The sequence below is a fragment of the Salvelinus alpinus genome, chromosome 3, assembly GCF_045679555.1.
Source record: "Salvelinus alpinus chromosome 3, SLU_Salpinus.1, whole genome shotgun sequence".
In the NCBI taxonomy this organism is placed as follows: Eukaryota; Metazoa; Chordata; class Actinopteri; order Salmoniformes; family Salmonidae; genus Salvelinus; species Salvelinus alpinus.
Genome location: NC_092088.1, coordinates 25,161,628 through 25,294,572, shown reverse-complemented (window position 1 = coordinate 25,294,572; position 132,945 = coordinate 25,161,628). Strand labels below are relative to the sequence as shown.

At 44.1% G+C, this 132,945-nt stretch overlaps 3 protein-coding genes across 3 annotated transcripts; 2 read left to right on the top strand and 1 right to left on the bottom strand.

Moving 5' to 3' along the window:
- The first annotated feature begins 2,580 nt into the window (after positions 1-2,580).
- Positions 2,581-5,128, top strand: LOC139570403 (general transcription factor II-I repeat domain-containing protein 2B-like). The gene is made up of 2 exons (XM_071392244.1): positions 2,581-4,509; positions 4,636-5,128. Exons 1-2 carry the CDS (start codon positions 2,693-2,695, stop codon positions 4,640-4,642), a joined length of 1,824 nt encoding a protein of 607 aa, XP_071248345.1. The 5' UTR covers positions 2,581-2,692; the 3' UTR covers positions 4,643-5,128.
- An 11,682-nt stretch (positions 5,129-16,810) lies between these two features.
- tbc1d24 (TBC1 domain family, member 24) lies at positions 16,811-32,562 on the bottom strand. Its single transcript, XM_071392243.1, has 7 exons — positions 32,197-32,562; positions 28,651-29,764; positions 26,755-26,913; positions 22,188-22,251; positions 21,691-21,786; positions 18,556-18,823; positions 16,811-18,278 (listed from the first exon to the last, which is right to left on the bottom strand). Exons 2-7 carry the CDS (start codon positions 29,643-29,645, stop codon positions 18,115-18,117), a joined length of 1,746 nt encoding a protein of 581 aa, XP_071248344.1. The 5' UTR covers positions 29,646-29,764; positions 32,197-32,562; the 3' UTR covers positions 16,811-18,114.
- A 2,053-nt stretch (positions 32,563-34,615) lies between these two features.
- On the top strand, positions 34,616-75,517 carry LOC139570400 (alpha-1,6-mannosylglycoprotein 6-beta-N-acetylglucosaminyltransferase B-like). Its single transcript, XM_071392242.1, has 18 exons — positions 34,616-34,804; positions 35,259-35,310; positions 36,246-36,367; positions 41,643-41,772; positions 41,944-42,074; positions 49,115-49,179; positions 49,347-49,520; positions 58,246-58,413; positions 60,496-60,665; positions 61,006-61,137; positions 61,343-61,476; positions 68,468-68,613; positions 68,802-68,957; positions 69,181-69,327; positions 69,525-69,641; positions 70,682-70,756; positions 71,193-71,353; positions 73,181-75,517. The coding sequence occupies exons 2-18, from the start codon at positions 35,285-35,287 to the stop codon at positions 73,380-73,382; spliced, it is 2,256 nt and encodes a 751-aa protein (XP_071248343.1). The 5' UTR covers positions 34,616-34,804; positions 35,259-35,284; the 3' UTR covers positions 73,383-75,517.
- Positions 75,518-132,945: the final 57,428 nt, after the last annotated feature.

Sequence of the window (132,945 nt, the reverse complement as noted above, 5' to 3'; positions counted from 1 at the left end):
GTATGCTGTAGCATTAAGAATTCCCTTCACTGGAACTAAGGGGCCTAGCCCGAACCATGAAAAACAGCCTCCTCCAACATATTTTACAGTTGGCACTATGTATTGGGGCAGGTAGCGTTCTCCTGGCATCCACCAAACCCAGAATCGTCCGTCGGACTGCCAGATGGTGAAGCGTGATTCATCACTCTAGAGAATTCGTTTCCACTGTTCCAGAGTCCAATGGCGGCAAGCTTTACCCCACTCCAGCCAACGCTTGGCATTGCGCATGGGGATCTTAGGCTTGTGTGCGGCTGCTTGGCCATGGAAACAAACAGTTCTTGTGCTGATGTTGCATCCAGAGGCAGTCTGGAACTCGGTAGTGAGTGTTGCAACAGGACAGACAATTTTTAATCGCAACATGCTTCAGCACTCGGCGGTCCCGTTCTGTGATCTGGTGTGGCCTACCACTTCGCGGCTGAGCTGTTGTTGCTCCTAGACGTTTCCATGAACAATAACAGCACTTACAGTTGACCGGGGCAGCTCTAGCAGTGACTTTCAAAGTGCCACCGCATCCTATGACGGTGCCACTTTGAAAGTCACCGTACAGGCCATTCTACTGCCAATATTTGTCTATGGAAATTGCACAGTTGTGTGCTCCGATTTTATACACCTGTCAGCAACGGGTGTGGCTGAAATAGCCGAATCCACAAATTTGAAGGGGTGTCCATGTATTTTTGCTCATGTAGTGTATTTCCATTGTGGTCCCTATTTTTTTTTACATAGATACATATACCATTACATACAGTTGAAGTTGTAAGTTAACATACACTTGGGTTGGTATGCTTCCCTCCAGTCCCTCGACTTCTTGGCACTGACGGAAACATGGATTACCACTGATAACACTGCTACTCCTACTGCTCTCTCCTCGTCTGCCCACGTGTTCTCGCACACCCAGAGAGCTTCTGGTCAGCGGGGTGGTGGCACTGGGATCCTCATCTCTCCCAAGTGGACATTCTCTCTTTCTCCCCTGACCCATCTGTCTATCGCCTCCTTTGAATTCCATGCTGTCACAGTTACCAGCCCTTTCAAGCTTAACATCCTTATCATTTATCGCCCTCCAGGTTCCCTTGGAGAGTTCATCAATGAGCTTGACGCCCTGATAAGTTCCTTTCCTGAGGATGGCTCACCTCTCACAGTTCTGGGTGACTTTAACCTCCCCACGTCTACCTTTGACTCATTCCTCTCTGCCTCCTTCTTTCCACTCCTCTCCTCTTTTGACCTCACCCTCTCACCTTCCCCCCCTACTCACAAGGCAGGCAAAACGCTTGACCTCATCTTTACTAGATGCTGTTCTTCCACTAATCTCATTGCAACTCCCCTCCAAGTCTCCGACCACTACCTTGTATCCTTTTCCCTCTCGCTCTCATCTAACACTTCCCACACTGCCCCTACTCGGATGGTATCGCGCCGTCCCAACCTTCGCTCTCTCTCCCCCGCTACTCTCTCCTCTTCCATCCTATCATCTCTTCCCTCTGCTCAAACCTTCTCCAACCTATCTCCTGATTCTGCCTCCTCAACCCTCCTCTCCTCCCTTTCTGCATCCTTTGACTCTCTATGTCCCCTATCCTCCAGGCCGGCTCGGTCCTTCCCTCCTGCTCCGTGGCTCGACGACTCATTGCGAGCTCACAGAACAGGGCTCCGGGCAGCCGAGCGGAAATGGAGGAAAACTCGCCTCCCTGCGGACCTGGCATCCTTTCACTCCCTCCTCTCTACATTCTCCTCTTCTGTCTCTGCTGCTAAAGCCAATTTCTACCACTCTAAATTCCAAGCATCTGCCTCTAACCCTAGGAAGCTCTTTGCCACCTTCTCCTCCCTCCTGAATCCTCCTCCCCCTCCTCCCCCCTCCTCCCTCTCTGCTGATGACTTCGTCAACCATTTTGAAAAGAAGGTCGACGACATCCGATCCTCGTTTGCTAAGTCAAACGACACCGCTGGTTCTGCTCACACTGCCCTACCCTGTGCTTTGACCTCTTTCTCCCCTCTCTCTCCAGATGAAATCTCGCGTCTTGTGACGGCCGGCCGCCCAACAACCTGCCCGCTTGACCCTATCCCCTCCTCTCTTCTCCAGACCATTTCCGGAGACCTTCTCCCTTACCTCACCTCGCTCATCAACTCATCCTTGACCGCTGGCTACGTCCCTTCCGTCTTCAAGAGAGCGAGAGTTGCACCCCTTCTGAAAAAACCTACACTCGATCCCTCCGATGTCAACAACTACAGACCAGTATCCCTTCTTTCTTTTCTCTCCAAAACTCTTGAACGTGCCGTCCTTGGCCAGCTCTCCTGCTATCTCTCTCAGAATGACCTTCTTGATCCAAATCAGTCAGGTTTCAAGACTAGTCATTCAACTGAGACTGCTCTTCTCTGTGTCACGGAGGCGCTCCGCACTGCTAAAGCTAACTCTCTCTCCTCTGCTCTCATCCTTCTAGACCACATGTGTCAAACTCAAGGCCCGCGGGCCAGATGTGGCCCGCCAGGTCATTTTATGTGGCCCGCGAGAGCTTAAAAGTTTCGAGTGTCTAAAAATAAATACCAAAAAATAAATTAAGAGCGTGCTTTGACCAAAAACTACATTCCCACAATGCCTTTCGACTACGCTAGCCACGGCAGTGTCCATGCCAACGAGTGGAATTGAGATATAAATAATGATCCCAAAATGTCCAGAAAGAGAAAAGTTGATGCAGACGGAAGACTGTTTCAAGAAAGATGGGAAGGCGAATACTTGTTTGCGCATCAAGGAGAAAGATCGGTATGTCTTTTGTGTTACGAGGCGGTGTCGGTTGTCAAAGAGTACAATCTGCGTCGACATTTTGACACCAAACACGGAGCTAAGTACGCTAAAGCTAGCCTTCAAGAAAAGCAACAAATTGCCCAAGAATTAAAAGGCAAACTGCGGTCGCAGCAGAGTTTGTTCATGAAATCCACAGCCAAAAACGAGGCCGCGGTGAAAGCTAGCTTCATTGTGGCTGAAGAAATCGCCCACGCTTCCAAGTCTTTTTCAGAGGGAGCGTTTTTGAAGCAGTGCATGCTGAAGGTCTGTGAGCAGGTGTGTCCCGACCAGTTACAGACTTTTAAAAATGTCAGTTTATCAAGAAACACCATCGTCGACCGAGTGAAGGAACTAGCAGAAAATCTTACAACACAGCTGGCCGAGGAGACACGCAGCTACACAGCTTTTTCATTAGCTGTTGATGAAAGCACAGATAACACGGACACAGCGCAGTTATCAATTTTTATTAGAGGCGTAAAGTCGGACCTCTCTATCACTGAGGAGCTGTTGGATGTGGCTGCAATGCATGGGACCACGACGGGACAGAACATTTTTGATGCGGTAGAGAAGTCCGTAAGTAAAAATGCATTGCAGTGGGAAAACTTGGTAGGATTAACTACAGACGGTGCACCGGCAATGTGTGGAGGAAAAGTGGGCTTGGTTGGACTAATGAAGGGGAAAATGCAAAAAATGAACTGTCACACGCCTTTGATAACGTATCATTGCATTATCCATCAAGAAGCTTTGTGTGGGAAGGTGCTGGGGATGGAGGACATTGTGACCACAGTCATGAAAACAGTGAACTTCATTCGGGCGCGTGGCCTGAATCACCGTCAGTTCCAGCAGTTTTTGCTGGAGATGGGCTCAGAACACGGGGATGTGCTGTACCATACAGAAGTGCGGTGGCTGAGTAGGAGCAAAGTCCTCAAGCGATTTTTCGAGCTCAGGAAAGACATTGCTCTTTTTATGCAGAGTAAAGGAAAACTCATGTCTGAACTATCAGATCCAAAGTGGATGTGTGACTTTGCTGTGTTGTGTGACATAACCGACCATCTCGCCCAGCTGAATCAGAAGCTGCAGGGACGCAAACAAGTAATCACGCAGATGTCCGACACGATCACGGCTTTCCAGCGTAAATTGGACTTATGGATGTGGCAAGTGAAACAGGACAATCTTGTTCACTTTCCTGTTTGTCAGAGCATGTCAGCCTCATTTCCCGAGACTTTTTCATGTGCTCAGTTGGCTACCAAACTGAGCTGGTTAAAGACTGAGTTTGATCGGCGCTTCTCTGACTTCAGAGCACAACAGTCTGGCTTTGACATCTTTGCCAATCCTTTCACCACCGATGTCTGCACTGCACCCCAACACCTTCAGATGGAGCTAATTGAGCTTCAAAGCGACAGTGGCCTGAGAGCAAAGTTTCAGGATGCTACAATCCAGGACTTTTACCGTCTGCTGCCTCCTGGTTTGATGCCACAGCTTCGACTTCATGCTGCCCGTGTTCTGTCCATGTTTGGGAGCACCTATCTGTGCGAACAGTTTTTTTCCATAATGAATCTGAACAAAAACAAGCACAGATCACGCCTCACGGATGACAACCTCCATGCTGTTCTACGCATTGCCTCAGCACAGGACCTAAAACCAGACATTGACACACTGGTAACGGGAAAACGGTGTCAGACATCTGGTCAGAAAACACACAGGCAAGCATTTTTTTTTAAACTTAATTAAAATATAATAAAATGTAATTCAACCAAGAAGAAGAACAGTTAAACTGTGTGCAATTTAATGATTGTGCTTGCATTTTGTTTTGTGTTTATCATTTTCAGAACATGATCAATCGATAGTAGAGAGAGAATCCACTTGGTGTGTTCAAGGACAGGCAGCATCTCCTCATCAAAGACTAACCGAAAAACTTGACCAATATAGTTGTGAACTGAGTCAACCTTTATTTTGGTATTTTTAGTTGATTACATATTATTTATGTGTAGCTGCTGTAGTAATTATTTAATGTTTGCAGGTTTATGTGTGTATGCAGACAAATTGTTGTCATCAAACCATCAGTTGGGTGCACGGCTGTGTGCAGCCTTTTTTTGTAAAATGCTACATGTGTCATACATGTTCTTTGCAGCTAAGTTTTATGTTATTTTTCTTTATTCACTTGGACAGTTTGATCCTTCATTAATGGAGTTATGTGGGTTTTCATAAGCTGACAAAATTTAAAAGGATTTATGTTAGAGCTACAAGCAAACATATATTTTCTATGCAACTGTAATTGTCACTTGAATAAGTTATAATAAATAATGAGTTATTTAACATTAAGGAGGAGTTACATTTATTTTACATTACATTCGATTACATTTATAAGTTACATCTGGCCCTTTGAGGACAGCCATTATGCTGATGTGGCCCTCGGTGAAAATGAGTTTGACACCCCTGTTCTAGACCTATCGGCTGCCTTTGATACTGTGAACCATCAGATCCTCCTCTCCACCCTCTCCGAGCTGGGCATCTCCGGCGCGGCCCACGCTTGGATTGCGTCCTACCTGACAGGTCGCTCCTACCAGGTGGCGTGGCGAGAATCTGTCTCCGCACCACGTGCTCTCACCACTGGTGTCCCCCAGGGCTCTGTTCTAGGCCCTCTCCTATTCTCGCTATACACCAAGTCACTTGGCTCTGTCATATCCTCACATGGTCTCTCCTATCATTGCTATGCAGACGACACACAATTAATCTTCTCCTTTCCCCCCTCTGATAACCAGGTGGTGAATCGCATCTCTGCATGTCTGGCAGACATATCAGTGTGGATGACGGATCACCACCTCAAGCTGAACCTCGGCAAGACGGAGCTGCTCTTCCTCCCGGGGAAGGACTGCCCGTTCCATGATCTCGCCATCACGGTTGACAACTCCATTGTGTCCTCCTCCCAGAGTGCTAAGAACCTTGGCGTGATCCTGGACAACACCCTGTCGTTCTCAACTAACATCAAGGCGGTGACCCGTTCCTGTAGGTTCATGCTCTACAACATTCGCAGAGTACGACCCTGCCTCACGCAGGAAGCGGCGCAGGTCCTAATCCAGGCACTTGTCATCTCCCGTCTGGATTACTGCAACTCGCTGTTGGCTGGGCTCCCTGCCTGTGCCATTAAACCCCTACAACTCATCCAGAACGCCGCAGCCCGTCTGGTGTTCAACTTTCCCAAGTTCTCTCACGTCACCCCGCTCCTCCGCTCTCTCCACTGGCTTCCAGTTGAAGCTCGCATCCGCTACAAGACCATGGTGCTTGCCTACGGAGCTGTGAGGGGAACGGCACCTCCGTACCTTCAGGCTCTGATCAGGCCCTACACCCAAACAAGGGCACTGCGTTCATCCACCTCTGGCCTGCTCGCCTCCCTACCTCTGAGGAAGTACAGTTCCCGCTCAGCCCAGTCAAAACTGTTCGCTGCTCTGGCACCCCAATGGTGGAACAAACTCCCTCACGACGCCAGGTCAGCGGAGTCAATCACCACCTTCCGGAGACACCTGAAACCCCACCTCTTTAAGGAATACCTAGGATAGGATAAAGTAATCCTTCTAACCCCCCCCCCCCCTTAAAAGAGTTAGATGCACTATTGTAAAGTGGTTGTTCCACTGGATATCATAAGGTGAATGCACCAATTTGTAAGTCGCTCTGGATAAGAGCGTCTGCTAAATGACTTAAATGTAAAATGTAATGTAAATGGTTGGAGTCATTAAAACTCGTTTTTCAACCACTCCACAAATTTCATGACACAAGTAATCTTTCCAACAATTGTTAACAGACAGATTATTTCACTTATAATTCACTGTATCACATTCCAATGGGTCAGAAGTTTACATACACTAAGTTGACTGTGCCTCTAAACAGCTTGGAAAATTCCAGAAAATTATGTCATGGCTTTAGAAGCTTCTGATAGGCTAAATGACATAATTTGAGTCAATTGGAGGTGTACCTGTGGATGTATTTCAAGGCCTACCTTCAAACTCAGTGCCTCTTTGCTTGACATTCTGGGAAAATCAAAAGAAATCAGCCAAGACCTCAGAAAGAAAATTTGTAGACCTCCACAAGTCTGGTTCATCATTGGGAGCAATTTCCAAACGTTTGAAGGTACCACGTTCATCTGTACAAACAATAGTACACAAGTATAAACACCATGGGACCACGCAGCCCTCATACCGCTCAGGAAGGAGACGCGTTCTGTCTCCTAGAGATGAACGTATTTTGGTGTGAAAAGTGCAAATCAATCCCAGAACAACAGCAAAGGACCTTGTGAAGATCCTGGAGGAAACAGGTACAAAAGTATCTATATCCACAGTAAAACAAGTCCTATATCAACATAACCTGAAAGGCCGCTCAGCGAGGAAGAAGCCACTGCTCCAAAACCGCCATAAAAAAAACTGAAGAACACCATCCCAATCGTGAAGCACGGGGGTGGCAGCATCATGTTGTGGGGGTGCTTTGCTGCAGGAGGGATTGGTGCACTTCACAAAATAGATGGCATCATGAGGTAGGAAAATTATGTGGATATATTGAAGCAACATCTCAAGACATCAGTCAGGAAGTTGAAGCTTGGTCGCAAATGGGTCTTCCAAATGGACAATGACCCCAAGCATACTTCCAAAGTTGTGGCAAAATGGCTTAAGGACAACAAAGTCAAGGTATTGGAGTGGCCATCACAAAGCCCTGATCTCAATCCCATAGAAAATTTGTGGGCAGAACTGAAAAAGCGTGTGCGAGCAAGGAGGCCTACAAACCTGACCCAGTTACACCAGCTCTGTCAGGAGGAATGGGCCAAAATTCACCCAACATATTGTAGGAAGCTTGTGGAAGAATACCCCAAACGTTTGACCCAAGTTAAACAATTTAAAGGCATTGCTACCAAATGCTAATTGAGTGTATGTAAACTTCTGACCCACTGGGAATGTGATGAAAGAAATAAAAAGCTGAAATAAATCATTCTCTCAACTATTATTCTGACATTTCACATTCTTAAAATAAAGTGGTGATCTTAACTGACCCAAGACAGGGAATTTTTACTCTGATTAAATGTCAGGAATTGTGAAAACTGAGTTTAAATGTATTTGGCTAAGGTGTATGTAAACTTCAGACTTCAACTGTAGATACAGACACATTACAGAGATAGACAACAAACTGCTCAACCTCCAGATGAGTATGAGGGGGGAGTTTAAGTACAATTCTTACAAGCTAGTTTGGCTGGTAGGTTATTCTTTAGATGTTTGGGACTGCTGGTGAACCATGATGTGCAGGCATAATCAAAGTGACACTGGACTAGCGCTCTTGCCAGAGTCTTTAGGGTGTCTATAGCTAGGGTTCTATCCAATTGGTGAGAGATTTTCATGTGAATATTCTAAAATCTTCATAAAAACAATATGCCATTTTAGTTTCCATTAGGAACATTTTGCGCCGGGCAACATGAAGGAAGACATTCATTTACCGGACATTTGAGAAATTTAACGGACATCCATTAGCATTCAGATCCAACGTGGCGCAGCCAGCGCCCATCAATAAACAAGAGATATGAGCCACAAATGAGCCACATTTCTGTGTCTTTAAAAACATCCTAAAACAAATTGCATGTCTTTTTTTGGCTGCTTTTCTAAAACAGTAATTGTCCACCTCACGGTTTAGCTGTTAGAGATTTGAGCACTAAATGTATCAGGGCATTGCATGCAAAGGCCTATAGGCTTAGGTGTCCATTGTCTGATATTAATATTTTAATATATACAGTACCAGTCAAAAGTTTGGACACACCTACTCATTCAAGGGTTTTTCTGAATTAAAATAAAAATTCTACATTGTAGAATAATAATGAATACATCAAAACTATGAAATAACATATATGGAATCATGAAGTAACCAGAAAAAAGAGTTAAACAAATCTAAATATATTTTAGATTTTAGATTCTTCAAAGTAGTCACCCTTTGCCTTGATGACAGCTGACGGAAACCGATAAGTGGTCGAGTGATTGAGGAGAGTGTCAATTAGTTAGTACGGGAACTGAGAAGTGTCCTTAGCTCCTCGATAGCCTTCTCCCACCTTCTCCCGCCGAGGAAGTACAAGAGTACCCTACCAGAGAGATAGAATCCAATCTCTGTCCTTTTCTCAATTGGTTTGCTCAATACCTGCTTCCTCTCTCCTCTGTCTTTTCTCGCCTCATTTTGAAAAGGGTGAAAGGTAATCAAGGAGAGGCATTTGATCTTTAAAGCATACTCAACTTTCAAAATTTCACATACTTTAAAACATTCTATTTTTACATACCCAAAAGGCCTACTATTTGGAATGCATGTATTGGTATTCAGTTCCAGACCAACTAGGTAAGGCACCTGTACAGTTGACCCTCCCTCACATGCTACCTGCCTCACCTGGGACAACTTTAGATATCCCTGTTTTTCTACAGTCAAAAGATTACAATAGCCACAAGGCTGTTGATAAACCAAAGCAATCATACAGTACCACAGTATGAGTCATTATACCCATAAAACCTAGCGGTAAGGGAAATGGTTCTAATTGTTTTTCTGCCATTCATTTTTCCCATAGGTGATTTTAGAAATACCTAAAATAAGAGCTGTTTTTTCGTGCAGGCTTACCCTGGCATGATGTTTTGATAACCGTGTAAATCTCTCTAGGACAAGATTACTTTTATCAATACAGTGCATTCGGTAAGTATTCAGACCCCTTCCCTTTTTCCATAATTTGTTATGTTACAGCCTTATTCTAAAATGGATTAAATACATTTTTCCCTCATCAATCAATTTTTCCCTACACACAATACCCCATAATGACAAAGCGAAAACAGTTTTATATTTATTTTTTGCAAATTTATAAAAAATAAGAAACAGAAATACCTTATTTACATAAGTATTAAGACCCTTTGCTATGAGACTCGAGTTTGATCTCAGGTGCATCCTGTTTCTATTGATCATCCTTGAGATGTTTCTACAACTTGATTGGGGTCCACCTGGGGTCAATTCAATTGATTGAACATGATTGGAAAGGCACACACCTGTCTATATAAGGTCCCACAGTTGACGGAAACTTAAATCCGTTTTACCAAATTGCTATCAGCATGTTAAATTTGCAACCACAGGAAAAATAACTCTGGACCACCTATACTCCACACACAGAGACGCATACAAAGCTCTCCCTCGCCTTCCATTTGGCAAATCTGACCATAATTCTATCCTCCTGATTCCTGCTTACAAACAAAAATTAAAGCAGGAACACCAGTGACTAGATAAAAAAAAATGTGGTCAGAGGAAGCAGATGCTAAGCTACACGACTGTTTTGCTAGCACAGACTGGAATATGTTCCGGGATGCCTCCGATGGCATTGAGGAGTACACCACATCAGTCATTGGCTTCATCAAAAAGTTCATTGATGACAGTGACCGTACGTACGTACATACCCCAACCAGAAGCCATGGATTACAGGCAGCATGTGCACTGAGCTAAAGGTTAGAGCTGCCGCTTTCAAGGAGCGGGACTCTAACCCGGAAGCTTTTAAGAAATCCCGCTATGCCCTTCGACGAACCATCAAACAGGCAAAGCGTCAATACAGGACTAAGATTGAATCGTACTACACCGGCTCTGATGTGGCAGGGCTTGCAAACCATCACAAACTACAAAAGGCGAGAGTTGCCCAGTGACACGAGCCTACCAGACGAGCTAAATTACTTCTATGCTCACTTCGAGGCAAATAACACTGAAACATGCATGAGAGCACCAGCTGTTCCGGAAGACTGTGTGATCACGCTCTCCGTAGCCGATGTGAGTAAGACTTTTAAACAGGTCAACATTCACAAGGCCGCAGGGCAAGACGGATTACCAGGACATGTACTCCGAGCATGCACTGATCAACTGGAATGTGTCTTTTTCAACCTTCAACCTTTCCCTGGCCGAGTCTGTAATGTCAAAATGTTTTAAGTAGACCACCATAGTCCCTGTGCCCAAGAACACTAAGGTAACCTGCCTAAATGACTACAGGCCCGTAGCACTAATGTCTGTAGCCATGAAGTGCTTTGAAAGGCTGGTTACCTTAGTGGTGTTGATGGTTCACATCAACACCATCATCCCAGAAACCCTAGACCCACTCCAATTTGCATACTGCCCCAACAGATTCACAGATGATGCCATCTCTATTGCACTCCACACTGCCCTTTCCCAGCTGGACAAAAGGAACACCTATGTGAGAATGCTATTCATTGTCTACAGCTCAGCGTTCAACACCATAGTGCCCTCAAAGATCATCAATAAGCTAAGGACCCTGGGACTAAACACCTCCCTCTGCAACTGTATCCTGGACTTCCTGACGGGCCGCCCCCCAGGTGGTAAGAGTAGGTAACAACACATCTGCCACGCTAATCCTCAACACAGGGGCCCCTCAGGGGTGCGTGCTCAGTCCCCTCCTGTACTCCCTGTTCACTCATGACTGCACGGCCAGGCACAACTCCAACACCATCATTACATTTGCCGGTGACACAACAGTGGTAGGCCTGATCACCAACAACGACAAGACAGCCTATAGGGAGGAGGTCAGAGACCTGACCATGTGGTGCCAGGACAACAACCTCTCTCTCAATGTGATCAAGACAAAGGAGATAATTGTGGACTATAGGAAATAGAGGACCTAGCACACCCCCATTCTCATCGACGGGGCTGCAGTGGAGCAGGTTGAGAGCTTCAAGTTCCTTGGTGTCCACATCACCAACAAACTAACATGGTCCAAGCACACCAAGACAGTCGTGCACAACAAAACCTATTCCCTCTCAGGAGACTGAAAAGATTTGGCATGGGTCCTCAGATCCTCAAAAGGTTCTACAGCTGCACCATCGAGAGCATCCTGGCTGGTTGCATCACTGCCTGGTATGGCAACTGCTCGGCCTCCGACCGCAAGGCACTACAGGGGCCAAGCTTCCTGCCATACATGACCTCTATACCAGGTGGTGTCAGAGGAAGGCCATAAAAATTGTCAAAGACTCCAGCCATCCAAGTCATAGACTGTTCTCTCTGCTGGGGCACGGCAAGCGGTACCGGAGCTCCAAGTCTAGGTCCAAGAGGCTTCTAAACAGCTTCTAACCCCCAAGCCATAAGTCTCCTGAACATCTAGCCAAATGGCTTCCCAGACTATTTGCAGTGACCCCCCCCTTCACCCCCTCTTTACACCACTGCTACTCTCTGTTGTCATCTATGCATAGTCACTTTAATAATTCTACCTACATGTATATACTACCTCAACTAACCGGTGCCCCCACACATTGACTCTGTATCGGAACCCCCCTGTATATAGTCTTACTATTGTTATTTTACAGCTGCTCTTTAATTACTTGTTACTTTTATCTCTTATTCTTATCTGTATTGTTTTTAAACTGCATTTTTGGTTAGGGGCTCGTAAGTAAACATTTCACTGTAAGGTCTACACCTGTTGTATTGGGCGCATGTGACTAATAACATTTGATTTGATTTGATTTGACAGTGCATGTCAGAGCAAAAACCAAGCTATGAAGTCGAAGGATTTGTCCGTAGAGCGCCGAGACAGGATTGTGTCGAGGCACAGATCTGGGGAAGGGTCATCATTGAAGGTCCCCAAGAACACAGTGGCATCCATCCTTCTTAAATGAAAGAAGTTTGGAACCACCAAGACTCTTCCAAGAGCTGGCCGTCTGGCAAAACTGAACAATCGGGGGAGAAGGGCCTTGGTTAGGGAGGTGACCAAAACCCTGATGGTCACTCTGACAGAGATCCGGAGTTCCACTGTGGAGATGGGAGAACCTTCCAGAAGGACAACCATCTCTGCAGCACTCCACCAATCAGGCCTTTATGGTAGAGTGGCCAGACGGAAGCCACTCCTCAGTAAAAAGCACATGATAACCCGCTTGGAGTTTGACAAAAGGCACCTAAAGGACTCTCAGACCACGAGAAACAATATTCTCTGGTCTGATGAAACCAAGATTGAACACTTTGGCCTGAATGCCAAGCGTCACGTCTGGAGGAAATCTGTTAACATATCTACGGTGAAGCATGGTGGTGGTAGCATCATGCTATGGGGATATTTTTCAGCAGCAGGGACTAGGAGACTAGTCAGGATCGAGGGAAAGATGAACGGAGCAAAGTATAGAGAGATCCTTGATGAAAACCTGCTCCAGAGTGCTCAGGACCTCAGACTGGGGCGAAGGTTCACCTTACAACGGGACAACGACTCTAAGCACACAGCCAAGACAATGAAGGAGTGGCTTTGGGAAAAGACTCTGAATGTCCTTGAATGACCCAGCCAGAGCCCAGACTTGAACTCGATTGAACATCTCTGGAGACCTGAAAATAGCTGTGCAGCGACGCTCCCATCCAACCTGACAGAGCTTGAGAGGATCTGCAGAGAATAACGGGAGGAACTCCCCAAATACAGGTGTGCCAAGCTTGTAGCCTAATACCCATGAAGACTAGGCTGTAATCGCTGCCAAAGGTGCTTCAACAAAGCGCTGAATAAAGGGTCTGAATACTTATGTAAATGTGATATTTCAGTTTTTTATTTTAATAAATTAGCAAAACTTTCTAAAAAAACGTTTTTGCTTGTCATTATGAGGTATTGTGTGTAGATTGATGATGGAAAAAAACAATTTAATAAATTTTAGAATAAGGCTGTAACGTAACAAAATGTGGAAAAAGTCAAGGGGTCCAGTTCACAACGGCGTTTTGCAAGCTCGGTTTTTTCATCTACATTTTAATCAAGTTTATTGCTCAGCCTGTTAATATCAACAATAATATCCAGCTGTTTGGAGAATCTGTTTCGAGCTAGCATTTTACAAGTGATGGCAAGACATTTTTTTTTTAATTAATCATTACCTATTTGCTAGTAGCAGAAAGTGCAAAATTGAGACCGATCTCACTGATAAGATTTTTAGACTGTAAACAGAAATACTAATTCTTTGAAAGAAAATAGTTACATTTCCAGTATGGTTTAAATCATTATCATTATCCCCCCAAAAAGAAGGTTGGAACAATGGTCTGTCAGTGGAGCTGAGGAAATACTACATTCACTGACAAGATTCAGAAGATTGGAAGATACCAAGCAATAATCAATTATAGATTTGAATTGTCTGTCACTTGTTGTAGAGTTAAACCAATACAAATGTTTAAAAGTAATATTCTGAGATTGCCAAATATTATAAAGTTTAAAGCTAGAGCAGAAAGTATTAAGTTAAAACAATAGGCTGATGCCTAGTTGGATACTTATCCACCCAGTCATCATGAGCAACATCATAATGACCACCAAAAATAATGTTTTCTGTTGAACATTTGTTTTTCAACTCAGTTACTTTGCTAAAATATGTTAGAAGAAGACTGTTTCTTGACTGTATGTTATAACCATTAATATTTAGAGGGGCAAATGGGTGCCTGGCTAACCAGACTCCTTGCTCCGGGTAACCGCTACGCAATGGGCGCATTCGAGCAGATCACTTTTGTCAAGATGTTGACCAAGATGTTGACGTTGGTCACCGCCTTTCAAATTGTGTTGCATTATGGGTATAAAAATGATCCAACTTGTGACTAAGTAACTGCATGACCTTTACAACAACCCTCTGATCAAAGGTCATAAACTTTCGACTGCAGTCGACTAAAAATTTCTGTAGTTGCTCCTCACCAACTGCAACTTGAAGTCGGAACCAAAGCATTGTGGGAGGCAACCTTCTGTTTTTTTGTGGAAGGTTTTTGGGCTCCCGAGTGGCGCAGCAGTCTAAGGCACTGCATCTCAGTGCTAGAGGTGTCACTACAGACCCTGGTTCGATTCCAGGCTGTATCACAACCGGCCGTGATTGGGAGTCCCATAGGGGGGCGCACAATTGGCCCAGCGTCGTCCGGGTTAGGGTTTGGCCAGGGTAGGCCATCATTGTAAATAAGAATTTGCTCCTAACTGAGTTGCCTAGTGAAATTAAATAAAGCTTAAATAAATACAAATAAATACATTTCAAAAAAGAAGCTACATGCTCATAAATGGTTGATGTCGCCACCCATCATTGGTTATTATCAATGTATGTTTACTGTTTGGGTGGATTACTATTTAAATCTTAACTACATCTTTATCCTTACAATCTGATTACATGTGACCCACATTTCTAACATAAATAAATGAAATATCCTACTTGCGAAAATATAGCTAATGTACACTGAACAAAAATATAAACGCAACATGTAAAGTGTTGGTCCCATGTTTTACGAGCTGAAATAAAACATCCCAGAAATTTTCCATACACACAAAAAGCTTAATTTTCTCAAATATTGTGCATTTCGTCTTTGCCAAGATAATTCATCCACCTGACAGGTGTGGCAAATTTAAGATGATTAAACAGCATGATCATTACACATGTAATGAGCGGTTTGCTGATGTCAATATTCTATATCTTCCCTATATCTGTCACTCCCCTTGGTTCTTTCCTCAGGTGTTATCGACTGTTTTCATGTCGGTGTGTTTCGTGTTCACTGTTTCTTTTATTTATTAAAACACTCACTCCCTGAACTTGCTTCCAGACTCGCAGCGCACTCGTTACAATCTAGATGTTACTGTAATGTTATAGCCTACAATTTGTCTGGTTTGTAATATTGTCACCAAACAAATTCATTGATTGTCTATTAAGTGTGAATAAAATTGAATACATATTGTAGGCTACACTATTGTAGGGGATTTCTACACGGGCAATTTTAGAGGCTTAATCTGTCTGGGAAATCATCTCTCAATGAGCAAGTACCCCAGACACCAGTCTCGGGGTCAACACCAAGTGCAGTCGACTGCTTGGCATATTGTTTACCCAGTAACTTATGTGAACTGATGTACATGTAGTCTAATACTCTTCATATTGTTTACCCAGTAATGTATGTGAACTGATGTACAGTACACATAGTCTAATACTTTTCTGTACAGTGAGTGTTTTGTCTTCATGTGATTTAATCAAATTCTGTTCTTTACATGCTTACTGACAAAAGCAACAAAGGTTGAGAATGAAAGAAATACACTACAGCCTGTAGTGATACTAACATGCAATCAATTACCATACATTAAGAAGCTTTGTGGACTCCATTTAATGACATCTGTTACAATTCCATGTTGCACAATCACAAATAATGAGGAAGGTACAAGGGCATGAAGTAATGACAAACAGAGCAAATTCCATATGCTGCAAAGAAAACTGATATGTTCTCATTCTAGGAGCCTATGCACCCACTACCAGGTAATATTTTGTGAAAAACCATCACAGAAATATAAAACAAGACTTGTGAAAGAGCTTGGGCTGGTATCTCATTTCCTTATCAGGATATTCATTCCTTGGAACATGTTGATCACGTTCAGCTTTGTGTAGAAGTGGAATTTCACTAGCATCAACTTCATCGGCATAAAAGAAGGCAAACAACATGTCTGCCATTGTCGTGTACCTCCCCCGACTCTATTCGACTTCCGCCTTACCACGCAAACTCGTCCAGTGCGTCTGGATCCGAGTACCTCCCTGACCCTTCACCGAATGCGAACACATTCGGGGCCGCCTGATTGGTCCAGAATCTGATGGGTTGAGCCAGAACACACTTGGGTAAAACAGTGGTTTGAAAATTCACCATTGGCTGTGATATTCTTATTGGCTAGTGCTGATCCAGTCGCTGATGACTTTGTTTTGTACAACACCCCTCGTGCCCCTCGTCACCACAAACGACTTCAATGATGGCAGTCTCAGACTAAAGCATGTCGCGAACCACAGAGCAGCAGAAGAATAGTCGTCAGGCTAGGCTAATGGTTCGATTCTGGGACTGTGAAAGGCAACTGACACGTTTATGTGACAGGGTTCAAGAAACTACTACCCTCCTTTCAACCCGTAGTCATGGAGAAAGAACAGTCGAATGGGTAGGGGCACATGCGTGCAAAGCTAGCAAAAAAAAAAACAATGAAAGTGAAAAATAATGAACAATAAAACCTGACAAAGACATATATCACTTGTTTCAAAGTGTATTACTTTCACATATTTGATACATCTGTATTTTTTTAAACCGATACTTCACTGGAGGACTTCAACACAACACAGATATTCAATGATATACAGTTGAGTCTCTGCCAAATAACTTACATTTTCTGCTCCTGTTTTGGATGATAATGTTTCAGAGTTAAAGGAGAGGGACGGATAGAGAAAGACAGATGAATACTGCATTACTTACACATAGTTTAACTACAGGTTGTGAACCTAAATGAGAGGGACGTGGATATGGTCTTCATCGCACTTTTACAGTATCAATAAAAAACATTCAAAGAACGATATTCGCATACTTTAAAAGGGGTCTTTTTTTTAACTTACTGCTGTGTGCAGAAGCAAGAGTACATCTGGTGAGAATATGGCCTGCACAACAGCCAGACTGAAACTAGCCTGGTCCCAGATCTGTTTGTACCGTATAGCCAACTGTCATGTTTGCTACGACAATGAATGACCATAGGAGACGGTTCAGTAAGACGGCACAAAGAGATCTGGGACCAGGCTACACTGAAACGTCACGTTTACACAAGTATCCGCCAACAGAACCACAGTTAATCTGATATAGAGTAATAACTCCCAGATATGTACAGTCAGAGGGAAAAGCATAACTGGGCTTGATGAAAGACAACAAAACCTGGCACGACTTAGGTCACGACTGCATTACTTGAACTCTGCTATTTTGATTGCAAAGACCCCACAATTCAACATTATTTACCAAATAGACACTTCACTTTGTGCAATTCATTTTCATAGACCCCAGTTCTTTGACAGCTGGGTAGGCGGCATATGTTCTTAGACTTATAGGCCTACTAACTACGATTTTGGCGGTTGGTTTGGTGCCTAACCAGATTGCACAAATGTATGGGTGGATATAAAGTGAATATAGAAATGAAACAAGTAACTTGAGTGTGTAAAACCATGGCATTTGATAATAATGCCAGACAAAAGCCTTTTTAAAACAGAGCTGCTTTTCGTCATTAAAATCCCCCGAATGAGAGTCAACAAAAAGAGTAATACAACAATTAAACATCTGTAAAAAATAATCACAAATAAAAGATACTTTCAGAATACGATACTTGTTTTACATTAATAATTACAAATATTTCACATTGATGTATAGATTTAAAAGGATAAATTAATTTTCTGGATGGAAAGGGGTTTGTTCTGATATTGCAGGTACCTTCATCAGGCCTTTGGTGGGGTTTGTGTGTGTGTGTGTGTGTGTGTGTGTATATGTATGTGTATGTATCTTTAACTGTGTGTATGTGTCTATCTATCTGAGGCCATGGCATCCTGGAAGCCCCACACCTCCAGCAGGGCCACCTGGAAGCTCTCGGTGGAGCAGAGCGGCGGGTTGTCAAAGGTGGTGCAGCGGGCTGTGCGTCCGTGGTTCAGTTCGCCGTCGATGTACAGCGCGTTGCCCTCTCCTCCCCCTGGCAGGAGACAGAACAGCAGGAGTTAAGACAGAAAAATTAGTTGAATCTAGGCGAGTGCACTGGATCTGAGAGATCCATTTTTTTTTTAAAGAGACGCTGAGGGAGAGTAAAGGCACAGGCAAGGGCCACAGGGATCCTCAGTTCCTAGATGTTAGTTTAAATGCAACATTGTCAGGTCTACATCAGTCATTGATGAGGACAATCTACTCACTCTGGACAGTCTGTTTGATTAAGAACAAGAGACGCTGGTTATGAAGGACTGATTTCCACTCACCCACTATGATGGAGTCAATGTTGCCGGCCATGAACATGGAGGTGTTTCTGGAGTTGAGGTGGAAGTGTCGGGCCGAGAGGAAGGGTGACAGGCGGTTGGAGGGGTCAGCGTCCGGCCTCTCCACGGGGAGGCTGTTGTAATCAGAGCTTTGCCCGTCGGCGGGAGCCTCGTCCTCAGCAGGGTCCTCACTGCTCTGGGCCTTGATGGAGGAGGCCAGTTCCGGGTGGCGGATCACCACCCACTCGTACCTCTCCATCTCCGGCTTCAGCTATATGGACAAACAGAGAGTAACAATCATTGATCACGTTTGAGTGTTTATTTTCATATATACACACGCTTGAGGGGTTTACCTTGAATCATCCAGACACAAACTGGATACTGAGACTGTCATATTTGGTGCTTTCTCCATTCTCTGTTTCTTTCTCCCCGTGCATGTCTAATAGATCTCGATCCCCATCTTACAGTGTGTTGTTCCGTGTTCCTGTCCCGTGTGGCTCAGTTTGTAGAACATGGCGCTTGCAACGCCAGGGTTGTTGGTTCGATTCCCACGGGGGACCAGTACGAAAAAGAAGAGAGTCTGCTAAATAACTAACCTTTTTTAATGTATGTGGTGTCAAGTGAGGATCAAGTGCTACTGTACCGTTCGGCTCCAGTTACAGGAGTTTCCGATGAGTGTGTGTTTCTGCCTGTGCAGGGCGGTATTCACAGGCAGACGGCCAGAGCACATAGCTGTGCATCATCCTCACCACTTTAATAATTAAATGGAAAAGGAGTTGAAAGAAGGCTATTTCTAGACCCAGATACACTCAGCAAAACGTCTCTAAAATGTACAAAACCTTTTGTTAAATTATCAGCTATATCACTCAAGAAGAAATACTGCGTTTTGGACGTGACATGCTTTTCTGTTCAGAGTGGGTGGAGGCCAGACTGGTGACAAGGAGGCTTATTATTGTGACAGCGGATGAAGAAACTATTTGTAAATGGCACCCCCTGGTGTCCACTCTTAGTCACAAATTGCTACCTCGAAGGCAAAATTATATATGGGACGCACACAAAAGAATCCACATAACCTTCTAATCCCCAACAAGGTTATTATAGTTGTGATTTTCTATTCGTTTTTTTTTATTTGAAATTAGTTTAGGATTTTCATTTGAAATTCAGTTTAGTTTCAGTTAGTTTTCAGACTTGATTTACTAGATTTCATTCAAACATTTCTATTTCATATGATTTAATATTCACTTTTAGTGTTTGGGACAGAAAGTAGCCTCATGCATGGGAGGCTAGGAGCCATGTGTGTTGTAGGCCTATAGCGGCAGGTAGCCTAGTGGTTAGAGCGTTGGGCCAGTAACCGAAAGGTTGCTGGATAGAATCCCCGAGCTGACAAGGTAAAAAATCTGTCATTCTGCCCCTGAACGAGGCAGTTCACCCACTGTTCCCCGGTAGGCCGGCATTGTAAATAAGAATTTGTTCTTAACTGACTTGCCTAGTTAATTAAAAGTTTAAAAAAATTAAATAGCAGGGGTACTCAAGTACTATTTGAGATGGTCCGGTCACACAAATTTCCTAGGTGGCAAACCCCAGTCCACACCCTTCTTGATGGCAGAGAGAAAAAATTAGCAGTTTTGAAATTCATTTTCTGACATTCTACACATTATGCCATTGAGCAAAGAGAAAATGAAGTTTTAAAGCTTATTTCCTGCAATTCTACAAAATGTCCACGTCTTGTGTGTTCATGTGATACCAGGAGTCTACAAAGAAGCTGATCGTGGACTACAGGAAAAGCAGGGCCGAGCACACCCCCATTCACATCGATGGTGCTGTAGTGGAGACTGCCGTGTCCACATCACTAACGACCTATCATGGTCCAACCACAGTCGCGAAGAGGACATGACAACACCTCTTCCCCCTCAGGAGGCTGAAAAGATTTGGCATGGGCCCTCAGATCCTCATTAAGTTAAACAGCTGCACCATTGAAAGCATCACCGCCTGGTATGGCAACTGCTTGGCATCCGACCGCAAGACGCTACAGAGGGTAGTGTGTACGGCCCAGTACATCACTGGGGCCAAGCTTCCTGCTATCCACGACCTCTATACCAGGCGGTGTCAGAGGAAGGCCCTAAAAATGGTCAAATACTCCAGCCACTCAAGCCACAGAATTTTCTCTCTGCTCCTGCACGTCAAGCAGTACCGGAGCTCCAAGTCTGGGACCATAAGGCTCCTGAACAGCTTCTACCCCAAAGCCATAAAACTGCTGAACAGTTAATTAAATGGCTCCCTGGACTTCCTTCTTTTATCAATCAATCAACCACCTAACAAAACCTACACATTACCTCAATCATCCCAACTACCTCGTACTGCCGTACACTCACTCCAGTACCGGTACTCCTTGTATATAGCCTGAATAGCCTTGTTATTGTTATTTTAGTGTGCTATTTTATTGCGTTACCATTTTATCTATTTGTTCATTTTCTTACTTTTAACTGCATTGTTGGGAAAGGGCTTATAAGTAAGCATTTCACAAGTCTAAACTTGTTGTATTCGGTGCATGTGGCCCATTTTTTTTTTCTTTGAGTTGAATCCTGACCGAATTCCAAAATTCTTGTCTTTATCCTGACATTCTTTGTGGGTGCTGTTCAGATGAACTTTGAGGTTGGTTGGGTTTTTCCATAAAAAATAAATAAAATCCAATTGGTAGTTACAGCTTTGTCCCATCGCTGCAACTCCCGTACGGACTCGGGAGAGGCAAAGGTCGAGAGCCATGCGTCCTCCGAAACACGACCCGCCAAGCCGCACTGCTGCTTGACACACTGCTCGCTTAACCCTGAAGCCAGCCTGGGATCGAACCAGGGTCTGTAGTGACGCCTCTAGCACTGCAGTGCCTTCGACCGCTGCATCCTTTCCAAAAATGTACTCAAAATCATCCCATACGGGGCTTTGCCTTTTGAAACCGACCACTGCTGGTGTTGGGTTTGCTGCCGCCATTGTTCACGCCCAGTTTCCTAAATAGTTTCCAATTTTAGTTTTTACTTTGTAGTTTTTACTTTAGTGTCAGTTTTAATTTACTATAATAACCTTGCTCCCCAAAAATAATTGGATGAGAAAAATTAAGTAAATCGGGAAATAAACACAACTCACCCTAAAGACAAAACATTCTCCAGTCCCAAAGAAGCTGAGTTTGTTCCCGCCTCGCTTGCGCTCCTCCCAATCGGTTGAGAGAAAGGCTCCACATACCTGGACAGACAATACAGGGCATGGTGAGAGGGTGTATTACAGTAGAATCAAAGGGTGAAGTGGGATAGGAAATAGAAGGATGGGACAATGTCAAAAGGCGAAGAAGAATGACTACTTTTTTTATTTAGTCACTCAAATTTCGGTATTATAAAAAGTAGATACTCCATACTGTACATGTATTCATAGATGTCATTAAATGATAGGTCTTTACCATATCAATATGATTGAAAAACTGTAGATTTAAAACACCATGCATACTTTTTCAGTGTCATAATAATGTGAGCTCGAGAGTTACTTGTCTATTGCCATGGTTGTCATTATACTGTTACACGAGGGTGGTAACGCACACACAATGTGTAAGTGTGTGTGTGTGTGTGTGTGTGTGTGTGTAAGGTCGTTACATCAGCTTCGCAGGTCCTGATGAGTAGCAGAGTGGGCTCATACCCTTCAACATGAGCGTAAAACCTGGGACAAAAGGAATGGACAACCTCTTATTACACAATCTGGCCATGTATGCATGTGTGAAATGAACCAGAAGAAAAACACACACATAGGCTTCCCTTTAACAATCATAATGCATCTTAAAGATGAGAAGCAAAAAGGAAGGGGGCCCTTTTAACTGACATTACATTTAGCCTACAGTGCGATACATTCCATGCGTTTTTTTTTTTACAAGGTCAGATTACATTCATTCTTAGTTTTATGATCATACTGCAGTCTCTCTTTGGTCAATGATTTCTATGTAGCATAATTCAGAAAGTTAACCCATTCCTAATTGAATAAACAAAATGTTTGAATTTAAGTCAGAGATCAGCATTTTTCACTAGCTGAATGAAAGTATGAAAGTCTTTATGGCCCCTAGGGATATACTTTGGATAGCTCTGATACTCACCTGTGTCTCAGCTGATGAGCAGTAAACCAATACAGGAGGGTAAATATTAACTAAACCTACAGTATTGATCCTTAAAGCCTGGCCCTGGGGGAAAAGTGTCAGGCTACGGTTTGCATTCTATAAAACAAGATTCTGTTTCTGTGTGAGCTATGAATATGACCTTAAACTAAGTCTTCCGTTTGGCCTGAGGGTGATGGATTTAGTACCCGAGGCTGTACAAGGGCAAGGGAATATTGAACAAGGGCCATTGCTGATTCATCACTAAACAAACGTTATATTCTAGTTCTATTGCTGCTGAACACGAAGACATAAATGGGTGACCTTACTGTCCAAGTCATTCCCTTACCCCTCCTTTAAAGAGGCAATCTGCAGTTCAAACAATAACAAAGTGACAGTCCTGCTACTGTTTTGGTAAATAGTTGAGGGATGGGGCTGGAGAAATGTAACCGTTCTCAAATTAATAGACAGATGTAATGGCTGACCATCCATGATATCAAAATGTGTAGTTTTAAGCATGTTTTTAGGATATGAAGTGTTTGTGTACAATTAGATTTATAAACAATGGAGTAAAACAAGCTTATATTTTGGGGACTGGTAGGGTAAGAGTTGATTGAACTAAGCTCATGAGGCATTTCTAAGTTATATTCATCTATCTATCTATATATACAGTGGGGAGAACAAGTATTTGATACACTGCCGATTTTGCAGGTTTTCCTACTTACAAAGCATGTAGAGGTCTGTAATTTTTATCATAGGTACACTTCAACTGTGAGAGACGGAATTTAAAACAAAAATCCAGAAAATCACATTGTATGATTTTTAAGTAATTAATTCGCATTTTATTGCATGACATAAGTATTTGATCACCTACCAACCAGTAAGAATTCCGGCTCTCACAGACCTGTTAGTTTTTCTTTAAGAAGTCCTCCTGTTCTCCACTCATTACCTGTATTAACTGCACCTGTTTGAACTCGTTACCTGTATAAAAGACACCTGTCCACACACTCAATCAAACAGACTCCAACCTCTCCACAATAGCCAAGACCAGAGAGCTGTGTAAGGACATCAGGGATAAAATTGTAGACCTGCACAAGGCTGGGATGGGCTACAGGACAATAGGCAAGCAGCTTGGTGAGAAGGCAACAACTGTTGGCGCAGATATTAGAAAATGGAAGAAGTTCAAGATGACAGTCAATCACCCTCGGTCTGGGGCTCCATGCAAGATCTCACCTCGTGGGGCATCAATGATCACGAGGAAGGTGAGGGATCAGCCCAGAACTACACGGCAGGACCTGGTCAATGACCTGAAGAGAGCTGGGACCACAGTCTCAAAGAAAACCATTAGTAACACACTACGCCGTCATGGATTAAAATCCTGCAGCGCACGCAAGGTCCCCCTGCTCAAGCCAGCGCATGTCCAGGCCCGTCTGAAGTTTGCCAATGACCATCTGGATGATCCAGAGGAGGAATTGGAGAAGGTCATGTGGTCTGATGAGACAAAAATAGAGCTTTTTGGTCTAAACTCCACTCGCCGTGTTTGGAGGAAGAAGAAGGATTAGTACAACCCCAAGAACACCATCCTAACCGTGAAGCTTGGAGGTGGAAACATCATTCTTTGGGGATGCTTTTCTGCAAAGGGGACAGGATGACTGCACCGTATTGAGGGGAGGATGGATGGGGCCATGCATCGCGAGATCTTGGCCAACAACCTCCTTCCCTCAGTAAGAGCATTGAAGATAGGTCGTGGCTGGGTCTTCCAGCATGACAACGACCCGAAACACACAGCCAGGGCAACTAAGGAGTGGCTCCGTAAGAAGCATCTCAAGGTCCTGGAGTGGCCTAGCCAGTCTCCAGACCTGAACCCAATAGAAAATCTTTGGAGGGAGCTGAAAGTCCGTATTGCCCAGCGACAGCCCCGAAACCTGAAGGATCTGGAGAAGGTCTGTATGGAGGAGTGGGCCAAAATCCCTGCTGCAGTGTGTGCAAACCTGGTCAAGAACTACAGGAAACGTATGATCTCTGTAATTGCAAACAAAGGTTTCTGTACCAAATATTAAGTTCTGCTTTTCTGATGTATCAAATACTTATGTCATGCAATAAAATGCGAATTAATTACTTAAAAATCATACAATGTGATTTTCTGGATTTTTGTTTTAAATTCCGTCTCTCACAGTTGAAGTGTACCTATGATAAAAATTACAGACCTCTACATGCTTTGTAAGTAGGAAAACCTGCAAAATCGGCAGTGTATCAAATACTTGTTCTCCCCACTGTATATATCCACACACACACACAAAAGTTTGGGGTCACTTAGACATTTCCTTGTTAAAAAAAAAAGAGGACATTTTTGTCTATTAAAATAACATCGAATTGATCAGAAATACAGTGTAGACATTGTTAATGTTGTAAATGACTATTATAATTGGAAACGGCAGATTTTGAATGGAATATCTACAGAGGCCCATTATCAGCAACCAGCAACTGTGTTCCAATGGCACATTGTGTTAGCTAATCCAAGTTTATCATTTTAAAAAGGCTAATTGAAAACCCTTTTGCAATTATGTTAGCACAGCTGAAAACTGTTGTTTGATTAAAGAAGCAATAAAACTGGCCAACTTTAGACTAGTTGAGAATCTGGAGCATCAGCATTTGTGAGTTCGATTACAGGCTCAAAATGGCCAGAAGAAACAAAGAACTTTCTTCTAAAACTCGTCAGTCTATTCTTGTTCTGAGAAATGAAGGCTATTCCATGCGAGAAATTGCCAAGAAACTGAAGATCTCGTACAACACTGTGTACTACTCCCTTCACAGAACAGTGCAAACTGTCTCTAACCAGAATAGAAAGAGAAGTGGGAGGCCCCGGAGCACAACTGAGCAAGAGGACAAGTACATTAGAGTGTCTAGTTTGAGAAACAGACGCCTCATAAGTCCTCAACTGGCTGCTTCATTAAATAGTACCCGCAAAACACTAGTCTCAACATCAACAGTGATGAGGCGACTCCGGGATGCCGGCCTTCTAGGCAGAGTTGCAAAGAAAAAGCCATATCTCAGACTGGCCAATAAAAAGAAAAGATTAAGATGGGCAAAAGAACAGACACTGCACAGAGGAACTCTGCCTAGAAGGCCAACATCCCGGACTCGCCTCTTCACTGTTGACGTTGAAACTTGTGAGGCGTCTGTCAATTTGATATTATTTTAATAAACAACATTTTGGGCTTTTCTTTCAAAAACAAGGAGATTTAAGTGACCCCAACTTTAGAACAGTAGGTAGTGTGTATACATACACATTTAAAAGTTAAAAAAATTGACGTACCAATCGCAAATTGCCCCTTTGTGGTAAAGTAGGCATGGTAGCCAAGACTGTGGCGAAATGTAGAGTAAGCTGTATGGTAAATTGGGCCCAGTGCAGGGTAAAGTGTACCAATGAGGATGAATAAAGTGGGCAGAATATCAGTTGCTCGGATACATTACAGCATACCGACGATATTATCGCATATCTGCGACATAATCATGTCTGCAATATTAAATCGCATATCAGTGATAATGTTGCATATATGCGGTGATATAGCATCTCGAAATGTTGCTATAACCCAATCTTAGTTGTCTCTCTAAGGTTAGGTTGGTGTGGAACCCGAGACTAAGGATAAAGGGGGTACAGGAAACTGTAGAGCACAGGGGTATCAACCTTATTTTGCCCCATGGGTCACATTCGGTCTCCACTGAGGTCCGAAGGACAGCACTGAAACTTGATAAAAATTTGCCAAAAATAGCCTAGTAAATGGAATTTTCAATGCTCCCTGACTGTCTAGCTTTTGTTTCGGTGACTGTTAGCAAGCTGGACAGAGTGTAGAGACTGTATAAAAATGTAGGTCCATTATCATTTCCACCCACTTTTAATTTGGTTTTAGGTATTTCAATATAGACGGAGACCATTTCCTCGCAGAAAACACATGTAGAGATAAAGTGGGTACATTGGATCGGTATGTTTGACACCTCTGGTCTAGTGGTTTGCCTAGGCTGCAGTGAGTGGCTAAAGTGAGACTGGTAAAGTGGGTACTACAGTGGGCAGTGGGTACCGGTTGAGGCTGCAGCCGTGGGTGGACGTGGTGAAGAGAAGCTGCGGTTCGCACAGGGCGAAGCGCTCGGGGATCCACGACCAGATGTCCCTCATCTCCTTGGCGCTGACCACCTCCGAGGAGAAGGTGTCCGGGTTCAGAGCCAGCTGCACGTTGCGCCTGTAGCCATGGTAACCGGGCAGGAAGGAGATGACTACTTTGTCAGTAACACACAAACTCCTGATCGGTCAGTCAAAGTCTTTGTATAGCATGTAGGGCCATGAGGTTGTGGTAATGGAAGGTTAATACAGTATTTTCTGAGCTTTTCTGGATATGTCATGGTTGTTGTTGTAGTAACTGTACAACTACTGACCTCAAGGGTCACAGCGTGAGCTGGAACCAACAGCACCTAATTCAGACCTTAAACAAGGTGATTGGACCGTCTAGTACTGTAGTCAGTCTGGGACTTTAATTAGGCCTATTCAATTGAGTGTTAACGAGAAGCAAAAACCAGCACACTGTTTCTTGGTTTTGCCTATGGTAGTGTGTTCTATGTCCAAATCGTGTTTTCCTGGTCACTTATAAAATTATAGTTTACAGAGAATGTGGACACGGTTTCAAATACAATTTATCACTAATGAGGGAGATCAGCTCAAGTATTAACAGGTGAAGAGAGAGAGCTGAGAGAGAAACACCTACCTCAGACTAACAGAGCCAAGTGCAAATGGGAGAATGGAGGAGCAGTAGACACATGGACACAGGAGTCAAGGTGAAAACAGAAGACGACGGTGGATGGAAAATGGACAGCAAAAAAATAAAAGGGGGAAAACTATGAACAGAATGGTGAGAAAAGAGCCACACAGACAGCCACAACAGGAAAAAGTGTGAGTGAACTAAAAACAGAAAATCAATTAACTATCCAAATGCTTTTAGCGGCAGGTGTCCAAATGATTTTAGCGGCAGGTCGTACCGGCTTTATATAGCCAGGAACGACAGCCACTTTTCACTGGTGGTTTTGACTAGATGGGATGCCGAAAATGTTACTTTTCGTAGCAGGATAGGACAACATATGCAGCAGGTTAGGAGAATTAGGTTAAGGTTAGGAAAATGGTTAGAGTTAGCTAAAATGCATAATGTCACATCCCTTCTAAACATGACCCTCACTGGTGGCTAAAGTTGTCACGCACATTTTTTTTTTGAGTGCATGTCTCTCATTCGTAGCATACCATTCTGATTTGGTTCATGGCTTTTGAACTTAGAACCATGTCTTTTTTTTAAACTCCCTTTTCTCCCCAATTTCGTGGTAGTTACAGTCTTGTCTCATCGCTGCAACTCCCGTACAGACTCGGGAGAGGCGAAGGTCGAGAGCCGTGCGTCCTCCGAAACACGACCCCGCCAAGCCGCACTGCTTCTTGACACAATGCCCGCTTAACCCGGAAGCCAGCCGCACCAATGTGTCGGAGGAAACACCGTACACCTGGCGACCGTGTCAGCATGCATTGCGCCCGGGCCGCCACAGGAGTCGCTAGAGCGAGATGGGACAAGGACATCCCTGCCGGCCAAACCCTCTGCTAACCCGGACGACACTGGGCCAATTGTGCGCCGCCCCATGGGTCTCCCGGTCGCGGCCGGCTACAACTGCCTGGACTCGAACCAGGATCTCTAGTGGCACACTCCGATGCAGTGCCTTAGACCACTGCACCACTCATAGAAGGCCTACATAGAACCTTGGCAGCGTAAATAAACATTAGACATTAGCTAAAGCGCTAGCATAGCATTAGCAGCGGTACTAGTGTCCACTGCCTCATTGATATCCATTGACAGCGTTGTAGACAATCATTTCTCTAGAAGTAAATTAACTCTCCAATTTCAATTAGACCCAATATGGCTCATGCTGTCTCTCTAGCCCTCACTCACCTCTTCTGTTTGACGGTGATGCCCTTCTGCTGCAGCGACTTCTCATTGGCGAGCTGCAGGAGGGTAATCTCTTTGCGACTGAACAGGCGGATGGAGAAGGCCTTCTCCAGCAGCTTGTCCGGGGTGATGCTGGAGCCGATGGCTTTGACAAAGGCCTGGATCTCCGCCTTGACCTCTGCAGAGTCCTGTTTCTGGCCCTCTGATGGCTGAGCTCCAGCTCCAGCCCCGGCTTTCTGCTTGCGATAGAACTTGAGCAGGGCCAGGGCCACGCGATACAACACCTTGTATCCTTCCACCAGGAAGACGTCTAGTACCCGGGCCACGTGGCTGAAGGGCAGGTCGCCCAGCACCCAGCGCTGCCAGCCCGAGTACACTTCCACCACGTCCTGTGCTGTGGCCACGATCAACTTGTGGGCGGCCGGGCAGTACTTGTTGGCCAGGTCGCCGAAGGTCATGCAGCTGGACTCGTAGGCCAGGAAGGTCTGGTCCACCAAGCGCCGGCCTGGCTCGTTGCAGGCCAGCAGACGGCTGATGTTCTCGAAGCACTGCGCCTCATCGGCACTGAAGTGCAGCAGGAGGGCCGTTATGGCGGGCAGCGCCGGGCAGTGCGAGATGTCCGGGAACTGGCCAGCCACACAGGAGATGACCCGGTGGACGGTGGTCAATGCGTCTGCCTTGAGGCAGTAGTGCGGAACAGCGCTGCCGTCCACAAAGTCCGGCAGTGGGATGACGGACGAGGCTTTTTTACCTGTGCTGTCCCCCATGAGGTCACGATAGACCTCAGCGTCGGGGGTGACGGTGCGACAGGGGATGGCCTTGATGAGTTGCTGGTAAACCTGGGCACGAAGCTTGTGGTTCTTGGCCCAGTGGCCCTGCCTGGCCAGCTTCTTGAGCTCCACTGGGTCCTTGACGTCCAGTTTGGAGGGGCCACTGCTGTTGGCCAGGTCCCCCATCTGGGTCCAGTCCACAAAGCAGCCGTAGTCCTCCTCAGCCATGGCTGCAGTATCTTCTGGACTGCGGCTGAGGGGGCTGGAGTATAGCTTAGCCTAACTAGCCTTCTGTCCTCTTCACAACAAATAAGTCCAGGGTGTCTCTCAACCACCCATGATGTTTACTGCAGAGAGGGGAAAAGAAAGAGATAACATTGTTACAAACATATGGGTTTGCTTGACAGGCTATTTGGAACTTAATGCAGGGGGAGGGCGGGACAAAGTAAGGGGAATGTTGTATAAGCTAGCCTGTATGTGAGCGATTGCAGAATAAGACCTTTGATGTAGGCTAAAAATATGCAACTTACACTGGCTATATAGGTTAAGGTTGCCCTGACCGGCTGAGACTGGTTTTGACTAAGTACTATACAGCTATGACCGGAAGTTACTTTTTCATAGCAGGTTAGGAAAATTAATGTAGCAGGTTAGGATAACGTTAGAAATAGGGTTAGCTAAAATGCTCTCCTGCTACAAAAACTAACTTCTGGTCGTAGCTGTACTACATTTAGTCACAACCATCTAGTCTAAACAGCCATGTCTCAGGGCAAAGGTTGAGCGAGCAATTAAGGGCAAAGGATTGTAAATATGTCTATAGTTTTAAGCAGCAAAGAAAAATGATGTTGCATGACAGAAACTGATAAAATGATTGAACTGAACAACACTACAGTATGGGATCATCTTGGGTCACTGACTTCAAGCCAGAGGGCTGCAAACCCAGGTAGAGATGCAGCTGAGTGTCACCCCCAGCTAAAACTAAATGACTTTAGTTAGCTGGCTATAGATTTCAACTATATTGAATAACTGCATTATTATGCTAAATGAACTGTCTGTGTGTAGGATCAGCCAGCAAGGGACACTGATGATAACAACTAATGTGATCAAGACCGCTAGCGATACTGAACAAAAATATTTATTTAACCTTTAATTTCACTACGTAAATCAGTTAAGAACACATTTATTTACAATGACGGCCTACCCCGGCAAAACCCTTCCCTAACGCGGACAACGCTGGGCCAATTCTGCGCCGCCCTATGGGACTCCCGATCACGGCCAGATGTGATACAGCCCGGGATCGAACCAGGGTCTGTAGTGACGCCTCTAGCACTGAGATGCAGTGCCTTACACCGCTGCGTCACTTGGGAGCAACAATTTCAAAGATTTTACTGATTTACATTTTATTGAAGGAAATTAGTCAATTTAAAGAAATTCATTAGGCCCTAATCTATGGATTCCACATGACTGGGAATACAGATATGCATATGTTGGTCACAGATACTTTAAAAGAAATGGGCCTCAGGATCTGGGCACGGTATTTCTGTGCATTCAAATTGCCATAGATAAAATGCAATTGTGTTCGTTGTCTGTAGCTTATGCCTGCCCATACCATAACCCCACCACCATCATCATCATCAACACCGTCTGTTCACAATGTTTACATCAGCAAACTGCTTGCCCACAGGACGCAATACACGTGGTCTGCAGTTGAGGCCTGTTGGACCTACTGCCAAATTCTCTCTCAAAAAAAAACGTTGGAGGCAGTTTATGGTAGAGAAATTAACATGAAATGATCTGGCAAAAACTCTGGTGGACACACCTGCAGTCAGCAAGCCAATTGCACCATCCCTCAAAACTTGAGACATCTGTGGCATTGTGTTGTGTGACAAAACTGCACATTTTAGAGTGGCCTTTATTGTCCCTAACACAAGGTGCATCTGTTTAATGATCATGCTGTTTAATCAGCTTCTTGATATGCCACACCTATCAGGTGGCTGGATTATCTTGGCAAAGGAAAAATGCTTACTAACAGGGGATGTAAACAAATATGCAAAAACATTTAGATAAATAAGCTTTTTGTGCGTATGAAAAAGTGTATATGATATTTTATTTCAGCTCATGGAACCAACACTACGTTTATATTTTTGTTCAGCGTAGATAGTTAGCCAACACTGACTAGGATAATTCATTTGACAGGCGACAAGGTGCCGACAACACACCTCTACATAGCTATATGGGGCTGGGTAAGAAATGCATTCATATTGCTGTAATAAAACTGACTACATTTAGTTGGTCAGCTGGTTAGAACCTGCGAACGCCGTGAAAGCTGATCGCTAGTGTTAACCCTGGCAAAGGTGACAGGTAGCGCTAGCTAGAAATGCGGACAGAGCGCACGCTAACAAAGCGGTTTCCTTCCATTCACGTTAGCAATTGACATTGGTCCATTGTCTGCTCCATTTTCTGGTCAGTTATCACCAGGTCAGTGCATAGCATTAGCTACAAAAGCTAGCTAGTTATATCACGTCAAAATAGTTTGCAACGACCATAAAGCATTTTCCTCAGATACAGAGAGATAGTTAGCCAGCTAGCACCTAGCTAACTAGCGACAAGATAGCGAGACAAATTCTCTTCCTCACTGTCAACATTGGATGTTGTTGAACTTGCATTGCGAGCGTGCTAACTAATATTATCACGATGCAAGAGGACTGCGCATGTGTGTTAATAACTGCTGAAGAAACAACAAGACATGAAAAATACCTGTCAAGATATGAAATAACCCTACCTGGTTTGGTCAGATGTCTTGAGATGTTGGCGCTGCATTCATATTTGTCAGTTTCGGACATGCGCAGTATCCCTACTCCTCTAACCGCTACTAGCAGGAGCCATATGGCGGAGTGTAGAATGCAATTCATATGGGATTTGTTATGCCATTTTTTTTTTCTTTACGCTTTGTTCGATATATGAAATTGCACTGGCCTCTGCTTTAAATGGGGGGGAAACCTTATAGCTGTATACAAGTCCAGAAATCATTAAAACAAATAATGTAGCAGGGTGAAACGACCATCAGCCTACCATTAAAATCTAATGACCAAACATTAGAGTGCAAAGAACTTGAGACGATTTTAAAAACAAGATGCGCCACTGCTGTTTTAGGCAACGTCAGAGTTACTGTGAGTGAGCCAGTTGGGAGTGGTGGAATAGAGGCAATATCATCTGATTCATCAAGCCTTGTTTACAGGCCTGGATGTCTGTCAAAGTAGTTACGGGCACTGGAAAAGGACTGGAAGGCACCCAGGCAATTTTAACAAAACCCTGCTTTGTCCTCCTACTCAAAAGCGCACGCCAAAAACAACGCCCAGCACATGACAGTTATTACAGATAACTCAATTTGGCCATCATTGCCACTCCAATATGGTTCTGGCCTTGTGTTTTTGCTTTGTATTCTATCATTATGTTGTTCATTTCTTCATTTGGTGTTCTTGCAACAACAAGCTGACCCGTAGGCCTATGTGTGTGATGAAACCTGAAAAAACAAATTGCCAAATGTCCACGCCATGTCCACTCCATGTGTTTTTCTGAGAAGACCTTAGACATACAGTATTTTGTGGATGATAACCCACTCATATGACTCACAATGATGACATAGAATAAATACACTGTCCACAACAGTACTCCCTCTCTACTCTTTGCATAATTCTGTTGTGTTTACCTGTCTTTTCAGGTCTACCCTGTCCTGTCTGTCTCAAAGCCAGCTTTTCAATGACCATGGAGTTGGTTAATGGAGCCTTTGTTACATGTCAGCTGCTGGCATCAGTCCAACAGACATGACTGTAGGAGTGGACAGCATTCATATCATGTGAGGTACACTAATCCATAGGACGCTGACTATCGCGCTAGGGCTACAGTACATTTAGTGCTGTATACAAGCACAACAAACACCGACCCTCAGCCTATAGCACGCTTTAACCTCAGGGCTATTTGATTGGACAGAGAATACCACTGTTTGGTGAGAGATTGAGGTGGGGAGAGAAAGAGAGAGACAGACAGATGGATCTAAAGCCAGTAAGCCTTGAGGTCCAAGCTTATGGGGGGTTTATGCTCATCAAATCCTTCCGCTCCGACACACTGTGACATCACACCTATGGAAGGCAGGCGCGCACACACACATGCAGGCACGTACACACGCACACAAACATGGACACGTGCACACACACACCCTTGCAGTGTTCGAAGAAAAGTGTGACGTCAAGTGCTGATGTCAAGGTCGGACGTACTTAAGTGAGATGTTTGTTTGCCAAGTTGAACTTAAAGACGTTCAATGTTAATTGCATTACCAGTTTGTGTGCAATTGTCACAATGACCATATTATACCTACTATAAAGACCCTTTGACATTAAAGTGACATTGACATTTCACATTGATAAAGTTGTCCTCCGATCAGGGGAGGGTAGAAATGGGACATTAGTTTCATTTCCTTATTTCATTACACTAAAAACTTTAAACATGTGGATACAAACTGAAAGGGATATAATCTTTAGTCTTCTCATTCCAATGGTAGTTGAGTTTCCCCTACAAAAATAACCTAAAGAAGGATCATTACCAACCTACAACAGGAAATAGGCCTATCAAAACTGGGACTAGGCTGCCCTCTTCAGGCTGCATGAAGAACTGCACGTGCTATATCTGTCCAACTACTAATTGTCTCATGCAGTCTAAACTCCTCTCCTCTGGTATTTCTAAGGCCAGATGTCCTTCAAAAGTCTTATGTGTGCGACATGAAGTGGTGTGTGTGTGGTGTATGTGTGTGTGAGTAAACTGGAATAATAGAGAGAAGTATTATTGATATGCAAGCCTATCATAAGGCACAACGTTGTGTTTTTCTTATTTGCTTGCTTTTGGCAATGAAATTAGTTAATTTATGTGTTAATTTATGTGTTAAATTTCATAATATGCCCTCTAAGACATTCAAATAGGCTGGAGTAGCAAGTAGATTCCCCAGTTCAATTGTGTTTCCATTCACAAATAGGGCTTTTTATTCTGGGCGGTAGGGCTGAAAGAGGCCGTGTCACCCAATAGCGTGAGCTCTATTGTATCTGTGAAAGGCCCCAGCAGCACCATGGGTATTGTGTTCTCAAGAGGGGAATCAGGTTTCCTTGACAACCGCAGGATGCGTACCCAGAGGCCTAGGGTCAGAGAAAAGGAGGCCAGAGAAGGAGGGAAAGAGACAGAAAACAAATGAGACTTTCCAGCCCCGCGTTTTCTCCTGCTTTTTTTATCAGGTCTTTTTTGAAAGAGGGAGCGATGGAGGAGGTTGCCGCCCGGTCGTGACGGAGCCTTAGAGTGTTTGTGTGGTCTGTGTGTGTGTTTGTGTGTGTGTCTGCGCTGAATCGGTGAGTACGCCTAGCTGTTCCAATGTCTTTATAACTCTGGCTTATAGACCACACAGAGTAACAAAACAAAGGGACTGAAGTATTGGCACAGTTTGTGACATTTATCAGTGTATCATTAACTTTCAATAGGAAACACAAAGGCACACGTTGAGCCACTTTTACGCCTCGTCAAAACTATGACTGAATATGGAAGGGGATTAATATATTCCCATCAGTGTAAATGGAAACTATGATCCAACTGTCCGTGATGTGGTGTTTTGGACTGAATGGTGATCTTCTACACAAAGGAAACCATTTTGACCCTATCTGCCTTATCTTCACTTTTGAGAACAGTGAAAAAAATAAATAAAAGATTACTAGAGGCAGCATCTCTGCGTTTCTTTTTCCAAGTTATTGCACTATTGACTGATAATAATTCTTATTTCTTCTAATGTATGATTTTCTGTTTTGACAGTCAGGCCCACATCTTGACTCTGGATCATGCGTTTTACACTGCGACCCCGGAGGTAAGGGCTCATCCCAAAAGCCTAACAATTGATTAAGACTAGATCTACTGTGTAGGAATACGGTTGACTCCTTATAAATAGTTCACACATCTGAACAAGTGTTCAGATCTCTGGATATCGGCATGTGTATATTGCATGTTTGTCATGCCAGTTACATCGCACTTATCAGGAGTTGACTGAACGTACGGTAAATGGACTATAATGTAGACTTGACTGACTGTTGGACCCACAAACAATGGATTTACTAAGTGTTGAACTACATGGTATCATCCTGTAACTCTTATTTTGGAGTTTTTTCTTTGTCGCTGGTAGCCCTATAGTGGATGTTGTTTTTGCAAATACCTGGGCCAGTCGCTGAGATCTCTTTGACAGATTTCTCTATATGGAGAGCTTTACTAATACAATTGAATTCAATTGAATTGAATCGGCTTGAGTGCTGAGTTTGGCCGTGTGTTTGGCTTGGCCCGAGTGCGTTTCACTTCTGGAACACACTCTTCGTAGCCGATTTGCTCCAACGAAAAGCCCAGTCCTCTTCTGCCCCAGTAAAAACCCAAACCCCAAAGGAGTCGCTTGCTCAAGTCGCTCTCACGCCATGACAGCACGTCACTCTCCAGCTGTTTGTTATGACAAAGAGAACCGCTCTTACTTGAAGTCTGTCCATGGAACAAGTTAATTCCCTCTTCTTCTCAATGTGCTCAGTGCAGGACAAACTGAGACTACACGGAGATCACCACAACGAATTACATGACTTTAGGGCAAACTTGGTACCCCTCCTACGTGGCACTACATGATATACAATATGATACCATGAGTCGAAGCTAAATATAAGTTCATTGCAATTACATTACTAGTAGAGGTAGTTAGTTTAGTGTAGTGATGATTTCTGCTAAACCCAACGCTAACCCATGTCCGTCTGTCCTCCTGTCTGTCTCCAGTGGCTGCTTGGTGCTGTGTCTTTCTGTCTCTCTGCTCACCCTGCTGCTGCAGAGCCTCTGGGTGCCTCCAGAGATGACCAGAGAGGAGCCGGCAGGTGCAGGGAGGTCTCCCGAGGAACAGGGTAAGTGTCCCAAGCACAGAAATATAATCTACAGTCATTATACTGTATTTCTATGGTCCTACTCTTTCCAGGAATAGATTAGATAGTGAAATGCTTTACATGACTGAGAACTATGCTGACACCTGTGTTAAGATATTTTCTAGTGTGGACTCTCTCTCTCTCTCTCTCTCTCTCTCTCTCTCTCTCTCTCTCTCTCTCTCTCTCTCTCTCTCTCTCTCTCTCTCTCTCTCTCTCTCTCTCTCTCTCTCTCTCTCTCTCTCTCTCTCTCTCTCTCTCTCTCTCTCTCTCTCTCTCTCTCTCTCTCTCTCTCTCTCTCTCTCTCTCTCTCTCTCTCTCTCTCTCTCTCTCTCTCTCTCTCTCTCTCTCTCTCTCTCTCTCTCTCTTTGCCACTCCTTCCTGTAGTCCTATGGTTGGTGAGGAGTGATGCAGTAACTGTCAGCTGAGTAAACAGGCAGGGGGTGGATAGGGGGTGACATCACCATCATAGGGTTCCTTCCTGTATGTGTCATCGGGTAGATAGCCAATCCCAAAGGGGTTTCTGTTTAACCCCTATCCTCAGACCCCCGGACCCCACATCTACAACCTCCCTGTGGGTCTATAACCAGTGTATACGCACACACACCGGTAACCCCACACCACCGACACCCTAGCCCAAAATATTACAGTACTATTTTATTGTCCGATTACCGCGTTTGCTCAATACTAGCTATTCAGCGCCAGGCCAGCCCAACATTTTATAGACCACTCTACGTTTGTGCAAATGCTAATGTCTCAATCAGGAAGTCCTTGATCGGCCCTCCCAAATAGCCCCTTAAAGCCCAACTGACAGGCCTCTTAAACACACATTTACTTTTTACTACGCCCCTGGTTGACTTGTTTTTCTGGCCGTCTGCTGCAGTCTGGCTGGTTAGGTTGCTGTACGCTTATTATGTATACCATGGGGTTCGTCAAACAAGGAAAAGGACTACTGCTTTAGGTCAGCCAGAGGCATTGAGTGGAAGTGGAACAAACGACATTATGTGATGTTTGTTTTACAGTATGTTTGGCTAGCGACCGTTATAGTGGGCGGTCTATGTCTACACTCTTAGAAACAAGGTGCTATCTAGAACCTAAAAGGGTTCCTCGGCTGTCCCCATAGGAGAACCCTTTGAAGAACCAAATCAAATCAAATTTTATTGGTCACGTACACATGGTTAGCAGATGCTAATGCGAGTGTAACGAAATGCTTGTGCTTCTAGTTCCGACCGTGCAGTAATATCTAACAAGTAATCTAACAATTTCACAACAACTACCTTATACACACAAGTGTAAAGGAATGAATAAGAATATGTACATATAAATATATGGATGAGTGATTGCCGAACGGCATAGGCAAGATGCAGTAGATGGTATAGAGTACAGTATATACATATGAGATAAGTAATGTAGGGTATGTAAACATTATATAAAGTGGCATTGTTTAAAGTTTACATTTATTACATCCAATTTTTTATTATTAAAGTAGCTAGAGATTTGAGTCAGTATGTTGGCAGCAGCTACTCAATGTTAGTGATGGCTGTTTAACAGTCTGATGGCCTTGAGATAGAAGCTGTTCTTCAGTCTCTCGGTCCCAGCTTTGATGCACCTGTACTGACCTCGCCTTCTGGATGATAATGGGGTGAACAGGCAGTGGCTTGGGTGGTTGTTGTCCTTGATGATCTTTATGGCCTTCCTGTGACATCGGGTGGTGTAGGTGTCCTGGAGGGCAGATAGTGTGCCCCTGGTGATGCGTTGTGCAGACCGCACCACCCTCTGGAGAGCCTTACGGTTGTGGGCGGAGCAGTTGCCGTACCAGGCGGTGATACAGCCTGACCGGATACTCTCGATTGTGCATCTGTAAAAGTTTGTGAGTGTTTTTGGTGACAAGACAAATTTCTTCAGCCTCCTGTTGTTGCGCCTTGTTCACCACGCTGTCTGTGTGGGTGGACCATTTCAGTTTGTCCGTGATATGTACGCCGAAGAATTTAAACTTTCCACCTTCTCCACTACTGTCCCATCAATGTGGATAGGGGGGTGCTCCCTCTGCTGTTTCCTGAAGTCTACGATCATCTCCTTTGTTTTGTTGACGTTGAGTGTGAGTTTTTTTTCCTGACACCACACTCCGAGGGCCCTCACCTCATCCCTGTGGGCCGTCTTGTCGTTGTTGGTAATCAAGCCTACCACTGTAGTGTCGTCTGCAAACTTGATGATTGAGTTGGAGGCGTGCATGGCCACGCAGTCGTGGGTGAACAGGGAGTACAGGAGAGGGCTGAGAATGCACCCTTGTGGGGCCCCAGTGTTGAGGATCAGCGGGGTGGAGATGTTGTTTCCTACCCTCACCACCTGGGGGCGGCCCGTCAGAAAGTCCAGGACCCAGGCGACATGGGGCCTTGCATTATCATGCTGAAACATGAGGTGATGGCGGTGGATGAATGGCAGGACAATGGGCCTCAGGATCTCATCACGATATCTCTGTGCATTCAAATTGCCATCGATAAAATGCAATTGTGTTGGTTGTCCGTAGCTTATGCCTGCCCATACCATAACCCCACCGCCACCATGGGGCACTTTGTCCACAACGTTGACATGAGCAAACCGCTCGCCAACATAATGCCATACACGCTGTCTGCCATCTGTCCGGTACAGTTGAAACCGGGATTCATCTGTGAAGAGCACACTTCTCCAGCGTGCCAGTGGCCATTGAAGATGAGCATTTGCCGACGGAAGTCGGTTAAGATGCCGAACTGCATGCTGGTCAAGACCCTGGTGAGGACAACAAGCATGCATATGAGCTTCCCTGAGACGGTTTCTGACAGTTCGTGCAGAAATTCTTTGGTTGTGTAAACCCACAGTTTCATCAGCTGTCTGGGTGGCTGGTCTTAGACGATCCCGCAGGTGAAGAAGCCGGATGTGGAGTTCCTGGGCTGGTGTGGTTACATGTGGTCTGCGGTTGTGAGGCCGGTAGGACGCACTGCCAAATTCCCTAAAACGACGTTGGAGGCAGCTTATGGTAGAGAAATGAACATTCAAATCTCTGGCAACAGCTCTGGTGGACATTCCTGGAGTCAGCATGCCAATTGCACGCTCCCCCAGAACTTGAGACATCTGTGGCATTGTGTTGTGTGACAAAACTGCACATTTTAGAGTGGCCTTTTATTGTCCTCATCACAAGGTGCACCTGTGTAATGATCATGGTGTTTAATCAGCTTCTTGATATGCCACACCTGTCAGGTGGATGGATTATCTTAGCAAATGAGAAATGCTTACTAACAGGGATGTCAACAAACTTAAGCACAACATTTGAGAGAAATAAGCTATTTTGTGCGTATGGAACATTTCTGGGATCTTTTATTTCAGCTCATGAAACATGGGACCAACACTTTACATGTTGCGTTTATACCTGGAACAAAAAAGGGTTCTACCTGGAACCAAAAATGGTTATCCTATGGGAATAGCTTAAAGAACACTTTTGGAACATGTAGGCGTGTAGCCTGAAAACCCAAAAAATGCTTGTAAAAGGACGTAGTTATGGTAGATTCAGTATAGTATAATATATCATGGGTGTTCTTTCTAAATCGCCTCTTTTTATTGTGCCATAGTAAGTACTTTCTCTCACTGTAAACTCTTTTTACCTTCTGTTGGGAGCATAGGTCATCCACATTTTGAGGGGGATCCAGCAGAGAATTCAAATGGCCTAGTTTCATACAAGGCATCAATATTGAGACCACTCATGTTGCAATGTGTTTTGGCATACGCTAGAGCATAGTGTACAAAGAGCACTACACATGATGATGGGCAGTGTCTTACAGTAAAAGTTGCATCTCTGACTGATATGAAATGGCAGTGTTAGGGCGAGAATATTGAAATGAACCTGACCTCAATATGACTTTAGTTCTGAGGGTGATGTCATCAAGTTGAGTCAAGGGCCAGCGTTACCCGTTATGGCGTCTGTGTAAACATTCACTTATGTTTAGGAGTGTGTCTGTGTGTGGGTGTGTGTGCCCATGTGTGTGTCTATTTGTGTGTGTGTGTGTATGCTCGTGTGTCGTTCCTGCGTGTGTGTGTGTGTGTGGGGGGGGGGGTTCTGAAACCACAAAGCCACGTGAGAATAGCGTAATTATGTGAAGAGCTCCAGTTACCACTCCAACAATATTTTCATGCCAGGAATTATGACTCTTTGCCATCTGTCCTAAAATAGGCATGTTGAACATTTCAGTCTCACTGTAAAAAATAAATTAAAATCCTTGCACTAGGTGCATGTAATATGGAAAATGAACGGCCATAATCACTCAATTCAACTAAAATAGATGGCGTTACGTAATCTGTTGATGATAATGATGTAATCTGATATTTTATTTTAGGACAGGGCCTGATTGGCTATGACATTTACAATATGATGTGTGTACAGGTGGTCCATACAGGGGTTTCCATTTGGAATGTTTGATTAATGCCATTATTTGTCCATGTCTCAGAATTCAGTGTATTTCTCACTGTGCCATTATAACATGGACTGTGAAAAAGGATCTGAATATTATATTCAATGGGTATGCACTATTTTACTGTGCAATACAGTATGTTACCAGATCAGGGCCAGGATTTCCCCTGACCATGTGACCTGACCAAAGAAAGAGAGACTCAGGTCACATGGTAACGGAATAGATCCTGGTTATATACATATATTCAGTGTACAAAACATTAGGAACACCTTCCTAATATTGAATTGCACACCCTTTTCCCCTCAGAACCTACTCAATTCATTGGGGCATGGACTTTATAAGGTGTCGAAAGCGTTCCACAGTGATGCTGGCCCATGTTGATTCCAGTGCTTCCCACAAATGTGTCTAGTTGGCTGGGTGTCCTTAGGATGGTGGACCATTCTTGAGACACACGGGAAACTGTTGAGTATGAAAATCCTAGCAGTGTTGCAGTTGTTGACACATTCAAACCGGTGCGCCTGGCACCTACTACCATACCTCCTTCAAAGGCACTTAAATATGTTGTCTTGTCCATTCACCCTCTGAATGGCACACATACAAAATCCATGTCTCAATTGTCTCAAGGCTTAAAAATCATTTAACCTGTCTCCTCCCCTTCATCTACGCTGATTGAAGTGGATTTAACAACTGACATCAATAAGGGATCATAGCTTTCACCTGGATTCACCTGGTCAGTCAATGTCATGGAAAGAGCAGGTGTTCCTAATGCTTTGTACACTCAGTGTATAATACAACTTTCTGTGCTGTCAATCATCCCCCAGGTCACCATGGTAACAGCGTGCGAAGACTGGCTCTACGCTTAGAGGCTCTGAGCTCTCAGGTGCAGCAGCTAGCGAAGGAGAGAGACGCTCCCCAGCCTGCTAAAGAGGAACTTACCAACCTTCTGCAAAGGTACATCTACACTCCTAACACACATCCACACTCAGACAAAAGTAGTTAAAATAATGTTATTGGATATTCAATACATAAATTCAACATTATATCAGACACACAGCACTGAAACTACATGTTTCTGGTGAGTCTCATGTGGGTGTGTGTGTGCGTGTTTGTGTGGTCACCCAGTCTCCGGCAGGACCAGGAGGGCTTGGTGCGGTCCGTGGAGAGCGAGCTACAGAGAATGGCCCAGAAGCTGGAAAGCCTCGGTCATCAGCCCCACACACCACGACCACAAGACGACCATAGACCGCAGACAGGTAGGACCACAACCAGCCCTGGTCATAGCCTTTCTCTAACTAATAATAATACAATATGGTTGTTTGGTAGGCATACATTTATTATCAAAAGCAACTTACAGTACAGAGGGGCCATGCAGGAATCAAACCCCAAACTTGGAACCACATTGGAACTACATCATATAGCATCAGCTAGAGAAGCTTACCATAACAGAGACCTATAGTTACAGTTGGATCCTGTGTTGCTCAGTTGGTAGATCATGGCGCTTGCAACACCAAGCGTCGTGGGTTTGATTCCGCTGGGGCCACCCGCATGTAAAATGTCTGCATGCCATGACTGTAAGTTGCTTTGGATAAAACCGTCTGCTAAATGGCATATATTATTATACACTGAGTATACCAAACATTACAGTGGCATGTGAAAGTATTCACCCCCCTAGGCATTTTTCCTATTTTGTTGCCTTACAACCTGGAATTAAAATAGATTTTTTGGGGGGGTTTGTATCATTTGATTTACACAACATGCCTACTACTTTGAAGATGCAAATTATGTATATTTGTGAAACAAACAAGAAATAAGACAAAAAAACAGAGTGTGCATAACTATTCACCCCCCCAAAGTCATTACTTTGTAGAGCCACCTTTTGCAGCATTTACAGTCTCTATAAGCTTGGCACATCTAGCCACTGGGATTTTTACCCATTCTTCAAGGCAAAACTGCTCCAGCTCCTTCAAGTTGGATGGATTCCGCTGGTGTACATCAATCTTTAAGTCATACCACAGATTCTCAATTGGATTGAGGTGTGGGTTTTGACTAGGCCATTCCAAGACATTTAAATGTTTCCCCTTAAACCACTCGAGTGTTGCTTTAGCAGTATGCTTAGGGTCATTGTCCTGCTGGAAGGTGAACCTCCGTCCCAGTCTCAAATCTCTGGAAGACTGAAACAGGTTTCCTTCAAGAATTTCCCTGTATTCTATCACAGTGCCATCTGTTTTGTTACCAAAGCCCCTTATACCACCCACCACTGCGACCTGTATGCTCTAGTTGGCTGGCCCTTGCTACATATTCGTCGCCAGACCCACTGGCTCCAGGTCATCTATAAGTCTGTGCTAGGTAAAGCTCTGCCTTATCTCAGCTCACTGGTCACGATAACAACACCCACCCGTAGCACGCGCTCCAGCAGGTATATCTCACTGGTCATCCCCAAAGCAAACACCTCTTTTGGCCGCCTTTCCTTCCGGTTCTCTGCAGCCAGTGACTGGAACGAAATGCAAAAATCGCTGAAGCTGGAGACTTATATTTCCCTCACTAACTTTAAACGTCAGCTATCTGAGCAGCTAACCAATCGCTGTACATAGTCCATCTGTAAATAGCCCACCCAATCTGCCTACCTCATCCCCATATGTTTTTATTTACTTTTCTGCTCTTTTGCACACCAGTATCTCTATTTGCACATCATCATCTGCTCATTTATCACTCCAGTGTTAATCTGCTAAATTGTAATTACTTCGCTACTATGGCCTATTTATTGCCTACCTCCTCACGCCATTTGCACACACTGTATATAGACTTTTTTCTTCTTCTATTGTGTTATTGACTGTACGCTTGTTTATTCCATGTGTAACTCTGTGTTGTTGTTCGTGTCGCACTGCTTTGCTTTATCTTGGCCAGGTCGCAGTTGTAAATGAGAACTTGTTCTCAACTAGCCTACCTGGTTAAATAAAGGTGAAATAAAAAATGTATAAAACTTTAGCGCCATCCATCATTCCTTCAATTCTGACCAGTTTCCTAGTCCCTGCCCATGAAAAACATCGGATGGTGTTCTCGTGATGGTGAGAGGTGTTGGGTTTGCGCCAGACATAGCGTTTTCCTTGATGGCCAAAAATGTAATGGAAAGGTGTTCCTAATGTTTTGTACACTCAGTGTATATTATCATAGAACGTCATACCAGTAACATAGCATATAATATATCATATCATAGCACATTAGTGAAGATGCAATGACTACATGCTTTTGTTGGACTTGGCACCTGATTAAGCCAATGCAGCCAGTCTCCCCATAACACCACAATAAAACTATTGGTTGACTATAGTGCATTTGAGATTGGCTGGAGGGACTCTGATATTGTTACTCGAGGCCGCAGTTCAGGGCTGTGCAATAGTTCAAGTTCAAAGATTAACAACATAGTGAAGTTAATAGCCTGGGATTCTAGAAGGGATGGTCGTTGGCCAGTAGGGGTCAAAGGTGAGAGACTACAGGTGAATATGAGGGAGGGAGTCCTTAAGGCCGATGAATAAGGGGTTTAACAAGTCCCAGAGAGCTAGCTATGCTGGCGGAGTGTGTGTGTGATTGTGTGCGTATGGTGGTGTGTGTGTGGAGCAGCCGTCTCCCCTAAACCCCCCCCCCCCCCGGAGAAGTGTCAGGTGAGAGTCGGGTTACTGGCCGACCCAGCCACGTGAGGACGGATGGAGGGAGCTGGGGAGGGAGGCAGAAAGGGATAGAGCGAGAGGGAGGGAGAGCGAGAGCGAATGAAAGAGAGGGAGAGGGAGAGCGAAGAGAGAAAGTGAATGCTCACAAACCCTGAATAAGGTGATTCATACAACGCAGGCCACACAACCCCCCCCCCCCCCCCCCCCCCACACACACACACTTCTCACCACGAGCAGCCCACCCTCCTTCCCGACCCGCCTCTCTTCCCCTCACATTACCTCAGACCCCATAAAGAGCGATCAAATTACCCAGGAGTCCTTTCAATGGCCTGTTGACTCGTACGCGTGTTTTTTCAGATGCAGATTTTTTTTCATCTTCTCATCAGCTTTTTCGTGCTTCGCACCTTGGCTGTGACTGGGATTTTATTTTATTTTCTGCCCATTTTACAAGGTTGTTTTACACAGCTAAGGCCTGTGTGTTTTGGCACGGTCTGCATTGTAAAGGAGAATGTTTGGGGTGGGGTAGGCAGGTGGGTTAGGTGTGTGTGTGTGTGTGTGTGTGTGTGTGTGTGTGTGTGTGTGTGTGTGTGTGTGTGTGTGTGTGTGTGTGTGTGTGTGTGTGTGTGTGTGTGTGTGTGTGTGTGTGTGTGTGTGTGTGTGTGTGTGTGTGTGTGTGTGTGTGTGTGTGATTGACACTAGGGGGAAGAAGGTGGAGTGCTTACGGGAAGGGGCCTCTTTGGGAACACAGTGGGTTTCTTCTCATGCTATAGAATGCTACACTGTAAAAAAGCCAATTTAACCAATTGCTCAATCAGCGTTATTCTGAGTTGGGTAGACTTTGAAAGGACACCAAATTCAGCTAATGCGTGCTCAAAAAAAGTTTCACTCAACAAACTTTGCTCGTAGTGAGTATAAAAACTTGTTGAGTCGAATTACTAACTCATGTTTGCCTTTGGAAGGCAACACTGTATGTTGGTTCAGCTATATGCCCAAATGTTGAGGAAATTCATAATCCTTTTGCAGCTGTTGCCTTACAATTGTACGTTGAATCAACAAACTGCTGCATCAAAGCTGGGACCGAGAGACTGAAAAACAGCTTCTATCTCAAGGCCATCAGACTGTTAAATAGCCATCACCCGGTTACTCAACCCTGCACGTTAGAGTCACTTTAATAATGTTTACATACTGCTTTACTCATTTCATATGTATATACTGTATTCTATTCTACTGTATTTTAGTCAATGCCACTACATTGCTCGTCCTAATATTTATATATTTCTTAATTCCATTATTTTACTTTTAGATTTGTGTGTGTTGTTGTGAATTGTTAAATACTACTGCACTTTTGGAGCTAGGTACACAAGCATTTCGCTACACCCCCAATAACATCTGCTAAATTAATCAATTTTAGAAAAAGGCTGTGACATACCAAAATGTGGAAAAAGTCAAGGGGTCTGAATACTTTCCGAATGCACTTATATATGGTCATTTTTACATATACAGGGTAAAGTTGCTAATTTCATAAGGAGGACAGCAATCACCTTTGCTACCCGCACTGCATGGTCGTAGCGGGAGAAGAAGAGAAGCTCACTCTAAGTTGGTCAAAACATCCTAAAGGTCTGAACCATTTGATTATGAGATGGGGTGAAATCCAAAGTTGTACTATATATTCATTGGCTATGTCATAGATCATTTTTAAAGATAAATATTGATACATTACTAGCCCTAACACTTTTTTAATCAAATCGAATCGCACCGACTCGTTTGAAACTAAAACGTATCGTTCCTGCATCGGGCCCGTGTATCTAAATACATATCGAATTGTTCTTGAACGGGGTGGGCGTGGTTTTGAGCAAACATACATTTGTAATTTTACTCAACAAACTTGTTAAAATTTAGCTCACTTCAAATAAAATGTTATTGGTCACACACTCATATTTAGCAGATGCTATTGGGGGTGTAGCGAAATGCTTGTGTTTCTAGCTCCAACAGTGCAGTAATATCTATCAATTCACAACAATACACACATCTAAAAGTAAAAGAACGGAATTAAGAAATATAGAGATATTAGGACGAGCAATGTCTTAGTGGCATTGCATACAGTAGAATATAATATAGTATATACATATGAAATGAGTAAAGCAGTCTGTAAACATTATTAAAGTTACTAGTGTTCCATTATTAAAGTTAATTTACACACATCAATCTACACACATAATAATGCAGTCAAAACACATTTTTTGACATTTTTGCAAATGTATTAAAAATAAAAAACATATACTTTGTCGAAGCACCTTTACCAATGCACTTGTATCTTAAACATTTGAACCGGGGGCCGATGCATATCTGTGAATCGTTACATCCCTACCACACAAACATAATAACAAACATTTTTCAAAATAAATCCAATCTGTTAGTAGTTAAACTTTTTCCCTTACTGAGATGGCTGATCCAATTTATAAGCTTTAGGTAGACTCAATAATCAATCTTCCCTACCCTGGCAGTCATTCTCAATGCAGGTTGCAGGCAATTAAAAGATATCCTCACTCTGGCTGGATTCCAATAGGAATTACACATCACTTTGCAAGCCAGCATTATGTGACTTACAGGCTTGATGTGGCCTGTAAATCAGGAGTTTCAGACCAGTGCATTAGATTGTAACTAGGCCCCTCAAAGAAAGGCCTTATGATATACAGTTGAAGTCGGAAGTTTACATACACCTTAGCCAAATACATTTCAACTCAGTTTTTCACAATTCCTGACATTTAATCCTAGTAAATATTCCCTGTTTTAGGTCAGTTAGGATCACCACTTTATTTTAAGAAGGTGAAATGTCAGAATAATAGAGAGAATGATTTATTTCAGCTTGTATTTCTTTCATCACATTCTCAGTGGGTCAGAAGTTTACATACACTCAATTAGTATTTGGTAGCATTGCCTTTAAATTGTTTAACTTGGGTCAAACGTGTCAGGTAGCCTTCCACAAGCTTCCCACAATAAGTTGGGTGAATTTTGGCCCAATCCTCTTGACAGAGCTGGTGTAACTGGGTCAGGTTTGTAGGCCTCCTTGCTTGCACACGCTTTTTCAGTTCTGCCCACAAATTTTCAATGGGATTGAGGTCAGGGCTTTGTGGCCACTCCAATACCTTGACTTTGTTGTCCTTAAGCCATTTTGCCACAACTTTGGAAGTATGCTTGGGGTCATTGTCCATTTGGAAGACCCATTTGCGACCAAGCTTCAACTTCCTGACTGATGTCTTGAGATGTTGCTTCAATATATCCACACAATTTTCCTACCTCATGATGCCGTCTATCTTGTGAAGTGCACCAGACCCTCCTGCAGCAAAGCACCCCCACAACATGATGCTGCCACCCCCGTGCTTCACGGTTGGGATGGTGTTCTTCGGCTTGCAAGCCTCCCCCTTTTTCCTCCAAACATAACGATGGTCATTATGGCCAAACAGTTCTATTTTTGTTTCATCAGACCAGAGGACATTTCTCCAAAATGTACAATCTTTGTCCCCATGTGCAGTTGCAAACCGTAGTCTGGCTTTTTTATGGCGTTTTTTAAACAGTGGCTTCTTCCTTGCTGAGTGGCCTTTCAGCTTATGTCGATATAGGACTTGTTTTACTGTGGGTATAGATACTTTTGTACCTGTTTCCTCCAGCATCTTCACAGGGTCCTTTGCTGTTGTTCTGGGATTGATTTGCACTTTTCGCACCAAAATACATTCATCTCTAGGATACAGAACGCGTCTCCTTCCTGAGCGGTATGACGGCTGCGTGGTCCCATGGTGTTTATACTTGCGTACTATTGTTTGTACAGATGAACGTGGTACCTTCAGGCATTTGGAAATTGCTCCCAAGGACAAACCAGACTTGTGGAGGTCTAGAATTTTCTTTCTGAGGTCTTGGCTGATTTCTTTTGATTTTCCCATGATGTCAAGCAAAGAGGCACTGAGTTTGAAGGTAGGCCTTGAAATACATCCACAGGTACACCTCAAATGATGTCAATTAGCCTATCAGAAGCTTCTAAAGCCATTACATAATTTTCTGGAATTTCCCAAGCTGTTTAAAGGCACAGTCAACTTAGCGTATGTAAACTTCTGCCCCACTGGAATTGTGATACAGTGAATTATAAGTGAAATAATCTGTCTGTAAACAATTGCTGGAAAAATTACCTGTCTCATGCACAAAGTAGATGTCCTAACCAACTTGCCAAAACTATAGTTTGTTAACAAGAAATTTGTGGAGTGGTTGAAAAACAAGTTTTAATGACTCCAACCTAAGTGTATATAAACTTCCGACTTCAACTATGTAATGTATTGTCATAGATTTACATTTTAACTGGGAAATGTGCAAATAAGGTAGATTTATTTTTCAAGTTGAATTGTATGTTCACTCAACTTGAGAATGTATGTTAGTTCAACTATATGCCCAATGTTAAGAAAACTCACAATTCTATTGCAGCTGGTTGCCTTACAATTGTATGTTGAATCAACATTTATTTTTTACAGTGTAGGAATTGAGTGCTGATTCAAGTTTATTGCCCACTGAGTACTCTGAGCAGCACAGAGGTTGTTGGTAAAATAAAGTATAATTTTATATAATATCACAATCTCTTTTGTCAGGTCTCCGTGAGGTTTGTGAGGTGCCCAAGGACCCTGTGTATCCCCACTGTGTTGAGAAAGTTGAGGTGAGACACAACACAATTAGTTGACAGTTAATCTTGTAAATGCTAAATCTGTTTTTGTTGTTGGGCCCATGAAGTCAACATTTCTCCTGTACCTGTTGTCCCAAACCATTTTTTCTGTCTCTATCTCTTTCTTTTCGAACACAAACACTTTGACGTTACATTCCCAGTTCCTGCAAGCCCGTTGGGACTCAGACCTCTGCTATGCTTTCTACGGGGTGGATGGTACCACCTGCTCCATCCTGACCTATCTGAGTGAGAGAGAAGACTTCTGTCCCCCCCACCCTGGAAGAAACCATTCAGCACCACCATGGCACCAGCAACCACGCACCCACAAAGAGAAGGTAGCTTTAGAACAGGTTGAATGTCACTTGGCAGAGGTATTATGACTATCAAAATCTGTCATAGAAAAACAATGTTTATGGACTTCACTGAACATATGCTGACGGTTTTAGTAGCCTTTTGTCGAGACATGAAATTATATTTTATAATTTTTTATTTAACCTTTTATTTAAGCACAGAGTCATGCTGAGACCACTGTCTCTTTTGCAGATGAGCCCTGCATTTATTTATTTAAACTTTATTTAACTAGGCAAGTCAGTTAAGAACAAATTCTTATTTACAATGACGGCCTACCAAAAGGCAAAAGGCCTCCTTCGGGGGCTGGGATAAAAAAAAAGATAATAAAAATAAAGGACAAAACACACATCACGACAAAAGAGACAACACTACATAAAGAGAGACCTAAGACAACAAGATAGCAAGGCAGCAACACATGACAACACAACATGACAACATCATGGTAGCAACACAACATGGTACAGTGGCAGCACAAAACATGGTACAAACATTATTGGGCACAGACAACAGCACAAAGGGCAAGAAGGTAGAGACAACAATACATCACGCAAAGCAGCCACAACTGTCAGTACGAGTGTCCATGATTGAGTCTTTGAATGAAGAGATTCAGATAAAATTGTCCAGTTTGAGTGTTTGTTGCAGCTTGAACACATCAATAAACAACAATGACACTATATATACAGTTGAAGTCGGAAGTTTATATACAGTTAGGTTGGAGTCATTAAAACTATTTTTTTAACCACTCTACAAATTTCTTGTTAACAAACTACAGTTTTGGCAAGTCGGTTAGGACATCTACTTTGTGCATGACACAAGTAATTTTTCCAGCAATTGTTTACAGACAGATTATTTCACTTATAATTCACTGTATCACAATTCCAGTGGGTGAGAAGTTTACATACACTAAGTTGACTGTGCCTTTATATAGCTTGGAAAATTCCAGAAAATGATGTCATGGCTTTAGAAGCTTCTCATAGGCTAATTGACATCATTTGATTCAATTGGAGGTGTACCTGTGGATGTATTTCAAGGCCTACCTTCAAACTTAGTGCCTCTTTGCTTGACATTATGGAAAAATCTAAAGAAATCAGCCAAGACCTCAGAAAAATAATTGGCGACCTCCACAAGTCTGGTTTATCCTTGGGAGCAATTTCCAAATGGCTGAAGGTACCACGTTCATCTGTACAAACAATAGTACGCAAGTATAAACACCATGGGAACACTCAGCCGTCATACCGCTCAGGAAGAAAACGCGTTTTGTCTCCTAGAAATGAACGTACTTTGGTGCCAAAAGTGCAAATCAAACCCAGAACAACAGCAAAGGACCTTGTGAAGATGCTGGAGGAAACAGGTACAAAAGTATCTATATCCACAGGAAAACGAGTCCTATATCGACATAAGCTGAAAGGCCCTTCAGCAAGGAAGAAGCCACTGCTCCAAAACCTCCATAAAAAAAGCCAGACTACGGTTTGCAACTGCACATGGGGACAAAGATCATACTTTTTGGAGAAATGTCCTCTGGTCTGATGAAACAATAATATAACTGTTTGGCCATAATGACCATCGTTATGTTTGGAGGAAAAAGGGGGAAGCTTGCAAGCCGAAGAACACCATCCCAACCGTGAAGCCCTGGGGTGGCAGGATCATGTTGTGGGGGTGCTTTGCTGCAGGAGGGTCTGGTGCACTTCACAAAATAGACGGCATCATGAGATAGGAAAATTATGTGGATATATTGAAGCAACATCTCAAGACATCAGTCAGGAAGTTAAAGCTTGGTCGCAAATGGGTCTTCCAAATGGACAATGACCCTAAGCATACTTCCAAAGTTGTGGCAAAATGGCTTAAGGACAACAAAGTCAAGGTATTGGAGTGGCCATCACAAAGCCCTGACCTCAATCCCATTGAAAATGTGTGGGCAGAACTGAAAAAGCGTGTGCAAGCAAGGAGGCCTACAAACCTGACTCAGTTACACCAGACAATAATTATGTTGGTCGCACAGGTCACCACCTTTGAAGGGGGAGTATATGGGCCGCCTTCCAGACCCTGGGGATGGTACCAGAAATAATTGTAAGGTTAAAAATGTGTGTTTAAGATTCTGCAATCAGAGGAGCAGAAAGCTGCAGCAAGAAAGGTTCAAGCAAATCAGCCCCAGTTTTTTTTTACATCAATATTGCGCAAGGCGTCTGGCACATTCCAAGTAGAAAGTTGTTGGAATGAAAACAAAGATTCACCAGAAGTTGACGGGACTTCCATCGAGCCAACTAGAGGCTGGGAGAAGGGCAGGCAGTCGACTGTCTGACCAGGGTCAATTAAACCACAATTTCTTTCAAATTAAAAAGCCTGCCGAGATAAAATGCTGATTTTGAAGCACTATTTATCAAATTCTTCTCAGTAATGATGCCAGTCTGACAACTTGCTTAGTTAGGGAAGGAGAGGAATTTCCACGCTACAGTGCATTAACTGTTTTCCAAAATGTTCTAAATTTCACCACAAGCTTTCTTGATTGAGGAAGTGCATCTATTTCTCAATTGCCTAAAAAGCTGCCAATCAGAGTCAGCATTTCTTGATTTGTCAGCATAACTAGATCTGAAAGTTCTATAGAGAACTAAGAATGTGTTATATTTCTTACTCTAAGGCGTTTACAGGGACTGTTTTTCTGCCAGAGAGATAAAAAGTTATGAGAACAATTCTAGAGCTAATTCAGGGTCAGGCATGCAGCTACTAGAGGAGAAGTCAGAGTAAAACATATCATGAAGAAAAGCTTGTGGGGAAAACATTTACAAATCTACAGTGACTTCAGAAAGTATTCACACCTCTTGACTTTTCCTCCCCTTTGTTGTGTTATAGTCTGAATTTAAAATGGATTCAATTTAGATTTTTTTTGTCGCTGACTTACCTACACACAAAGAATGTTTTTCAACATTTCTACAAATTAATTAAACATTTGAAGTTGAAATGTCTTGAATCAATTAGTATTCAACACCTTTGTTATGGCAAGCTTAAATAATGAATGAGTCAACATGTGCTTAACAAATCACATAAGTTGTGTGGACTAACTCTGTGTGCAATAATAGTGTTTAACATGAGTTTTGAATGACTACCTTATCTCTGTACCCCACACATACAATTACTGTATCTGTAAGGTCCCTCCGTCGAGCAGTGAATTTCAAACACAGATTCAACCACAAAGACCAGGGAGGTTTACTAATGCCTCACAAAGAAGGGCACCTATTGGTAGATAGGTAAAAATAGAAAAAGCAGACACTGAATATTCCTTTGAGCATGGTGACGTTATTAATGACACTTTGGATGGTGTATCAATATACCCAGACACTACAAGGATACAGGCGTCCCTTCTTTTTTTTAACTTTTACCCCTTTTTTGTGGTATCCAATTGGTAGTTACAGTCTTGTCTCATTGCTGCACCTCCCATACGGACTCGGGAGAGGCGAAGGTCGAGAGCCGTGCGTCCTCCGAAAAACAACTTAGCTAAGCTGCACTGCTTCTTGACGCCTGGAAGCCAGTCGCACCAATATGTCGAAGGAAACACAGTACACCTGGCCCGCCACAGGAGTCGCTAGAGCGCGATGGGACAAGAACATCCCTGCCGGCCAAACCCTCCCCTAACCCGGACGACGCTGGGCCAATTGTGTGCCGCCCCATGGGTCTCCCGGTCGCGGCCGGCTGCGACAGAGCCTGGACTCGATCCAGGATCTCCAGTGGCACAGCTAGCACTGCGATGCAGTGCCTTGGACCACTACTACACTCGGGAGGCCCAGGCGTTCTTTCTAACTCAGTTGCCGGAGAGGAAGGAAACTGCTCAGGGATTTCAGCATGAGGCCAATGTTGAATTTAAAACATTGTTTAATGGCTGTGATAGGAGAAAACTGAGGATGGATCAACAACATTGTAGTTACTCCACAATACTAACCTAATTGACAGAGTGAAAAGAGGAAAGCCTGTACAGAATAATAATATTCAAAACATGCATCCTGTTTGCAACAATGTACAATAAATGTGGCAAAGCAATTCACTTTTTGCCCTGAATACAAAGTTGTATTATTACAACTCAGGATATGACCTAGATGCAGACACAGGAGGTGGATAGTATAGTTCTCAGATAATTTATTATAAATGCTGGGCAGGCAAAGGGCAGGTAGAGGACAGGCAGAGGTTCGTGATCAGGTCAGAGTCAGGCAGGTACAAGATGGTAATCAGGCTCGGGGTTAGGGCAGGCAGAATGGTCAGAACCGGGAAAAACTAGGAAACAGAACCTGGAAACAGGAGACAAAGGGCTGTGAGATATAGGTTTAATCCTAGACACATGAAAAGTGGGATGTATACAGAGGGTACATGGCAACAGAAGACGAACAGCAGAGTGGCTAAGAATCAAGGAGATGGGGAAAGGGACGATAAAACGTGGGGACAGTTTGCGGGACTCTACCCGGAGGGGCAGATCCCGAGTGAACAGCCATACCCTCTGCCCAAGACTATAACGGGGAGCCGGGGTCCGGTGGTGGTCCGCCTGTCGTCGATACCAAATGTATTAAAAATAAAAAACATATACTTTGTCGAAGCACCTTTACCAATGCACTTGTATCTTAAACATTTGAACCGGGGACCGATGCATATCTGTGAATCGTTACATCCCTACCACACAAACATAATAACAAACATTTTTCAAAATAAATCCAATCTGTTAGTAGTTTAACTTTTTCCCTTACTGAGATGGCTGATCCAATTTATAAGCTTTAGGTAGACTCAATAATCAATCTTCCCTACCCTGGCAGTCATTCTCAATGCAGGTTGCAGGCAATTAAAAGATATCCTCACTCTGGCTGGATTCCAATAGGAATTACACATCACTTTGCAAGCCAGCATTATGTGACTTACAGGCTTGATGTGGCCTGTAAATCAGGAGTTTCAGACCAGTGCATTAGGTTGTAACTAGGCCCCTCAAAGAAAGGCCTTATGATATACAGTTGAAGTCGGAAGTTTACATACACCAGTTAGCCAAATACAGTTTTGGCAATTCGGTTAGGACATCTACTTTGTGCATGACACAAGTAATTTTTCCAGCAATTGTTTACAGACAGATTATTTCACTTATAATTCACTGTATCACAATTCCAGTGGGTGAGAAGTTTACATGCACTAAGTTGACTGTGCCTTTAAACAGCTTGGAAAATTCCAGAAAATTATGTCATGGCTTTAGAAGCTTCTGATAGGCTAATTGACATAATTTGAGTCAATTGGAGGTGTACCTGTGGATGTATTTCAAGGCCTACCTTCAAACTTAGTGCCTCTTTGCTTGACATTATGGAAAAATCAAAAGAAATCAGCCAAGACCTCAGAAAAATAATTGGCGACCTCCACAAGTCTGGTTTATCCTTGGGAGCAATTTCCAAATGGCTGAAGGTACCACGTTCATCTGTACAAACAATAGTACGCAAGTATAAACACCATGGGATCACGCAGCTCTCATACCGCTCAGGAGGGAGACGCGTTCTGTCTCCTAGAGATGAACGTACTTTGTTGCGAAAAGTGCAAATCAATCCCAGAACAGCAGCAAAGGACCTTGTGAAGATGCTGGAGGAAACAGGTACAAAAGTATCTATATCCACAGGAAAACGAGCCCCCTGCACCCCACGGACCTGGTTCTCTATACCCCAGATGAGTGCAGCTGCGAGACAAGAGGTAGGTAGGAGATGGTGAAGTTGAATCGGGTGAACAGCATGGCCCATCGAGCTTGCCTGGAGTTGAGGAGCTTGGCGGTGCGGAGATATTCCAGGTTCTTGTGATCTGTCCATACTATGAATGGGTGTTCCGCCCCCTCTAACCAGTGCCTCCACTCCTCCAATGCCATCTTCAGCGCAAGTAGTTCCCAGTTACCCACATCGTACTCCTTTCCGTGGGGTTGAGACGATGGGAGAGGAAAGCGCAGGGATGCAGCTTTTGGTCTTGGGCCGAACGCTGGGACAGGACAGCCCCCACTCCGACGTCTGAGGCGTCGACCTCCACCACGAACTGCCGGGACAGATCTGGATGGATTAGGATGGGGGTGGTAGTGAATTGGTGCTTGAGGTCCAAGAACGCCTGGTCTGCAGCTGGAGACCACGTAAACGGGACCTTGGGAGAGGTGAGCGCTGACAGTGGGGAAGCCCGGGTGCTGTAACCCCAGATGAACCGGCGGTAGAAATTGGCGAATCCCAGGAAGCGTTGCAGCTGCACTCTGGAGGTGGGTTGCGGCCAATCCACCACCGCTTTCACCTTTTCAGGATCCATCTGTATGTTGCCTGCAGCTATGATGTACCCAAGGAAGGAAATGGTGGCGTGATAGAATTAGCATTTTACTGTTTTGATGAACCGCTGGTTCTCCAGAAGACGCTGGAGGAGTTCTCTGACATGGAGGACATGTTCTTGAGCCGAGTGGGAAAACGCGAGGTGTCATCAAGGTAGACGAACACGAACCTATTCAATATGTCCCGGAGAACGTCTTTTACCAGGGCCTGGAACACAGCAGGAGCATTGGTCAGTCCGAACGGCATCACCAAGTATTCGTAGTGCCCGCTAGCCATGTTAAAGGCAGTCTTCCACTCATCCCCTTCCCATATCCGTACCAGATGGTAGGCGTTCTGGAGGTCCAACTTGGAGAAGATGGTTGCCCCCTGGAGGGGCTCGAAAGCCAAGTGGAAGCGGGTAACGATTTTTAACCATGATGTCATTCAGGCCCCGGCAGGGTTTTGACCTTGCGCCGTCGGGGGAGGCAGAAGGACGGATACCCCCTGCAGCCAGGGAGTCCTCAATATATGTCTCCATCGCCTTGGTCTCCGGCCCTGACAGGGAATAAAGCCGCCCCCCGATGTGAGGTAGTGCCTGGGAGAAGGTCAATGACGCAGTCATAGAGCCGATGCGGAGGAATCGAGGCGGCATGGACCTTGCTGAAAACCTCCCGGAGGTCCTGGTACTCCGCGGGAATGGCGGAGAGGTCCGGGCTTTTCCCAAGCCAGCAGGAAGACATCCCGGGGCAGGAATTGCTCCAGCGATGTGTTGAAGGCATGTCCTGGTGTTCCGCCAAGGTCTGGAATCCTTCCATAAGACCTTGAAGTAACTCCTCGTGTCTTCCAATGGTGGTTCCCTGGGAGGAGAAGGCGTTGTGGAGCTGGTCCAAGTCTGCTGCGTCAGTCATGGTCAGTTCATACTATCACGACTTAGGATATGACCCAGATGCAAACACAGGAGGTGGATAGTACAGTTTATTATAAACACGGGGAAGGCAAAGGGCAGGTAGAGGACAGGCAGAGGTTTGTGATCAGGTCAGAGTCAGGTAGGTACAGGACGGCAGGCAGGCTCGGGGTCAGGGCTGGCAGAGGTTCTAGGAAAAACTAGGAAACAGAACTTGAGAAACAGAAAGACGGGAAAGCACGCTGGTAAAACCTGACAAGACAAGATGAACTGGCAGCAGACAAACAGAGAACACAGATATAAATACACAGGGGATAATGGGGCAGATGGGCGACACCTGGAGGGGGGTGGAGACAAGCACAAAGACCGGTGAAACAGATCAGGGTGTGACATTTATGTTTGGGGCAAATCCAATACAACCTATTACTGAGTACTGAGTACTCCATAGTTTCAAGCACAGTGGTGGCTGCATCATGTTATGGGTATGCTTGTAATCGTTAAGGACTGGGGATTTTTTCAGGATAAAAAAGAAACTGAATGGAGCTAAGGACAGGCAAAATCCTAGAGGAATACCTGGTTCAGTCTGCTTTCCACCAGATACTGGGAGATGAATTCACCGTTCAGCAGGACAATAACCTAAAACACAAGGCCAAATCTACACTGGTGTTGCTTACCAAGAAAACAGTGAACATTCCTGAGTGGCCGAGTTACAGATTTGAATTAAATCTGCTCAAAAATCTATGGCGAGACCTGAAAATTGTTGTCTAGCAATGATCAACAACCAATTTGTGAGGGCTTGAAGAAGGGGGTAAATGCCATCAACAGATACATTTTGGCTTATGGACAAATCAAAAACCAAAAGCAATTTATTTTTATTTAGAGAACTTGATGCCACAAGAGTTGATTTCACATATATAACCACCCTCCCCCTTCTTTCAGTCTGTGACACCGGAAGATGTGGTAATCAGCAATGTCCTTATCCGGGATTGAGCCATTTGTCCAAGTCTCTGTGAGAACCAAAATGTCCGGGCTCCTGTCATGCATCCAGATATCATGAAGGTCCATCTTTGACATCAAACTTTGTACGTTGATATGTAACAACCCAACTCTATGCAATTTGAATACAGCAGGGGTATCCATTTTTGTGCTATTTGAAATAACATTATGGGCCGATCTTACCACAGTGGGCTTCCCAATTGGGCTAACAGTAACAGTGGATTTCTTTTTTTTATGGTCACAAGATTGTTACTGGCAATACCCCTGGGGATATGATTATCTGTAGAAGTACTATGATAATGATGTGAAATAGTGGGAATGGGATGAGTTACCTGAGCAGGGGTTGGGATGTTTTTGAGTCATGATTTATAAGAGCCTCCTCAATGTTGGCCAAGATAACTTTTGCACCTTTCATATTTGGATGCAAGCCATACCTCAATCAAATTCCTTATCTAATTCTAACTTGCATACACTACTTTCGTACTGCTTTAATATTGTTGTTCAATAATCCCTTTTTATTTCACACAGGCAGAGGTCCGGACGACTCTGAGGCCATTGTATGAGGTGTTTGGTGGAATTCAGGGTCCTGCAAGAAGGTTTATCCGGTCCAGGGTGGAGAGGCTGTCTACATGCTGGATAAAGGCGGGACACAGGATACGAGAGAACACCACTAAGACGACTTCACTGCAGAAGAGGGTGGGTTAACCACAGAGATCCGATTAAATGATCTTCTAATATGTAATTCTATGGGGTTAACATACTTTGAAGTTCATCGGATTTCAAACTCCCACGTACTGCATCTATATTTATAATCCCTCTATCTCCTGCTGTAATATTTTCATACAGTTGGAAGTTTACATACACCTTAGCCAAATACATTTAAACTCAGTTTTTCACAATTCCTGACATTTAATCCTAGTAGAAATTCCCTGTCTTAGGTCAGTTAGGATCACCACTTTATTTTAAGAAGGTGAAATGTCAGAATAATAGTAGAGAGAATGATTTATTTCAGCTTTTATTTCTTTCATCACATTCCCAGTGGGTCAGAAGTCTACATACACTCAATTAGTATATGGTAGCATTGCCTTTGAATTGTTTAACTTGGGTCAAACGTTTCAGGTAGCCTTCCACAAGCTTCCCACAATAAGTTGGGTGAATTTTGGCCCATTCCTCCTGACAGAGCTGGTGTAACTGGGTCAGGTTTATAGGCCTCCTTGCTCGCACACACTTTTTCAGTTCTGCCCACACATTTTCTATGGGATTGAGGTCAGGGCTTTGTGATGGCCACTCCAATACCTTGACTTTGTTGTCCTTAAGCCATTTTGCCACAACTTTTGAAGTATGCTTGGAGTCATTGTCCATTTGGAAGACCCATTTGCGACCAAGCTTTAACGTCCTGACCGATGTCTTGAGATGTTGCTTCAATATATCTACATAATCTTCCTACCTCATGATGCCATCTATTTTGTGAAGTGCACCAGACCCTCCTGCAGCAAAGCACCCCTACAACTTTATGCTGCCACCCCCGTGCTTCACGGTTGGGATGGTGTTCTTCGGCTTGCAAGCCTCCCCCTTTTTCCTCCAAACATAACAATGGTCATTATGGCCAAATAGTTCTATTTTTGTTTCATCAGACCAGAAGACATTTCTCCAAAAAGTACAATCTTTGTCCCCATGTGCAGTTGCAAACCATAGTCTGGCTTTTTTTATGGCGGTTTTTGAGCAGTGGCTTCTTCCTTGCTGAGTGGCCTTTCAGGTTATGTCGATATAGGACTCGTTTTACTGTGGATATAGATACTTTTGTACCTGTTTCCTCCAGCATATTCACAAGGTCCTTTGCTGTTGTTCTGGGTTTGATTTGTACTTTTGGCACCAAACTACGTTCATTTCTAGGAGACAAAACGCGTTTCCTTCCTGAGCGGTATGACGGCTGAGTGTTCCCATGGTGTTTATACTTGCGTACTATTGTTTGTACAGATGAACGTGGTACCTTCAGCCGTTTGGAAATTGCTCCCAAGGATGAACCAAACTGGTGGAGGTCTACAATTATTAGAGGTCTTGGCTGAGGTCTTGGCTGATTTCTTTTGATTTTCCCATGATGTCAAGCAAAGAGGCACTGAGTTTGAAGGTAGGCCTTGAAATACATCCACAGGTACACCTCCAATTGACTCAAATGATGTCAATTAGCCTATCAGAAGCTTCTAAAGCCATGACATAATTTTCTGGAATTTTCCAAGCTGTTTAAAGGCACAGTCAACTTAGTGTATGTAAACTTCGGACCCACTGGAATTGTGATACAGTGAATTATAAGTGAAATAATCTGTCTGTAAACAATTGTTGAAAAAATGACTTGTGTCATGCACAAAGTAGATGCCCTAACCAACTTGCCAAAACTATAGTTTGTTAACAAGAAATTTGTGGAGTGGTTGAAAAACAAGTTTTAAAGACTCCAACCTAACTGTATGTAAACTTCCGACTTCAACTGTATGTCTTTAGTTATTTTTTGTTACTATTCCTTAAGTTAGTCATAGTGCTTGCGCTGATATGCTGGTGGGATGATTGTTGAATGTGTAATATTGAAGTGATAAAACCTCTATATACTCAAATAAGGCTGTGTTTTAAAAGTTACTTCTGTATGTGCCTCCAGGTGCTAGAAATATTTCTAATACCTTGATATCCAACATCATTGTGGCTTCGCGTATCCATTTCAATGTAATGAAGACTGATCTAATCATGATTACTCATCGTCCTCCACCTCCATGTTCTCCCCCTCTCTAGGTCCTGCTGTACCCGGGGGTCCTGTCTGGGGGTGCAGGCCAGCGGTTCGGGGCCATGGTGGACCAAGGGGGGCCTCTGGGGGAGCTGGTGCAGTGGGCTGACCTCAGTGCCTCTCTCTTCATCCTGGGTCACAATCTGACCTTTACCACCTCCCAGAACCACCTGCACAGGTAACACACCATAGAAATAGAATTACTATCATGGGAATCCCCATTCAAGTCAATGTTCTGTGATGGATGGGTCAGCGGCCATATTAAGTGAACCCATAACCAGGAAGGCAAGCCAGAAGTACAGGATTCAAGGTGTGCTTTACACACCTCTTAATAGAAATATGTCTAGTACCTTGATATCCAACAACATCATGGCTTTGCATATCCATTGAAATGTATTGAAGACCGATCTAATCATGAATAATCATCGTCCTTTGACAACTTAAAGCTCTCACAATGCATTGTCACTTTGAGTTCTATCTCACCATCACAGAGTGTTTGTTTGTGTTTGGTGGAGCAGTGTGATAGGTGCAGCCCCGGGTAAAGGAAGCTGCCCCATCCAGATGCCCCTGCCCTTTGACCTCATCTACACAGACTACCACGGCCTCGCCCATCTCCAGGGAGCCATGGGGCTGGCCTTCCAACACTACCAGTAATGACACTTTGGTTACTTTTGTTAACATGTTGGATTACATGAACCTTATTCCAAGGTACTGTAACAATATATATCATTACCATGTAATTACCATGAAGCAAACTCGTAAGTACTAGATTCAAGACAGTTTTCCCACATAATTTCAAGTCACATAAGACTATGTGAAATATCCCTATGATGATACATTTCTTCCTCTCTTCAGATGCCGCTTCCGAATCCTTGACTCTTTTGGTACGGAACCGGCTTTCAACCTTGGGACGTATGCCCGGAGCCATGGTTACAACACGCTATGGGGAAGCTGGCGTCTACAGCCACTGCAGTACATGACCATGTTCCGTGAGTATACTGTATGTGTGTGTGTGTGTGTGGGTTAACAGATGTGATCGTATGTGTAACAGATGTGTAACTGACTCTCTTGCGTTGTGTTTTTAAAGAAAGGAATGCTCAGCCAGAGATCCCAGTTGATTGGTGTTCATTCTGACGATAGACACAAGGAAGCACATTAGATGTGCTGGACAGCAGTATGTTGATGGCTGTAGATTTGTGATTTGTCGCTTGCATATGAATATCAGACTGGGTATTTTGTAATCAAATATCATAACAATGATCAACATTTTTTTTTACAGAATACAATTAATATATGTACCTGACGATAGACACAAGGAAGCACATTAGATGTGCAGGACAACAGTACGTTGATGGCTGTAGATTTTGTCTGTTAGCATGGGAATAACTGAATTAGCAGGGAGCTAATGCGGCCATTACAATTATAGCATGCTTGCTAGCTCGCTCTTACAGCAATAACATACAAAAGCTCATCCCAGGAAGCCAGCAATATCTAACACGCACCGTGCACTCACACACATTTACTGTATATATACAGTGCCTTCAGAAAGTATTCACACCCCTTTTTCCACGTTTTGTTGTCTTACAGCCTGAAATTAAAATGTATTAAATTTAGATTTTTGGTCACTGGCCTACACGCCCCATAATGTCAAAGTGAAATTAGGTTTACAAATGAATTACAAATGAAAAGTTGAAATGTCTTGAGTCAACAACTATTCAACCCCTTATGGCAATCCTAAATAAGTTCAGGAGTAAAAATGTGCATAACAAGTCACATGACAAGTTGCATGGACTCACTCTGTGTGCAATAATAGTGTTTAACATGATTATTGAATGACTACCTCATCTCTGTACTCCACACATACAATTATCGGTAAGGTCCCTCAGTTGAGCTGTGAATTTCAAACACAGATTCAACCACAAAGACCAGGGAGGTTTTCCAATGCCTCTCAAAGAATGGTACCTATTGGTAGATGGGTAAAAACATTTTTTTTTTATCAGACATTGAATATCCCTTTGAGCATGGTGAAGTTATTAATTACACTGTGGATGGTATATCAATACACCCAGTCTCTACAATGACACAGGTGTCCGTTCTAAGGAAGGAAACCGCCAATGTGATAGGAGAAAACTGAGGATGGATCAACAAAATTGTAGTTACTCCACAATATTAACCTAATTGACAGAGTGAAAAGAAGGCAGCCTGTACAGAATACATTTTTTCGAAAATATGCATCCTGTTTGCAACAAGGCACTAAATTAATACTGCCAAAAAAATCTATTTTTGTCCTGAATGCAAAGTGTTATGTTTGGGGGAAATCCATTACAAAACTTGGTTCAGTCTGCTTTCCACCAGACACTGGGAGATGAATTCACCTTTCAGCAGGACAATAACATTAAACACAAGGCCAAATCTACACTGGAGTTGCTTACCAAGAAGACTGTGAATGTTCCTGAGTGGCTGAGTTATAGTTTTGACTTAAATCTACTTGATTTATGGCAAGTCCTGAAAATAGTTTTCTAGCAATGATCAACAACCAATTTGACAGAGCTTGAATCATTTTTATAAGAATAATGGGCAAAAGTTGCAAGATCCAGGTGTGGAAAGCTCTTATAGACTTACTCAAACAGACTAACAGCTGTAATCGCTTCCAATGGCGCTTCTACAAACTTATGTAAATACCATATTTCTGTATTTCATTTTAAATACATTTTCAAAAATGTCTAAAAACATGTTTTCACTTAGTCATTATGGGGTGTTGTGTGTAGATGGGTGAGACAAAAAAATCGATTTAATCCATTTTGAATTCAGCTGTAACACAAGAAAATGTGGAATAAGTCAAGGGGTATGAATACTTTCTGAAGGCACTGTATATATATATCAGGAAATGTACATAGTGAACTCGTACACATTGTAAATACATAAATTGAAAGCACTATTTCAGAACGTAACCTACCGCTTGCGTGTCAGTATTAAATTGGGAAGAATTGAAGTTTGCAATCTCCCCCTATCTGCAAGCGTAGCCAATAACATAACACCTTACTAATATGTCAATTCAACCAACCAATAGGAATACATAAACATCGAATACATATCTCTGCAGTGGCAAGTGGAAACATAATGAACCCTGTTATACAGTACCAGTCAAAAGTTTGGACACACAAAACTATGAAATCACTCTATGGAATCATGTAGTAACCAAGAAAGTGTTAAACAAATCAACATATATTTTATATTTGAGATTCTAGTAGCCACCATTTGCCTTGATGACAGCTTTGCACACTCTTAGCATTCTCACAACCAGCTTCATGAGGTAGTCACCTGGAATGCATTTCAATTAACAGGTGTGCCTTGTTCAATCAATCAATCAAATTTATTTATAAAGCCCTTTTTTCATCAGCCGAAGTCATGAAGTGCTATACAGAAACCCAGCCTAAAACCCCAAACAGCAAGCAATGCAGATTCAGAAGCAATTAAAAGTTCATTTGTGGAATTTCTTTCTTTCTTAATGCGTTTGAGCCAATCAGTTGTGTTGTGACAAGGTAGGGGTTGTATACAGAAGATAGCCCTATTTGGTAAAATACCAAGTCCATATTATGGCAAGAACAGCTCAAATAAGCAAAGAGAAATGACAGTCCATCATTACTTACTTACTTACTTACTTTAAGACATGAAGGTCAGTCAATCTGGAACATTTCATGAACTTTGAAAGTTTCTTCAAGTGTAGTCGTAAAAACTATCAAGAGCTATGATGAAACTGGCTCTCATGAGGACCGCCACAGGAAAGGAAGACCCAGAGTTACCTCTGCTGCAGAGGATAAGTTAGGGTTAACTGCATTAGGGTTAACTGCACCTCAGATTGGAGCCCAAATAAATGCTTCACGGAGTTCAAGTAACAGACACATCTCAACATCAACTGTTGAGAGGAGACTGCGTAAATCAGGCCTTCATGGTTGAATTGCTGCAAAGAAACCACTACTAAAGGCCACCATAATAAGAAGAGACTTGCTTGGGCCAAGAAACACAAGCAATGGACATTAGAATGGTAGAAATATGTCCTTTGGTCTGATGTGTAAAATTTGAGATTTTTAGTTCCAACCGCTGTGTCTTTGTGAGACGCAGAGCAGGTGAACGGATGATCTCCGCATGTGTGGTTCCCACCGTGAAGCATGGTGACACGGTCAGTGATTTATTTAGAATTCAAGGCACACTTAACCAGCATGGCTACCACAGCATTCTGCAGCGATACAACATCCCATCTGGTTTGGGCTTAGGACTATCATTTGTTTTTCAACAGGACAATGACCCAACACACCTCCAGGCTGTGTAAGGGCTATTTGAACAAGAAGGAGAGTGATGGAGTGCTGCATCAGATGACCAGGCCTCCACAATCACCTGACCTCAACCCAATTGAGATGGTTTGGGATGAGTTGGACCGCAGAGTGAAGGAAAAGCAGCCAACAAGTGCCCAGCATATGTGGGAACTTCTTCAAGACTGTTGGAAAAGCATTTCAGGTGAAGCTGGTTGAGAGAATGCCGAGAGTGTGCAAAGCTATCATCAAGGCAAAGGGTGGCTACTATATTTTTTGATTTGTTTAACACTTTTTTGGTTACTACATGATTCCATGGTTTTGATGTCTTCACTATTGTTCTACAATGTAGAAAATAGTCCAAATAAAGAAAAACCCTTGAATGAGTAGGTGTGTCAACTTTTGACTGGTACTATATATGTAAGTCTGTTTATGGGTTTCTTGCATTTGTGTGTGTTTGTTTGTGTATGAGTTAATGCGTGCACGCACGTGTGTGTATGTGTCTGTATTTAGTGTTGGGCTTTACCATTTAGAGACCAACAGTGGTGACACACTGTGGGAGTGTTATTAACTATGACAGTGTTGATGTATGTTCCACAAAGGAGACTTCGTATGTCTGCAGTCTTAGAGGATTAAGAACAGGTTAAATAAACGTGAGCCCTTGCCCTTCCCAAAATCTTCTCAAACACTTCCTAGTCATCTCTCCCACTCCGACTAGACTGGGACAAGCTGGAGAGCGCCGAACAGTCCGGACCACTCCCACAGGCAGGAACGCTGCTGTTTATTTGTGCTGCTCGTGCGGCAAGAGGGATGTTGCCCGCGGCGATGGCAGCTCAGAGAGAGGAAGAGACGGAGGGAGAAAGGGATTAGAGCTGGTGTCGATGGGGCTTTGAAGTGCTAGAAGGGATCTGTTGAGTGTCAGGGCCTTTGGGAAGGCCTTGGTTATTGTGTGTGTCTGTCTGTCGTAAGCAATGGTTCTATCTAGCCATCGCTCCCCTATTTGCACCATTTTCCATCTTGATCATGATTCATGTCGGTGTGTTGGTGTGAGCCCACTAAGATGATGAATGGAGGTGCTACGCGTCTGGTTTGCGTGTGGAGGAGTGTTGGAGACAAGCTGGGATAAATTAGCCTGTTATTCACCCAGAGAGGACCTTCTTCACAGTTGTGAGGAAGAGTTAGGAGACAGGAGAGAGTTATTTGGCAGGGCCTTTTAAACAACTGTTGGGGGGACAGACGGACTGACACGTGGACTAATACGCACACACACACAAGCCTACACACACACACACACACACACACACACACACACACACACACACACACACACACACACACACACACACACACACACACACACACACACACACACACACACACACACACACATTCACAGACACATTCTTGTATTTCTTAAAATAAATATCCCATCTCTCACACCTCCCTCTCTCTGTTCTGTTAGGATGAATCTGAGAAGCTGTGGGAAGTCAAAGTGTATGGCCTATCCAAACACACTGACACTAACCCCTAAGAATAGTTTTTATTTCCACCATCGTGTGATTTATGTCTGTTTCTCTCCTTTCACGTCGGCCCATCGAGACGCTCCCAATGTTATTACTCAACTGTCACCACCCGCATTCTTGGTCCCTTATGTCGACATCGCCGGTCCAAAACAACCTTTTTTCCCACATCTTTCTGTTGTTATCCTGTACTAATGCTGTTTGTTATAGTCTCCTCCTGTCCTGACAGCTATTGGCATCTCCAGCTGCACATAGACACATTACACACATTACACACATTAGACATATAGGCATATTAGACACATTAGGCATATTAGACATTCAGTATTAGACATATTAGACGCATTAGACACATTAGAAACATTTGACATATTAGACACAGACATATTAGACGTATTAGACACATTAGACTTATTAGACACATTATGCATATTAAACACATTAGACACATTATGCATATTAAACACATTAGACACATTATGCATATTAAACACATTAGACACATTATGCATATTAAACACATTAGACACATTATGCATATTAAACACATTAGACACATTATGCATATTAAACACATTAGACACATTATGCATATTAAACACATTAGACACATTATGCATATTAAACACATTAGACACATTATGCATATTAAACACATTAGACACATTATGCATATTAAACACATTAGACTTATTAGACACATTATGCATATTAAACACATTAGACACATTATGCATATTAAACACATTAGACTTATTAGACACATTATGCATATTAAACACATTAGACATATTGGAGATATTAGACACATTAGACGTATTAGGCATATTAGACATACAGTATTAGGCATATTAGACACATTAGACTTATTAGACACATTATGCATATTAAACACATTAGACACATTATGCATATTAAACACATTAGACACATTATGCATATTAAACACATTAGACACATTATGCATATTAAACACATTAGACACATTATGCATATTAAACACATTAGACACATTATGCATATTAAACACATTAGACTTATTAGACACATTATGCATATTAAACACATTAGACACATTATGCATATTAAACACATTAGACTTATTAGACACATTATGCATATTAAACACATTAGACATATTGGAGATATTAGACACATTAGACGTATTAGGCATATTAGACATACAGTATTAGGCATATTAGACACATTAGACTTATTAGACACATTATGCATATTAAACACATTAGACACATTATGCATATTAAACACATTAGACACATTATGCATATTAAACACATTAGACACATTATGCATATTAAACACATTAGACACATTATGCATATTAAACACATTAGACACATTATGCATATTAAACACATTAGACACATTATGCATATTAAACACATTAGACACATTATGCATATTAAACACATTAGACACATTATGCATATTAAACACATTAGACACATTATGCATATTAAACACATTAGACACATTATGCATATTAAACACATTAGACTTATTAGACACATTATGCATATTAAACACATTAGACACATTATGCATATTAAACACATTAGACTTATTAGACACATTATGCATATTAAACACATTAGACATATTGGAGATATTAGACACATTAGACGTATTAGGCATATTAGACATACAGTATTAGGCATATTAGACACATTAGACTTATTAGGCACATTAGGCATGTTAGACTTATTTGACATATTAGACTTGTTAGACACATTAGGCATATTTGACTTATTAGATTTATTGGGCATATTAGACATAGCCATATTAGACAAATTATACTTGTTAGACATATCAGACACATTAGACACATTGTTTTGTCTTATCCTTCTCTCTTGTTCATTCTGATAGAAGCCTTTGGGATGAAACAGGTTTTATTCCTTTGAGGTCTAACTGATAGAGTATTTATACTTGTTTCTTTGCTAATGAAATAATGATTTGCTGTAGTTCTTGACCGCTAGACAATATACTTCATGTGAGAACTTATTGGTTGTTTGATGGCTTAAACGTTGGTCTGTGGTTAAAATGTGACTTCAAACAATCAATACAACACTTTCCTAACGCTATAATCCAAAATTGCATTCTGACCTGTTGCGTCTCTGTCTCCTGTGTAGCTCATACCCCTGACAACTCGTTCCTGGGGTTTGTGAGTGAGGAGGCGATGGTGGAGCAGGAAGAGAGGGAGGAGGAAGTGGAGCCAGGGCCTTACAGGAAGGACAACACGGCTGTGGTCTACGGGAAACAGGACTACATGTGGCAGGTAAGGAGGCGGAAAGAGTTAAAGGGTGCAGTGACCAACGACCGTGCCATCCAGTAATGTCCTTACTAGACAGGTTGTTTTTGGAACGGTCCACATGCGACATGCTCCCTCAATTCTACTCTACACTATAAATGAACTTCTTCTCCTCTCTACTCTACTATTTTCCAATCTTTTATTTTCTATTCCAGGGCAAGGAGCGTTATCTGGAGGTGATCAGTCAGGAGCTGGAGACCCACGGCACAGTGTACCAGCCTCCAGGCCACTCCGCTCAGCTGCCCAGTAACATCATCAACCACGGCCTGCTGACCCAGGATCAGTTCTTACAGCTCCTCAGAAGAGCCAAGGTAACAACCGAACTGAACCCAGGCCACAGTGTCTCAGGACCCATGAGGACAATTACTATCTTGATTTATTGTGCCAACTTCCGTGGACATCTACGCATGGTTTCAGACCTGGATCAAATATATAGCTCGATATGTTAGGATTCAAACACTTTCTACAGTATCTCTGTAAGCCATGCAGTGATAGGGATTCTAAATGCATAGCTGCATTGCCCTCCCCCTCCAGGTGTTTGTGGGCCTTGGGTTTCCCTATGAGGGTCCAGCTCCTTTGGAGGCCATAGCTTTAGGGTGTGTCTTCCTCCAGCCGCGCTTCCAGCCCCCTCGCTCCTCTGAAAACAGTGACTTCTATAAAGGGAAGCCCACAACACGACAGGTACTGGATATGAACTCATCCCAAAAAATGTATTAAGAAATGAATCAAGTTAAATTGAAAAATTAACAATTTTTTTTTACCTAAAGACTATTTCACACCCAATGGTGGTTTAATTGGGAAGTGTGTGTGTGTGTGCGCGCGTGTGTGTGTTGGTGTGTGTGCATGCATGCATGTGTGTACATGTGTGTGTCTGTCAGGTCTCCTCCCAGCACCCCTACGCTGAGGAGTTCATCGGTAAACCCTACGTTTGGACCGTGGACATGACCAACAATACTGACGTTCAAGAGACGGTCAGGGCTATTCTACGCACAGAGGTCAGTTACCATAACCTTGATTCTACTGTTATGAATGTTAAATGAATGCTTATGTAAGAATATTCTCAGATAAATACACAACGCAGAGGACTGAAGGTCAAGAGGGAATTAAAGATCAAAGGAAATAGTTGTTTTTCTGTAATGGGGAACTGAAGCTTAATGGGTCAGGGACACGGGAGGAATTTCAGTCCAGGACTCATAGCTACATGTGGCAAGTTCTCATTGGTCCAAATGGTCTACACATTGAGCCTGAAATGGGATACTTGTTATTTGACCATTGGCCCAATTTTACTGCAAGGAATTCTAATTGGTCAACCACAGGCTAGGCTTGGGGTATAAACTACATCCTGTCTCTTTGTTCAGTGGAGAAAACACTGAGGACAGGGAAGAATGACCATCTACTTTCCAGCATAACAACTATGATTTGTTCTCGTTGAATAAATATATATATTTTTTGTTATTCATATCAAATCAAATTTATTTATATAGCCCTTCGTACATCAGCTGATATCTCAAAGTGCTGTACAGAAACCCAGCCTAAAACCCCAAACACCAAGCAATGTAGGTGTAGAAGCACGGTGGCTAGGAAAAACTCCCTAGAAAGGCCAAAACCTAGGAAGAAACCTAGAGAGGAACCAGGCTATGAGGGGTGGCCAGTCCTCTTCTGGCTGTGCCGGGTGGAGATTATAACAGAACATGGCCAAGATGTTCAAATGTTCATAAATGACCAGCATGGTCAAATAATAATAATCACAGTAGTTGTCGAGGGTGCAGCAATTCAGCACTTCAGGAGTAAATGTCAGTTGGCTTTTCATAGAATAACATCAACTGCTAACACTTATGAAGGTTCACATGATTAGCACAACTATTATATGAAGATGTAATGGATCTCGAAGATCTATGGAAGATAGAATTAGTCTGTTTTACAGGTGAAACCTCTTATCCATTGGTATGGCTGTTATATGAATGCTTATGAAGGCTCATATGATTAGCATAACCCTGATATGAAGCTGTATTTAGCTCCTATGTCTGTTTTAAAGGTCAAGCCCTTCACCCCTCGAGAGTTCACCAGTGAAGGGATGCTGGAAAGGGTTCATGCTTACATCACTCATCAGGTACACAACACAACAATAGTCTCCAGAAACACTTAAAAACTTCTTTAAAGGGATAGGTTTCTATCTGTTTTATACGGCCTAGGGTTTATATTCCAATATGTGTCTTATAATGTCTTCTATTAGGAGGCATTGGAACAAATAAATGGTAGTCACTAGCTGCTCATGCTAGAAAGAACAATGGTGGCAGTATTGTCAGAACTGATTGGCAAGTACGGCACATTTGTGTTACTAATTTAGGTCAAGGATAGTGGGTGGTCACTTTTTGACGTTTGAAAAGTCTGTACCTCCTAGCATGGCCAGATAGTGAGGGCCCTAAACTGAGTTGAACAACCTCGTTTTATACTGTTCCAAACCCAGTCTCGTGAGCTATATGATACATTCCAACATTTATTGCAAAATAATATAACTGTTGTTCCTGTCTTTTTGTTGACCCCAGGACTTCTGCAGCGTGTCCTTCCCTACCTGGCCACCTGAGAGCGCTCTGAGAATACACCTGGGCCCCCTGGGCCAGTCGTGTGGGAGTGTTTGTCGACGTGCCTCCCTGGTATGTGAGCCGGCACTGTTCCACCACCTCAACAACCCCGCAGCGTTCACCAGGTGAGAGACAGACATACAGGCAGGCAGACAGAACAAACATACTGCAAACAGGTGCAAGGGCACAGCTATCCAATACCTACATACAGTGCATTCGTAAAGTATTCAGACCCCTTCACTTTTTCAACATTTTGTTACGTTACAGCCTTATTCTAAAATGTATTAAAATTGTTTTTTCCCCCTCATCAATCTACACACAATACCTCCATAATGATAAAGCAAAAATTGGTTTTTGAAATAATACATTTACATAAGTATTCAGACCTTTTACTCAGTACTTTGTTGAAGCACCTTTGGCAGCGATTACAGCCTCGAGTCTTCTTGGGTATGACGTTACAAGCTTGGCACACCTGTATTTGGGGATTTTCTCCCATTTTTCTCTGAAGATCCTCTCAAGCTCTGTCAGGTTGCATGGGGAGCGTCGCTGCACAGCTGTTTTCAAGTCTCTCCAGAGATGTTCGATCGAGTTCATGTCCGGGCTCTGGCTGGTCCACTCAAGGACATTCAGTGACTTGTCCTGAAGCCACTCCTGCGTTGTTTTGGCTGTGTGCTTAGGGTCGTTGTCCTGTTGGAAGGTGAACCTCCACCCCAGTCTGAGGTCCTGAGCGGTCTGGAGCAGGTTTTCATCAAGGATCTCTCTGTTCTTTGCTCAGTTAATCTTTCCCTCGATCCTGACTAGTCTCCCAGTTCCTGCTGCTGATAAACATCCCCACAGCATGATGCTACCACCACCATGCTTCACCATAGGGATGTTATTGGCCAGGTGATGAGCGGTGCCTGGTTTCCTCGGCGTGAAGATTGGCATTCAGGCCAAAGAGTTTAATCTTGTTTCTCATGGTCTGAGAGTCCTTTAGGTGCCTTTTACCAAACTCTTGTGGGCTGTCATGTGCCTTTTACTGAGGAGTGGCTTCCGTCTGGCCACTCTACCATAAAGGCCTGATTTGTGGAGTGCTGCAGAGATGGTTGTCCTTCTGGAAGGTTCTCCTACCTTATATAGACTGGTGTGTGCCTTTCCAAATCATGTCCAATCAATTGAATTTACCTCAGGTGGACTCCAATCAAGTTGTAGAAAAATCTCAAGGATGATCAATGTAAACGGGATGCACCTGAGCTCAATGTTGTGTCTCATAGCAAAGGGTCTGAGTATTTATATAAATAAGGTATTTCTGTTTTTCATTTGTAGTAAATTTGCTGAGATTTCTAAAAACCTGCTTTCGCTTTTTCATCATGGGGTATTGTGTGTAGAAAGATGAGGAAGAAAAGCTACATGAATCAATTTTAAAATAAGGCTGTAATTTAACAAAATGTGGTGAAAAGTGAAGGGGTCTGAATGCTTCCCGAATGCACTGCATACACAGGTGCGAGGGCACAGCTATCCAATACCTACATGAACACAGGTGCAAGAGGACTAGCCAATACATACACATAACACACACAGTGGTATTATATTGTACCATGGTTTAGGCTGGATGCATGTGTGTAGATCATCTCAGGTGTCTGTTAGTACTCATGCGCTACATGTACACTTTAGCATCCGCTGTAATTCTCCAGACCAGGTAGGCCAATACAATCCCTGTTAAATGTTTTCACACAATATTGTGATAGTCTATAAGAAACTCCCATCAATACCCTGCTGTATCACATTGCTGACAATAGCAAAATTCCCCAATTACAGTGTGCAATGGTTTTTGTTCCAGCCTAGCGCTAAAACTGTGACATATAACTAGTAGGTCAGCTTAGGTGACATATAACTACAATAGTTAAATGTCACAATTTCGAACAGATTCTGTTGAGGCCATACTGATTGATCCCTGCTTTTCCCTCTGGCAGACTGGGCCTGTCCTGCTCCAGCATGGACCAGGAAGTGGACAACCATCTATTTCCTGCCTACAGCCCGTGGGGTCGTCGCTGCGGCCTGCAGCGGGAGCGTCTCCTGTTCAGCTGCGCTGGGTCCGACCCTGTCCACCGCAGACTCTGTCCCTGCAGGGCCCACCGGGCGGGACAGGTGGCGCTGTGTCCTGACTGCCTCTAAGGGGCAGACTCTCAGGATTCTCATTGGAGAAAAAGGAGGAAATGGAAGGTTGAAGTGCATCCTATGTCTGGGGTCATGTTCACTAGGCACAAAACAAAAGAAAACCAACTGAAATGGAGAGGTGCTATCTGAACTTGTCCAATAGGAAATGCTTTTTTTCATTTTCTATTGCAAAATGTTTTGTTGCCCTGATGAACACAACCCTAGGCTCTTCACTCACAGGAAATGGATGTCACGTTCCCGGTTTATCTGATATCACTCAGGAAGAAAGAAGATATAGAGCCCTGATCCGTCATGTCTCCTCAGTTGCATAAAGGAATAGGAGTAACATAGGCAAAATACGTTTTCTGTCTCTCCATATAGGCCTGACATTACTTGGCCTCACACAGGATATATCAGTGTTGTGTCCTTTCATTCCCAGTATATCTGATCTCTCTCTGCCTTCGCCTATGTGGCCTGTAAAGTGACCACAACCTGTCATACCAGAGGTCACTCTATGACAAACTGAGTCAGGCCGCAGTTTTACAACCAGAGAGTCCATCACATCACATTCAAGTAATAGCTTCAACAGAGGGCCATCACTCATTGATGTGGGGTGTATTTCATGAGGTTAAACACAATGTTGCAGGTGGAAATGTGACGTGTAGTGCTGACATGACCCACAGTTCTAAATGACAAACAGCCATACCTGATCTACACAATAGATTTCTATCGTAACGTTCTCTTGAACAGACTTCCATAGTAGTGGTGGACTGGGGCGTGTGGGATTACTAGCCATGTACAATGGCCGCTCGCGTCGCATCGCCGGCCCTGAATATTACCTCAGTCCTCCTCGGATGCGTGACAGAGTAAATAATGGGGGCCAGAGCCATGTATTTAGAGTTAGGCCAAATTTTTGAATTTTGAATATTGTTCTAATTATAGACATTCAGTTACATAGTATTAAGTATTCCCCATGTAATGTTAATGGGTAGCTAAAATGGCTGCCATAGAATGTTGAAGTGTCATGTAAATGCATCATAATACAGAAATCATCATGGGTAATCAGCGCTGAATGTCTTTGAGAGGGCAATTCAATAAGACCACGATTATTCCCTCACATAAACACACTCAAAATGCTGTACTATATACTATGTGTACTGTGTAAGATATGTGTTTATATGACAGAATATTAATAGTGTTATTGCCCTATTGCCTTTTGATATGATATATCTATAGTGATCTGGCTGAACTTGTAGAGAGGACGATTTTGAAGGACGATATCCTGCTCAGGAGCGAACGTTGAACTGAACTAACAAACAAACCCGAGCCAAATGAAGTGAGGGGTGATGGGTCACAAAAACGAGTGTGGAGGTTGGGAAGCCTGTCTTCTTCTCGCCTGGCTTCTTCCATCACCCCTTTCTCTACATATAAGAGTGAGGGAAGAAGTGAGAGACCGAAACAGACGTAAATGAATAGCACTAAACTGAGGGCTCTTATCTGTTAGAAGTGATCGGGTGGGGGCTTACACAGTGCAGCTGCTAGCCTAGCTTCAGTCCAAGTCCTTGGACTGTCTATGGGCTCCTTCACCTAAAACTAGAAAACTGAGAGAGGGTTTCTCAGAACAGACACACGTGATTACCGTGACTGTCCCAATGCACTCCGCGTAACCCAAACACAGCACAGCTCAGGAATTGGACGGGACCACTCAGGGCTGTGACAGGATTGGTCGACAGGATGACGGACAGCTCAGTGACTGTAAAACGGCTGTCTAAAAAAAACAGTGGAACTGACATAAGCAGAATGTTTAGCAAATTCAGCTGGCCCTGTCAAGTGAGACTTGAATGTGATTTGACGAACGTTCCAAAGATGATAAGAGTGAGTGGACTTGTGTTTTGTTTCAAGGCACTGTTCATCAGTTACGGAAAATAAAATTGTACTTGACTCAAAGGAATTATACAATGAGAAATAAGATCATTGGGAAATGTTGTGTAATTTTGTGACTCACACTCACTGTTTTGTTTAAAGGTTCTCGCATAACACTTGACAAGCTGATAATGTAAGGTTATAGAAGGGCTAAGATAAAATAAGATTGTAAAATATAATACAATATAATAAAGTATTTTTTTTTACTCTTTAATATTGACATTATTGGAGCATGACTGGCATACCAATAGCTACACACACTGCTAGATCTCCAAAGCCCACAAACGACAAACAACATGTCACAATTCTAGGGTGGCATCTGTAAACTATACAGTGCCCTCCACTAATATTGGCACCCTTGGTAAATATGAGCAAAACGGGCTGTGACATTTTTTTTTCTTCTGTTTATCCTCTTTCATTCAAAATATTCACAAAAATCGAACCTTTAATTGAAATAAAATGATTGAAAAAAATGTATGTAAAATAAATTAAATAAATATTTTTCTCCAAAACGTGTGCCACAATTATTGGTACCCCTAGAAGTTCTTAAAAGTAAAATCTAACTGAAGTATATTCCCATTCATATTTTACTTTTTTAAGTTAACCTGAGTGATTAGGAACACTTAAGTGGTAAGCCATGACTTCCTGTTTTACTGGGGTATAAATATGAGGTGACACACAGGCCAAGTTCCCATAGTCATCCTTCATTATGGGAAAGACCCGAGAATACAGTAATGATGTGCGACAAAAGGTTGTTGAGCTGCACAAATCAGGAAATGGCTATAAGAAAATAGCTTAAAGGTTGAAAATGCCAATTTCCATCAAGTACCAGCAGATATTAAATCAAAACCTGACTGCCTCTGCTAGGAAGCTTAAACTGGGCCGTGGTTGGATATCCCAGCAGGACAATGATCCGAAGCACACCTCTAAATCAACACATAAATGGTTCACTGACCACAGAATCCAGGTTTTGCCATGGCCATCCCAGTCCCCTGACCTAAACCCCATAGAAAACCTGTGGGATGAGCTGAAGAGGAGAGTCCACAAGCGTGGACCTCGGAATCTGAAGGATCTGGAGAGATTCTGTATGGAGGAATGGTCTCAGATCCCTTGCCATGTGTTCTCCAATCTTGTTATGCATTATAGGAGAAGTCTCAGAGCTGTTATATTGGCAAAGGGAGGTTGGACAAAGTATTGAATGAAGGGGTGCCAATAATTGTGGCACACATATATTTGAGAAAAATCTTTGTTTTATGATAAGAATAAAAATCTTCTTCCAATTATTTTACTTTAATTAAAGTGTTGATTTTTGTGAATATTTTGAATGGAAGACCAAGAGGATAAACAATAAAGACGTTTTTTTCGTAGCCCGGTTTGCTCCTATTTACCAAGGGTGCCAATAATAGTGGAGGGCACTGTAGAAGGGATTCATAGCTGAGTGATGAAGGGGTTAAAAAAGAAGGGATGACTGGCGGGGAAAGGAGGACAATAATGAAGGGAGGAAACATGAACCTGTCACGGTCAGCCAGACAGGCAGGAAAGTTCACGGTCCAATAGTGTTTACCTTAACACTTTTTAATTTTATATGATTTTTTTGTTTTTACCATGAGTATGAATACTTCTTGGAGAGATGAGGGACTGAGGGTGAAACCCAAAAGAGTACTTTTGAAAAACTTGTGAAGTGACTTTAAAAAAAATCCTATACTAGGTCATGTAGACCAAATGAGTTGTGTCATCATAAGATTTTAGGATGGCACCAATATAACAAAAGGGAAATCTATGTGTAATAATGCATATATACTGAACAAAATTATAAATCCAACAATTTCAAAGATTTTACTGAGTTACAGTTCATATGAGGAAATTAGTCAACTGAAATAAATTCATTAGGTCCTAATCTATGTATTTCACATGACTGGGAATACTGTTGGTACCTTAAAAAATGGGCCTTACAATCGGCCTCAGGATCTCATCAGGGTATTTCTGTGCATTCAAATTGCCATTTATAAAATGCGATTGTGTTCGTTGTCCGTAGCTTATGCCTACCCATACCATAACCCTACCACCACCATGGGGTACGACGCCATACATGTGGTCTGCGGTTGTGAGGCCGGTTGGACGTACTGCCAAATTCTCTAAAACAACGTTAGAGGCGGCTTATGGTAGAGAAATTAACATACAACTTTTCTGGCAACCACTCTGGTGGACATTCCTGCAGTTAGAATGCCAATTACACGCTGCCTCAAAATTTGAGACATCTGTGACATTGTGTTGGGTGACAAAACGGCACATTTTAGAGTGGCCTTTTATTGTCCCCAGCACAAAGTGCACCTGTCTAATGAGCACGCTGTTTAATCAGCTTCTTGATATGCCACACCTGTCAGGTGGATGGATTATCTTGGTAAAGGAGAAATGTTCACTAACAGGGATGTAAACAAATTTGTGCACAAAATATGAGAGAAATAAACTTTTTGTGTGTATGGAACACGAAACATGGGACCAACACTTTACATGTTGCATTTATATTTTTGTTCAGTGTAATTAGAGCTCTAAGCACAGAGATACAAATGACATTGTGTGTTTAAACCAGCATGTAATAAGAAAGGAATTGGTATAATGTCCCTATTGGCAAAATATTCAACTTACTGAACACATGTGGTTATGCTGATTAGTTCCTCTCTGTCTCTCTTTCTCTCTGTCTTTTTCTCCCCCTCTCTCGCTCCCTCTCTCTGGAAATATCTTAGAATGATAGTTGAGGCTAGAGTCGTGAGGTGGGACCACCAGTGTGTATAGTCATTGCGTTTAGGGTGTTTAGATTCTGATGTTCCCTCAATCACACTGTTTATGTTGCACCCAGTCAAAATACATTTTCTGTCACAGTCTAAGGGCATGCCTCTATTTCTGATTTATTTTCTTTCTCTCTCTCTCTCTCTCTCTCTCTCTCTCTCTCTCTCTCTCTCTCTCTCTCTCTCTCTCTGACCTTTCCAAAGTCTACACTTTCTTTCCTTTCTCTAGCATACCTCTGTCTCTCGATCTTTTGTTTCTGATCCTGCACTGACACAGTTTGCCCCAAAGGGGGCAGTGTGGTCTTGCTAACCAGACTTGCTAACCATCTCTCACTCACTCACTCTCTCTCTCTCTCTCTCTCTCTCTCTCTCTCTCTCTCTCTCTCTCTCTCTCTCTCTCTCTCTCTCTCTCTCTCTCTCTCTCTCTCTCTCTCTCTCTCTCTCTCTCTCTCTCTCTCTCTCTCTCTCTCTCTCTCTCTCTCTCTCTCTCTCTCTCTCTCTCTCTCTCTCTCTCTCTCTCTCTCTCTCTCTCTCTCTCTCTCTCTCTCTCTCTCTCTCTCTCTCTCTCTCTCTCTCTCTCTCTCTCTCTCTCTCTCTCTCTCTCTCTCTCTCTCTCTCTCTCTCTCTCTCTCTCTCCCTCTACAAAGTAAGGCATCGCGGAAAACACTCGGCATTCCAGCAAAAAATCTCTTCACCACCTGCCTGGAGAGGAAAACAGTTGGGCATATGTGGATGATGCTTCCAGTTTGGCGCTCTGAGCCTATTCCCTACACTCTGCAAAAAGAGGGGGGAAGGAAGAAAATCTTTACTACCATAACAAAGCAGCTGCTTTTATTGAAACCTGTTATTGGCGTGCCAAGATTAGGCCTACACTAAACAACAGCCCCCCTCCTCGGCCAAATAAAATTCTGACAACAAACACTTGGCTTGCCTACAACGCTGCAAAAAAAAGCCACAGAGGTTGGCCCTAATGATATTTGGTAACCATTACGGAAGATTAAGTGAAATGAAGAAAACAAAGAGGCAAACAATGATTTGTTTGAAAGTTGCTTCCAGGCAAAGATAGTGAGTCATTGCGGGGTAACCTCTAGGCAACGGTGTATTATTTGTTGTGTTGTGTGCGAGAGTGTGGCTACCGATGATGATGATACTGATTGATTTTTTTATAGGGTCATGCATCTTATTGTTTCCAAACGAAATGATCACACTTACATATACGTAAATGGCCTACGTACACACATATTTGCATTCGTACTGAAATTAAAACAACTGAAACACAAAATAAAAACCTTTCAGTTATACAACTTATTTTGTTGAGTCTTCCAAGCTTTGGAAATAACATTTGCAACCAGGAACACTTATTTTCTGAATAGTCTTCAAGTTTTAATTCATCACTACTCATCATATCATCATATTAGTTCATTCTCAATCATTACCGTGTGTTATGGTGCAACTGTGTGATTGCGTGCTTTGTCTGTCTGTGTGTGTGTTCTATAACAATAGTGCTTGTATGCAACTGTTTACAGATGTGTGTTCTATCAAGCTGGTGCTGAAGTTCTTTTCCCATACACTGAAACTGTATGTGTGTGTGTGTGTGTTCCATCAAAAAGGTGCTACCATGCTGTGTTTTCGGTGTGCGTGTGCGTGTGTGTGTGCGCGTGTGTGTGTGTGTGTGTGCTCTGCGGTGGTGATAAGTATGGCTGTGCATTCTGTCAGACTGGTGCTGAAACCAAAATATAAATAAAACAGAAGAAAAGTATTTTACGTGATGTGCTGTCACTTCCCTCCACAAAACACACAGGCTCCATATATTGTGTATGCTTGAGTGCTTGGAATGAGCCAAAGAAATTCCCAGTTTTTCCCAGTTGTCCTGCGTCAGTGTTCCAGGGATGCCTGCTGGCCACACCTGAGTAACCCAGAGGCTGACCCGATCCGGTTCATTCTCTCAGGAGAGTGTGTATGTTCAAATCACTCCTCAACCCTTTGTTTCTATGCATTTATTCATCTTGAACGTAATCCATATTGGAGGCAAGGAGGTCAGTGACAAAATATTTCACCACCAATTGGGCAGGGGGAGTCTGGAATAGACCAGAGTTGACAAATCTTACTACGCACTGCAACAAACAATACCACAGTAACAAACAGAACCTTAAACAATTATTTAATTGCAACTTGGAATCAACATTTTTAGGATTCAATTCATGTCTACTTAAAAAAAGACATGGGATTCCACATTGCAATTAAATATTTAGTTGATGCTCGTGTATTAAAAAAGTATTTATGCTTTATTGTCACATACACTGGATAGGTGCAGTGAAATGTGTTGTTTTTGTTTGTTTGCACCGAGTAGTCAGATTTATAAACTCTGGTTCCAGAATCCCCCTGCCCTATCCTATGTCCCAGAGCATGGTTCTCTCATCATATAAGACAGAGAGGAGAGAACGTCATAAAGAAGCAAACTTCTGCTGGCTAACTTCTGTTGGTAATGTCTGCTAGTGCGAGACAAAAGAAACACAGAAAGCAGCTAGCTAACGTCTGCTAGTGCCAAAGAAAAGAAACACAGAAAGCAGCTAGCTAACGTCTGCTAGTGCCAAAGAAAAGAAACACAGAAAGCAGCTAGCTAACGTCTGCTAGTGCCAAAGAAAATAAACACAGAAAGCAGCTAGCTAACGTCTGCTAGTGGCAAAGAAAAGAAACACAGAAAGCAGCTAGCTAACGTCTGCTAGTGGCAAAGAAAAGAAACACAGAAAGCAGCTAGCTAACGTCTGCTAGTGCCAGAGAAGCCTTGTCATCTTTCATCCCACACCTCCGAGTTTCCTTCATTTTCTTGGGGCTCATAAATGGCCTCTTATTGTCCCATAAATGGCTCCTTTTGGGGGATTTATAGTGGAGGGGGGAATAAAACCCTCCTTTTGATGTCCCCTCTGCTTAGTAAGGAACACAGGCGAGGTTGCCCATACACCACGCATACTAGGCCCTCTGTGCTTGCCTCGCGTGCGAATCGATCCAGGCACATTAAAAGATATTGAGCTTTGTTTCTGCTTTCGTTCAGAATCATGCAAAGTAATAAATTCGAGTTGAGACGGGCTCCAGTTAGGCTGTCCCACTTCCTCTATACTCTGGCTGTAATTAAAATACTATGTGTAATGGAAGAGGGGGTGCTGTTTATGTTGCAACCCCTGATCCTGACCTTTGGAAAGACCTTTGGTTCCATAATGGTAAGAAGCCCCTTTCGGGGGCAGAATAGCTTCTGCGTAGATTCAAATGTACTTTGAGAGTGTATCTCCTGAGATTGAGATGTCATCAATTACATTCATACACACATTATATAAATAAGTACACTAATTCTGGACGGAGAAATTCTCATGGACAGAGCTATGCTTTCTTTGCCCTCTCATTCATATACATGGCCCACACTTTTGCGTCTCTCTTCCTCTCTCTCTATCTCTCGCTTTCTCTCTCACTGAACAGGTCACAAGGTCACAAATCTTGCTGCTGTGATTGCACACTGTGGTATTTCACCCAATAGATATGGGAGGTTATCAAAATTGGATTTGTTTTTGAATTATTTGTGGGTCTGTGTAATCTGAGGGAAATATGTGTCTCTAATATGGTCATACATTTGGCAGGAGATTAGGAAGTGCAGCTCAGTTTCCACCTCATTTTGTGGGCAGTGTGCACATAGCCCCCCTATCTCTCTCTCTCTCTCTCTCTCTCTTTCTCTCTCTCTCTCTCTCTCTCTCTCTCTCTCTCTCTCTCTCTCTCTCTCTCTCTCTCTTTCTCTCTCTCTCTCTCTCTCTCTCTCTCTCTCTCTCTCTTTCTCTCTCTCTCTCTCTCTCTCTCTCTCTCTCTCTCTCTCTCTCTATCTCTCTCTCTCTCTCTCTCTCTCACACCTCCCTCTCTCTATCTCCCCTCTACTGTCTCTTTCTTTCTCTGCTACTCTTTTTCAATTCAAAGGGCTTTATTGACGTGGGAAACGTGTTTACATTGCCAAAGCAAGGGGAATAGACAATAAACAAAAAGGGAAATAAACAAGGGAAATAAACAATCAGAAATGAACATGAAACATACTGCACACCTACATTTTTAAAAGAATGTAGACATTTCAAATGTTATATTATTGGCTATGTACAGTGTTGTAACAATGTGCAAATATGTAGTTGAAGTATGAAAGGAAAAATAAATAAAGAGATGAATATAGGTCGTATTTACAGTGGTGTTTGTGCTCCACTGGTAGCCCTTTTCTTGTGCCAACAGGTCACACATGTTTCTGCTGTTGTGGGTCTGTGTAATCTGAGGGAAATATGTGTCTCTAATATGGTCATACATTTGGCAGGAGGTTAGGAAGTGCAACTCGGTTTCCACCTCATTTTGTGGGAAGTTGGCACATAGCCTGTCTTGCCTTGAGAGCCAGGTCTGCCGATGAGGGCCTCTCTCAATAGCAAGGCTATGCTCACTGCGTCTGTACATAGTCAAAGCTTTCCTTCATTTTGAGTCAGTCACAGTGGTCAGGTATTCTGCTACTGTGTACTCTCTGTTTAGCGCCAAATAACATTCCAGTTTGCGCAGTTTTTTTGTTGATGCTTTCCAGTGTTTCAAGTAATTCTCTTTTTTGTTTTCTCATGATTTGGTTGAGTCTAATTGTGTTGCTGTCCCGGGGCTCTGTGGGATCTGTTTGTGTTTGTCAACAGAGTACCCGTACCAGCTGGCTGAGGGGACTTTTCTCCAGGTTCACCTCTCTGTAGGTGAGGGCTTTGTTATGGAAGGTTTGAGAATCGCTTATTTATAGGTGGTTGTAGAATTGAATTGCTCTTTTCTGGATTTTGATAATTAGCGGGACTCGTCCTAATCTGCTCTGCATGCATTATTTGGTGTTTTACGTTGGACACAGAGGATGTTTTTACAGAATTCTGCATGCATTGTCCCAATTTGATGTTTGTCCCATTTTGTGAAATCTTGGTTGGTGAGTGGACTCCAGACCTCACAATCACAGAGAGCAATGGGTTCTATAACTGATTCATGTATTTTGAACCAGTTTTTGTATGTTCCTTTTAATGGCGTAGAAGGCCATTCTTGCCTTGTCTCTCAGATCGTTCACAATTTTGTGGAAGTTTAGCCAAGTTAGGTGTAGTTTTTTTGTGGGCTCTAGTGCAACAGTGTCTACGTGGAATGTTGTATTTATGGTCCTGGCAACTGGACCTTTTTTGGAACATCATTATTTTTGTATTACTGAGATGAACTGTCCGACAGAATCTGTGCAGAAGATCTAGGTGCTGCTGTAGGCCCTCATTGGTCCAGATGATATGCAACAGTAGACACTTGACTTCAGAGTCCAGTAGTGTGAGGCCGGGTGCTGCAGACAGTTCTAGTGCCCTCGCCAATTCATTGATATATATGATGAGAGCGGGGCTCAAGCTGCATCCCTGTCTCACCCCCCGGCCCCGAGGAAAGAAATCAGTGTTTTTTTTGCCAATTTTAAGCACACTTGTTGTTTGTTTGCATTTTATAATGTCGTATGCTTTCCCCCAACACCGCTTTCCATCAATTTATATAGCAGACCCTCATACCGAAGTGAGTCAAAAGCTTTTTTAAATCAGTAAAGCATGAGAAGACTTTGCGTTTGTTTTGTTTTGTTTGTTTGTCAACAAGGGTGTGCAGGGTGAAAACATGGTCTGTCATATGGCAATTTGGTAAAAAGCCAATTTGACATTTGCTCAGGACACTGTTTTCACTGAGGAAATGTAGGAGTCTGCCGTTAATGATAATGCAGAGGATTTCCCCAAGGTTGCTATTGACGCGGTAATTATTGGGGTTGAATTTGTCTCCACTTTTGTGGATTGGGGTGATCAGTTCTTGGTTCCAAGTACTGGGGAAGATGCCAGAGCTGAGGATGATGTTTAAAGAGTTTATGTAAAGCCAATAGAAATTTGTGGTCTGTATGTTTTATAATTTCATTTAGGATACACCAAAGTCCTTTTTGAGTTGAAGGGTTTGTATTTTGTCCTGTAGTTCATTCGATGTAATTGGAGAATCCAGTGGGTTCTGGTATTCTTTAACAGCTGACTAAGATTTTTTATTGATCATGTATATGTTTTTGCTGTTTGGCCTTTGTTATAGGGCCAAAAAGATTGGAGAAGTGGTTTATCCATACATCTCCATTTTGGATAGGTAGCTCTTCATGTTGATGTTTGTTTTGTGTGTTCCAATTTTCCCAGAAGTGGTTAGATTCTATTGATTCTTCCATTACATGGAGCTGATTTCTGATGTGCGGTTCTTTCTTTTTTCTTAGTGTATTTCTGTACTGTTTCAGTAAATGCGTAGGGACAGGTTTTCTGGGACTCTGTGTTTTTGGTTGAATAGGTTCCTCAAATCCTTTCTTAGGTTTTTGCTGTCTTCATCAAAGCATTTGTCCCTGTTCATTTTCTTAGGTTGAAATGTTGAAATGTTTAGATTTGATAGGGACGCTCAGAGGTCAAATATACTATTTTGGCTTTCTACTGCCAAGTTTACACCTTCGCTATTGCAGTGAAACGTTTTGTCCAGGAAGTGGTCTTAAAAGGGATTTAATTTGTTGTTGGCTTATTGTTTTCTGGTAGATTTCTACACTACTTTTGGCTTTGATGCCTCGTGATTCAGTATTGCTCTGTTCAAGTAGGCTGTGATTTTGCTGTGATCTGATAGGGGTGTCAGTGGGCTGACTGTGAATGCTCTGAGGGACTCTGGGTTGAGGTCGGTGATAAAATAGTCTACAGTACTGCTGCCAAGAGATGAGCTGTAGGTATACCTACCGTAGGAGTCCCCTCAAAGTCTACCATTGACTATGTACAGACCCAGGAAGCGACAGAGCTGCAGGAGTTATGACCCGTTTTTGTTGATTGTTTTGTCGTAATTGTGTCTAGGGGGGCATGTTGGGGAGAGAATGCTGTTACCTCCAGGTAGGTGTTTATCCCCATTTCGCCACAGACACATGTCCCTGGGTCTGGAAATGATTGATCTCTCCCTCTAGGATGGAGAAGTTGTCTTCACTAAAGTATGGGGATTCTAGTGGGGAGATATAGGTAGCACACAGGAGGACATTTTTCTCTTTTGAGATTATTTCATTTTTTCTCTCTCTCTCCTGTCTCTTTCTTTCTCTCTCTCTCTCTCTCTCTCTCTCTCTCTCTCTCTCTCTCTCTCTCTCTCTCTCTCTCTCTCTCTCTCTCTCTCTCTCTCTCTCTCTCTCTCTCTCTCTCTCTCTCTCTCTCTCTCTCTCTCTCTCTCTCTCTCTCTCTCTCTCTGAGAGGCAGATGAGCCAGGTGATAGTGACACACCCAGCTGTATGCCGGTTACCACGGTGATGACAGCTCCCTGCCCAGGTGCACAGGCAGCTGGGAAGCCAAGGAATGTGTGTGTGTGAGGGTGTGTGTGCCTGTGACTGAGATACCGTGAGAGAGTGTGCGTATGTGTGTGTGTGTGTGTGCGTGTGTGTGTGTGTGTGTGTGTGTGTGTGTGTGTGCGTGCGCGCGCGCGTGCGTGTGTGTGTGTGTGTGTGTGTGTGTGTGTGTGTGTGTGTGTGTGTGTGTGTGTGTGTGTGTGTGTGTGTGTGTGTGTGTGTGTGTGACAGAGAGAGAACGAGAGATAGGAGGGAAAGGAGACAAGGGCGTGAGAGAAGAGACAGGTGTGTGAATGATGGAGGAGAGGAGAGCGTGGGAGAAGACCAGGATGGAGACCTTTGACCTTGTGTCATCTCACCAGCCTCTGGAATCCACCTGCACTATGACTCACAATGGATCCATGTGATATTATCATTCATTTACTACTCTAGGTTCCAATGGAACTGTGTACATGTAAGTCCATAGCTGCATCACACGGGGTATATAACGTATGATGGTGATAAAATAAATCTAAACGCCATCATTTGATGCTGTCGCTCTTCATTTCATTGATGATTTGAGTCCTATTGAGTCATGACAACAAAGCACATTCCTCCTTCTGTGCACCTGTGATAGAGAGAGAGAGAGAGAGAGAGAGAGAGAGAGAGAGAGAGAGAGAGAGAGAGAGAGAGAGAGAGCGAGAGAGAGAGAGAAACTGAGGAAACGACCCCTCCTTCTCCAGTGCTTCAAATTATACCTCTCTTTCTCTCTCTCTCACACTCTCTCCATCCTGGCTTGGAACATTCCAGACCACTCCTCTCCTGCACCTTCTCCTGGGTGCTCCCTACGTTCCTCCCCTTTTCCCCTCCTCCGTCTGTCTCCCCCCGCTCCCTCCCTCTCCCCCCTTTCTCCGCCTCGCTCCTCTGAGAGCGGGAGGCCACAGCGCCCATCACTCACCACCAGGTGATAACCGGCACAAAGGGGCCTTGGTGACCAGTCGAGCCCAGGCAGCATGCAGTACCGCTGGGGAGGGTGGGGAGGAAGGTCCCCTCCACCACCTCCACCCTCCTCCACTCCACCACTCCCTGGATGATGAAAACCCTGTCAGGCTGGATTATAGGAAGGAGCGGCATGCGCCTAAAGAAATAAAAGTGACAGGAGTGATAAAAGCCAGCCTCTTTGGCTCATCTTGCCTTTTACCTCAGTCTCTTTTTGTCACTTCTGCTTGTTGATGATTCTCCCTCTCAATCCTTTGTCCATCACAAGGCCTTGTGTGTCTTTGATGCTGTTTTAACATGTTAGCGTTCAGCTTTTATGAGTTTTTTTTGTTTGGTGTTGGGATGATCAAGCTGAAGTTTGGTTGAAGGATCTTGCCGTTCAGCGTCCAACAGGGGATTTAATAGAAACGTTCACTGGTAGCAGCAGTGTATTGAGTCAAGAGAAGAAAGCCTGCTCAGACCAGTGGCATCACTGTGTCTCCGTGTGTGGTCTGAGTGTCTGAGTTAGCGGGAGGAGAGGGAGGAGGGAGAGTAGACTCTTTATTATTCAAATCCCCTTGGCAATGGTGGATCCACGTTGGCGCTGACCAATGAAGCAACCCCAAAAATCTTCTATTATCGCAAAATTTTGCCACAAAAGTAAAATACGTTGATACTACACGAACCTTGACTTTGACATTGGCGAGTTTACGATGTGATGTTTCTGACTCTGTGGGAGGGAATGAGGGAAAGAGGAGGAAAAAGAGGGAGACAGAAGAGGGGAATTGTGGGTGTCTGGGTGCTGCTAGGGCACTGAAGGATTCTGGGACAGGGATGGGGGGTATTCGTCCTAGCCTGGCACAACATCGGTCTCGCTTCATGGCAAAAGAAAATAGGAGCCGAGGGGAGGAGGGAGGGGGCCAAAAAAATCAATTTCATGGCCCGAGTCAGACAGACCCCGAGGTAGGAATAGTTAGTGTGTGTGAGTGTGTGAGAGTGTGCCTGTGTTTGTGTCTATGAGCGAGTGTGTATATGTGTGTGAGTGTGTGTGTGTGTGCGTGTGCGTGTGCGTGTGCGTGTGTGTGTGTGTGTGTGAGAGTGTGTGTGTGTGTGAGAGGGTGTGTGTGTGTGTGAGAGAGTGTGTGTGTGTGCGTGCGTGCAGGTTTTGAGGGCTTCACAATGGCAGAGGTTGAGAGAGGGGGGGGTATGGTATCAAAGAGTCTGCAATCTGCATGTGAAAACAAAAGACCACTCTTCAACCGTGTTGTTTTTCTGTCTCGACATCATTAGCAGCAAGGAAAACGACAAAAAGCGGGTATTTTCACAGCATGTCGCTGTTCGTTGTTTACCATGTCAATTCAGGAGGATCCTGATTGTGGCCCAGTATCTTTCTGGGCCACAATTAGGCTAGGACTAAAGTAAATGTATGCATTTGTTTTCCAATTGGTAAATAGTTGAAGTGGAGGTGTGAAAATAGCAGGTGAATGGTAGAAATGTATTAATCTGAAAACTGTTGAAAATCTGAGATTCCATCTCATTGATAACATTACATGATTTTTCCTATGCAACAGAGAGTGAAGACTAGCAAACGGGGTGGTTAAAGCTCACTTCGATCAGCCAATAATCACACATTATAATGTGATGAAGAGGAATTCCATAGAGAAATCTTGTGGCGGGTCTTACTATTTAGCATCAATTTGCATTTGTGGCTACTCCCCCTCTTAGTGCTCACCCCATTTGCACACCCACACCCACCGACCTGCACTCTCTCTCTGCCACACACACACTTACGCACGCACGCACGCACGCACACTCACACACACACTAAAAACCTTTAAGAGTATCTTGAGTGTGTTTGGTCTCCTCCATATTCAGACCTTTCTCATTGTTTCCTTTCTTCACACGCATTACCATCCATCTTGTGGTCAACCACTCTCTTCCGCTCCTTCCTTCCTTCCTTCCTTCCTTCTCTCTCTCTCTCTCTCTCTCTCTCTCTCTCTCTCTCTCTCTCTCTCTCTCTCTCTCTCTCTCTCTCTCTTTCTTTCTGTATCTCTCTCTCTCTCTCTCTCTCCCTCTCTCTCTCCTCTTTCGTGTTTTGTCCTCAGTCGATGGCTCTCCCTTCTCCTAGCCCTCTCACTTTCGTTCCATCTTTTCTCCCTTCGTCCCTCCTCTCGCTCACTCTCTTTCGGCCCCCTTTTTTGGCATCTGTGGCAGCATCTCTTTTAAGGCACATGTCAAGAGAACTGTCTGCCTCTCTCAAAGGCCTTTGTGTCCTGCCTTTCTTTCACTAATTTGGTTAGCCCAAAACACTTTCCCATAGCATGGCTGTCTCGCCCCTTTCTCCCACCTACCCCTTTCCTCTCACTTCTCTGCCCGTCCTTAATAAGTTATTCCGGGGAGAACGCTATGGAAACAAACCTAAACATTGCGAGAACTCAGACTTTCAAGTATCAGGTGGGGCGCTGGTGCATGAGCTCATAATGATACATATCATGTTATCTGTGTGGTGTCATAACACAATCCATATCGCGGAAGGTCAGCGCTAAAGCTCAATGTATATGTGTTGATGGAGTTCTGTCTAATCTTCTTAACATAATCAAAGGAGTGCCACAAGGCTCAATACTAGGCCCTTTACTGTTCACTATTTACATTAATAATGTTGGTTTGTCCCTTAATAATAATAACTTACATCTCTATGTGGATGACACAGTTATTTATTCCCGTACCCCCTCAGTGCAGCAGGCCATTCACGACCTTCAGCTTGGCTTTGATTCAATTCAAGAATCGTTCACAGATCTTAAACCAAGTTCATGTTTTTCTCCAGGTCTCGTAAAATGTATCCTAAAGATCTGCGTATCTGTACCTTGAGAGGATCCCAAATTGGGCTAGTCCCCCATTATAAGTATCTAGGTATTTGGATTGATGATAAAGCACACATTGATGAGCTGACCTAAAAGTTGCCAGTAAAGATTGGTTTCCTGTTTTCCAGCCTCTGTGTTAAAACCTCTAGATTCAGTCTACCACTCAGCCTTGCGTTTTATCACCGGTGATCATTTCCGTACGCGGCGTCTCTTATATAGTTCCGTTGGCTGGGAGTCTCTGACTACCAGAAGAGCCCAACATTATTATTATTCAAATAGCAGGACTTGCAAACTATCACGGATTACAAAGGGAAACCCAGGGAAATCCAACGCGATCTGCTCAGTGACACGAGCCTACCAAACGAGTTAAATACCTTCTATGCTCGCTTCAAGGTAAGCAACACTGAACCATGCATGAAAGCACCAGCTGTTCCGGACGACTGTGTTATCACACTCTCCATAGCCGATGTGAGTAAGACCTTTAAACAGATTAACATTCACAAGGCCGCAAGGCCAGATGGATTACCAGGACACGTACTCAGAGCATGCACTGACCAGCTCGCAAGTGTCTTCACTGACATTTTCAACCTCTCCCTGACCCAGTCTGTCATACCTACATGTTTCAAGCAGACCACCATAGTCCCTTTGCCCAAGAACGCCAAGGTAACCTGTCTAAATGACTATTGCCCTGTAGCACTCACATCTGTAGCCATGAAATGCTTTGAAAGGCTGGTCATGTCTCACATCAACACCATCATCCCAGACACACTGGACCCAGTCCAATTTGCATACCACCCAAACAGATCCACAGATGACTTTTGGTCCCCTAAAATGGGGTGGACTATGTACAAAAGTGCTGTAATTTCTAAACGGTTCACTCGATATAGATGAAAATACCCTCAAATTAAAGCTGACCATCTACACTTTAAACTCATCCAATGTGCTGGAGTACAGATCCAAAACAACAACACATTTGTCACCGTCCCAATACTTTTGGAGCTCACTGTACTTGTTCCTATTGCCCTTTTTGAATGTAACGTAATGTATTTGAAATGTTATAACTGTCATTTTGTAGTGATCATTCTTGAATTGTTGCTCACGTTGCTTGAACTATTCTTCTCAGGGCACCATTGGAAATGAGACCCTGGTTTCAATAGGTTCCCCGGTAAAACAAAGGTAAAACATTTTAAAAAGCTATGTTTCCACGTCGGCGGAGACTGCATTCACGGTAAAAGTTGCATATGTCGGCTCAATTGGAAATTACCTTAAAAATGTTCTTGCGCACTTCAGAGATCCCTATTTTATTTGGACAGAACAGTCACAAAGTATCTGTGTCATAATACACTGAAACTCAAGCGCCCTTTTATTTTTATGCAGATATGATCATAACTCCATGACACCAGCAGGCTCTCTGGTGTGTCCAGAGGATCAGGTTCCCCTCCAACCTCTTCCCATGACTTCACTGAACACATAGGGAGCTCCTTGTCATGGCAATGCCTTCCAAATCATCCTTCTGTTTTTACCTTTATTTATTAACTAGGCAAGTCAGTTAAGAACAAATTTTTATTTTCAATGACAGCCTAGGAACAGTGGGTTTACTGCCTTGTTCAGAGGCAGAATGACATATTTTTTTACCTTGTCAGCTCGGGGATTTGAACTTGCATCCTTTCAATTACTAGTCCAACGCTCTAACCACTAGGCTGTGAGACAGGTGAGGGAAGACAACCCTTGAAAAAAAGAGTTGAAAAGGAAAGAAGGGGTTGGTCATAGCTCCGGGAAAGAGGGCGAACACAGCAGAGATCACACAAAGTTTTGCGACCTGTGATAAGTCGGTGCAAAGAAATAAGTAACGAGAATGAATACGTGGGGGCCCCTGGTGTGTGTAAGTGATGGAATTCGTTCCTTGCGTGTGTGAGCTTATTCCACCGTGTCCTCGCCTCGGGCGGACACGTGGTTTCAATTGCCAGTTCGCCAGACCCCTTCTCACGCTTTCTCGCTCTCTTTCTTTCTTCCCTCAATTTCTCTCCCCTTCTCATTATCCCCCTATTATAGTAATACTACCCCCCTTACTCTCATCAAATCATCCTCTTTTTTTCTTCTCCTACACCTCTTCTGTCTCTTTCCCAACACTCTCTCTCATTGGCCCATCACCACGTCATCTCTTCTCCCTCCAACACTTTTTCTCCCTTTCTCTCTCTCTTTCTCTCTCCCTCTCTCTCTCCGCCTTTCCACATGGCTCATATCTTTTTTTGTTGCTCATCCCCGCATACAAACAAAGACTCAAGAGGGAAGTTCCGGTGGTCAGGTCTGTACAATGTTGGCCTGACCAATCAGAATCCATGCTCCAAGACTGTTTTGATCACGTGAACTGGAATATGTTCCCGAGGTGCCTCTGGGGATGACATCAATGAATAAGCCGACTCAGTGAGGGGATTCATAAAACAATGCATAGATGACGTGACACAGATGGTCTTTCAAAACGTACCCAGATCACAAACCGGGATTGATGGCAGCCTTGCCGGGAAACTGAAGGAGAGAGATGCTGCTTATAAACATGACAAGGAGATCAAGACAACGAGACACAAGTATAGGGACAAAGTGGAAGAGCAATTCAGCGGGTTGGACACGAGGCTTATGTGGCATGGGCTTCTAACGAGATTCACGGATTACAAAACGAAAGCCAGTCACCAGCAAAACACCTTTTTCTCCTGCTTTGACCATAACGACTCAAAGCTGCCGAGGAGAGCCCCAGAGGTCAACGAGGGCCACATGCTTACGGTCTCCACGGAGGACATATGTAAGTCGTTCAAGCGTGTTAACCTTCGCAGGGCTGCCGGCCCTGTAGGTATCCCTAGCCGCGCCCTCAGAGCATGTATAGACCAGCTAGCTGTTCTGTTTTCTGACAGCTCAGGCTGTGATCCCCACCTATTTCAAGATGTCCACTATCATACACGTGCCCCAGAAAGGGACAGTAACTGAACAAAATGACTACTGACCAGTAGCTCTTACTTTCGGCATCATGAAGTGGTTTGAGTGGCTAGTCAAAGACCACATCACCTCCTCCCTCCCGACACACCCAACACTCTCCAATTCGCCTACCACCCTGACAGATCCACGGACGATGCAATCGCCATTCCAATGCACTCTGCCCTCACCCATCTGTACAAAAGGAATGCATATGTGAGGATGCTGTTCATTGACTACAGCTCGGCCTTCAATACCATAGTGCCCTCTAAGCTCATCACAAAGCTCATGACCCTGGGACTGAACGTCTATCTATGCAACTTGGCCCTGGACTTCCTGACGGGCCGTGTCCATGTGGTGAAGGTAGGCAACATTACCTCCTCCACACTGACCCTCAACACGGGGGCCCATAAGGGTGTGTCATCAGACCCCTCCTGTACTTCCTGTATACCCACGACTGCGTGGCCTCACACAGTTTCAACTCCATCATCAAGTTTGCTGACAATACGACAGTCATAGGCCTGATTACCAACAACAACGAGACGGCCTACAGAGATGAGGTAGGCACTCCAACCTCTCCCTCAATGTCAGCAAAACAAAGGAGCTGATTGTGGACTTCAGGAAGAACCAGTTTGGGCACGCCCCCATCCTCATCAACGGGGCCAACGGTCAAAACCTTCAAGTTCCTTGGTGTACACATCTCAGATGAGCTGAAATGGTCAAACCACACAGACACCGTGGCAAAGAAGGCACTGCAGCGATTCTTCAATTTCAGGAGCCCGGAAGACATTCGGCCTGTTCCTGAGGGCCCTCACAGTGTTCTACAGAAGCACCATCGAGAACCTACAGTCGGGCTGCATTATGGCCTGGTACTGCAACTCCACCGCCGCTGACCGCAAGGCTCTACAGAGTGCGATACGCTCAACCGAACGCACCATTGGGTGTACACTGCCTACCCTCCAGGACACCTACAACACCAGGTGTCGCAGGAAGGCCAAGAAGATCATCAAGGACCTCAGCTACCCCAGCCACAGCCTGTTCTCTCTGCTTCCATCACTCAGACCCGGGCGGTATAGGAGCATCATGGCAAAAACTGTACGACTGGCCAATAGCTTCGACCCCTAGACCATCAGGCTGCTGCATAGCCGCTAGTCAGCTAGCTACCTGCTCCCCCTGTCCCTCTTCTGCCCCCCTGACTTCCCCCCCTTGCTGCTACCCTATGGATATTCTACACCCCAACGAACATTACCCTGCCCCCAAACACCAATGGACATTTATCATTGTTACAACTGTAAATATGTATTTTTTTTATTTATTAGTGTTTCATTACCTTCTCACTTCCCCCCCTGCTGCTCCTCCTATGGACATTCACTCATATTTATGCAATAATTCTAAAATCTGCATAAAACAATATGCCATTTACCCCACCAGAGATGTGTTTCCATTAAACTGACTTTTTGCAGATTAAAGGCTGTGTGTGATGAAGTCGTGCACATAAAAATACATTTTCCGGTTAAATTCCCATGTACTATATGAAAAATACAAGTTAAATGGTGTTTCCATTGCATTTTCAACGCTACTGATGGTTTTGCCACTAAAACTGTTGAGTTATATAGCAAATGTGCCCACTCCGGTCTTGGTACATGCGCTCTAACCAACAGCTTGCAGATACAGTGCAGCTAGTTATCTACATTATGAGATTACTATGGATAAGAACGATATCATTTGCATTTGTCAAATGGCAGCCAATCACCAATCGTCGTGTCACCAACATATTATTAAGACCCTTGATATTTATTGGAAAGGAGCATCAAGCTCATCACCGTGCACTTTCACCAGCCTCTGAAGTTCATCGTAAGTTATTTCATCTGTAGCCTAATAAACTAAATGCTTTCCCGAGTCGTAGTGGAAGGACCACACGCCATATCATCTCTTTACTCCAAGTTTACTTCGATATGATGATTATTATATCAATATTTGTGCATAAAGATATTTCCATAATACATTTTACCAACACAAAAAGATCCCACCATGTCAAACGAACAAATTGTCTGTGGCATTTATAAAATTGTACCTGCATTTCATGTTTCCTGGTTGTGACTTTTTTCATAAGTCAGATAATTCATCTACGTGAAATGGTCGGATGGAAATGTGGTTTCTAACCAGGTCTCCTTGCAACCTTTTTATGTGAGTAAAGTAGGCCTAAGTTGGACAAAAAATGTCATGACAGGTCTGATAGAAACCGCAAATTTGTATGTAAACTTTCCAAATGTCGACAAAACAAAATATGCTAGACAAGGTGGTATCTTTATGTGTCTGTAAAATGTATTATGCGAGAAATGGTGGTGGAAACGCCTTTATTTGCAATATTTATATAATGACCATCATATTGAAGTAAACTTGCATCACGCTATGCTATGTACGACTTGCATCACGCTATGGTATGTACGACTTTCATCACTCTATGGTATGTACGACTTGCATCACTCTATGGTATGTACGACTTGCATCACTCTATGGTATGTACGACTTGCATCACTCTATGGTATGTACGACTTGCATCACTCTATGGTATGTACGACTTGCATCACTCTATGGTATGTACGACTTGCATCACTCTATGGTATGTACGACTTGCATCACTCTATGGTATGTACGACTTGCATCACGCTATGGTATGTATGACTTGCATCACTCTATGGTATGTATGACTTGCATCACTCTATGGTATGTACGACTTGCATCACTCTATGGTATGTACGACTTGCATCACTCTATGGTATGTACGACTTGCATCACGCTATGGTATGTATGACTTGCATCACTCTATGGTATGTATGACTTGCATCACTCTATGGTATGTACGACTTGCATCACTCTATGGTATGTATGACTTGCATCACTCTATGGTATGTATGACTTGCATCACTCTATGGTATGTACGACTTGCATCACTCTATGTATGTACGACTTGCATCACTCTATGGTATGTACGACTTGCATCACGCTATGGTATGTATGACTTGCATCACTCTATGGTATGTATGACTTGCATCACTCTATGGTATGTACGACTTGCATCACTCTATGGTATGTACGACTTGCATCACTCTATGGTATGTACGACTTGCATCACTCTATGGTATGTACGACTTGCATCACGCTATGGTATGTACGACTTGCATCACTCTATGGTATGTACGACTTGCATCACGCTATGGTATGTATGACTTGCATCACTCTATGGTATGTATGACTTGCATCACTCTATGGTATGTACGACTTGCATCACTCTATGGTATGTATGACTTGCATCACTCTATGGTATGTATGACTTGCATCACTCTATGGTATGTACGACTTGCATCACTCTATGGTATGTACGACTTGCATCACTCTATGATATGTACGACTTGCATCACGCTATGGTATGTATGACTTGCATCACTCTATGGTATGTATGACTTGCATCACTCTATGGTATGTACGACTTGCATCACTCTATGGTATGTACGACTTGCATCACTCTATGGTATGTACGACTTGCATCACTCTATGGTATGTACGACTTGCATCACGCTATGGTATGTACGACTTGCATCACTCTATGGTATGTACGACAATACGACTTGGGAAAGCATGTAGTTTATTAGGGTACAGATGAAATAAGTTAGGATTTTATATAGTTCTAAGTATTGTGAGGTTTCCTCAACTCTTTTTTTTTACTCTCTGGGGGATGTGAAATCAATTGGGAAAGCTGAGAGGGAACAGTGTGATGACCCTATTATAGTTGAAGAGATAATTTGTTCTATTGAACACCTTAAAATAATAAGTCTCCTGGGACTGATGGTATATCTGCTGAGTTTTACAAAACTTGTTCTCAACAGTTATCCCCATTTCTGTTGGAGTTCTTTTCTGAAAGCATTACAAATAATGCTTTCTCTCCCAGTTTGATTTAAGGTCTGATTACATTAATACCTAAGACCAAGAAAGACTTGCTTCTCCTCGATAATTGGCATCCAATCTGTTTGCTCAATAACGACTACAAAATATATATATATATATATATATATAAATATATAAATTATAGAAGAGACCCAATCTGGTCTCATGAGGAATAGACATACAATATATCTAATAATATCTGACTGGTGTTAGACCTTATTGACGATTCTGATCTAATCTTCGAAGATAGTTTTATAAGACTTTTATAAGACTTTTTTTTTTCTTCTTAGACTTTTATAAAGCCTTCGATACAGTGGAACATGAGTTTCTATTTCTCTCCCTTGAGAGATTTGGTTTTGGGGAATTCTTTTGTAGTACTATTAAAACTCTTTATATGAATGGGAACAGTTCCATTAAGTTAGAGCATGGCACTTCTAGATTTGATTTGAAAAGAGTAATTAGGCAAGGTTGCCCAATTTCACCTTATCTCTTCCTGCTTGCAACGCAACTTCTTACCATTTTTGTTAAATCCAATGATGTAAAAGGGATCTCTATTGCTGTCAGAGATATTATCATAAGTCAGCTTGCAGATGACATCACCCTCTTTTTTGAAAGATGCTGACCAGATTCCGAGAGCAGTCGATGTGATAAATATTTTTTCCAAAGCATCTGGTCTTTGCCTAAACCTTAATAAGTGTGAATTGTTTGCTGTTAAAGACTGTGTGATACCCTCTATATGCAATATTCCAGTCAATGAAAAAGTAACATTCCTTGGGATTACCATATCTAAGGATCAACAGGAAAGATGCTCATTACATTTCATACCTATTATTGAAAAAAACTAAAAGAAGTTGAACGATTGGTTGCAGAGGGATTTAACCTTGAAAGATAGAATATTGTTTTCTAAAGCTGAAGGTATCTCCAGACTTACTTATGCAGCCAAGTCCCTACATCTTGACAACAAAACAGGTAAAGTGGTTGACCATCTGGAAAAATCGTACACATTATATTAGGAAATCTGTCGTTATGCACACATACGAATATGGTGGTCTCAATCTTTGAATAGTACTTTTTAGATAAATTGGGCTAAACATTTCTTAAAGAATCCAACTTAAATTTCCCTCATTATATATATTATATTATATATACAGTGGGGAGAACAAGTATTTGATACACTGCCGAGTTTGCCGATTTTCCTACTTACAAAGCATGTAGAGGTCTGTAATTTTTATCATAGGTACACTTCAACTGTGAGAGACGGAATCTAAAACAAAAATCCCGAAAATCACATTGTATGATTTTTAAGTAATTAATTCGCATTTTATTGCATGACATAAGTATTTGATACATCAGAAAAGCAGAACTTAATATTTGGTACAGAATCCTTTGTTTGCAATTACAGAGATCATACGTTTCCTGTAGTTCTTGACCAGGTTTGCACACACTGCAGCAGGGATTTTGGCCCACTCCTCCATACAGACCTTCTCCAGATCCTTCAGGTTTCGGGGCTGTTGCTGGGCAATACGGACTTTCAGCTCCCTCCAAAGATTTTCTATTGGGTTCAGGTCTGGAGACTGGCTAGGCCACTCCAGGACCTTGAGATACTTCTTACGGAGCCACTCCTTAGTTGCCCTGGCTGTGTGTTTCGGGTCGTTGTCATGCTGGAAGACCCAGCCACGACCCATCATCAATGCTCTTACTGAGGGAAGGAGGTTGTTGGCTAAGATCTTGCAATACATGGCCCCATCCATCCTCCCCTCAATACGGTGCAGTCGTCCTGTCCCCTTTGCAGAAAAGCATCCCCAAAGAATGATGTTTCCACCTCCATGCTTCACGGTTGGGATGGTGTTCTTGGGGTTGTACTCATCCTTCTTCTTCCTCCAAACACGGCGAGTGGAGTTTAGACCAAAAAGCTCTATTTTTGAATCATCAGACCACATGACCTTCTCCCATTCCTCCTCTGGATCATCCAGATGGTCATTGGCAAACTTCAGACGGGCCTGGACATGCGCCTGCTTGAGCAGGGGGACCTTGTGTGCGCTGCAGGATTTTAATCCATGACGGCGTAGTGTGTTACTAATGGTTTTCTTTGAGACTGTGGTCCCAGCTCTCTTCAGGTCATTGACCAGGTCCTGCCGTGTAGTTCTGGGCTGATCCCTCACCTTCCTCATGATCATTGATGCCCCACGAGGTGAGATCTTGCATGGAGCCCCAGACCGAGGGTGATTGACCATCATCTTGAACTTCTTCTATTTTCTTCTATTTTCTAATAATTGCGCCAACAGTTGTTGCCTTCTCACCAAGCTGCTTGCCTATTGTCCTGTAGCCCATCCCAGCCTTGTGCAGGTCTACAATTTTATCCCTGATGTCCTTACACAGCTCTCTGGTCTTGGCCATTGTGGAGAGGTTGGAGTCTGTTTGATTGAGTGTGTGGACAGGTGTCTTTTATACAGGTAACGAGTTCAAACAGGTGCAGTTAATACAGGTAATGAGTGGAGAACAGGAGGGCTTCTTAAAGAAAAACTAACAGGTCTGTGGGAGCCGGAATTCTTACTGGTTGGTAGGTGATCAAATACTTATGTCATGCAATAAAATGCAAATGAATTACTTAAAAATCATACAATGTGATTTTCTGGATTTTTGTTTTAGATTCCGTCTCTCACAGTTGAAGTGTACCTATGATAAAAATTACAGACCTCTACATGCTTTGTAAGTAGGAAAACCTGCAAAATCGGCAGTGTATCAAATACTTGTTCTCCCCACTGTATATCATTATATTATATCCCTCATTATATCTTCTCCCATTTTGGTGGCTTCAATTTTATATTACTTTGTAACTATAACATTGATAAGATTCCTACAAAATTATCTGCTTTTCATAGACAAGTATTCTTAGCGTGATGTGAAAACAGGTCAACATTCACAAAGCCGCTGGGCCAGACGGACTACCAGGACGTGTACTCAAAGCATGCTGGCAAGTGTCAACTGGCAAGTGTCTTCAATTACATTTTCAACCTCTCCCTGACCGAGTCTGTAATACCTACATATTTCAAGCAGACCACCATAGTCCCTGTGCACGAGGGAGCAAAGGTAACCTACATAAATGATTACCGCCCCGTGGCACTCACGTCGGTAGCCATGAAGTGCTTTGAAAGGCTGGTCATGGCTCACATCAACAGCATCCTCACGGACACCCTAGACCCACTCCAATTCGTATACCACCCCAACAGATCCACAGATGATGCAATCTCAATCGCACTCCACACTGCCCTTTCTCACCTGGACAAAAGGAACACCTATGTGAGAATGCTGTTCATTGACTACAGTTCAGCATTCAACACCACAGTGCCCACAAAGCTCATCACTAAGCTAAGGACTCTGGGACTAAACACCTCCCTCTGCAACTGGATCCTGGACTTTCTGACGGGCCGCCCCCAGGTGGTAAGAGTAGGCAACAACACGTCTGCCACACTGATTCTCAACACTGGGGCCCCTCAGGGGTGTGTATTTAGTCCCCTCCTGTATTCCCTGTTCACCTATGACTGCGTGGCCAAACACGACTCCAACACCATCATTAAGTTTGGTAGGCCTGATCACCGAAAACAATGAGACGGCCTATAGGGAGGAGGTCAGAGAACTGGCAGTGTGGTGCAAGGACAACAACCTCTCCCTTAATGTGAGCAAGACAAAGTAGCTGATCGTGGACTACAGGAAAAGGCGGGCCAAACAGGTCCCATTAACGTTGACGGGGCTGTAGTGGAGCGGGTAGAGAGTTTCAAGTGCCTTGGTGTCCACATCTCCAACAAACTATCATGGTCCAAACATACCAAGAATGTCGTGAAGAGGGCATGACAAAACTCTTTCCCCCCTCAGGAGACTGAAAAGATTTGCATGGGTCCTCAGATCCTCAAAAGGTTCTACAGCTGTACCATCGAGAGCATCCTGACCTTATGCATCACCGCCTGGTATGGCAACTGCTCGGCATCTGACTCTAAGGCACTACAGAGGGTAGTGCGAACGGCCCAGTACATCACTGGGGCCAAGCTTCCTGCTATCCAGGACCTATATAATAGACGGTGTCAGAGGAAAGCCCATAAAATGGTCAGAGACTCCAGTCACCCAAGTTATAGACTGTTTTCTCTGCTACCACACGGCAAGCAGTACTGGAGCACCAGGTCTAGGACCAAAGGCTCCTCAACAGCTTCTACCCCCAAGCCATAAGACTGCTGAACAATTAATAATATCGCCACCGGACAAATTACATTGACCCCCCTCACTTTTGTACACTGCTGCTACTTGCTGTTTATTATCTATGAATAGTAACTTTTAATTAAAAAACCTTTATTTAACCAGGTAGGCTAGTTGAGAACAAATTCTCATTTGCAACTGCGACCTGGCCAAGATAAGGCATAGCAATTCGACACATACAACAACACAGAGTTACACATGGAATAAACAAAACATACAGTCAATAATACAGTAGAAAAATAAGTCTATAAACAATGTGAGCAAATGAGGTGAGATAAGGCAAAAAAGGCCATGGTGGCGAGGTAAATACAATATAGCAAGTAAAACACTGGAATTGTAGATTTGCAGTGGAAGAATGTGCAAAGTAGAAATAGAAATAATGGGGTGCAAAGGAGCAAAATAAATAAATAAATACAGTAGGGGAAGAGGTAGTTGTTTGGGCTAAATTATAGATGGGCTATGTACAGGTGCAGTAATCTATGAGCTGCTCTGACAGCTGGTGCTTAAAGCTAGTGAGGGAGATAAGTGTTTCCAGCTTCAGAGATTTTTGCAGTTCGTTCCAGTCATTGGCAGCAGAGAACTGGAAGGAAAGACGACCAAAGGAGGAATTGGGTTTGGGGGTGACCAGTGAGATATACCTGCTGGAGCGCGTGCTACGAGTGGGTGCTGCTATGGTGACCAGTGAGCTGAGATAAGGCGGGGCTTTACCTAGCAGAGACTTGTAGATAACCTGTAGCCAGTGGGTTTGGCGACGAGTATGAAGCGAGGGCCAACCAACAAGAGCGTACAGGTCGCAATGGTGGGTAGTGTATGGGGCTTTGGTGACAAAACGGATGGCACTGTGATAGACTGCATCCAGTTTGTTGAGTAGAGTGTTGGAGGCTATTTTATAGATGACATCACCGATGTCGAGGATTGGTAGGATGGTCAGTTTTACGAGGGTATGTTTGGCAGCATGAGTGAAGGATGCTTTGTTGCGAAATAGGAAGCCGATTCTAGATTCAATTTTCAGTCATTAGATTCAGTCATTAGCCATCAGTCATCAGTCATTAGATTTAACTTCACCCCCACCTACATGTACAAATGACCTCAACTAACCTGTACCTCCGCACACTGACTCGGTACCGGTGCCCCCTGTGCATGGCCTCGTTATTGTTATTGTTATTGTTATTGTGTTACTTTTTATTTTAGTCTACTTGGTAAATATTTTCTTAACTCTTGTTGAACTGCAATGTTGGTTAAGGGCTTGTAAGTAAGCATTTCACGGTAAAGTCTACACTTGTTGTATTCGGCGCATGTAACAAATAGTTTGATTTAAATTGATTTGTGTATATAAACATAATTTTTCCCTGCATAGGTATTTCATTTGGAACAATAAGGATATTTTGTATAGAAACAAGTCTATATTTTTTAAGAACTGGTTCAATAATCATTTCCTGCTGGTGAGTCAACTTCTTAATGCAGAAGGATTGTTACTCAATTATGAGAAATTTTATCTTGGTACAATATCCCTGTTACACCTAGAGAGTTCGCCATAGTCTTTGATGCTATTCCATCTGGAACTCTCATGTTGTTTAGAGGTGTAACCAGACCTCACCTTCTTGACCTACCCTCACTTAAGCCAGTTGACTCACCAATAGGAAAAATTTGTTTCTCCTTGCTCCCTCAGAACAACATATCTATACGTGCTGTATTTTAAAGGGATATTGTATCCGTTCCTTATGTCACAACTTACTGGAATACGTTTGTCAATAATATCTGTTGGAAACAAGTCTGGTTATTACCACACAAATACCTGCTTGTTAACAAGGTCAAAGAGGTCTCTTTCAGAATGATCCATAAGTATTACCCTGCGAATCATTACCTGAAGAAACTCAACAAAGACATTAACATTAACTGTACTTTTTGTGTTGAGCATCCAGAAACAGTTTTGCATTTATTTTGGCATTGTCTACATGTAAAACAACTATGGAAAGATATTCATAGTTTTATAATAGTTCATTTTCTTGATGACTTTTGTTTTTTTATGGGAGAATGTGCAGCTCGGTTTCCTTAAAACAATTTTACCTCAGAAATCTAATTGTGCTAATGGCAAAATGTAATATTCATAAATGTAAATTCACAAATAAAAAAACACTCTTCTGTGTTTTCTATAAGGAATTCGAGCAGCACGTTAAGACCATTCAACATTATTCTAATATGAAAACTGTTAAAACAATCTGTGTGTGTGTTTCTTGTAAGGTCTTTGTATAATCTGTGATTTATTGTACCCCCTAGCATATGCTATCATTGTCTGTTTGTATACTTCTTGTATATACACATACTGGTTTTTCTGCAATAAAAAAATTATAAAATAACATTGGATGGTGGTAAAAATGCAATAAAGGGGAATCGTCTGTTCTCCTCGCACCCAATGTTTATGTTTACAATGAAATGTATTACGTCAAAAAGCCCAATGTTAGAATGTTTCCCATCAAATGTATGAATTAAGTAAGACTGTTTCCGAATCAGTCTAATTTGCATAAACATTGTGATTGGATGATAGCTGTGAGGGTTATCGAATCAGGATCAAATCTTCTGATCTCCTCAAGCTCACTAATGATACTGTCACGCCTACTCAAAATCAAATCAAATTTTATTGGTCAAATACACGTGTTTAGCAGATGTTATTGCGGGTGTAGCGAAATGCTTGTGTTTCTAGCTCCAACAGTGCAGTAATATCTAACATGTAATATCTAACAATTTCACAACATATACCCAATACACACAAATCTGAGTAAAGGAATGGAATTAAGAATATATAAATATATGGACAAGCAATGCTCCCTCCCTCCAGCGCTCGACATCGCTGGTCTATTAACAACCGGTCCTGGCAACTATGATTACGCACACCTGCTCTCCATCATTTTGCAAACCTGGACTTCATCATCACCTTGATTACTCCCCCTTTATTTAGCCCTCAGTCATTAGGTAGTATTGTTTTATCTGTATTGATTCATTATTCAACTCATCTGCTTCCTGACTCCCGGCGTATTACCTTACAGAATACTACGTCAGATAAAATGGAAACTGCAGAGGATAACCCCATCTCCAGATGTTCAAGGAACAGGGTCACCTACTCCACCAACACCACGACAAGCTGGCACAACTGAGTACGGCCATGGATGAGCTCCTTCGCGTTCTCCACCGCCTCGACACCACCGGCGAGGCTCTCCATACCCCTAACAGAGGGCCTCCTTCCACAGGTCATCACAGTGAGCCAGTCTCCCAGCCGTCCGCCCATGTCAGCGATGCCCGTTGGTCCCTTCCGGAGACATATGGCAGTACTCCATCGAAATGCCGTGGCTTCCTACTTCAGTGCTCCCTTTATTTCGCCTATCAGATGGGAGACCCCCATCACGGAGAGGTCCAAGGTTGCCACGGTCATTTCCCTGCTGGCCAGGCAGGCGTTGGATTGGGCTACGGCCATCTGGGAGAGAGGAGTGGAGGAGTTGGATTCCTATGAGAGCTTCATGGCTCTGTTCAGGGCGGTCTTCGACACCCCCTCCATCCCCCCCAGAGAGGGAGGTGTGCAACTTTTCACCGCTGAGGAGTACGTCCTCACCTTTCGGACTGTGCCAGCCTCCAATGGATGGAATGAGCCGGGGCTTCGCACTCTATTTAAGAGAGGGCTACGTGAGGAGTGTTGGGGTGACAACCTATCCTTGGACGCACTCATCGCGATGGCCATCCGTCCGGATAACCTTCTTCAGGTTGTGCCATGGCGGAGATCTTTGTGGGCTATACTCGGCCTTGTCTCAGGATGGTAAGTTGGTGGTTGAAGATATCCCTCTAGTGGTGTGGGGGCTGTGCTTTGGCAAAGTGGGTGGGGTGATATCCTTCCTGTTTGGCCCTGTCCGGGGATATCATCGGATGGGGCCACAGTGTTTCCTGACCCCTCCTGTCTCAACCTCCAGTATTTATGCTGCAGTAGTTTGTGTCGGGGGGCTAATATCTGGAGTACTTCTCCTGTCTTATCCGGTGTCCTGTGGGAATTTAAGTATGCTCTCTCTAATTCTCTCTTTCTCTCTTTCTTTCTCTCTCTCGGAGGACCTGAGCCATAGGACCATGCCTCAGGACTACCTGGCATGATGACTCCTTACTGTCCCCAGTCCACCTGGCCGTGCTGCTGCTCCAGTTTCAACTGTTCTGCCTGCGGCTATGGAACCCTGACCTGTTCACCGGACGTGCTACCTGTCCCAGACCTGCTGTTTTCAACTCTCTAGACTGCAGGAGCGGTAGAGATACTCTTAATGATCGGCTATGAAAAGCCAACTGACATTTACTCCTGAGGTGCTGACTTGCTGCACCCTCGACAACTACTGTGATTATTATTATTTGACCATGCTGGTAATTTATGAACATTTGAACATCTTGGCCATGTTCTGTTATAATCGCCACCCGGCACAGACAGAAGAGGACTGGCCACCCCTCATAGCCTGGTTCCTCTCTAGGTTTCTTCCTAGGTTTTGGCCTTTCTAGGGAGTTTTTCCTAGCCACCGTGCTTCTACATCTGCATTGCTTGCTGTTTGGGGTTTTAGGCTGGGTTTCTGTACAGCACTTTGAGATATCAGCTGATGTAAGAAGGGTTATATAAATACATTTGATTTGATTCAGGACCGCCGGTGCCCACCTCGCCACTCGCCTCCCTCCTTTAGCTGTCCTGAGGCAGAGCATGAACCCATGGAGGTAGGGGCCACACACCTCTCCACGGCAGAGCGGCGTCGCCGGAGACAGCTGGGGCTCTGTCGCTATAGCGGCCAGGAGGGGCACCAGCTTCAGCAGTGTCCGGTGCGTCCCAGCCTGGGTCCACTAGAGCAGAGGGGCAATATTCTGTCTCCCAGGGTAGGTGTGAGTATCCATCATCGTTTTCAGCCAAACCCTTTCTGGTTCCCATTTCACTGGCCGGCTGTCCCTCAGGTGTTGTCTCTACAGCTTTAGTGGACTCCGGTGCCGCAGGGAATTTCATCAATCAGGCCCTCGCCTCCTCCTTGAACATAACTTCCTACCCGCTCTCCTCTCCTTTCCTGTTCAAGCCCTGGATTCGCGACCATTGGGATCTGGCACAATTACACACATCACAGAACCACTCACCCTCACCGTGGGACCCATGCACCAGGAAAGCCTTCCCTTTCTCATCATCATCGTACACAAAGTCGTCCTCAGCCTCCCGTGGCTCCAACTTCATAACACCACCATCTCCTGGTCGAGGATGAGAATCACCGGATGCCGGAGGACCTACTTTCCCGCACCCTGTGGTTCCACGTAGGTGGAGGGTCCTGTGAGTGTCCTCCAGCCCATCAATCAGTCCTCCCGTATCGTTGGCCCTGTGTTTACGGATGTAGATGTGGACATCCGCCAGGCTCTGGAGAGGGAACCCTCTCCTGCTACCTTTCCCCCAGAGCACATCTATGTCCCCACAGGGGTGAGAGAATGGCTGTTGACCTGGGCACACACATCCCTCGCCGCTGGACACGCAGGTATCATCCGCACCATCCAATCCCTCTCCGATAAGTACTGGTGGCCCACCTTTGCGCAGGACGTTGTCAACTCATGTTCCGTATGTACCCAATCCAAATCTCCCCAGCACGTTCCAGCAGGGAAACTACTTCCCCTTCCCGTGCCTCAGCGGCCTTGGTCCATGGACTTTGTAACTGATCTCCCCCTTTCTGATGGTTTTACCACTATTATGGTTGTTTTGACAGATTCTCTAAATCCTGCCATTGTATCCCTCTCTCTGGTCTACCTACCGCTCTCCTCTTCACTAAGGCACTATTCCAGCAGGTCTTTCAGCGAACATCGTTTCCAACCGTGGTTCTCAATTCATGTTGCGGGTCTGGAAAGCCTTATGGAGAAGCTGGGGGCCACGTTCAGCCTCACATCCGGGTACCGGCCTCAGTCCAACGGGCAGGTGGAGGGGATCAACCAGGAGCTGGGGAGGTTCCTAATGAGTCACTGCCAGGACCGGCAGGGGGAGTGGGCCCGGTTCCTTCCCTGGGTGGAATACGCCCAGAATTCACTTTGTCACTCCTCCACCGGGCTGACACCCTTCCAGTGCGTCCTGGGATATCAGCCAGCCCTGGCTCTGTGGACTCCGAGCCAGACCAAGGCTCTTGCAGTGGATGAGTGGTTCCGGTGAGCAGAGGAGGTGTGGAACGCCACCACAGTGAGGCTCTCGTGTTCCATCATGGTGATCGCGTCTGGCTCTCTACCAGGAACCTCCCGCTCCACCTGCCCTGCCGGAAACTGAGCCCCCGGTTTGTGGGGCCCTTCAAGGTACTCCGGAGGGTCAATGAGGTAACCTATCGTCTAAAACTCCCCACCAACTACCAGATCTCACCCGCCTTTCATGTTTCCCTCCTCAAGCTGGTGGGTCCTGGTCCACTGGATGATGCCGTCCTGCGCGACACCCCTCCGCCTCCCCTGGACATCGAAGAGACCCCCGCCTATGCTGTTAAGTTCCTCCTGGACTCCCGACGTCGTTGGGGGTCGGTTCCAGTACCTGGTGGACTGGAAGGGGTACGGTTCTGAGGGACGCTATTGAGTCCCGGTGTCGGACATCCTTTATTTAGCCCTTAGTTGACATCAGTCATTAGGTAGTATTGTTTTCTCTCACGTTTCTGTACACTTCTCATGTTTGTTTCATTATTAAACTCACCTTCTGTACCTCCTTCCTGACTCCCGGCATATTAAGTTACAGATACAATGTTGATATTTGAAGATTGCCAAAAGGCCAGTCTCTTTGGCAAATGACAGGAGTGGAACGTAATAGCTGACCAGAGACGGCAACTAGAATCGCACTGAAATGCTCTCTCTTTACAAGACCGTCATAAATGTGTGTGCTGTCACTATAGGACGTATTTACTAACATGGTCCACCATCCCACCACTTTGAGAAACCCTTGCCAAAAACATATCTAATTCAGGAGTAACATTTTACATAATGATTCCTCAACCCTTTATGAGCACCTGCTGGGCACAGACATCAATTCAACATCTATTCCACGTTGGTTCAACGCTTTGTCATAAACAGAGCTGAATCCGGACCACGCATACATTCCAACTGCGTGGAATCGAATCCCATGTCCGTCACTTTTAAAGCTGTCTATCCAATCCTATAGATCTTACACGCACATTTTCGACTGTCTAAATACATGTTGAATTACATAGTTAAATGTAAAAAAATGAAATTAAGCATCTGGATCTTCAATTAGGATTTGGGCCAAACAGGGTACAATATCACATCCGCTGCCACACTCCCGGTCCTATTCCTTGTGAAGTGGAGCGGCGAGCGGAAGAGGAGCTTGTCAGGTTCTGGTTCCCAGCCGTAGTTCTGTGTCCCAACTGTGAGGGGTTTGATGGTTGGCTTAGTTTGGTCCACAATAACAACCTCTCCCCTTCGCTGCTGGGCCAGAGGTACTATGTACTGGAGGTCAAAGGGGGAGCACAGCCAATGTGGAGAGAACAGGGGACTAGTGTGTATCCACCAATGTGAGATCTGAGATGTGGAGATGCTATGACAGTGGGACACTGGGGTGCGGAGGATTTCAATGTACACAGCATACTTGTTATGATCTGTTGAGGGAAACATGTTCCACTCCTCACATCCCCTTGATTGTTTTGTCAGCCTGCACCCTATGCCCTGCACCCTATGCCCTAATATAGTGTCCTATTGTTGATTTTCTGTCAGAGTCTAACCCAAACTCGGCCTCCGCCCACCCCCCCCAGGGGGAATGAAGATGGAAGTGTCCGTGTCTCAGCTGTACTGTATTTGCCTCCCTCTCCTCATTAATCCAAACCATTCTTCCAAACAAAGGGGTATTCTGCTGGATACCACACGCTGTGGCGCCTTGACAAGTTGTGAAAATAGCCAGCGAACACCCATGCCTAGCTTCAGCGGAGGTGGGTGGTTGAAATAAGTTTCTTAAGGCAGACGGGTGGAAGAAGACATCTCCCTCTCAGCGACGTGTTTTTACTCATGTCCAGTGTCTGTGCCAGAACACTCCTCTGTGTCTGGAGTGAGGACATGATGATTCACATAAATCCCCCACAAACCTAAGCCAACACTCGGCTCATCTGCCCCACATCCGGAATCATTTTTTGCTTTTTTTTAAGCGTGCGCATCTGAAGTTAGGGTTCAGCCCTTTGAAAGAAAGGTCATCAATGAGAAAATATATTGGTACATTTCGGTGATAGAACCAACGTGAAACACCCTCAGAGTTCAGAGTGCCACAATTTTGTTACGTGCAGACAGTCAATAATTGTGAAAAACAAGATTACATTAAACGAGGAAATGATTTGGAATCATTGGGGAAACTCCAAAAACAAATCTTCACTCCAAGCTCTTCATCGGCGGCGTTGTTATTCATTTATTTATTTGGTTTCCAAAGGAGATACGCTGCCACTTTAAAAACCGTTGATTAGCGCTCCAAAGCGTGCGTGAAATCACAGTATATTTTGTGTTGCAGCCGTGCAGGCGAGAGCGCTGTCTCCCTGGCCTGTTTCTGGGGGAGCAATAACAAGCCTAGAGGCTGCAGTTGTACCGAGACATCAGAGCCCTGCTGCCCCGACTACCCAGAACCCCCCTCTTTCTTCCTCTTCGTCCCACTGTTTATTTAAGCTCAGACATAAAGTGGAGAGAGAAAGAGAGAGAGCGAGAAAGGGGGAAAGGGAGAGAGAGTAGGGGATTTGACAGCAGTGGTTTTGATGGCCGGGGGCTGGAAACGATTTGGAACAACGAATTTAATACAAAATTCCTCCCAGCACAGCCATCTGCCCCAACCGACCCTTTATACCTCCCCCCACGACCCTCCAACACCACCGCCCCTCCAATCCACACAGCACCACCCAGTCTCCCAGCATGCCCGGCTGTCCATCAGTGCTGTCCGTCAAAATCTTGTAGCAGTTGATGCCCAGGGTCTGTGTACATAAGAGATGTGGGTTTTGATTTTTTAGACATTCGAGGAGTCAATCAACCCACCACTGTGAATGACAGCAAATATCCCCGCCTCAAGAATCTTGTTCCACTGAATTGTAGTGTGGATGTGGCCTGTACCTCCCTGAAGCGCTCAAATACTGTATGAGTCTTGCCACAGCGCTATTCAACTCGATGTAATTAGATGTATTAGACGTAAGTGGATACATTGCATTTAAAATCATTGAGGATGACAAAAAAAAGGTTTTGTAACTTCTTTATTTTGTGGTCCTCTCGTTTTGATTGTTCCTCATAAGTCCCACCGCTGCTATTCAACTGCCTTAAAGAGACTATGCGGGATGTTTCGATGATCATTGATTTACCAGTTTAATCTTACCAGTTGAATTGGCTAGAAGTCCACACACCTGGTTACCTGATGAGCAACGGATTAAGAGGACCAGGATGAGAGGTAGCAGACCATAGAAATAGATTCAGATTATATTTCAGCAGACAAAGTGACCCTTAGAGAAAAGCTGCATATGTCCCCTGGCTTACTGCTTCAACCTGTCTGCCATTAGGCCATTACTCATGCTGATTTGATCAAATAAGTAATTTGTGGTTAGGATTAGGTTTAGATCATACTTAGCAGTCATTATATGAAAGCAGCGCAGAGTGCTTTAAGCCCGACATCGACTCTCCTTGGAAAGAGATACCCTATACTTTTCTGCACCATTGGCTTGCATGATTGGCCGCAGTTCGGACAATTACAGACAATTTTAATTACTTGAACAAATTGATGACTTGTTTTATATTAGCAGCTGTCCTCATTTTGATCTTATTAATCCTCATCAGACAAGATGCCACTGTCAGAGTACGGAGATATGTGTGTGGATGACGGGGGGAGGGTGGGGAAATGATGCTAGGGTGGGATATGTGTGTGTGTGTGTGTCATAGTATGTCAGAGTGTGTGCGTGTGTGTGCAGGTCATTGTATGTTAGAGAGAGAGTGTGTGTGTGTGTGTGTGTGTGTGTGTGTGTGTGTGTGTGTGTGTGTGTGTGTGTGTGTGTGTGTGTGTGTGTGTGTGTGTGTGTGTGTGTGTGTGTGTGTGTGTGTGTGTGTGTGTGTGTGTGTGTGTGTGTGTGTGTCTATGTGTGTCTGAGGGTGTTGAGTCACATCCAGCGTTCGTCCGTAATCACCGTTGCTGCAGGTGTCCTCGTTCCCCCTGTGATTCTGAGCCGCCTTTCTTTTCCCACGAAAATGCTTTCAACCGGCGTAGGGTTACTCCAAAGAAGCTCAGACATCTGAGAGATGCCAGGAATGTCTCTCTCCCATCAAAGCTCATGCAGCAATCAGCCACTTTTTTTTTGATCAGCAATTAAAACAGAACAATAAGGAAGAGGAAGAGCGAGAGAGAGCGAGAGAGAGAGAAAGAAAGAGAAAAGAAACAAAGGAGGTAAGAAGAAAATGAAAATGTTGAGAGAGAGAGAGAGAGAGAGAGAGAGAGAGAGAGAGAGAGAGAGAGAGAGAGAGAGAGAGAGAGAGAGAGAGAGAGAGAGAGAGAGAGAGAGAGAGAGAGAGAGAGAGAGAGACGTGGTGTCAGCACCTGCTAAGGGTCCGTTGGCTGCCAGTGAAACAGAAAGAAAGATGGAGTATGATTTGCTACCCCCCTACTCTTTTTAATAAAGCCTCTTTAATAAGAGACTGACCCCCTCTGAACCACTCCCTGCATCTGGATGTGGTTGTGGCGTGTAGCACCTTGCCAAGGCTGGAGGGAGAGACGTAAATGCATGCTGATCTCTCGCCATGCTTTCTCTCAGTGCTAACAGAAGCCCATGCAATGATGGGAACAAGTGGACCAGTACCTCTTCACACCTTTTCACCCTGCTTAATAGATACACACATGTACACTGAACGGAAATATAAACACAACATGTAAAGTGTTGGTTCCATGTTTCATGAGATGAAATAAAAGATTCCAGAAATGTTCCATGCGCACAAAAAGCTTATTTCTCTCAAATTGCGTGCACACATTTGTTTACATCCCTGTTAGTGAGCATTTCACCTTAGCCAAGAAAATCAATCCAATTGATAGGCGTGGGATATCAAAAAGCTGATTAAACAGCATGATCATTACACCTTGTGCTGGGGACAATAAAAGGCCTCTCTAAAATGTGCCGTTTTGTCACACAACACAATACCACAGATGTCTCAAGTTTTGAAGGAGCGTGCAATTGGCATGCTGACTGCAGGAATGTCCACCAGAGCTGTTGCCAGAGAATTGAATGTTAATTTCTCTACCATAAGCCGCCTCCAACGTCGTTTTAGAGAATTTGGCAGGACGTCCAACCGGCCTCACAACCGCAGACCATGTGTAACCACGCCAGCGCTGGGGAAGTGTGCTCTTCACGGATGAATCCCGATTTCAACTGTACCGGGCAGTGTGGCGTTTTGTGGGTGAGCGATTTGCTGATGTCAACGTTGTGAACAGAGTGCCCCCTGGTGGCGGTAGGGTTATGGTATGGGCAGGCATATGCTACAGACAACAAGCACAATAGCCTTTTATCGATGGGAATTTGAATGCCCAGAGATACTGTGACAAGATCCTGAGGCCCGTTGTCGTACCATTCATCCACTGCCATGCACGACACCATGACACAAGGATCTGTACACAATTCTAGTTCTTTCATGTCCTTCACACTCACCAGACATGTCACCCGTTGAGCATGTTTGGGATGCTCTGAATCGACAATTACGATGGCGTGTTCCAGTTCCCGCCAATATCCAGCAACTTCACACAGCCATTGAAGAGGAGTTGGACAATATTCCACAGGCCACAGTCAACAGCCTGATCAACTCTATGTGAAGGAGATGTCGCGCTGCATGAAGCGAATGGTGGTCACACCAGATACTGACTGGTTTTCTGATCCAAGGCCCTACTTTTTAAAATTTTTATTATTTGTGACCAACAGATGCATATCTGCATTCCCAGTCATGTGAAATCCATAGATTAGGGCCTAATGAATTTATTTAAATTGATAGATGTCCTTATATGAACTGTAACTCTGTAAAATCTTTGAAATTGTTAAAAGGTTGCGTTTATATTTTTTTCCATTGTATATTCACATCTATTTAGAAGAATACAAAATGTAAAAATGTTTTGTGATGCACTAGATCCATGAAGGTGAAGACATAATGGTGGTTATATGGGCCGGAAGAGATGGAGATTCAAATCCTGTTTGAAGTATATCTTATTTTTGTAGACGATGAAGAAGATTTAAAACAATCTTAGCTTAGTGTCAGTCAGATGCATTTTTGAGTTATATTCAAACTCAATCACAAGTAATGGTAACCATTATAGAACACAAGGACAATGAGACCAAAAAGACCGTAGACATTTTTATTAAATCAATATAATAATATAGCCTACAAAAATGATAGTAACATATTTAGTAAATGGAGTTTCATGCAGTCAGAAAAAAAAAAAAATATATATATTAATAAATAACAACGTGCAATGAAATGGTGCTCGCCCACCATGATTACAGTACATGAAACGTTATTTAAGATTGGTTGAGTTGAGTCGCTATCCTCAGCAGACGGACCTCCCTCTCTTCCCATTGGTTCCCTCAGAGTCTGAACTTCCTGGGCCAAGGGCTGATTCCCGTGTCCTCTTCTGGGTGACCCTTGTCACACTGTCACTGTCCGAATCTGACCTGATAATTAGAATACATGTAATTTTCAATGATTTTCAAGTCTTCCAAGGAAAACATAAAAGCAAAAAAAAAAAAAACAAGGCAAAAGACAGAATACCTCTTCCCTTTCAACCAGGATGTGCTGCTAAGGTCACACTCTTTATTTATCTTGCAGGGGACCCATGGTGGCACCACAGGGCTAAGGAAACTGTTTGAATCCTCTGATCCTCTCTTCCTCTTGGAGGGCTGACCCTCTGGCTGAAAGTCTCCTGGACAACTAGAAGAGGCTGATTATCTGTCCCTCTGGCTGAAGGTCTCCTGGACAACTAGAAGAGGCTGATTCTCTGTCCCTCTGGCTGAAAGTCTCCTGGACAACTAGAAGAGGCTGATTCTCTGGCCCTGTGGCTGAAAGTCTCCTGGACAACTAGAAGAGGCTGATTCTCTGGCCCTGTGGCTGAAAGTCTCCTGGACAACTAGAAGAGGCTGATTCTCTGGCCCTGTGGCTGAAAGTCTCCTGGACAACTAGAAGAGGCTGATTCTCTGGCCCTGTGGCTGAAAGTCTCCTGGACAACTAGAAGAGGCTGATTCTCTGTCCCTCTGGCTGAAAGTCTCCTGGACAACTAGAAGAGGCTGATTCTCTGGCCCTGTGGCTGAAAGTCTCCTGGACAACTAGAAGAGGCTGATTCTCTGGCCCTGTGGCTGAAAGTCTCCTGGACAACTAGAAGAGGCTGATTCTCTGGCCCTCTGGCTGAAAGTCTCCTGGACAACTAGAAGAGGCTGATTCTCTGGCCCTCTGGCTGAAAGTCTCCTGGACAACTAGACAAGGCTGATTCTCTGACCCTGTGGCTGAAAGTCTCCTGGACAACTAGAAGAGGCTGATTCTCTGACCCTCTGGCTGAAAGTCTCCTGGACAACTAGACAAGGCTGATTCTCTGACCCTGTGGCTGAAAGTCTCCTGGACAACTAGACAAGGCTGATTCTCTGGCCCTGTGGCTGAAAGTCTCCTGGACAACTAGAAGAGGCTGATTCTCTGACCCTGTGGCTGAAAGTCTCCTGGACAACTAGAAGAGGCTGATTCTCTGACCCTCTGGCTGAAAGTCTCCTGGACAACTAGAAGAGGCTGATTATCTGTCCCTCTGGCTGAAAGTCTCCTGGACAACTAGAAGAGGCTGATTCTCTGGCCCTGTGGCTGAAAGTCTCCTGGACAACTAGAAGAGGCCGATTCTCTGACCCTGTGGCTGAAAGTCTCCTGGACAACTAGAAGAGGCTGATACTCTGGCCCTGTGGCTGAAAGTCTCCTGGACAACTAGAAGAGGCTGATTCTCTGGCCCTGTGGCTGAAAGTCTCCTGGACAACTAGAAGAGGCTGATTCTCTGGCCCTGTGGCTGAAAGTCTCCTGGACAACTAGAAGAGGCTGATTCTCTGGCCCTCTGGCTGAAAGTCTCCTAGACAACTAGACAAGGCTGATTCTCTGGCCCTCTCATGAGAGACTCTCCACACCATTGTGGCATCTTCAGCTGATCTCTCCTAGAAGGTTCGGTCCTCTGGCTGGAAACCGCAAGTCAATGCTTTGTATGCCTCCCTGCTTCTTATCCAGGCAACCCATGATGGCACCACCACAGGCCCTCTGGTGATCTCAAGGCTGGAGTTCTGGGGCTCCACATGGTGCTTGCCCACCATGACCCCCATGACCTTCAGGCCCACATGGGCCATAGTCTGGTCCACTGGCTGTTCCAGCTCAGCCCAGTTCAGGGCATCGTTCCTGGCCACTGGGGCTCCACGGCCCTGGGTCTTTGGCGAGAGGCACCAGCAGAGGATGGCTGGAGGGCATGGGTTCTATGATGAGGCTCACCTCTCTGGACTCCTCTGACTTGTCTTCTGACTCAACGTTACAGTCAGAGACGAAGCCACACTCGTAGTCCGAGTCAAAGTTAGAATCATTGTCTTCCTTTTCAGACTGATAGTTGGAGTCAGACTCCTTATCAAAGTCATTGTAGCTCACCTCCCCGGAAAACTTCTGACTGCTCATCTGACTCAGAGTCACCTTCAGACACATATCTATAGTTGACCAAGTCAGAGATGTAGTCAGACTCTTCCTTGTCAGACTGAGAGTCAGACTCGTAGCCAAAGTCATAGTGACGTGACATTTTAGCAATGCAAAGTTATTCAGTGTCTCAAAACGACGTGTCTTCCTTGTTTATGAGGAGACTCTTGAATATGTCTGTGGAACGTCGGGATGTACAATGCCATAGATGGATTCCATGGCAAACCAAGCTGATTTCCTTGCGATGCACTAGATCCATGCTGGTGATGTCATAATGGTGGTTATGTGGCCAAGGAGAGATGAAGTTTCAAATCCCCCAAAAGCTTTACATTCCAAATCAAATATGTTTTTTGTCCCGAGAGGTAACTTCTTGTGTGGAGTTGTTCATACAACAACAAAAACACCACAGGCAGTAAAGGACAGGATATATACACTGCTCAAAAAAATAAAGGGAACACTAAAATAACACATCCTAGATCTGAATGAATGAACTATTCTTATTAAATACTTTTTTCTTTACATAGTTGAATGTGCTGACAACAAAATCACACAAAAATTATCAATGGAAATCAAATTTATCAACCCATGGAGGTCTGGATTTGGAGTCACACTCAAAATTAAAGTGGAAAACAACACTACAGGCTGATCCAACTTTGATGTAATGTCCTTAAAACAAGTAAAAATGAGGCTCAGTAGTGTGTGTGGCCTCCACGTGCCTGTATGACCTCCCTACAACGCCTGGGAATGCTCCTGATGAGGTGGCGGATGGTCTCCTGAGGGATCTCCTCCCAGACCTGGACTAAAGCATCCGCCAACTCCTGGACAGTCTGTGGTGCAACGTGGCGTTGGTGGATGGAGCGAGACATGATGTCCCAGATGTGCTCAATTGGATTCAGGTCTGGGGAACGGGCGGGCCAGTCCATAGCATCAATGCCTTCCTCTTGCAGGAACTGCTGACACACTCCAGCCACATGAGGTCTAGCATTGTCTTGCATTAGGAGGAACCCAGGGCCAACTGCACCAGCATATGGTCTCACAAGGGGTCTGAGGATCTCATCTCGGTACCTAATGGCAGTCAGGCTACCTCTGGCGAGCACATGGAGGGCTGTGCGGCCCCCCAAAGAAATGCCACCCCACACCATGACTGACCCACCGCCAAACCGGTCATGCTGGAAGATGTTGCAGGCAGCAGAACGTTCTCCACGGCGTCTCCAGACTCTGTCACGTCTGTCACATGTGCTCATGTGCTCAGTGTGAACCTGCTTTCATCTGTGAAGAGCACAGGGCGCCAGTGGCGAATTTGCCAATCTTGGTGTTCTCTGGCAAATGCCAAACGTCCTGCACGGTGTTGGGCTGTAAGCACAACCCCCACCTGTGGACGTCGGGCCCTCATACCACCCTCATGGAGTCTGTTTCTGACCGTTTGAGCAGACACATGCACATTTGTGGCCTGCTGGAGGTCATTTTGCAGGGCTCTGGCAGTGCTCCTCCTTGCACAAAGGCGGAGGTAGCGGTCCTGCTGCTGGGTTGTTGCCCTCCTACGGCCTCCTCCACGTCTCCTGATGTACTGGCCTGTCTCCTGGTAGCGCCTCCATGCTCTGGACACTACGCTGACAGACACAGAAAACCTTCTTGCCACAGCTCACATTGATGTGCCATCCTGGATGAGCTGCACTACCTGAGCCACTTGTGTGGGTTGTAGACTCCGTCTCATGCTACCACTAGAGTGAAAGCACTGCCAGCATTCAAAAGTGACCAAAACATCAGCCAGGAAGCATAGGAACTGAGAAGTGGTCTGTGGTCACCACCTGCAGAACCACTCCTTTATTGGGGGTGTCTTGCTAATTGCCTATAATTTCCACCTGTTGTCTATTCCATTTGCACAACAGCATGTGAAATTTATTGTCAATCAGTGTTGCTTCCTAAGTGGAGAGTTTGATTTCACAGAAGTGTGATTGACTTGGAGTTACATTGTGTTGTTTAAGTGTTCCCTTTATTTTTTTGAGCAGTGTATTACAAAACAAAACTTCAAAAACGTAGAACTCACACCCGGTACATAGTAATATGGACTTTTTCAATCAACATCCCCCTCATTTTCAAGTGTGCATAGTGATATTCTACTCATACGAGTAAGATGTTTGATTCCCATTCCCCATCAACAGAACATTTCACATCTTTCAGTGCCATGCATGGTGATTTTGCACATTGTAACAAACATATGGAGCAAATAAATGGCATTTTACTGTGAAGCTCGAGGAGTATTATTGGCAGCCTGGAAGTTTTATTCTCCCAAAAGACAAATCCCAAGTAATGTCCATAAAACCCTTTAACCGTGTTAGATTTACAACCAGACGCTTCAAACTGATAACAACATTCATAAAGATTGATGTGTGTTTGAAGAGTGGAATGTTTGCTTGGCATATTGTTGTCAATGGGTCAGTTGTAATATTGATTCATAGTACTCTCATGGACAAAAAATGTAGTCAAATGTTTTTTATTCACACTGATGAATGTATCTCAGACTGCTCCCAAAGACAGACAGACAGACAGACAGACGCACGCACGCACGCACGCACGCACGCACGCACGCAGACACACACACACACACACACACACACGCACACACACACGCACGCACACACACACACACACACACACACACACACACACACACACACACACACACACACACACACACACACACACACACACACACACACACACACACACACACACACACACACACTCTGTAAAGGAGGCAGAAATAAAGAGGAAAGCCCAAATGGTTCTCACGAGGTTTAGAGGAGAGACCACCACATGTTTCCAGGGGTCTCTTTTTGGAGAGAGCCTGGTCGAGAGCTCTTTGAGAACACTCGCTGCCCTCGTCATTATTTCTCAATCTGTGCCTATTTATAGTGTAAGAACGTGGTACTTTGTACAAGCCAGGATGGTGTGTAGCGTACACCTTGGTGTTTTTGTGGCTTGTAAAAACGTGGTCCTCGGTACTGTGCCACCTGTGCACGCTGCTTTTTGCTCCAGTCTGACTTTGTTCAGTTTACTATTCAGCTGATGGTATTATTGTGGTGCCAAACGGATCGTTAAGTTTGAGCATGACGCGAATCACATCAACATGAGTGTTCATATTACGTGTATTCATTTAGTGTCGAAGTATCTGCCAAATGACCGTGTTATTATTTCTAACTGACCAATGATGGCAATATAATTAGAGGTTAAATTAGGACTTCAACTTGGTCCTGATCCTGGTTCTTTGGTTTGTTTTCAATACAAATCTATCATAGGACCATTGATGGCAGGTGTTGATCCTATGCTCCATTGGGTTGGGTGTGACCTTGCTTGACAGAGCCAGAACCTTTTATGTTGGGCTTTTCCCACTCACTACCACTCTCTTTCTATCCCTCATTCCCTTTCTCCCTCCCTCTGTTGGCCTCCTCTCTTTCTCTGTGACTTGGGGAGCTCCCGGTCGAAACATTGCGTGCGACCATGGTGCTACAGGCTATGGTGAAGCAGTCCAATAGCAATTACACGGCTGGCTCAGTGTGTGTGTCATTGCATGTTAGAGTGTGTGTGTGCACGTGTGTGTGTGCGTGTGTGTGGGTGTGTGTGTGAGAATGTGCATGCATGCGTGTGTGTGGGTGATTTTATGTTAGTGGTTGTGCGTTTGCGTGTGTGTGACTGATTGTGTGTATACTTTAATGTGGCTTAAAGCACTTTACCATCTGGCAGTGCCACTTTACCCAGCAGCTTCAACGTTGCTGCTGGTGATATGGCTATCCCTCTCCAGCAGCAGCTTTGTCCTGACGGCCTATAAACAGAATTCCTGCCTGATTTTACAGTTCTTTCCTTCTCTCGACGTTCCTCAACAGAATTTGAATAAGGAGGGGTGGGAGGATATTTGGGATCTGGGCTAAAAAGTGGAATGCGCCCCTACTCCGTTATGACTGGCTGATACTGATCTGGACAGCACAACCACAACAAGAAGAACCCTGGCCCAACAGGACTTCCTAATATGGATGCCCCACACCAGTCATTCTATCAGAATCGGTCCATTTCTTTGAAGTACATTTAGCACAGGGACTAATGGAAATCCTGTAATACCCAATACTTAGCGTATATCATCGGAAAAGGCGTATAAACAGAAAGCCACCCAAACTTTAGGTAAACAGCAGATGGCAAGAGAGTGTGGATGTTTTAAAGAACAGAGGGGTATGGATCAGTCTGCCAATTCCCCTCTCATCCCTCACCAACCATTTCACTGTAACAATCATTAGGAACTCCCTGCTGGTACATCCATCTATTCATCTTCTAGATATAAAAGGACACCACATACATATTGAATGGTGCTCCCAATTCCATATGGTCACATTGTTGGCCTTGGGATTCCGTGAGAGAAAGGGAATGGGTTTGATTGGCCGGTGCCCTGCTGCGATCCTGCAGAGATGGCTTTTTATTGGAGGGTTTTTGAGGGGAAGCAGGAAGTCCCTGTGGATGCTATAAAGGCTGCTCATATAAAAGGGTAATCCCTAGATAATTACAGGTGGGGTGCTGGGTACAGAGACTCAGACTGAGGGGGAGGACCCTAAACCCAGCCTCGCCCCTCCTCAAAGGACGCATGGTAAAATGCTAATTGGCGAGAGCAGTGATGTAGCTGTAAAAAAAATAGGTGGGTAAACGCTGGCAGCCATTCATGCTGATTAAAGTAATTTTTTATTTTTATTTTTATTTTTTTAATTTCACCTTTATTTAACCAGGTAGGCTAGTTGAGAACAAGTTCTCATTTGCAACTGCGACCTGGCCAAGATAAAGCATAGCAGTGTGAACAGACAACACAGAGTTACACATGGAGTAAACAATAAACAAGTCAATAACATGGTAGAAAAAAAAGAGAATCTATATACAATGTGTGCAAAAGGCATGAGGTAGGCAATAAATCGAATAATTACAATTTAGCAGATTAACACTGGAGTGATAAATCATCAGATGATCATGTGCAAGAAGAGATACTGGTGTGCAAAAGAGCAGAAAAGTAAATAAATAAAAGCAGTATGGGGGGTGAGGTAGGTAAATTGGGTGGGTAGTTTACAGATGGACTATGTACAGCTGCAGCGATCGGTTAGCTGCTCGGATAGCAGATTTTTAAAGTTGTTGAGGGAGATAAAAGTCTCCAACTTCAGAGATTTTTGCAATTCGTTCCAGTCGCAGGCAGCAGAGAACTGGAAGGAAAGGCGTCCAAATGAGGTTTTGGCTTTAGGGATGATCAGTGAGATACACCTGCTGGAGCGCGTGTTGCGGGTGGGTGTAGCCATCGTGACCAGTGAACTGAGATAAGGCGGCACTTTACCTAGCATAGCCTTGTAGATGACCTGGAGCCAGTGGGTCTGACGACGAACATGTAGCGAGGGCCAGCCGACTAGGGCATACAGGTCGCAGTGGTGGGTCGTATAAGGTGCTTTAGTAACAAAACGAATGGCACTGTGATAAACTGCATCCAGTTTGCTGAGTAGAGTATTGGAAGCTATTTTGTAGATGACATCGCCGAAGTCGAGGATCGGTAGGATAGTCAGTTTTACTAGGGTAAGTTTGGCGGCGTGAGTGAAGGAGGCTTTGTTGCGGAATAGAAAGCCGATTCTTGCTTTGATTTTGGATTGGAGATGTTTGATATGAGTCTGGAAGGAGAGTTTGCAGTCTAGCCAGACACCTAGGTACTTATAGATGTCCACATATTCTAGGTCGGAACCGTCCAGGGTGGTGATGCTAGTCGGGCGTGCGGGTGCAGGCAGCGAACGGTTGAAAAGCATGCATTTGGTTTTACTAGCGTTTAAGAGCAGTTGGAGGCCACGGAAGGAGTGTTGTATGGCATTGAAGCTCGTTTGGAGGTTAGATAGCACAGTGTCCAAGGAAGGGCCGGAAGTATATAGAATGGTGTCGTCTGCGTAGAGGTGGATCAGGGAATCGCCCGCAGCAAGAGCAACATCATTGATGTATACAGAGAAAAGAGTCGGCCCGAGAATTGAACCCTGTGGTACCCCCACAGAGACTGCCAGAGGACCGGACAACATGCCCTCCGATTTGACACACTGAACTCTGTCTGCAAAGTAGTTGGTGAACCAGGCAAGGCAGTCATTAGAAAAACCGAGGCTACTGAGTCTGCCGATAAGAATATGGTGATTGACAGAGTCGAAAGCCTTGGCCAGGTCGATGAAGACGGCTGCACAGTAATGTCTTTTATCGATGGCGGTTATGATATCGTTTAGTACCTTGAGCGTGGCTGAGGTGCACCCATGACCGGCTCGGAAACCGGATTGCACAGCGGAGAAGGTACGGTGGGATTCGAGATGGTCAGTGATCTGTTTGTTGACTTGGCTTTCGAAGACCTTAGATAGGCAGGGCAGGATGGATATAGGTCTGTAACAGTTTGGGTCCAGGGTGTCTCCCCCTTTGAAGAGGGGGATGACCGCGGCAGCTTTCCAATCCTTGGGGATCTCAGATGATACGAAGGAGAGGTTGAACAGGCTGGTGATAGGGGGTGCGACAATGGCGGCGGACAGTTTCAGAAATAGGGGGTCCAGATTGTCAAGCCCAGCTGATTTGTATGGGTCCAGGTTTTCCAGCTCTTTCAGAACATCTGCTATCTGGATTTGGGTAAAGGAGAAGCTGGGGAGGCTTGGGCGAGTAGCAGCGGGGGGGGGCGGGGCTGTTGGCCAAGGTTGGAGTCGCCAGGAGGAAGGCATGGCCAGCCATAGAGAAATGCTTGTTGAAGTCTTCGATTATCACGGATTTATCGGTGGTGACCGTGTTACCTAGCCTCAGTGCAGTGGGCAGGTGGGAGGAGGTGCTCTTGTTCTCCATGGACTTTACAGTATCCCAGAACTTTTTGGAGTTAGAGCTACAGGATGCAAATTTCTGCTTGAAAAAGCTGGCCTTTGCTTTCCTGACTGACTGCGTGTATTGGTTCCTGACTTCCCTGAACAGTTGCATATCGCGGGGGCTCTTCGATGCTATTGCAGTTCGCCACAGGATGTTTTTGTGCTGGTCGAGGGCAGTCAGGTCTGGAGTGAACCAAGGGCTATATCTGTTCTTGGTTCTGCATTTTTTGAACGGAGCATGCTTGTCTAATATGGTGAGGAAGTAACATTTAAAGAATGACCAGGCATCCTCAACTGACGGGATGAGGTCAATATCCTTCCAGGGTACCCGGGCCAGGTCGATTAGAAAGGCCTGCTCGCAGAAGTGTTTTAGGGAGCGTTTGACAGTGATGAGGGGTGGTCGTTTGACCGCGGACCTGTGGCGGATACAGGCAATGAGGCAGTGATCGCTGAGATCTTGATTGAAGACAGCAGAGGTGTATTTGGAGGGCAGGTTGGTCAGGATAATGTCTATTAGGGTGCCCATGTTTACGGATTTAGGGTTGTACCTGGTGGGTTCCTTGATGATTTGTGTGAGATTGAGGGCATCAAGCTTGGATTGTAGGACTGCCGGGGTGTTAAGCATATCCCAGTTTAGGTCACCTAACAGAACAAACTCTGAAGCTAGATGGGGAGCGATCAATTCACAGATGGTGTCCAGGGCACAGCTGGGAGCTGAGGGGGGTCGGTAGCAGGCGGCAACAGTGAGAGACTTATTTCTGGAGAGATTAATTTTTAAAATTAGAAGTTCGAACTGTTTGGGCATAGACCTGGAAAGTATGACAGAACTTTGCAGGCTATCTCTGCAGTAGATTGCAACTCCTCCCCCTTTGGCAGTTCTATCTTGACGGAAAGTGTTATAGTTGGGTATGGAAATCTCAGAATTTTTGGTGGCCTTCCTAAGCCAGGATTCGGACACAGCAAGGACATCAGGGTTGGCAGAGTGTGCTAAAGCGGTGAGTAAGGCAAACTTAGGGAGGAGGCTTCTGATGTTGACATGCATGAGGCCAAGGCTTTTTCGATCACAGAAGTCAACAAATGAGGGTGACTGGGGACATGCAGGGCCTGGGTTTACCTCCACATCACCCGAGGAACAGAGGAGTAGTAGGATGAGGGTGCGGCTAAAGGCTATCAAAACTGGTCGCCTAGAGCGTTGGGGACAAAGAATAAAAGGAGCAGATTTATGGGCGTGGTAGAATAGATTCTGGGCATAATGTGCAGACAGGGGTATGGTGGGGCGTGGGTACAGCGGAGGCAAGCCCAGGCACTGGGTGATGATAAGAGAGGTTGTATCTCTGGACATGCCGGTCTCAATGGGTGAGGTCACCGCATGTGTGGGGGGTGGGACCAAGGAGGTATCAGAGGTACGGAGAGTGGAACTACAGGGTCCATTGCAAACCAAAACAATGATAATGATAACTAGCCTGAACAACAGTATGCAAGGCATATTGATATTTGAGAGAGACATACAATAAGGCATAAAGTGATTGCAGGTCTTGATTGGGAGAGCTAGCTAAAACAACAGGTAAGATAACAGCAGCAATAACAGGGTGCTAGTCTAACACAGCAACAACAGGTAAAAATGGCGACGACTAGGCAGAGAGGGTCGGATTAACTACACACAGATCCTGAGTTAAAGCACAGAGCCGACAGATAAAATAAAAAAATAAATAAACAGAATGGAGTACCGTGAATTAATGGACAGTCAAGCATGCATCAGCTATGTAGCCAAGTGATCATAGTGTCCAGGGGGCAGCCGTAGATGGAGCAGGGAGGCCTCCACTAAGCTAGCACGCGGCGTTTAAAGTTAGTAGCCCGGGGGGTGGTCTGCTCAGACGGAGGGGGTCTGCTCAGACGTGGTCGTGTCGACAGAGAATCCAAGCCAGATGGCGATGGCGAAAGAGAGGTTGTGAATTGTAGAATTGTGTTTGCTAACTGGTGCTAGCTTCGTGGCAGTGGCGCTAGCTGCGCTAGCTACAAGCTAGCTGTGAGGATCAGAAGTAGTGGCTCAGGGATTACGGCAGGAATCCGGCGTTGTTGTCGAGAGACAGTCCGATGCTGGTAAATTGGTGAGTAATATCCAGGCTAATAACAGGGCTGGTGTCTGTGCAGAAGGTAAAAGCTACTAGCAGCGGCAAAAAAAATGGCTAAATTAGCTTGTAGCTGGTATTGTAGCCCAAGAATTCGCTGGTAGACCTCTTCAGCTAGCCGGCAGATGGGCCTAGCTCGAGGCTAGCTCAAGGCTGACTGGTGCTTGCTTCGGGACAGAGGTGTTAGCCAGTAGTAGCCACTCGGTTGCAGCTAGCTAGCTGTGATGATACGGTGTAATTGTCCAGAGCTGCTCCTTCTAATGCTCCTTCTAATTTCAATGCATTTTTCCCCAATAGGTGGGTAAGTGCTTGCGCCAAAAAAAAGGTGCATAAAAGGCGTGCATTTACCCTCCCCGCTGGGCGAGAGATAAGCTAACGCGCTACGGTATGGCTAGCTGAATCTAGCTATGGCTGGCTAACACATATTATGTCTAGCTAATGCATGCTAGAGCTAGCTAACACGCTAGCTAAGTAGAGACTGATCCCACATTCAGCTTAAAGTTAAAACGTTAAAATGCTCATGTTTGACTGATTTATCATCTAGCCTACCTCCTCAAAGGATAGATTTAGCCGTTTTAGTTGATGGTTTGGCTTTTTCGGTTGATGTTTTCAATCCCAATGTAGCTGACATGAGTCGGTCATGGTCACGTGACGAGGTTGCCCCGCCTGAGAACTTTAAAACCAGTGTCTGCCATCGGCCCAATAGGGAATAATGGTCTAAGACGTTGGTTGCTCCCGTACGAGACCCAGGTTCGTATCTCGTGTGTTACAACGGCACCCAACGTGGGGCGGTCTCTAATGGGGGGAGGAGGTCAAAGGGGGGTGAATGTAGCGGATTTGAGTCGGTCACAGTCACGTGATGAAGTAGCCCTGCCTGCAAACGTCAAAACCAGTGTCTAGCCATCTGCCCAATAGGGAATTTCCTAATGGCCTAAGACGTTAGTTGCTCCCGTGGGAGATCAGAGTTTGTATCCTGCGTGTTACGCCAGTCTATGATTTGATTTCATGCTAATGTCCCTCCAGTTGGTGGTTTCACTCATTTTGCCATTAATAGTGTTTCTCTCTGTACTTTTCAGACTAGACATGTTGATATGGTCAGGCCCACTCCTCCTTTGTGATCAACACGCCGTGTATTTCTCAGTTGTGGTGAGCAAGGGAAGTTCCCCACCATACCACACAGTAATATAATAGGAGAGGAAACACCCCCCATCTTCCACACACACACGCACGCACGCACGCACGCACGCACGCACGCATGCACGCACGCACGCACGCACGCACGCACACACACACACACACACACACACACACACACACACACACACACACCACAGAAGGCTGGTGAGGGGAGGACTGCTTATAATAATGGCTGGAATGGAGGGAATGGAATGGAATCAAACATGTGATGTGTTTGAAACCATTCCATTTATACCGTTTCCATCCATTGCTATGAGCCCGTCCTCAATTAAGGTGCCACCAGCCTCCTGTGACACACACACACACACACACACATCCCCCACTCCCTAGAAACTATAGAGGGTGAATTGTAATACCGTATGCACAGGTGCAGAGGAGGGGTATGGGACTGAGGGGATTGGGACAATGGGGACAGGTATTGAGGTATGTAGCTATGGTACACAGGCTGGTGTGAGGGGTTTCCGGTGCACAAGCCATTTACAGGGGGGTTGGTGTGTGGGCAGAGGGGTAAACGTCTGGGGCTGAAGAGGGCGTCGCGGTGTGTCACACATGGTAAGGGTCTGGGTTGGCTGTGACACTTGTGGCAGGTGTCAAGCAGGGGGGTATGAGTTGTGAGACTTTATGTAGGGCAGCTGTGTGTTTGCGTGTGTGTTTGCGTGTGTGTTTAACTATTCTTGTGGGGACCAGTAAACAAACAAAAAGTTGGTCCCCACAAGGTCAAATTCTATTTCTAGAGGGTTTAGGGTTAAGGTTAGAGTTAGTTTTAGGGTTTGGAGATAGAGTTAGGTTTAGGGTTAAGGTTAGGTTTTTGGGTTAAGGTTAGGGTTAAGGTTAAGGTTAAGGTTAGGGTTAGGATTAGGGTAAGTGTACGGGTTAGGTTTAGGGGTTAGGAAAAATAGGATTTTGAATGGGACTGAATTGTTTGTGTCCACAAGGTTAGTTATACAAGACTGTGTGTATGTGTGTGTATGTGTGTGAAAGAGAGATATATAGTGTGTGTGTGTTTGTGTGTGTGTGTGTGGTGAATGTGTGTCGTGTTGACAAGCTGGTGAATGTGCTCTCACACCAGACAGGCTCAGCCCTGTGTCTCAGAGATGATTTACTGAGGACAGTGGTGTACGATTGTCCCTGCGGTTGGAACAACTGGGATCATCCTTCATAAAACTACGATTCTAACGTAACACATGTTTTAGGTACTGGGATGTGGTTGGGTATGGTACTATATATACAGTATCTGTGGACATTTCTCTTTCCACCCAAAATCACAGTCATACCACACCCTTATTCACAGTGTCTGAGAGTAGGAGAGATCTAGGATGTTTGCCTTTTAAATGATAATGAATAAGAGGCGAGATCTGATTCTAGACCAGCACTCCTACTCTGGCTCCGCTTAGACAAGCAGCCCAATTCTGATATTTTTTACACTAATTGGTCTTTTGACCTATCACATTTTTCAGAGCTGATCGGATTGGTCAAAAGACCATTTATTGAAAAAATATCTGAATTGGTCTGCCTGTCTAAACACAGCCTCTGAGACGCTTTATGAATACAGGCCTGGTATCTAATCTTAAGTGCTCTGACCATGTCATCTAAATTGCCCTGAGGGGACCAATAAAGTTGTATTTAATTGAGTTGAAAAGGATCTAAAAATATTGGGGAAATAACTGAATGCTAGACTGGTTCCATGTTGGGGGGAAAGTAGATTCCGATAGATAGGAGAGTACATTTTCTGTCCAAGTATTCCCAAAAAGTACTGGAGGCCAAGTGAAATCGACTCTAATTCCCTGGAATGCCGCTTCCGCCTGAATATGCTGAAAAAGAGAGCTTAATTGTGATAGTGGGAGATTGGCCTGGTGGTCTCAGGTAGGAATAATTAAAAGAAAACTGGGAGAGTTCCCAAAGGACAGGCTCACCTCCCACCAACCACCCACAGTTCATTACCACTGACTGACACAGTCTATGTCCCACATGGCACCCTAGTCCCTTTATAGTGTACTACATTTGTCCAGGGCCCATAGGGCTAGTGCACTATACAAGTTTAAGGGTTAGATTTAGAGTTAGGGTTAGAATTAGGGTTAGTGGTTTGTGGTTACGGTTAGGGTAAAGGCTAGGTTAAGGGTTATGGTTATGGTTATGGTTAGGGGTAAGGGAAAATAGGATTTTGAATGGGAATAAATTGTTTGGTCCCCACAAGAATAGTAAAACAAATGTGTGTGTGTGTGTGTGTGTGTGTGTGTGTGTGTGTGTGTGTGTGTGTGTGTGTGTGTGTGTGTGTGTGTGTGTGTGTGTGTGTGTGTGTGATTGTGTATATACATCTAGGTGGGCAGAGAGGAATATTTAGACAGATACAAGTGGAAATGCAGGGGAAGGGGAAGGAGTAGATAATGAAGGGTTTGGAAGAGAGAAAGACAACGTGGTGTGTGTCTGGGTTGGGAACGGGGCGGGTGACCTACAGACAACCAAAGTCAAAGGTCACGAAGGGGGGACACATAACGGAGTGGCGCGGTGGATAGTAGGATGTATGTACATGACGGACACAGGGTCATAGACACGGGGTCATAGACACGGGGTCATAGACACGGGGTCATAGACACAGGATCATAGATAGAGAGAGAGACAGTGAGATAAACTGAGGTGGACTTGGGAAGATGGGGAGTGAGGTGGGGTCGGAGTGAGGTGGTGGTGGTGGTGGTGGTGGTGGTGGTGGGGGGGGGGGGGGTGATCGTAGAGGGGCAGGAGGGTAACTAGGAGAGGAAGGAGAAAAGCCAGCCTGTAATAAGGACTGAAGCGGCTGCAGACAGAAAGGCAGCTGCACGAGCCCTTTCCTACCGGGGTTTTTTACGAACCGGCTCAGGTGTGCCTCTCTTAAGGGTCTTTACAGGCCTGAAGATGCATTAAATGAGTCCGGCTGGGGCCCCCCCCACCCCTCCCTCCATTTGGGTTGAGGAGGCGGGGAGGTAGAGGTTCTGGGAGATAAAGAGAGCAGTATCATTGCAAGAAGGGCCAGAAATATCTAAAGATCAACAGGAAAGAAAACGACAGATGTTAAACTGTCTCCTTCACTAGATGTGGTCATAGCCTCTGTACTAAACAGAGCATAGCTCTACAAGTCATTGACTTACTACATGGATGAGAAATCTTCAGTCTTCCTGTTTGATAAAGTAATGAATATAATGTTATCATGTTACTGTGGCCAATTTACCCAGGACTTTCATCTGAATATATACTTAGAGAAGATTGTCCAAATGGAGATATCAATTTGATTCATATTCATCTGTTACTAGTGGGAAGCATGGGGGTGAATGTGGAGGTTGTGTGAGCTCATGCATGTGTATAGACCATCTGGGAATGTCATAGAGTATAGAGCAGTGGGTGAAGGACCCTGGGTGACTTTCACTGCCTCTCTGAGTTGCCACCTGGGCTGCAGCTGTCCGGGGGCTGGTGCAACGTTGTGGTAGCGTTGTGTTCGCGATCGCGTTCCTGCATTCGACGGGTGAGGAAAGGCAGGCAGGTGGTGGCGGCGGCAACAGCAGCAGGAGAAGAAGGAATGTAGTCTCTATCTCTCCCTCTCTCTGTATTTGTGATCCCGGTGCTGGGTAGCCCACAGGTATGTGTGCGGCTGTGGGGCTGATATCCCCCTCCCACTGTCGTGGGAGAAAGGCTCTGAGACAGAGACAGCAGCAACCCTTGTGGTACATGATATTACAGACAAATAAACGTGGGCAAGACGGAACCCATCTAACAATTATAGGGTGAGATAACATTTTTGTAACGTTACCCATAATGTTCCCCGGGTGTTTGAGCGTCCAGTTTTCTGTTAGTTAGGGAAACATTGTATGTACACTATATATACAAAAGTATGTGGACACCCGCTCAAATGAGTGGCTTCGGCTATTGCAGTCACACCTGTTGCTGACAGGTGTATAAAATTGAGCACGCAGCCATGCAATCTCCATAGACAAACATTGGCAGTAGAATGGCCTTACTGAAGAGCTCAGTGACTTTCAACATGGCACCGTCGTAGAATTTCCAACAAGTCAGTTTGCCAAATCTCTGCCCTGCTAGAGCTGCCCTGGTCCACTGGTGCTCTTATTGTGAAGTGGAAACGTCTAGAAGCAACAACGGCTCAGCCGCGAAGTTGTTTCATGAAATGAGTTTCCATGGCCGAGCAGCCATAGCAAGCCTAAGATCACCATATGCATTGCCAAGCGTCGGCTGGAGTGATGTTGGAGCAGTGGAAACGCGTTCTCTGGAGTGATAAATCATGCTTCACCATCTGACAGTCCAACGGACGAATCTGGGTTTGGGGCATGCCTGGAGAACACTTCCTGCTCCAATGCATAGTGCCAGCTGTAAAGTTTGGTGGAGGAGGAATAATGGTCTGTGGCTGTTTTTCATGGTTCAGGCTAGGCCCCTTAGTTCCAGTGAAGGAAAATCTTAACGCTACAGCATACAATGACATTCTAGACAATTCTGTGCTTCCAACTTTGTGGCAACAGTTTGTGGAAGGCCCTTTCATGTTTCAGCATGACAATGCCCCTGTGCACAAAGCGAGGTCCATACAGAAATGGTTTGTCGAGATCGGGGGGGAAGAACTTGAATGACCTGCACAGAGCCCTAACCTCAACCCAATCAAACAACTTTGGGATGTATTGGAACGCTGACTGCGAGCCAGGCCTAATCGCCCAACATCACTGCCCGACCTCACTAATGCTCTTGTGGCTGAATGAAGCAAGTCCCCTCAGCAATGTTCCAACATCTAGTGGAAAGCCTTCCCAGAAGATTGGAGGCTGTTATAGCAGCAAAGGGGGGACCAACTCCATATCAATTCCCATGATTTTGGAATGAGATGTTCGACGAGCAGGTGTCCACATACTTTTGATTATGTAGTGTATGTTAGAATGTTTTGTTGTTAGAGAACATTCCGTTAAAGGACAAATCCACCCAAAACCACTCATTCCTATAATTTACAGTGTTACATAACACTAGTATGTGAGAACAATATTTTTGGGGATATTTTCCCCCATTTTGTCATTATAATAAGGTTGGTAGCAAAATGGGAAAATTTTGGAAATCTCTTGCAGCTCAAGTTGACTACAAACCCCACAATGCAATGCTCCCTCTATGGGCTGGCTGCCTACCTCGTAACTGTAGCTAGGTAGCTAGCTAGCAAACGTAGCTACACACATTAACACCAAAGTCAATATCAGCACGTGAAGGAGCTAGTTAGCTGTACAATCGCCTAAACAAACTGCACAATCAATTTAGGAGTCTACAATCTCACCATGTTCAACCTGCAGATCAATGTGCCTCGCAGAGCGGAGTATGACATTCGCAATGGCACCATGCAATGCACCCTGGACTGAAGAGGCAGACAAATAGGAGAAATGTGTTAGACCCTATGTTAAATAAAAAACTTCTCGAGGTAGGAATATCGCAAAAATATGATCAAAGACTCATTCGAGAGAAGACAACTTACTGCGTTTTGACATCAGCCAGTATTGAAATCTGACATATGTGATAAAATTTTTGCGAACTTAAAGACGTATTCCTAGTAGCCTTTTCACATTAACATTAATATTTTATATTCTGAGAACAAGGCAACCATGTTCTGTGTATGTTTGGCGTGACGTTGATGGCAAAATTCTCCTAACCCTCAGAAAACTGGACACATGAACGTTCTTGCAACGTCCCATGAAATGTGTCTATAAAGTTAATATCTTTCTGTATATGTTTAGAACATGGCAACCCTGTTCTGTGTAAGTTTGGTGTGAGTCGGTGACGTCGATGGAATATATTCCTAACCCTCAGAAAAATGGACACCAGAATATTCTTGCAACGTTCCAATGAAACGTGCCTAGAACATTAATATTGAATATTTTGAGAACGTGTTAACCACGTTCTGGGTACGTTTGTTCGACATTAAGGGAATGGTCTCTTGGAAACAGTCCTTCCACATCACTAGAACATTCCTATGAAGACATTAGGCAATGACCTAATGAGACTTCACGGAGCGTTGTCTAAAGTTGTGGGAATGTTTGTTGTTAGCTGGGAAGGGACTGTACAAAGGGTGAGGTGAGAAGGTTGTTGAGGATTTATAATGGTGTTGTTCGGTGTCCAACTCAAACGTCAATTGATTGAAGATATCGCAGACCAATAATACTGTAATCAATGGAAATATTACATTTGAGGTGACGCTACATTTTTTTGAACGAAACTGTTTCCGTTGCATGAGACAGCAAGAAGTATGTTCCTGTGCTGAACATATAACCTTTTTTAGTACTCAAATTCATCGTCTCTGTCATCTAAAGTTTCGTAATGGTGTCTAACCGTTCCAAGTCAAACAAAATCACTCCAAGCAAATCACTTTCCATCTCTCTCTCTCTCGAATTTTTCTCCCACTCTTTCTCTCCACCTCTCTCTCGCTCTGTCTGCCTCTCTCTCTCCTTCCCTTCACGTCTCTCTCGCTCTCTCTCTCTGGAGTCCCAGGCTCCATCAAATGTCTGTCCTCCTTAGGGAGAGGTTACCTCTCAGGTATAAAACCGTGAGTGTGCACGCTCTTGTAACTTTCCATCTTTTTGGGTCCGTCGGCGGAGAACCAGATGGCCCCGTAATTGAAAGCATGTGTCGGCAGTTAAAGACGATGAGAAAAATGAGAGAACGCATGCATTACGCCGAGAAGAAATGTAAAAATAGTCTGCCGGCAAAGGCGTGTGATTATACTTGGCTAATCTCTTGTTTTCGGGACATTAGCAATACACATCCATAATGGCAAGAGTATACACTCACAGGAACAGTTGATGGGGAAATGGTCGGAATCCATGTTTTTTTGGGGGCCCCTGAGATGTCACACTGATTTGTGTTATTGGCAACGGGATGTAATGTAGTAAAATAATAACGGGTCATTAAAAGACAGGAATAAGGGTGGAGGAACGGGATTTTTTCTTGATTTGCAATAAATGCACACTCATTGCTAGTAGATAAGGTAAGAAATAAATGACTGCTTACTAATCATGTAGCCAAAGGGCCTAATCTGAATGATAAATGCCTGCATGTAATAGTCATACCATTCATTCTTTGAGAACTGCTAATTTACAATACAAGAAAGCAGCAGCATTTGAGATAAAAACACAATTTTTGAATGTGAAATACAAGGCTGCTATGTAATCATAGCAGTTGAAACATTTCAAATGCTGTTGCTAAATAATTATTGAGTTAAATCCCATGTACCTCCGCCTCCCATCCGACACGCTGTAGGTTTTCCTAGCAACTGATGAAAGGTGCTAACCACCGGGGTTGTTGTAGCCCTGGCGTTAGCTATGTTGTAGCTCAACACCTTCCCCTTGCCATCGGCTTGTTCTACCCCACCCTCAATGTAATACTACAGTATACTCCTGTGTCCGCACCACAAACGAATAGGTCTTTGGGCAAGTCTGAAATGTGTCCTTTCGCTGAGTTTACTTAGGCAGACTCACCTGACCCCAGTGCAAGACAGATAAGGAGGGTAGAAGAGGTCCTAGTTTAGATGAAAAGACAGACTACCAGGCCAGAGAAACTACAGTCTGTTCACAGAGGCAGATGACTCTAACAGATCTGATAGGCTAAGAGCGAAGTTGAGCACGGCTCT

What these genes read in the sequence shown, in the direction of transcription:
- tbc1d24 (XM_071392243.1), bottom strand. Translation starts at nt 29,645, where the DNA reads ATGGCTGAGGAGGACTACGGCTGCTTTGTGGACTGGACCCAGATGGGG. An exon ending in ATCACCGTCAAACAGAAGAG is followed by an intron (nt 26,914 to 28,650) that starts GTGAGTGAGGGC and finishes CCATGGCTACAG; the next exon opens with GCGCAACGTGCAGCTGGCTC. An exon ending in TCAGGACCTGCGAAGCTGAT is followed by an intron (nt 21,787 to 22,187) that starts GTAACGACCTTA and finishes TTGTCTGTCCAG; the next exon opens with GTATGTGGAGCCTTTCTCTC.
- LOC139570403 (XM_071392244.1), top strand. Translation starts at nt 2,693, where the DNA reads ATGTCCAGAAAGAGAAAAGTTGATGCAGACGGAAGACTGTTTCAAGAA.
- LOC139570400 (XM_071392242.1), top strand. Translation starts at nt 35,285, where the DNA reads ATGCGTTTTACACTGCGACCCCGGAG. An exon ending in CGACCATAGACCGCAGACAG is followed by an intron (nt 42,075 to 49,114) that starts GTAGGACCACAA and finishes CTCTTTTGTCAG; the next exon opens with GTCTCCGTGAGGTTTGTGAG. An exon ending in AACAGGACTACATGTGGCAG is followed by an intron (nt 68,614 to 68,801) that starts GTAAGGAGGCGG and finishes TTTCTATTCCAG; the next exon opens with GGCAAGGAGCGTTATCTGGA.